We start from the raw sequence: 144,179 nt of genomic DNA on the forward strand, positions 1-144,179 counted from the left end.
AGCTCCCACATACTGTTCATGTTGTTTCAGAGTGTGCAATTGATTCACTGCTTTGATGTTATAATTTACTATCACTGAGTTTTACTGTGTCCCTCCACAATTGTAGCTTTAGAATATTGTTTCTGGCTATGATGCTACATAACATAAGACATAACAAATCACTGTCATTCAATGCATTATATAACATTTTTGTATATGTCTGTTATGTTGAAAAGCTTACGTCAGTAGACACTTCCTGTCTATAAATCACAACCCCGTTGCCACATTCTTTCCACACATTGTGCCAACTATTTGTTAGAAATCTCAATGTCCACATTCTAAATAAAAAGGTCCATTGTCAGCGAGCTCCCATCGCTGTCTTGTTACTTGCTTTGATCATTAGGGACTGCAGAGTGATCTTTTCCCACAAAATGGTTTCTGAACATTTTTCATCATTGAGTAAACTCTCATTCTGGCCAACAGTTTCAAATAAAAACAATAAAAATCATTGTTTCACAACAGCATGATTAAATTTGACCATAGGATTGTCTTTTAATATGTACAGTGACCTTTTTAGTTGGAGGACTAAATCCCTGCCAAGAGACTCCTGGTGTCCTCGGACTGTTTGACAAGGGGGACTTCCGGTGGTTGGAATTGATGTGACACAGTTGGTTAAGGGGAGAAGACGGCGGACATCTTGGGGAGGGCCTGAGGATGAGCGAGGTGTGGACCTGGGAGAGCTGGTTAAAGGGGGGCTATGGCTGATCGGTGAGAGGAGGGGGGAATGTGGGAGAGCACCCAACTCAGTTGGTTATGTGGAAGGTTTGCGGTTTGAATGGCCCAGTTAAAAGGTCTCGCATTTTAGCACACTTGAAATTGAACTCAGATGTGGTGTTTCTTCAGGAGACACACCTGAAGATGAGGCTGAGGGAGGGTTGGGTGGGGCAGGTATTCCATTCGTGGTTGGAGATGAAGACCAGGGGGAGGTGGCGGTGCTGATCAATGAGGTGGAAAGTATAGTAAATGGCCCTGGGGGTAGGTTTATGATGGTGAGTAGGATGCTGAAGGGGACACTGATGGCGCTAATGAATGTATATGCCCCAAATTGGGATAATGTGGATTTTCTGAGGCAGATTTTGGCACCTGGACACGCACCTGCTGATTATATGGGGGGGATTTTAATATGGTACTGGATCCTGAGTTGGACCGGTCATGCCCTAGGTCACTGAAGGTTTCGACCATGGAAAAGAAATGCTGTGATTTATGGAATGTATGGGGGGAGGATGGTCCTGTGGTGGTTTGCAATGCCAAGGGTAAAGGCGTTTAATATTTCTCGCACTTGCACTGAATGTACTCCTGGATTGATTTCTTTGTCTTACATATAGATGACATAGAACAGTATAGCACAGAACAGGCCCTTCGGCCCTCGATGTTGTGCCGAGCAATGATCACCCTACTCAAGCCAACGTCTTGGATCAGACGCTCTTGGCAGGGGTGGTTGGATCGGAGTATTTGGCGATTGTGGTCTCTGACCACATGTCGCATTGGTTGGACTTGCAGGTGGCAATAGGTGAGGCTCAGCGCCCGCAGTGGAGGTTGGAGGTGGGATTGTTGGCGGATAAGGGGGTTTGCAAAAGGGTGAAGGTGGCCATCCGGAATTGTGTGGAGCAGGATAAGACGGGAGAGGTTTCCACCTCCTCGTTGTGGGAGGTGCTGAAGGCAGTAGTCAGGGGGGATTTTAATCAACGCGGACGCACGGGGAGAGGGTAGAGCGGACTAAAAGGGTGAAGTTGATGGGAGGACATTCTGAGGGTGGATCAGTGCTATTCGGTGGCGCCAGACAAGTTGCAGTCTCCAAGGGTTCAGGGGGAGAAGGCGCAGGGACTGGGGGCCCTAATTGGGCTGAGGGAGGTAATGGATTGCGTGGGATTGATCCAGGAGGGGAAGGGCCGGGCCCAGATGGGTTCCTAGTGGAGTTCTGTTAGAAGTTTGGGTTGGAACTGGGCCTCTGCTAGTGGAGATGTGTAATGAATCGATTGCGGGCGGGCGGGGGAGAGAGGGAGAGAGAGAGAGAGAGAGAGCGAGAGCGATTCTACAGAAGAACAAGGATCCGGAGCAGTGTGGATCATGCCGCACAATCTCGCTGTTGAATGTAGATGCAAAGCTGTTGCCGAAGGTGCTGGCGACGCGGATAGAGGATTGTGTGCCAGGTTGATAGGTTAGGACCAGGTGGGGTTTGTGAAGGGGCAGTAGTTGCCAGTGAACATACGGAGTGTTGTGATGTGCATCACTGTAAATACACAAGGGGTTAATGTAAATACATGTAGACTAGCTAGACACTAGAGGGAGCACCAGAGACATGACACACAGACACTCATCCAATAGAACAGTTAGATAGGACACGACCAATGGGCATTCACGATGCACACAGATGTGACACTACCACAGGGGGGCATTACACCAACCCATATATAAAGGACACCACACATATGATCTGCATCTTTCCAGTGGAGACAGTCAGTGAGTACAGACACAGGGTTGATTCAATATCACTCCCACCACGTGGATTGTAGCAGACTGGTTAGTCAGTCTGGGTAGCTATAGTAGGATTAGCAGGAGTGTCGAACCCGAGTAATAGTGTAAATAGTTTAATCAACATGTTGAAGTTATCTCCACGTCTGAACCTTCCTTTGTCAAGTGCACCACAAGGAAGCCGCTTATGCCACACTTGGAGCATAACAAGGCTCGGAGGTTGCTTAATGTTACAATGTTTCTCTCAGAGAGATGAGAAGTGGAACTGATTGTGGAAATAGACCTGTAAGTGACAGGTGCTGTACCCGACTGACAGTATGAAATGATTCATGAACATGCAAGAGGTCATGATTTTTTTGTATTTTTTTTCATGATGTTTAGGAGAACTCCGTCTTTCAGACTTAAACAAAGCAGCTCATCGAATCTGTCTGCACAGAGAGGAGAGGGCCAACTGGAAAACTGCAGAAACAATAACACCATTAACAAGGCGAGAGGTACCTCAGCACTTAGAATAGCACGTATCATTGAGCTCACTCACTTATGGTCAGGAACAATCATTTGGTGATGTGGCATGAGCCATACTGGCGATTGGAGAGCAGGTTTGTTGTGGTGAGTTTGGGGAGAGCTGGGTCACTTGCCGTGGCAAGTGCAGAGACACCCAGTTTGTGAATTGAGGTGAGAGTGTAGGGAACTGGGACATGTGTTGCGGTGAGCACAGGGAGACGAGTTAGTGTATTGCGGGGTGAGCCAGGTGACATAATGCGGAACCTGCAGAGAGAACCAGATCACTTACCATGGGGAGTGCAGGGAGAGCCAATTTGCATATCATGTGGAGTGTGGTGAGAGGCAGTTCGTCTATCATAGGGAATGTTAGTTTGTGTATCGTGGGACATGCAGTGAGAGCTGGTTCACCTATCATGAACCAGGTGATAGGTGAACCAGCTCAGTAAGAGCCGGTGTGCATATCATGGTGAATGCAGGCAGAGCTAGTTTGGGTATCACAGGCGGGGCGGGGGCAGCTGATTTGCGTATTGTGGGGATTGCAGGGAGAGTCGGTTCATGTACCATGGGGAGTGTAAGGAGAACCAGTGTGCATATTGAGGGGTGGGTTGGACACAGCTAGAAACAGTGTAAAACAAATCAGTCTGACCGAGGGCTGGGGGCTGGCTCCACTGAAAATGAAAACTTCAAATGCAATCATGCGTAGCTGGGTCGAAGCTGCCCACACCCGGTAAAGCTTCAGTTTGATAAATGATACTGTTCACAGCATGTCTTGATCCTCCTCTGTCACGTCCCAAACACCATTAACCCATCAGACCCAGCTGTTGGTTATGCCACATTTTCTGCTCCAGCATTCACTGATATTATGTTGTGTTATATATTTGCTAGATCCCAATGCAGCTAGTAATTCAACAGAAGACGAGCAGTCCATGTCAGCCCCTCCAGTAAAACCTCGTCGCACCTACTACAACATCCACCCGTATCCAGAAGGTGGGGAACAGAAGGATCTGGGCCTGAGCACAGGTTAGTGTTATGACCTTTTTATGAAGCTCCGGAATGGATATGCCCCAGACTGCAGCCCTGTCAGCAGTGAGACTCATAGCCCAACCCACCCCTGGTCACAGGCTGCCCTGTTCAACCAGCTGATAACCTTACCATCCATTATCTGTGCAAGGGATTTTTCCCCCAGGAAACATGTTGGAAAACAGCAATTGCCATATCATTTTGAAATTTGTGTATGAGGTTGTGATTAAGATCAGAGTTCATGGATGCAGGAGAGGGAGCTAAGACCCACTAGCGTGCAAAAAGATGGTCCTTTAACCATTCCAGTATAATCTCCCACAGTAACATGCCCATGGCTATTGCAGGAATTGTGACTGGACTATGTACTGTGGGGGCCCAGCACAGCTTCCCACTGCTCCCCGTCACCAGCACGCACTGCGTTCAAAGTGCCAAAAAGAAATATACATCAAATTTCAAGGCGTCCACAATGCACGCTGTCCTAAGAGTCACCATTACCTGACCTTGTGTCCCAAGAGAATGACCATCCCCAATGTTCCCTCTTAGCTGAGCATTCTGTGGCCTCATGGATTCAGAAATGTGCACAACCAACATTCCCTTTCCGGTAGAGAAGTGTGTTGCTGTGCAGCAATTTTGAATGTACAGTGCAGTGCAATAGGCCACAAACAACAATGAAAAATTAGGAGGAACACTGAATGTCTGACTCCATATCCTGAGAGTCATGTAACCTGACCCTGTGGCTAGGTACAGCTGTAAGTGAATCGAGACTGTTCTTTCTAAAAATGTCCAACCTCTTGTGCCTGCCAGGTGCCAAACAGACATTGGGGAGTACCCCCAATCTGTATGTGGAGCGAAGGCACCCGGACCTCTCCATCAACCGAGAGGTGTGTGAAAGTCGGCGAAAGACCTGGGAGCCAGCGAGCACAGAGACACCCAACACTTTTGTGATGCCAATGTGGCACCACACACAGGACGCAGACATGGAAAGCAGGAAGAAAAAGGATAAAAATGTTTTCAAGAAACTTTTTACAAAGAAGTAACTTAGAGCTGCCTCAACCTGGCCCTCTGACTGCAATATGTAATCAAGAACTGCACAATGCCGAGCTTCACTATTGTGTCTTATCTGCAGCAACTCAGTGTGTGTGGGGGGGGGGGGGGGGGGGGGGGGGGAGATAATCTGGTACAGGTGTTTTATGTGGAAATGTGTCCTTCTAGCACATAAATAGAAACCGGAGTAGACAATTTGGTCTTTCACCCTACTCCACCATCCAATAAAAACATAGCTGATCTTCTACCTCAATTCCATATCTCTCAATTTCCTGGGGATCTAATATACTCAACAAATCCGGGAAGCTATGTATCTCCTTCCTGGCAAAGTCCCGAACCTGCATATATCTAAACACTTATTGCTCCAGCCCATACTTGCTTTCTTTACTTTTACTTCATCTGCCACTCCAAAACCTGTCCTTTGTTCCTGCTCATTAACTAATCCGCAATTCATGCTAATACATCCCCCCCCTCCACCAATCCCATGAGTCTTAATGTTGAGTTATAAACACTTATCTGACATATTGCCAAATGCTTTTTGAAAATCCAAATGTGCTACATCCACTGGCTGTACCGTAACCATCCTGTTAGATACAACCTCAAAAAACTCAACATATGTCAACAATTTCTCAGAAGTCAATATTAACACTGCTTCAACCTATCAGGTTGTGTGTCACATGTCCAGAAAGATCGAAACAGGTGCACATATGTGTGGGGGATCATGTGTCGCACTGGAATGCTTGCGAGAAGAAGTGTGTGACTCTTAAATTGTTGTGGGAAAAAGTGTGTCATTGGATAGGGTATGTGAAGAGGTGTGTCACTCTGGAATGGGTGTGGAAAAGTGTCATTCTAGGATGAATGTGAAACGGTTGTCACTGGAATAGGTGTGTGTGAAGTGTGTCATTCTGTAATGGATGTGTGAAAATGTGTGTCACTCTGGAATGAGCGTGTTAAAGTGTTTCACTGGAATGGGTGTGTGATGTAGCATATCACTTTGGAGTGGGTGTGAGAAAAAGTGTGTCATTGGAATGGGTGCAAGAAGAAGTGTCACTAATTGGTGTGTAAAAGTGTCATTCTGAAATGGGTGTGAGAAAGTGTAATTCGAATGGTGTCACAGGATTGGCAGCTAAACATTCCAGGATTTGGATGTTTCAGACGGGATAGAGGGGGATGTAAAAGGGGTGGCGGAGTTGCGCTGCTGGTTAGGGAGAATATCTCAGCTGAGGGAGGACACCTCAGAGGGCAACGAGGCTATATGGGTAGAGATCAGGAATAAGATGCAGTCATAATGTTGGGGGTTTACTACAGGCCTCCCAACAGCCAGCGGGAGGTAGAGGAGCAGATAGGTAGACAGATTTTGGAAAGGAGTAAAAGCAACAAGGTTGTTGTGATGGGAGACTTCAACTTCCCCAATATTGACTGGGACTCACTTTGTGCTGGGGGCTTGGCCGGGTCAGAGTTTGTAAGGAGCATCCAGGAGGGCTTTTTAAAATAATATGTAGATAGTCCAACTAGGGAAGAGGCTATACCTGGTATTGGGGAATGAGCCCGGCCAGGTGGTAGAAGTTTCAGTAGGGGAGCATTTCGGGAAGTGACCACAATTCAGTAAGTTTTAAAGTGCTGGTGGACAAGGATAAGTGTGATCCTAGGGTGAATGTGCTAAATTGGGGGAGGCTAATTATAACAATATTAGGTGGGAATTGAAGAATCTAGATTGGGGGTGGATGTTTGAGGGTAAATCAACATCTGACATGTGGGAGGCTTTCAAATGTCAGTTGAAAGAAATTCAGGACCGGCATGTTCCTGTGAGGAAAAAGGATAAATATGGCAAATTTCGGGAACCTTGGATAACGAGAGATATTGTAGGCCTCGTCAAAAAGCAAAAGGAGGCATTTCTCAGGCATAGAAGGCTGGGAACAGACGAAGCCTGTGTGGAATATAAGGAAAGTAGGAAGGAACTTAAGCAAGGAGTCAGGAGGGCTAAAAGGGGTCATGAAAAGTCATTGGCAAATAGGGTTGAGGAAAATCCCAAGGCTTTTTACACATACGTAAAAAGCAAGAGGGTAGCCAGGGAAAGGGTTGGTCCACTGAAGGGCAGGCAAGGGAATCTATGTGTGGAGCCAGAGGAAATGGGCAAGGTACTAAATGAATACTTTGCATCAGTATTCACCAAAGAGAAGGAATTGATGCATATTGAGTCTGGAGAAGGGTGTGTAGATAGCCTGGGTCACATTGAGATCCAAAAAGATGAGGTATTGGGCGTCTTGAAAAATATTACGGTAGATAAGTCCCCAGGGCCTGATGGGAGGCTAGAGAGGAAATTGCTGAGGCCTTGACAGAAATCTTTGGATCCTCACTGTCTTCAGGTGATGTCCTGGAGAATAGACAATGTTGTTCCTTTGTTTAAGAAGGGTAGCAAGGATAATCCAGGGAACTACAGGCTGGTGAGCCTTACGTCAGTGGTAGGAAAATTACTGAAGAGAATTCTTCGAGACAGGATCTACTCCCATTTGGAAGCAAATGGATGTATTAGTGAGAGGCAGCACGGTTTTGTGAAGGGGAGGTCGTGTCTCACTAACTTGATAGAGTTTTTAGAAGAGGTCACAAAGATGATTGATACAGGTAGGGTAGTGGATGTTGTCCATATGGACTTAAGTAAGGCCTTTGACAAGGTCCCTCATGGCAGACTGGTACAAAAGGTGAAGTCACAAGTGGTCAGGGGTGGCAAGATAGAAGGCAGAGAGTAGCAATGGAAGGGTGCTATTCTGATTGGAGGGCTGTGACTAGTGGTGTTCCGCAGGGATCAGTGCTGGGACCTTTGCTGTTCGTAGTACATATAAATGTTTTGGAGGCAAATGTAACAGGTCTGATTAGTAAGTTTGCAGACGACACAAAGGTTGGTGGAATTGTGGATACCGATGAGGACTGTCAGAGGATACAGCAGGATTTAGATCGTTTGGAGACTTGGGCGGAGAGATGGCAGATGGAGTTTAATCTGGACAAATGAGAGGTAATGCATTTTGGAAGGTCTAATGGAGGTAGGGAATATACAGTGAATGGTAGAACCCTCAAGAGTATTGACAGTCAGAGAGATCTAGGTGTACAGGTCCATAGGTCACTGAAACGGACAACACAGGTGGAGAAGGAAGTCAAGAAGGCATACGGCATGCTTGCCTTCATTGTCCAGGGTATAACATTGACCAGAGTATAAAAATTGGCAAGTCATGTTGCAGCTGTATAGAACCTTAGTTAGGCCACACTTGGAGTGGTGTTCAATTCTGGTCGCCACACTACCAGAAGGATGTGGAGGCTTTAGAGAGGGTGCAGAAGAGATTTACCAGGATGTTGTCTGGTATGGAGGGCATTAGCTATGAGGAGAGGTTGAATAAACGCGGTTTGTTCTCACTGGAGCGACGGAGTTGAGGGGCGACCTGATAGAGGTCTGCAAAATTTATGAGGGGCATAGACAGAGTGGATATTCAGAGGCTTTTCCCCAAGGTAGAGGGGTCAATTACTAAGGGGCATAGGTTTAAGGTGCGAGGGGCAAGGGTTAGAGATGTACAAGGCAAGTTTATTTACACAGATGGTAGTGGGTGCCTGGAACTCGCTGCTGGAGGAGGTGGTGGAAGCAGGGACGATAGTGACATTTAAGGGGCATCTTGAAAAATACATGAATAGGATGGGAATAGAGGAATATGGACCCCGGAAGTGTAGAAGAATTTAGTTTAGACGGGCAGCATGGTCGGCACAGGCTTGGAGGGCCGAAGGGCCTGGTCCTGTGCTGTACTTTTCTTTGTTCTTTGGGTGTCTTAAAGTGCGTCACGCTGGAATTGGTGTGTGAAATAGCGTGTCAATTTGGAGTGGGTGTGAGAAAAGGTGTGTCACTGGAATGGGTGTGTGAAAAAGCGTGTCACTCAAATGGGTATGTAAAAAAAAAATGCGGCACTGTAATAGATGTGTGAAATAGCGTGTCACTTTGGAGTAGGTATCAGAAAAAGTGTCATTGGAATGGGTGTATGAAAAAGCGTGTCACTTTGGAATGGGTGTGAGAAAAGTATTGCTTGAATGAGCATGAGAAAGTGTTACTGGAATGGGTGTGTGAAATAGCGTGTCAATTTTGATTGGGTGTGAGAAAGTGTCACTGGAATGGGTGTATTAAAATGTATGTCACTTGAATGGATGTGTGTGGAAGTGTGTAACAGGTTGGTCAGCCAGTATTTGAGCTGAGTTTTGAACAGTCATTATTCTCCCAAAACACTTGATTCCTGCATTTAATTTGAGACTAAAGCAAAAATCTGAACAGAAACTCTATTTCCATCCGATACTGATCTAGAAGTTACTTTGGGCAATCATTATGCTGCTCTTCCAAAACTATTAGTTAATTTTGCTGCTTAGTAATATTGCATTATTAATGTACTGTGACTGGAGCCTGTTCTGTGTGGGCAGTTTCAGACTGGGTCAGTTCGCTTTACCACAGCTAATCTCCTGCAAACTTGCTGAAACGTGAGGAGTGTGATTTAATAAACTCAGCCCTGGCCAGGAAGATGGTAGCTTCATTCCCCACTCAAAGCTGAAATAATGACCCACAGGCCTGGGAACCGGAATTCAAGCTGAGGCTTCTGCTCTTCATCCAGTGCTTCCTGCTGGGAAGTGCGGGCAGGATTACAGCCTCATGCTTGAGCATCTAACCCTCAGAAACTAGCACCTGTGAGTTGTACAAGAGGCCAACTGATGAAATGAAATGAAAATCGCTTATTGTCCAAGTGAAAAGTCCCTAGTCGTCACGTTCCGGCACCTGTTCGGGGAGGCTGGTATGGGAATTGAACCGTGCTGCTGGCCTGCCTTAGTCTGCTTTCAAAGCCAGCGATTTAGCCCTGAGCTAAACCAGTCCCTATTATGTGTCTCTTAATTTGAGGGTTGGGAAGAGGAGACAACAGGCAGTAGTAACTGTGACAATTTCATGCTTTCAGTTGAGGCTGCATTTAAAAACAATGAAGCTGGCCCATCGTAATCTGAAAAAGCACAGTGGATGGTCAAAGTTATTCTCTTGTTATCATTCTACTCTTAAAACTTAAAAAGCAAAATAAAATTGAGATTTGCATGAATGTCTCGTCATATTCTACCCTTCACCCTGCAGGTGTAGGAACATGAGCTCCTGTACTTGCTATAGGGTGTATTCAACAGTGGCAGCAGTTTGTACCAAATACAGGATGCACTGTGGAAACAGGGGCACCATCGACAGCATCTTCCAAAACCCATGACCTCACCTGAGGAAGAAGCTGCGCTCCAAAAGCTAGTGATTCGAATCAAACCTGTTGGACTTGAGAACCTGGTGTTGTTAGACTTCTTATTGAAAACTAAAGGTAGCAGACACATGGGAACACCAGACCTGCAAGTTCCCCTCCAACACTCACACCACCCTGACTTGGAAATATATTGCCATTCCATTCCTGATATTGGGTCAAAAACCTGGAGCCCCCTCCCTAACAACATTCAGAGACCTGTACCAAACTGAGGGACAAACAGAGCAAATACCTCAGAGACCGTAGCGGTTCAAGAAGGCGGCTCACCACCATCTTCTCAAGGGCATTTAAGAATAGGCAATAAATTCTCGCTTAGCCACCGACACTCACATCCCATGAACAAATAAGAATAAATCATGCCTGCCACATGTGGGGAGAACTTCAGTTTCAGCTCCCTGTACCTGGAAAGCTATAACTTTCTCACACTTGTGAAGCTCAACAATTTGAAGACGGGTCTCGGTTCCCATGGTCGATACAATCTCCACCTGGTATTGGCAGGTTACTGCTGTGATGACTCCAATAGTTGACTGTCCTGCCTGTTCTTGGATAGAAATGAGAGGCTGATTAAACCTTCCAGAATGGGAGGCAATTGGGGAGAGGGTGCAAAGGAGGAAATGTTCCCAAACAGCTATTATAACTGAAATAAGAATGCCTCGAAGTGTGCAAGTTGAGTAAATGTTTTATTGCAGATTCCACGATCACAGCACGGAGCTGCTGCTATGTTCTACATTCACATCAACAGATACTGACAGACACCATTAAAACTGGCTCACTGACATCCAGCAGAAAATCCCCCTCTGCCCAGTCCACAGTCCAAGCCTAAGGCCAAGCTTTGATGTTATAGAGAATGTGAGCGGTGCTGATGTTTAAACACAATGTGGGTCCACTGTACAAGGTCAGCTCTCTTCAGGTCGGTGTCGGTGAGAATCTACTTCAGCTTCTTCACAGGTCACTCCTGTAATATGACAGAAACAGTGCGATTGGAGGGCGCTCCCTCCACAAAACTGCCCAACCCAACCCATTCCCCCCCCCCCCCTCCCACACACACACACACACACTGCCTCACTGGCTTACCCCACCCACCCAAACAACCCCCCCCACCCCTCACTGACATGCGCTCCACCCACCCCCCCCCGGACCCTACCGTTACTGAAGACACCCCCCCCCCCAGCTCACCGACCCACCCAACTGACCCCCCCCCCCCCCAAACACCCCTCACCCCCGGCTCACTGACCCTCCCAATGGGAGGAATGGTCACCCAATCCCCAAGCACTCCACATAAACTAACACACTATACAAACATACCCTCTTAACTGCCTGTCCCGGTCGGTTAAAGGGACATATATCACTCCCATCAGTGTTGTGCGAGTAATGGTTCCGTCCGCCAGCTTGTCAAACTGCTGCAATGACTGGCTTCCTCCGCCCGGACCAACTGGCACAACCATACGACCACCAGGCTTCAGCTGATGCAACAGCTAAGGGGCACACAGAACAAGTAAGAGAGTCAGTATCCGTACCATATTAAGGGACAAGCATAATGAGTAGAGATAAAGTGCCTGTACCAGACTGAGGGACAAACCGAGAAAGTACAGACACACAGGGCCTGTACCAAACTGAGGGACAAATAGAGCAAATACAGACACAATGGCTGTACCAGACTGGGGAGAAACAGAGCAAGGACAGAGTCACAGTGCCTGTACTAGACTGAGGGACAAACCGAACAAGTGGAGAGTCACAGTGCCTATACCAGACTGAGGGACAAACACAGCAAATACAGAGACACAGTGCCTGTACCAGACTGAGGGACAAACACAGCAAATACAGAGACACAGTGCCTATACCAGACTGGGGAGAAACAGCAAATCCAGAGACACAGTGCCTGTACCTGACTGGGGGACAAACAGCAAATACAGAGACACAGAGCCTGTACCCGACTGGGGAGAAACAGCAAATCCAGAGACACAGTGCCTGTACCAGACTGGGGAGAAACAGCAAATCCAGAGACAGAGTGCCTGTACCAGACTGGAGAGAAGCAGAACAAGTAGAGAGTCACAGTGCCTATACCAGACTGATCAAATACAGAGACACAGAGCCTGTACCTGACTGGGGGACAAACAGCAAATACAGAGACACAGATCCTGTACCTGACTGGGGAGAAACAGCAAATACAGAGACACAGAGCCTGTACCTGACTGGGGGACAAACAGCAAATACAGAGACACAGAGCCTGTACCAGACTGGGGGACAAACAGCAAATGCAGAGACACAGAGCCTGTACCTGACTGGGGGACAAACAGCAAATACAGAGACACAGAGCCTGTACCTGACTGGGGGACAAACAGCAAATACAGAGACACAGATCCTGTACCAGACTGGGGGACAAACAGCAAATGCAGAGACACAGAGCCTGTACCAGACTGGGGGACAAACAGCAAATGCAGAGACACAGAGCCTGTACCTGACTGGGGGACAAACAGCAAATACAGAGACACAGAGCCTGTACCTGACTGGGGAGAAACAGCAAATACAGAGACACAGAGCCTGTACCTGACTGGGGAGAAACAGCAAATACAGAGACACAGAGCCTGTACCTGACTGGGGGACAAACAGCAAATACAGAGACACAGAGCCTGTACCTGACTGGGGAGAAACAGCAAATACAGAGACACAGAGCCTGTACCTGACTGGGGAGAAACAGCAAATACAGAGACACAGAGCCTGTACCTGACTGGGGAGAAACAGCAAATGCAGAGACACAGAGCCTGTACCTGACTGGGGAGAAACAGCAAATACAGAGACACAGAGCCTGTACCTGACTGGGGGACAAACAGCAAATACAGAGACACAGAGCCTGTACCTGACTGGGGCGAAACAGCAAATACAGAGACACAGAGCCTGTACCTGACTGGGGGACAAACAGCAAATACAGAGACACAGATCCTGTACCAGACTGGGGGACAAACAGCAAATGCAGAGACACAGAGCCTGTACCAGACTGGGGAGAAACAGCAAATGCAGAGACACAGTGCTTGTACCAGACTGGGGAGAAACAGAGCAAGGACCGAGCCGCAGGATCATAGATTCCAGCCCACACTGCCTGCACCAAACTGAGGGACAAACAGAACAAGTAATAACAATAATCTTTATCAGCGCCAAAAGTAGGTTTACATTAACACTGCACAGTACTACTGTTTGAGTACACAGAGAAAATTCAGAATGTCCAATTCACCGAACAAGGCACGTCTTTCGAGACTTGAGGGAGGCAATTGTGGGGAAAATCCGTCCGCCCGCCCCCGTCCTCCGAGACACATCCCCCTGACCCCGCCCTCCGAGACACATCTCCCTGACCCCGCCCTCCGAGACACATCCCCCCGATCCCTCCCTCCGAGACACATCCCCCTGATCCCCGCCCTCCGAGACACATCCCCCTGACCCCCGCCCGCCGAGACACATCCCCCCGACCCCGCCCTCCGAGACACATTCCCCCGACCCCGCCCTCCGAGACACATCACCGACCCCGCCCTCCGAGACACATCCCCGACCCCGCCCTCCGAGACACATCCACCCGACCCCGCCCTCCGAGACACATCCCCCCCCGACCCCGCCCTCCGAGACACATTCCCCCGACCCTGACCTCCGAGACACATTCCCCCGACCCCGCCCTCTGAGACACATCCCCGACCCCGCCCTCCGAGACACATCCCCGACCCCGCCCTCCGAGACACATCACCGACCCCGCCCTCCGAGACACATCCCCCCGATCCCTCCCTCCGAGACACATTCCCCCGATCCCTCCCTCCGAGACACATCTCCCTGACCCCTCCCTCCGAGACACATCCCCCTGATCCCCGTCCTCCGAGACACATCCCCCCGATCCCTCCCTCCGAGATACATCCCCCCGACCCCGCCCTCCGAGACACATCCCCCCGACCCCCGCACTCTGAGCCACGACCCTGCCTTCGAGATACATTTCTCGACTACGCCCCCCGATCCCTCCCTCCGAGACACATACCCCCCGACGCCGCCCTCCGAGACACATGACCCCGCCCTCCGAGACACATCCCCCTGACCCCGCCCTCCGAGACACATTCCCCCGACCCCGCCCTCCGAGACACATCCCCCGACCCCGCCCTCCGAGACACATTCCCCCGACCCCGCACTCTGAGACACATTCCCCCGACCCCGCCCTCCGAGACACATTCCCCCGACCCCGCCCTCCGAGACACATCGCCCTGACCCCGCCCTCCGAGACACATCCCCCTGACCCCCGCCCTCCGAGACACATCCCCCCGACCCCGCCCTCCGAGACACATTCCCCCGACCCCGCCCTCCGAGACACATCCCCCTGACCCCGCCCTCCGAGACACATCCCCCGACCCCGCCCTCCGAGACACATCCCCCGACCCCGCCCTCCGAGACACATTCCCCCGACCCCGCCCTCCGGGGCACATCCCCTGACCCCGCCCTCCGAGACACATCCCCCCGACCCCGCCCTCCGAGACACATCCCCGACCCCGCCTTCCGAGACACATCCCCCCGACCCCGCCCTCCGAGACACATCCCCCCGACCCCGCCCTCTGAGACACATTCCCCCCGACCCCGCCCTCTGAAACACATTCCCCCGACCCGCCCTCCGAGACACATCCCCCGACCCCGCCCTCCGAGGCACATCCACCGACCCCGCCCTCCGAGGCACATCCCCCGACCCCGCCCTCCGAGACACATCTCCGACCCCGCCCTCCGAGACACATCCCCCCGACCCCGCCCTCCGAGACACATACCCCGACCCCGCCCTCCGAGACACATCCCTGACCCCGCCTTCCGAGACACATTCCCCCCGACCCCGCCCTCCGAGACACATCCCCCTGACCCCGCCCTCCGAGACACATCCCCCGACCCCGCCCTCCGAGACACATCCCCCGACCCCGCCCTCCGAGACACATTCCCCCGACCCCGCCCTCCGGGGCACATCCCCTGACCCCGCCCTCCGAGACACATCCCCCCGACCCCGCCCTCTGAGACACATTCCCCCGACCCCGCCCTCCGAGACACATCCCCCTGACCCCGCCCTCCGAGACACATCCCCCGACCCCGCCCTCCGAGACACATCCCCCGACCCCGCCCTCCGAGACACATTCCCCCGACCCCGCCCTCCGGGGCACATCCCCTGACCCCGCCCTCCGAGACACATCCCCCCGACCCCGCCCTCCGAGACACATTCCCCCGACCCTGACCTCCGAGACACATTCCCCCGACCCCGCCCTCTGAGACACATCCCCCGACCCCGCCCTCCGAGACACATCCCTGACCCCGCCCTCCGAGACACATCACCGACCCCGCCCTCCGAGACACATCCCCGACCCCGCCCTCCGAGACACATCACCGACCCCGCCCTCCGAGACACAATCCCTCGACCCCGCCCTCCGAGACACATCCCCCCGACCCCGCCCCTCGAGACACATCCCTGGCCCCCCCCTCCGAGACACATCCCCAACCCCGCCCTCCGAGACACATCACCGACCCCGCCCTCCGAGACACATCCCCCGACCCCGCCCTCCGAGGCACATCCCCTGACCCCGCCCTCCGAGACACATCCCCCCGATCCCTCCCTCCGAGACACATCCCCCCGATCACTCCCTCCGAGACACATTCCCCCGATCCCTCCCTCCGAGACACATCTCCCTGACCCCTCCCTCCGAGACACATCCCCCTGATCCCCGTCCTCCGAGACACATTCCCCCGACCCCGCCCTCCGGGGCACATCCCCTGACCCCGCCCTCCGAGACACATCCCCCCGACCCCGCCCTCCGAGACACATCCCCGACCCCGCCTTCCGAGACACACCCCCCCGACCGCGCCCTCCGAGACACATCCTCGACCCCGCCCTCCGAGGCACATCCCCCGACCCCGCCCTCCGAGACACATCTCCGACCCCGCCCTCCGAGACACATCCCCCCGACCCCGCCCTCCGAGACACATCTCCGATCCCGTCCTCCGAGACACATCTCCGATCCCGTCCTCCGAGACACATCCCCGACCCCGCCCTCCGAGACACATCCCCGATCCCGTCCTCCGAGACACATCCCCCCGACCCCGCCCTCCGAGACACATCCCCGACCCCGCCCTCCGAGACACATCTCCGACCCCGCCCTCCGGGACACATCCCATGACCCCGCCCTGCGAGACACATCCCCCGACCCCTCCCTCCGAGACACATTCCCCCGACCCCGCCCTCCGAGACACATCCCCCGACCCCGCCCTCCGAGACACATTCCCCCGACCCCGCCCTCCAAGACACATCCCCCCGACCCCGCCCTCCGAGACACATCCCCGACCCCGCCCTCCGAGACACATCCACCGACCCCGCCCTCCGAGACACATTCCCCCGACCCCGCCCTCCGATACACATTCCCCCGACCCCGCCCTCCGATACACATTCCCCCGACCCCGCCCTCCGAGACACATTCCCCCGACCCCGCCCTCCGAGACACATTCCCCCGACCCCGCCCTCCGAGACACATTCCCCGACCCCGCCCTCCGAGACACATTCCCCCGACCCCGCCCTCCGAGACACATTCCCCCGACCCCGCCCTCCGAGACACATTCCCCCGACCCCGCCCTCCGAGACACATCCCCCAACCCCGCCCTCCGAGACATCCACCCTCTGAGACACATCCCCAACCCCGCCCTCCAAGACACATCCCCCCAACCCCGCCCTCCAAGACACATCCCCCTGACCCCGCCCTGAGACACATCCCCCCGACCTCTGAGACACATCCCCCGACCCCGCCCTCCGAGACACATCCACCGACCCCGCCCTCCGAGACACATCCACCGACCCCGCCCTCCGAGACACATCCACCGACCCCGCCCTCCGAGACACATCCCCGACACCGCCCTCCGAGACACATCCACCCGACCCCGCCCTCCGAGACACATCCCCTCTGACCCCGAGACACATCCCCCCGCCCTCCGAGACACATCCCCTCTGACCCCGTGACACAGCCCTACCTCCCGTCCCCACCCTCTGAACCACATCCCCCAAGACGTCACAGATACGTTCCCCCCCCGCGCGACCCTGTCCTCCGAGACACATCCTTCCCCACCACACCCTCCGAGACACATTTCCCCCCCGACCTTGGCCTGCGAGACACATCCCCCAAGCCTGCTCTCCAAGACACCCCTCAACCCTATTTTCTGAGATATCCTCCTTCCCATTCCCCCCTATCCAAGACACTCCCCCAAGCCTGTTTTCTGAGAGGCACATGCCCACCCTCCCCACCAACCCACTCATGTGATATCTCTAAATCTACTCTCGTTGTCAGGATCTTGTTCTCAAAATACGCTATAAACTGAAGCTGCTCTTTTATATATTTCACATCAAAATGTCCACAGAACTACTCATCACAGCTAATGAAGCACCATGAAGTATAATCAATGTGGCAGTGCGGCAACGAATTTCTGCACAGCAAGATCCCACAAACAGCACTGAAATAAATTGCCAATCATGAGCACTGGTTTGTCCTGGATGCTGCTGAGCTTCTTCAACATTGTTGGGAGCTGCAGTCAGCCAGGCAAATGGAGAGTATTCCATCACACTATTAACTCTTGTTGGCAATGGTCATTGCGTGGCACTAGTGTGGTGTCAATGTTACTTGTCAGCCCATGCTCGAATGTTATCCAGATCTTGCTGAATGTGGGAACTGATTGCTTCAGTATCTGAGGAGTTGTAAATGGTACTGAACGCCGTGCAATCATAGTGAACATCCCCACTTCTTGTGTTTAGAATTTACAGTTACCAATTATTGTTCTCAATTAAGGGGCAATATAGTGTGGCCAGTCCACCTAACCTGCACGTCTTCGGGTTGTGGAGTGAAACCCACGAGGATACAGGGAGAACGTGTAAACTCCACACAGAGTGACCCGGGACTGGGATAGAACCTGGGACCTCGGCGCCGTAGGCAGCAGTGCTAACCACTGCACCACCGCGCTGCTCAAAACATCCCCACTTCTGACATGATGGAGGGACGGTCATTAATAAAGTAGGTGAAGATGGTTGGGTCGGCGATTCCTTGGGGCTGAAATGATTGCCCTTGAACATTTAAAACCATCAGGTTTTGTGCTCCCAAGTGGAGCACAACTCCAACCAATGGAGATGCACATCGACTCCAATTTTGCGAGGGTTCCTTGATGCCATACCCCGTCAAATGTTGACTTAATGTCAAGGACCAAGGCTGTAATGAGGTCAGAAGCTAAGTGGCCCTGGCAGAACTCAAAACAGAGTTTCAGTGAGCATCTTACTGCTGGGTAAACACGTCGCGATACCTTCTATCATACTGATGATTGAGAGAAGACTGATGTGGCAGTAATTGGCCGGGTTGGACTTGTCCTTCTTATTGTGTACAGGACATTCCAGGACTTTGTTGCATAGATATCAATATAGTACCTGTACTGGAACAGCTTGGTTCTATCTATTACTTGCTGCTTCTGCTGTTTAGCATGCATGTAGTCCTTTGTTGTAACTTCACCAGGTTGGCACCTCAGTTTTAGGTACACCTGGATGCTGTTCCCGATGTGCTCTCCTGCACTCATTGATGGCCTGGCTTCATGGTAATGGTAGAGTGAGGGAAATGCCAGGCCATGAGATTACAGATTGTGGTTGAATAAAATTATCTTGCTGATGATGGCCCAGAGCAAGTTTTAAGCAACCATATCTGTTCTGGTAGTGCCACACAACACAATGGAAGGTGTTGTCAGGATGAAGACTTGGTCTACAAATTGTGCAGTTGTCACTCCAACTGATACTGCCATGAGCAGATGAATATATGCAGCTATGACAGGTAGATTGGTGAGGATGAAGCTAAGTAGGTTTTTCTCTCCTTCAGTATTGGTGCAACCGAGCCACTCATGGAAATGGACATTCGTGTCTCCCAACCAGAGTACACTCTGCGCCATTTCTCTCCTCAGTGCTTCCCCATTACCCTTCCTCCAATAGAGGCATGGAATCATTTTTATCATTCATTTCCAGGATGTGGGTGTCATGGCTAGGCCAACATTTATTGCCCATCCCTATTTGCCCGTGAGACGGTGATGGTGATCTGCGTCCTTGAAACGTCAGTCCCGGAGATGTAGGTTCACCCACAGTGCTGTTAGGGAGGGAGTTGTAGGATTTTGACCCAATGACAGTGAAGGAACAGATCAAGTGACTTAGAGGGGAACCTCCGGAATTCAGCTCCTTTCTCCATGTTTGATTCAAAACAGTAATGAGTTTAGGAGCTGAGTGACCCTGGCAGAACACAAACTAAGCATCAGTGAGCAGGTTATTGCTGAGCAAGTGCTGCTTGATGCTGTGTTGATGGCTCCTTACATCAACGACAGGACGCCTGATGAAGAGGAAAGATTGGGCCTGGGTTTAATCTCCCATCACAGTGCTGGATTGCCTCAGTGTCAACCTAGGTTTTGTGCTCAAGTCTCCGGAGTGAGACTTGAGCCCGCAATCTTTTGGCTTGGTAGCAATCGTGCTGACCACTGAGCCATGGATGACATCTCCGAAAATTGAATGGTACTTTTAATGCTCAAATTACTTCAAACACAGAACAAAATTTAATATAAGTTCTAACTTCCTCAGTTGACCTTCTCAGTATGTTTGTGCCTTCACTAAATTCTCCACTTGAGTCAAAACATATTGTGTTAACAAGGGTTGTAAGGCTAATGCAGTTAAATTCTCCTTGCTTCCTCTGGACAATCGAGGAGCCCCTCTAACACAAGGTTTAGAAGATTCCAGAAACAGAGACTTGCTTACATCCTGAGGAACGACAGCCGCAGCCGCACCCACGTGAATGGCATCATAAGGCGCTCCATTTGGGTAGCCACGCCGGCCATCTCCCACTGAAAGGAAAGGTTTGTGACGAGTTAGTATTGCAACTTTCTCCATGTTTCATCCCTCTCCTGCTTCAGCCCCACTGGCCTTGTCCAGCTGGATCTAGTCAGTGACCCACTGCCCTTCACCTCCCTGCGATCTCTCTCTGCACTAAACCTTCTCCCCTTCTTCTCCTCCTCACGATTGCGTTTCCACGGCCCTGTGTATGCACATACCTCTCCCTGCATTCTCCCCCACCCCTCCCAAACATAGAACCTCCCTCCCCAACAACCCCCCCCCCCGCCCTGCACGTACCAATCAAAGAGAGCCGGCCCGAGCTCAGCAGTGTAGAATTGTCCGACTCTACGTTGTGAATAGATCGTTCCACCAATTCCGGGATATGATCGATCCCGACCACTATCCCTGTGGGACTCACCTGTGAACAGAGAGCAGGAAGGATGTCCAGTGGTAAACATAACCCTCCCCAACCTCTACAATCCGTTTGGACAGCACCATAAGTCATTAGCTCGCCCCCCGCACGCTTATAGCTGGCCAGTTAAAGATTCGGGCAGTTGTTGGATCGACGCTGCCCCCACCCTCCCCCACATTCCTTCCCGGGGTCAGATGCAAAGGAACAGTGGACACACGTACTCAGCTGTTCCTTCCTCAGGTCAGAATCTAGTCTCCACATGTGGTGAGGCTGTTTGGCAATGAATACTGAATGAGGTGCAAGTGTTCCTCCCTCGACCTGGGGTACTGAAGCCAACTGCAGCTCTCTTCAAAGCACTCAGCCCAGACCAGATACAGAACCTGCCTGGTAGCAAGGGCCACAATTTCAGAGTTCCACAGAAGGAAGGCCAAGCTACACTGCTGTTTCCACTGCCCAATGGTGCCCAACACCATCACTCACCATTCTGGCCATGCAGGCAGTCAGGAAGCCACTTCCTGATCCCACATCCAGAGCTCGAGCTCCATCGTGCAGATGATTATTCAGGCATTCCAGTGCGTGTGCGTGCTGGAAACAGAGAGAAACACAGCAAATTCAGCAGCAAACCCTTTACAAAGAAGCAGAGCTGGGCTACACCGGGAAAGGCACAATGCCACAATTCTAGATTGAGTGACTGGAGGGGGGACTGGGTGTTGGTGTGGAGAGGCAGCTGCAGCTGCACACAGGGAGCCAGCACAGGCCATTCTCACTGACTCTGACTCACTGTCTGGGTATTCAACACTATCCTGTCACTGCGGGGAACCTGGCTGCAAGACTGTTAATCAACATTATCCTGATGTCTCACCAGAGAGGCCACAGGTCCGGCACACAAAGTATCAGTGAAAAATCGTCAAGCTGGAACAGCGTAAAGGAGCTTTCTTCACTATCTAACCCATCCTGTACCTACCTTGGGAGTGTTTAATGGCCCCACGAGTTTTATTCTGTAACTAACCCACCCTGCACCTGGCCTGCTAGAGACGACATAGAGGAAATTTTATTCAGTATCTAACTCGTGCTGTACCTGAACTGTAAAATATAATTGGTCACAGAGTAATAGGCTATTGAAGCTAAACAGGAAAATAACGGATGTTTGTGTATGGAAGTGAGCACCGACCCACTTCCCCCCTATCCCCATAACCCAATAACGCCTCCTAACTTTTTTTGTCACTATGGGCAATTTACCATGGCCAATCCACCTAAACTGCACGTCTTTGGACTGTGGGAGTAAGCTGTAACACCCAGAGAAAACACACACAGACACGGGGAGTAGATGCAAACTCCACAGTCACCCAAGGCCAGAGCCGAACTCGGTCCCTGGCACTGTGAGGCAGCAGTGCTAACCGCTGTACCACCAAAGCTTGGCTACAGCACCAAAAGATGGTGCAGCGCTGGGGGCAACAGTCTAGCAGCCACAGATCAGTGACCCACAAGAGATGACTGGTGGAGTAAGAAAGTTGACTTCACAGCAATGAAGATCAACTCAAAAAGTACCGCAGTGAGGGTTCAGTGAAGGGCATAAAATGTCACAGCCACTAAGCAGTTACACCCCCTTACAAAACCTTTCTAACACATCAAAGATCCACAATGGGGACTATGATGGCACGTGAAGAGATAGTTTGAAAGGTATGTCATAATATGCACCCATGCACATCATGAGGTAAAAGCAGGCAGTGAGACACCCAGGTGAGCCAATCAACATACAGGACAGAAAACAACCAATCACCAGACAGAACCCTAGAGGGGTGCTTCCTACTATAAAACACACGAGGCATCATCACTCTGCCTCTTTCCACTGGTGACAACTGTAGTGACAGTCAGGGTGTACACATCAGTCAGCACCTTCTACATGTGGATCAGAGCTAGCCTGGTCTAGATAGTTAGAATTAGTTTACTTAGAGTAGTAGAGAGTCAACCCACAGGCAGCTGTGTGCATTGTTATAGAAGTTCAATAAATCGTATTGAACCAAAGCCTACGTTTGGTGTTTGCTTTATATCCGAATTGTGTTGCAGTCCGTGTTATCCCAGGGTGAATAACACAACAAGGTACTGGACAACTTTGGGATGCAGGGGAAACCTCCAAAACACTTGTACACTTTTAAAAGCTGTAGGAGCCATAGCTGAATATGTTCTTGTGCAACAAGACACTGAGGAAAACTCAATATCATATGAAGAGGGTGATAGAGCCCTTTCAGAAATACTTCAGCCCCAAAAAGAATTTTGGAATAGAAACAGCAAAATGCAATCTGAGAACCCAACAGCCAGGGAAGCCTACTAATTCCTTCATTCGTGATCGATATCAGTTAGCAGGTACTTGCGGTTACAGAGCTTTACAACGCAACTTGATAAGATTGTAGTTGGCGGCGTCAACGCTGCATTGTCTGATTTGCGGCAATCAAAAAAGGATCTGACCCTAGAGAAGGCCAAGCAGATCGCCAGGCAGGCCAAGTTGAGTCATAAAATCAGGGTTAATTTGAACTGATGTCGAGGCTCGGCGAGGGGGGGGGGGGGTCAGTCCAGTTTGTAAGTCCAAGAGCCACCCACCGCAAAGCCCGCCAAAACCAGCGAGGGGGCAGGGAGTTCGGTTCCATCAACAGTCAAGTGCTCAAGACATGGTGCAAACAGCCCAGCAGGGGGAGCTGAATCCTCTCTCTGTGGCAGGACTGATCATTTAAACAATTTTGTAAGTTAAGAACAACTTTCAAGGGATGAAAATTAGAACATGTTCCCTACCAGCTTTATATCCAAGAAATAGTAGATATACTTTTCCAACCAGATGCTTTCCAAGGAAAGGTCAAATAGTTCTAGTCTGGGAAACTGGAAGATCAAGGCTACAGAATGGAATTTAAACTCAAAACCGGTGCAGGAGTCTCTGTCCTATAAGACAGGCTGGTCTAGCTTCCAAACTGGCTTAAAGAAGTCCAAATTTAACCATCTGATTTGAAGCCTGGAGGCACAAAATTCCAAATGTAGGGTCAGTTCAACAGCACACAGTCATGAAGAGAAAATAAATTAATGAAATGCTCTATATTTATAGAACCAATTGCTCTGCTCAGCAGGCCAGCGTATTTAAAGACTTGGGTCTTATACAGAAGCGTGATGGGGTATCAGTAGAAGACAGCAAGGTGCCATTCAAGAAAGATGTTCCAATGTTGTTCGAAACGGCAAGAAACTTTGATTCAGCAGCAACTTGTGAAGTTCATTGAATACGCAGTGAGTCGCTCTTCATTATAGAAGCACCATCCACGATTCCAGGAGGACACTGCAGGTCTCTCAATTATTCTGTTACACAGGCTAGAAAACATGGGGAAAAAAATCATTGAAGACAACAGTGACCATCCACCAGATGAATTTTTAGACCTCTGTTGGTTCTATCCTGACATAAGTTATGAGAAGGTGGCTGTTGCAGAAACAGGTGATCCATTGGAAGACGAAGTCCAAGAGATCGTTACACTCTTTTAGGTCTACTGCATATGAAGTCTCTGATGTATTTTTGAAGAGACAGTTGTGTTTGCTGAAGAGCTGAATTTGTATACTTGTTCCACTGAACCCACCAACAAAATGCATTGGATATTGCTGGCTAGCCACAGTGAGCTGTGCATAGAGAAAGAAATGCTTGATACCAAGATGGATCAAACTATTAGAGAAAATTCAGAGCCTACTAGTGTGTGTGGAAGTAAGTTGACATCCACACTTCAATCTCATCAGCAAGTCAGTATTACACTTAAATCTCCTTCAATGCAGAAGCAGAAGCCAAAACTACAAAGTTTTGTGATGAAAGATGTATATTTGTATGACTATGTTTATGATTATGCTGTGTGTGTGAAAAGGTTACTAGAGGACTTCCGGTTGCAGCTATGCGGAGCTAAGCCGCACGTTCGGCAGCTCCCGCTACTTAAGGACTTTTGGGCCGATTTGAGGACCCCAAACGGCGCTGTCTCGACGAATCCCGGTGGGGGAAGGTGTCTAGAGGAGCATTCCCCATAATTTATGGTGCTCACCCAGAGTGGAGCAAAGGAAAAAGCTGCAGCAGCTCCCCAAGAAAAGCGGGGGAAGAAGGACAAAATGGCGGCCGGCGGAACACCCGAGGACTGGTGGAAGTGGGCGCAGGAGCAGCAAGCTTCTCTTCTGCGCTGTTTTGCGGAGCTGAAGGCTGAGTTGCTGGACTCCCTGAATGCGACTACCAACAGGCTGCTTGAGACCCAGGCGGCCCAGGAGCTGTCCATTCGGGAGTTGCAGCAGCAGGTCGCTGAGCGGGAGGAGGAGGCCGTGGTCCTCGTGGGGAAAGTGGAGTTGCACGAGGCACTTCACAAAAAGTGGCAAGACCGCTTGGAGGAGCTGGACGTTCGCACGAGGCGAAGGAATTTGAGGATCCTGGGCCTGGCGGAGGGGCTGCAGGGGTCGGATCTCCCGTCGTATGTGACCACGATGTTGAGCTCGTTGATGGGAGCGGGGTCCTTCCATTTGCCCCTGGAGCTTGAGGGAGCTCACAGAGTGCTGGCCAGGAGGCCCAAGGCAAATGAACCCCCGCGGGCGGTGCTGGTGCGGTTCCATCGATTCAGCTACCGGAAGTGTGTGCTGCGCTGGGCCAAGAAAGAGAGGAGCAGCAAGTGGGAGAATTCGGTAGTGCGAATCTACCAGGACTGGGGTGCGGAGGTGGCTAAGCGGCGGGCCGGGTTCAACCGGACGAAGGCGGTGCTGCATGCCAAGCAGGTCAGATTTGGAATGCTGCAGCCTGCGTGGCTGTGGGTGACATATAAGGACCGGCACCATTACTTCGAGTCCCCGGAGGAGGTGTGGGCCTTTGTACAGGCGGAGAAGCTGGACTCGAACTAGGGTCTGGGGACACACTATGGCCGTTGCTGTTTTCGCTGTTGCTGTTCTGCAATTTTTTTATAAATTTAGATTTGCCAATTATTTTTTCCAATTAAGGGGCAATTTAGCGTGGCCAATCCACCTACTCTGCACATTTTTGGGTTGTGGGGGCGAAACCCACGCAGACACGGGGAGAACGTGCAAACTCCACACGGACAGTGACCCAGAGCCGGGATCAAACCTGGGACCTCAGCGCCGTGAGGCGGTTGTGCTAACCACTAGGCCACCGTGCTGCCCTTCTGTTCTGCAATTTTGACACGTGTTTTTTATGCTGGTTTTCTTTTTGCTCTGTTTCCGGGTGGGTCTGTCTGTTGGGTATGGGTGTGGGATATGTGGGGAATGTTGGGGGTTTGTGTTTTATATGTTCTCTTCTGTACGGGGCTGGGGGTTGGGGTGAAACTGGATTTTGGGGAGCTGCGTCAGAAGGGTGGGGTGTGGCAGTATGAAAGCGCGGGCTTCCCTCTGGTTTCCCGCGCTGCGGGGCGGAGCTGGCGGTGGGGGCGTGGCCTCTACAGGTTTTCTTTCCCGCGCTGAAACAGTGCCAAGGAGGTGTGGCAAGAGGGGGATGACCCCATGCCAGGAGGAGATGGGTTTTGGCAGGAGCTGCCGGGTCAGCAGAAGTCAGCTGACTCACGGACGTACCATGGAGGGTGCGTCGTGGCTAGGAGGGGCCCTAGCCGGGGGGGGGGGGGGGTGGGGGGGTGATACCAGGTTGCTGCTGGAATGGCCAGGAAGGAGCTGGTGGGCCGGGGGGTAGAGGAGAGGCGTTATCGCCATGGGGAACGGGTCGGGCGGGGCGAGCTGGCCTGGGGCGAGCAGTCGTTAAGCTATGGCTAGTCGGCGGGGGAGGGGGTCGGGTTGCCCTCTGATCCGGCTGATTACCTGGAACGTGAGGGGGCTGAATGGGCCGGTTAAGAGAACTAGGGTAATTTCTCATCTGAAGGGGCTGAAGGCGGACGTGGCTATGCTCCAGGAGACCCACTTGAAGGTGGCGGACCAGGTTCGTCTGAGGTAGGGGTGGGTGGGGCAGGTTTTTCACTCAGGATTAGACGCAAAGAACCGGGGAGTGGCGATTCTGGTGGGGAAGAAGGTGGCGTTCGAGGCGGCTGAGGTGGTGTCGGACAAGGAGGGCAGATATATTATGTGAAGGGTAGGCTGCAGGGAGAGAAGGTGGTGCTGGTTAATGTATGTGCCCCGAATTGGGGTGATGCTGGCTTCATGAGGCGCTTGTTGTTCCGGACCTGGAGGCAGGGGGCCTGATCATGGGGGGAGACTTTAACACAGTGCTGGATCCCCCACTGGACCGGTCCAGTTCAAGGACGGGTAGGAGACCGGCGGCGGCCAAAGTGCTGAGGGGGTTTATGGACCAGATGGGAGGGGTGGATCCCTGGAGGTTTGGGAGGCCGAGAGTGCGGGAGTATTCCTTTTTCTCTCATGTCCATGGTTTATTCGGTTTATTCCAGAAATAGATTTTTTCGTCCTGAGCAGGGGATTGATCCCGAAGGTGCAGGATGCCGAGTATTCGGCCATAGCGATTTCAGACCATGCTCCGCACTGGGTTGATCTGGAGATGGGGGAGGCGCGGGACCAGCGCCCGCTCTGGCGCCTGGATGTGGGGCTGCTGGCTGATGAGGAGGTGTGTAGGAGGGTTCGGGGAAGTATTGAGGGGTATCTTGATACCAACGACACGGGGGAGGTCCAGGTGGGGATGGTGTGGGAGGCTCTGAAAGCAGTGATCCGAGGGGAGCTGATCTCCATCCGGGCCCATAGGGAAAGGAGGGAGAGGAAGGAGAGGGAGAGACTGGTGGGGGAGCTCCTGGATGTGGACAGGAGAGATGCGGAGGCACCGGAGGAGGGGTTGCTGGGGGAACGGCGTAGTTTGCAGGCCAAATTTGACTTGTTGACCACCAGAAAGGCGGAGATACAGTGGAGGAGGGCGCAGGGCGCGGTATACGAGTATGGGGAGAAGGCGAGCAGGATGTTGGCGCATCAGCTCCGTAGGCGGGATGCGGCTAGGGAAATTGGTGGAGTGACGGATAAGGGTGGGAATGTAGTGCAGAAGGGGACAGAAGTAAATGGGGTCTTTAGGGACTTCTACGAGGAACTGTACCGGTCGGAACCTCCGATGGGGAGAGGGGGGATGGAGAGCTTCATGAACAGGCTATGTTTTCCAAAGGTTCAAGAGGAACTGGTAGAGGGGCTGGGGGCACCGATAGAGTTGGAGGAGCTAGTCAGGGGGATTGGACAAATGCAGTCAGGTAAGGCGCCGGGGCCGGATGGGTTCCCGGTGGAATTTTATAAAAAGTATGCGGATCTGGTGGGCCCCCTGTTGGTGCGAGCCTTCAATGAGGCATGGGAGGGGGGGGGCTTTGCCCCCGACGATGTCGCGGGCACTGATCTCTCTGATCCTGAAGCGGGATAAAGACCCCTTGCAGTGTGGATCATACAGGCCTATCTCGCTCCTCAATGTTGACACCAAGTTGCTGGCGAAGATCCTGGCCACCAGGATAGAGGATTGTGTGCCGGGGTGATACACGAAGATCAGACAGGATTTGTCAAGGGACGGCAGCTCAACACGAATGTGCGGAGACTGCTCAATGTTATCATGATGCCGGCAGTGGAGGGGGAGGCGGAGATAGTGGTGGCGCTGGATGCAGAGAAAGCGTTTGATAGAGTTGAGTGGGGGTACCTGTGGGAGGTGCTGGAGTGGTTCGGATTCAGGGAGGGATTCATCAAATGGGTGAGGCTGCTCTACGCGGCTCCGATGGCAAGTGTAGTTACAAATGGAAGGAGATCAGAGTACTTTATGCTCTACCGTGGGACCAGGCAGGGGTGCCCCCTGTCCCCCTTGCTCTTTGCACTGGCGATTCAACCTCTGGCTATGGCGTTGAGGGAGTCAGGGAGATAGAGGGGTCTGGTGCTGGGTGGGGAGGAACATCGGGTATCGCTCTATGCGGACGACCTGCTGTTGTATGTGGCGGACCCAGAAAGGGGAATGCCAGGGTTGATGGAGCTGTTAGCGGAATTTGGGGGCTTCTCGGGCTATAAGTTAAATTTAGGCAAGAGCGAGGTATTTGTAGTACACCCGGGTGACCAGGAGGAGGGAATTGGGAGGCTCCCGTTTAAGAGGGCAGTGAAGAGTTTCAGATATCTGGGGGTGCAGGTGGCCAGGAGTTGGGGGACTTTCCATAAGCTTAATTTTACCAGGCTTGTGGAGCAGATGGAGGAGGAATTTAAAAGGTGGGACATGGTGCCGCTATCGTTGGCGGGTAGAGTGCAGTCCGTCAAAATGACGGTTCTCCCGAGGTTCTTGTTCCTCTTCCAGTGTTTGCCCATCTTTATCCTTAGGGCCTTTTTTAGAAGGGTGACTAGCAGTATCATGAGTTTTGGTTTGTTTGAGTTTTGTTTGGGTGCATGGGACCCCGAGGGTGAAGTGAAGAGGGTTCTTCTTGGAGCGGGGTAGAGATGGGGGGGGGGGGGCTGGCGTTACCCAATCTCGCGGGGTATTATTGGGCGGCCAATGTGTTGATGGTGCGCAAGTGGGTGATGGAGGGGGAGGGGGCAGCATGGAAACGGATGGAGAGGGCGTCCTGTGGAGATACAAGCCTGGGGGCCCTGGTAACGGCGCCGTGGCCGCTCCCTCCCACGAGGTATACCACGAGTCCGGTGGTGACGGCTACCCTCAAGATTTGGGGGCAGTGGAGGCGACATAGGGGAGAAGTGATAGCTCGATGGAGGCTCCGTTAAGGGGGAACCATCGGTTTCAGGGTTGGCACAGAGCGGGCATCAGACAGCTGAGACACCTGTTTATTGATGGGAGGTTTGTGAGTCTGGGGAGTTGGAGGAGAAATTTGGGCTCCCCCCCGGGGAACATGTTCAGGTATCTGCAGGTAAAGGAGTTTGCTAGACGGCAGGTGGAGGGATTCCCTTCGCTTCCCACGAGGGGGGTGAGTGACAGGGTGCTTTCGGGGGTCTGGGTCGGAGAGGGGAAGATATCTGATATCTACAAGGTTATGCAGGAGGTGGAGGTGGCGTCAGTAGAGGAGCTGAAAGCTAAGTGGGAGGGGGAACTGGGGGAACAGATCGAAGACGGGACATGGGCTGATGCCCTGGAGAGGGTTTAATTCTTCCTCCTCATGTGCGCGGCTTAGCGTCATCCAATTCAAGGTGCTGCACCAGGCCCACATGACTGGGACGAGGATGAGTAGGTTCTTTGGGGGTAAAGACAGGTGTGTCAGGTGTTCGGGGAGTCCAGCGAACCATGCCCATATGTTCTGGGCTAGCCCGGCACTGGAGGTGTTCTCGAAGGGGGTGGCGAGGACGGTGTCGAGGGTGGTGGGATCCAGGGTCAAGCCAGGATGGGGACTCGCGATTTTTGGGGTTGGGGTGGAGCCGGGAGTGCAGGTGGCGAAAGAGGCCGGTGTGCTGGCCTTTGCGTCCCTAGTAGCCTGGCGAAGGATCTTGCTACAATGGAAGGATGCGAGGCCCCCAAGCATGGAGACCTGGATCAACGACATGGCGGGTTTTATCAAGCTAGAGAGGGTCAAATTCGCCCTGAGAGGATCGGTACAAGGGTTCTTTAGGCGGTGGCAACCTTTCCTCGACTTTCTGGCTCAACGATAGGGTACTGGGACAGCAGCAGCAGCAACCCGGGGGGGGGGGGGGGGGGGGGGGGGGGGAGGGAAAGGAGGGGGGGGGGAGACGTGGGCTATGTTTGTTTATTTAATTTAAATTTATTTTTAAGTTCTCTTGTTGTTCATTGGGGTTGGGGGGGGGGGGGGGGGATGTGATACATGCGTTGATACGGTCTGGGGGGTGTTACAGTTATTATGGGGTTATTTTATTGCATTTCATTGTTGTTATATTTTCTGTTAAAATTCCAATAAAAATTATTTTTTAAAAAAGAAAAGGTTACTAGACAGGTTGTCTGTGAGGTTTAAGATAAGAATGGTTCAAGGTGTTTGGTTTGTGCATTTGTAATGAGAGGTCATAGTGGGTTTGAGTTACAAGTGAATAAGTTGGATCTAAAATTTGTATTGTTGATAGGTGAGAAACTTGTTTTTCAGCTGTTTAATTTCAAAAGTGAATTCAGAGGCGATAAGGAACTTTTACATCTTACAACGGTTTCATGGAGAAACAGGAGAAGTTATATTGAATTTTATTGACCTGAAAGTAGAGGCAAAATAGAAAAAAATTAAAGATTTTTATATTTGGAGAAGTTGAGTTCAAAGAGGTGGTTATGGACAATAGAACCCAAGATGAAAGTGGAAAAAGGTATTTAAGGAAGGATGTTTGACTGAGTTGAGTTGTTGTGGGGGAAAAGCCCTGACGGCCAGCTGCTTTGAGCTGGGAAGCTGTGAAAGTTTTGAATTGGGGACAGCCACCCAGTGTTAGGCAGAAGTCATAGTTTGCAGAAAAAATTGCTTCGGACCCTCCTTTTTGGACTTCCACATCAGAGTGGACGTGTCTGAGAAGTTGTGAGGTATGCCCCTATTAATGCGATGGTAATTCCTTAACTTGGATAATTTTACTGGATTTTTGTGGTTAAGAATCAATATGAATTGTTGCCAAAAAGGTAGTTTAATTGTCTCCTTTTGACTAAGCATGTTTCTTGGAGGATTGTTCCATTAGACTGTTTTAGTGGTGAAACTTTCAGCTTATGTGCTTCAACTTTTTTCTTTAAAACTGTTTTTAAAATTTTCAACAATCAAAAGGAGTTACTGGAGTTCTATGCTTTTGGGGTCAGTAGCTCTTCCTCCTTGTTTTCACAATTTAAAAATAGGCTATGATCGGCAAGAGAGACTTTACTCGGGGTTGGGGTCAAGCTCAGCAAGAACACCAGCTATGGTCGTAAAGGTTTCTACTGCTGAAGAGTCCGATACAGGAATTTCATTTAGGTTCAGTTCTGGAGATTCATTCCCTATTGTTGAAGATGGTGTAGTCTTACCTCCTTATGTTGACACCGTCATCCCATTGCCTACAGCAGAACAGCCTCGTGCTGAAGCCAGCATGGTAATGTTTTACAAAAAGTGCATATGGTACCCTATTGCAGGAGGGAAGCCAGAGTTTCTTCATGTCCTGCAATGTCCACAGGAATTTTAGCATTCTTCTTCATGTTCCAGGTTTATTCAGATCTCAGAGACTGAATTCTTTTTGTCGACCATGTAGCTACGAAATTCTTTGTCAAAAGTTAAAAATGCTTCATCTTCTCGGGCCCTTCTCCAGCATGTAAAGAGGGAGCAGAAGGTTCCAGAGAAAATGCTAGTCTTGCTATTCAAGAGGGTGCGATTGTCCATGTCCTGAAGTCTTTTCTTGAAAAGGTTCCACAACCGTCTGAGTTGAGTCGCCATGGTAGTCACAGCCCAGCTACCAGATGTCATGGAAAGCTGCTATTCCACTCCACCAAGGAAAAGATGTGTGACCAAAGTGTCTACAATGTCCTCCAAAAGAGCCAAGAAACTGTTGGAGATTAAAGTCCTTTGTGGCAGTGACCTGGAGGTGGGAAGGGTAGAAGTTGGATAGAATCTGTAACAGTACAGGAGGTTTACAGAAGTTGGAAAATGTAATGTAAACAAAAGAATGTAACAGTTTGAGATTATACTTGGGCAGGGGGGTAAATGAATAGGTTGATGATATTAATTATGTAAATGTGACATCAGATGAAGCGGCTGCAAGAGAGCTAGGAGCAGGATTATCTGTCTCCTGATTACCATGTCTCGCTCTGAGGTCTTTATAAATAGTTCTTAGTAACAGGTTTGAAGTTAAACCAGACTGACTAGCTCAAGTCTGTAAAAGGGAAGCACACCTCATCAAGGTTAGGTAAGCCAAGGAAGCATGGTATTAGTGAAAGCTCACTAAAGCTCAGCTACAGCGACATAGATAAGCTGCAGAGCTGGGCTGACAGGTGGCAAATGGAGTTTAATGCAGAAAAGTGAGGTGATTCATTTTGGAAGGAATAACAGAAAAACAGAAAGGCAGAGTACTGGGCTAATGGTAAGATTCTTGGTAGTGTGGACGAGCAGAGAGATCTCGGTGTCCATGTCCATAGATCCCTGAAAGTTGCCACCCAGGTTGAAAGGGTTGTTAAGAAGGCGTACGGTGTGTTAGCTTTTATTGGTAGAGGAATTGAGTTTCGGAGCCATGAGGTCATGTTGCAGTTGTACAAAACTCTGGTGCGGCCGCATTTGGAGTATTGTGTGCAGTTCTGGTCGCCACATTATAGGAAGGATGTGGAAGCATTGGAAAGGGTACAGGGGAGATTTACAAGAATGTTGCCTGGTATGGAGGGAAGATCATATGAGGAAAGGCTGAAGGACTTGAGGCTGTTTTCGTTAGAGAGAAGAAGGTTAAGAGGTGACTTAATTGAGGCATACAAGATGATCAGAGGATTAGATAGGGTGGACAGTGAGAGCCTTTTTCCTCGGATGGTGATGTCCAGCACGAGGGGACATAGCTTTAAATTGAGGGGAGATAGATATAGGACAGATGTCAGAGGTAAGTTCTTTACTCAGAGAGTAGTAAGGGCGTGGAATGCCCTGCCTGCAACAGTAGTCGACTCGCCAACACTAAACGCATTCAAATGGTCATTGGATAGGCATTAGGACGATAAGGGAATAGTGTAGATGGGCTTTAGAGGGGTTTCACAGGACGGCGCAACATCGAGGGCCGAAGGGCCTGTACTGCGTTTTAATGTTCTATAAAGACACCAGAACATGAATGACTGAAATATAACTTTGTTGACTAGTGGTCTAAACAGAGGCAGCAGTTTCAATTAAACATGGTGTCGATTGGATGCGGAGGTAAATAAACAAGTCAGTAAACCATTGTGAAAAGAATCTAGGAACAGATAGATCAGGTTGCCTTGTCTGTGAAAACTACCTTTGAAATAGACAAACTAAGGTGTACAAGGGTGGGTTTTTCCAATATGTTTCAGAACTGGGGAAAGAGACTCAATGTGATTTTATTTTACTGTACAGATTGATCACCTATGTTGCATATCAATAAATTTTCATATTAAGGGCAGCATGTGGCACAGTGGTTAGCACTGGGACTGCGACGCTGAGGACCCGAGTTCAAATCCTGGCCCTGGGTCACTGTCCGTGAGGAGTTTGCACATTCTCCCCATGTCTGCGTGGGTTTCACCCCCACAACCCAAAGATGTGCAGGGTAGGATTGGCCACAATAAATTGCCCCTATTTTTGTTTAAAAAAAATATTTTTTATTCTCCTTTTTCACATTTTCTCCCAAATTTGCACCCACTAACAATAAACAATAATCAGTGACAAATATGTCAATCCCCATATCAATAACAACGATCCCATCCTCCCACCAAACCCCAAACATTACCCCGCTTGTTTACATAAACAAATGACAAAAGCGAATCAGAAATCACCCACAATACACTCCGCCCCCCCCTCCCTCCCAACCCTCCCACCCGTCCCCCCCAACTAATGTTCGATGTTATCCAGTTCTTGAAAGTGCATAATGAATAATGCCCATGAATTGTAGAACCCCTCCATCCTTCCCCTCTGTTCAAACTTAACCTTCTCAAGAGTCAAGAATTCCAACAGGTCCCCCCCGCCACGCCAGGACACAGGGTGGAGAGGTTGCTCTCCATCCCAACAGGATCCACCTTTGGGTGATCAACGAGGCGAAGGCTATAATATCTGCCTCCATACCCGTTTCCAACCCTGGCAGGTCCGACACCCGAAAATGGCCTCCCGGGGACCGGGTCCAGTTTCACATTCACCACCTTGGAAATTACCCTAAAAAGCTCCTTCCAGTAATCCTCCAGCTTTGGGCAGGACCAAAACATATGAACGTGATTAGCGGGGCCCCCCCCGCAACGTTCACACACATCTTCTACTCCTTCAAAGAATCGGCTCATCCTCGCTCTCGTGAGGTGTGCTCTGTACACCACCTTCAGCTGTATCAGCCCCAACCTCGCACACGAGGTGGAGGCATTACTCTCCGGACCACCTCACACCATAACCTCTCCCAACTCTTCCTCCCACTTTGCTTTGATCCCTTCCAGTGGTGCCTTCTCCTCTTCCAAAATAGTTCCGTACACCGCTGACACTACCCCCTTCTCCAGTCCCCCTGTCATCAGCACCTCCTCCAGCAATGTGGAGGCCGGTTCCTCCGGGAGGCTCTGTATCTCTTTTCTGGCAAAATCTTGAACCTGCATGTATCTAAATATTTCCCCCTGCTCCAGCCTATACTTCGCTTCCAGCTCCTTCAGTCCTGCAAACCGACCCCAAAGAATCAGATCTTTTAGCATCTTAATCCCATTTCCCACAATCTCCATCCCACCTCCCTGGCTCAAATCTGTGGTTCCCCAAATCGGCATTTCCCTTGACCCTGCCCCGAAGTGTTGGCGGAACTGCCTCCAAATTCTCAATGAAGCTATTATTACCGAACTCCCTGAGTATTTCCCCGGAGCTATCGGGAGCGGCGCTGTTGCTAGTGCTTTCAATCCCGACCCACTGCACAAACTCTCCTCCATTCTGACCCACTGGAAATCAACCCCTCTGACCCAGCTTCGCACCTTCTCCCCATTCACCGCCCAGTAGTAGTATATCAGGTTCGGAAGACCCAAATCCCCTTCCTGCCTTCCCCTCTGTAGCAGCACCTTTCTCACTCTGGCCAACTCCCCCCCCCCCCCCCCCCCATATGAACGAGGTAATCCTTCCCTCAATCTCCCTGAAAAAAGCCTTTGGCAGGAAAATCGGTAGGCATTGAAAAATAAACAGAAATCGCAGCAACTCGTTCATTTTAACCGCCTGTACCCGACCCACCAGTGACAGAAGGAGACCATCCCACCTTGCCAGATCAGCTTTCACTCTCCCCACCAAACTAGTGGTGTTGTACCTGCGAAGCCCCCACCCCCTCCCCCCGGCAACCTGCACCCCCAGATACCTAAAGTGAGTCCCTGCCCTATGGAATGGCAGCCCCCCCACCCCTGCCCCCACCCGAGACACCACAAAATATTCACTCGTCTCGACTCAGCTTGTACCCGAGAAAGACCCAATACCTGCAGCGGCTCCAATATTCCCCCTATCGACACACACGCTTCCGACACATATAACAGCAAGTCGTCGGCAAATAAGGACACCCTATGCTCTATCTCCCACCCCACTGCACCCCCCCCCCCCCCGTACTATTCCTTTCCATGCTTCCGAACCACGCGATGGCCAACGGCTCAATCGTAAGTGCAAACAGCAGGGGGGACATAGGACATCCCTGCCTTGTCCCACGGTGAAGAGAGAAGTATCTCAAGCTGATGTTGTTTGTGCATACACTCGCCCTCGGCTCCTTATATCCAGTTCACAAATCTTGGTCAAATCCCAAACCGCTCCAGAACTGCCATCAAGTAACCCCATTCTACCCGGTCAAACACCTTCTCAGCGTCCAATGCCACAACCACCTCTGTTTCCTTCCCCTCCGTCGGTGCCATAACCACGTTCAATACCCTCCTAATGTTCGAAAAGAGCTGCTTCCCTCTCACGAACCCCGTCTGATCTTCACCTATCACCTTCGGGAGGCACTCCTCCAGCCTACCCGCCAGTACCTTCGCCAATACTCTTGCGTCCACATTCAGAAGTGACATGGGCCTATATGACCCACACTCCGTCGGATCCTTATTTTTTTTAGCAACAGTGAAATCGAACTCTTCAAACATCCCCAGGATTAGCCAAAAATGGTGACCTTGCCAGCGACCTCCACATCCCCATAAAATAATTTTTTAACAATAAGACTAGGGCTGAAGTGATGTTCACAGTCATCCTCAGAGCCTCCATATCTATGCTGCAGTGTGGGCCACAGGTATCTTTGTGGTAGGTGGGCAAGTTCTGCAAGAGGTCTTGAGACAATGTCATTCAATTCCTGCATATAGAGTTCGGGCGATGTGGCTGAGGTGTCAGCTGATCTACCTGGTGCACCTTCCTTCGTCCAGCAAAACCAACCTTGGAATGTTCTGGAGATATCCAGACCAAGCACACTTTCACTGCCTGCCTGTCAGAGCAGTCCATCAGGAAATTGTATCAGGTATTCCGTTCATTATTGTTATGTACCATGGAGCATTGTTCAGACAATTGGAAGACAGGAATTGCCAGATGAAGAAAAACCATCCCTTTAGTTTATGATAGTCAAAACATATTCAAACTATTCAAGTCATCTGTTCCTCCCAAACATTTTCTACTTGCCACTGGCCAGGTCTCCAATTACTGATGTCCAGCAGCCCTAGGTGGCATGAGGTGGAGCAGCACTGAACAAAAGGCAGGCAGTCAAATAGAACTTAGTGGGCTACAAGGATCAACTACGTCTGCTTGCTGTTCAAAGGGGCCCAATCATTAGGATTACGCACACACAGATAATACAGAGGGTTTGCTCATTACTTACCATGTGGGGTGCACTAATGGTCGCCTGGAAACCTACAGAAAAAGGAAGGGAGACAAAGTTGTAAGATATAAACAAGCAATAACAAATCCTTGTAGATGCAGTAACATTTAACCTGTGGTATAGGTCTTGCAAAGTGACTGCATTTACACAGATACCCAAGGAAAAGGAGCTACAGTCTGAGGGAGAGGAATCACAGCATGACTGTAAATACATACAAGACACTGAGGAAAAAAGCTGAAATTTTACTGTGTTTTACACTATTATATATCTGGAGTCTGACTGTAAATATCAATTCTATTACAGCACTGGAACATAGGGACATTGCACTGGTCAGAGTAGTAGCTGAATAGGATAGGTTCAAGTGAACGAAACAGGAAATATTACTTCATTGGGAATGTATGGCTAAAGGGGCTTATTCCTGCTGGGGCTACCCTTCAATGCATGGTAACTGCCCCTGAAATCTCACCCAAGGCAGTGAATGTCAGCCCTGGGGAAGGAATCCTATCTACTCAAACCTGTTCCCCCAAACACACACAGCCAAGGCCCATTGACCGAGTGGCTCTAACCTCCCAGCAGTTTCACAGACATTATGGATGGGATTTCCTGGCCCCAGCAGTGGCACGCATCATTGCGGGAGGACAGGAAAACTGGCTTTTGGCCGCTCTCCAAATTCTCCCGTCTTGCCTGCGGCGAAGACAGCCACTGGCGGGGCCGAAAATCTCCGTCTATGTTTGAGGTCAGTCCCTCTGCTCAAATCCTGCCTCGGCACATGTCAGACCACCACCTCCACCCCTCAACGATCCCTGGATCGCCAGACCCCTCAACCTCAGTTACACTGGAGAACTAATTCTGTTCATGAAGCAGGTCCCCTGGTTGGGGAAAGAACAGTGGGACAATAAGCTGCAATGAGGAAATAAGTACCGTACAAATGAATATAGATAGGTTAGGAGAGTGGGCCAAAATGTGGCAGATGGAGTCTAACGGGAATCAGCGTGAGGTCATGTATTTTGGTCAGGAAAATGGGAAGGCAACTTATTATCTAAATGGGGAGCGACTTCGGAGTGCTCCATTGCAGAGGGATCTGGGGGTCCTTGTGCATGAGTCACAGAAAAAAGCCATGCATGTGCAGCAGGTAATAGAGAAAGCAACTGGAATGTTGACATTTATAGCTAAGGGAATACAGTATAAAGGTAAGGAAGTGTAGTTGTAACTATACACGGCATTGGTCAGACCGCACCTGGAGTATTGGGCAAGTTTTGGTCCCCTTATTTGAGGGAAGATGTTGTAGCATTGGAGGCAGTTCAGAGGAGGTTCACTCGGTTGATTCCAGAAATGAGGGGTTTGTCATATGAAGGGAGATTGAACAGTTTAGGCCGATACTCTCTAGAGTTTAGAAGAATGAGGGGAGATCAAATTGAGGTATACAAGATGATAAAAGGTATGGGTCCAGTCGACATGGAGCGGATGCTTCCTCTTGTGGGGCAGTTTAGAATGAGAGGTCATAATCTCAGGATAACAGGTGATAAATAAAACAGCGTTTGAGGAGAAACTGCTTCTCCCAAAGGGTTGTGAATCTGTGGAATTCACTATCCCAGACTGCGGTGGATGCAGGGACAGTGAGTAAATTTAAGAAGAGTTAGACAGATTTTTAATTGGTAATGAATTGAAGGGTTTTGGACAGCGGACACGATGATAGAGTTAAGGCCAGGATGAGATCAGCCATGATCGAATGGCGGAGCAGGCTCAATGCGCCAAATCGCCTGATTCTGCTCCTAAATCTTATGAACTTATGAACTCACCTATAGACTGTGGGGAATCCATGTAGGCATTTTGGCTGCAGTATAGTGCCCGGTCTGTGGCCACCATGGCCTCAAACACTCGCGGAGTTCGAATCACACCATTTTCTATAGAGGTTTAAAAAAAAACAGAGTTACTAAAGATAACACACAGGGGGAGTGGGGGACGATAAGGGTAAGGTGGGGTGGACCCAAAGGGGTAAATGGCATGTTTGAGGCGTTTTATAGAAGGTTTTTGGATGGGCTGCAGTTTCCCACAGTAGAGGAGGAACCGGTTCAGGGACTGGGGCCCCAATTAGGCTGAGGGAGGTGATAGACAGTATGGGGGCGATGCAGGCAGTGAAGGCCCCAGAGCTGAACGGGTTTCCTGTGGAGTTTTACAAAAAGTTAGGGCGAACCAGGGGCCACTGCTGGTGAGGGTGATAAATGAAGCAAGGAGAGGGGGGAAACACACCCTACATTATCGCAGGCTTCCATCTCCCTGTTATTAAGGAGGGATAAGGATCCTGGGAAGTGTGGGTCGTACCGCTCGATATCATTGCTGAATGTAGTCACCAAGATGCTGGCAAAGGCGCTGGCTTCCCGAATCGAGGACTGTATCCTGGGGGTGAAAGGCGAAGATCAAACGGGTTTTGTGACGAAGAGGCAGTTGACGGCGAACATGAGGGGCTGGTTAATATAATCATGATGCCTTCTGAGGGGCTGGTTAATATAATCATGATGCCTTCGGAGGGGCTGGATGTGGAGGTAGTGGTGGCAATGGACGCGGAGAAGGAGATTGATCTGGTGGAGCGGGAGCACCTGCTGGAAGTGTTGGGGCGGTTCGGGCAGGGGTTTGTAGATTGGGTCCAGTTGCTGTTTAAGGCGCCGGTCAAGAGTGTACGGAAGAAGCGAGTGAGTTTGAGATACTTTGGGCTGCATTGGGAGATGAGGCAGGATTGCCCGCTCTCCCCGTTGCTCTTTGCCTTGGCGATTGAGCCGCTGGCAATGGCGCTTAGGGGGTCGAAGTACTGGAGGGGGATTGAGTGGGAGGGTGTCGAGCACAGGATCTCATTGCATGCGGACGACCTGTTGCTGTATATTTCAGACTTGTTGGGCAGTATCGGAGGCATCATGGGGAATTTAGAGGAATTTGACCGGTTTCCGGGGTGCAAGTTGAATATGGGAAGGAGCGAGGTGTTCCCGATTGAGACCAGAGGCTAAGGAGAGGATGTTAGGCGAATTGCTGTTTAGGGTGTGGGGCGAGCTTTAGTGGTATCCACGTGATGGGGTGGATGGGGCTGCATGGGGCTGGGTGCAGCTGCACAAGTTGAACCTGGCTCAGCTGCTGGTGCAGATGAAAGTGGATTTTAGGCGGTGTGTTGTGCTGTCACTGTCACTGGCAGGTCGTGGGCAGACAGTAAAATGACAGTGCTGCCAATGTTTCTGTTTGTGTTCCAGAACCTCCCAATCTTTGTCCCAAGTCATTTTGTCAAGGAGGTCAATGCACTGATCTCTGGGTTTATGTGGGCAGGGATGACCCCGCGGGGTCAGGAGGGCTTTCCTCGAGTGGGGGCGTGGGAGGGGGCTGGCACTGCCAAACATGATGAATTACTACTGAGCGGCAACTACCACTAAGGTTAGGAAATGGGTCATGGGGAGGGGTCAGCTTGGGGTCGGATGTAGACGGCATCGTGTCAGGGAACATGTTTGAGGGCTTTGTTGTCGGCGCCTCTGCCGTTCTCGCTGGCCAGGTACTCCATGAGCCCAATGTGGTGTCGGCCCCTAGGGTGTGGGGGCAGTGGAGGCAGCATTTGGGGCTGGAGGGAGCCTTGGTGTGGGCACCGATCTGCGATAACCATAGGTTTGCGCCGGTGTGGCTGGATGCGAGGTTTCAGGGGTGGCGGCAAGCAGGAAATGAGCGATTTGGCGATCTGTTCATGGAGGGCAAATGTGCAAAGTTAGAGGACCTGGCGGAAGAGTACGAGTTGCCCAGGGAACATTTTAGGAACCTGCTGGTCCAGGACTTTGTAAGAGGAGAGATGCCATCCTTTCCTGGGCTACTGCCCCTGGGGCTGCAAGACAAAGTGCTGTCGAGGGACAAAATAGGGGAGGGGAAGGTGTCCGATGTCTTTACGGAGTTGATGGATTGGGAGAGGACCTGGCAGGAGTTCTGGCAGGGGTTCTCAGACATGATGTCCGAGGTTCTGGGGGTGGATGTGGTCCCAAGTCAAACGGTGGCGATATTTGGGGTGTTGGAAGATCCGGGAGTCCAGGGGGTGAAAGAGGACGATGTCCTGGCCTTTGCCTCCCTGATGGACGTGAGATGGAGCTTGCTTGGGTGGAGGGGCTCTGAGCTGCCAAAAGCGGGTGTGTGGGTGAGTGACCTGCCAGAGTTCCTGAGGCTGGAGAAGGTCAAGTTTGTCTTGAGGGGGCCCCGGGTGTGGCAAGTCTGCTGGTTACCAAACCCGGCAGAAGGTGAAAGACCTGGCCAAGGAGTTGGAAGAAACCTTTGGAAAGATGGTGGAGGGGGAAGGTGCAGTTTGGAAAACCCCAGATGGAACAGTTGATGGCTTTCATCGTGTGAGAGTTCTGTCAACAAAGGAAAGAGATGCAGGAGGATCGCTCGAAGGCCTTCAAAGGGGATCTGGCACCCCTGAAGGGCTCGTTGGAAAGGGTTGAAAAGGGTCTGGAGTCACAGGGGTCGCAGATCCGTGAGATGGAGAGGGTGATATCGGACCCCAACGATCAGGTGGTGGCATTAGAGGCGGCGGTGGGGCTCTTGGGAGACCTTTGCAAGATTTGAGAGCAACGGTAGAAGATCAAGAGAACAGGTTGAGACGGCAGAACCTGCAAATTGTCGGTCTGCTTGAAGGAGTGGAAGGCACGAGTGCAACAAGATATATCTCAAGGGTGTTGGCAGGGCTGGCGGCAGAGGGGGTGCTGGACAAAGCCCCTGAGGTGGATAGAGTGCACAGGTCGCTGAGGCAGAGGCCGAGAGCGGGGGAGCCGCCACAGGCAGCGATTGTAAGATTCCACATGTTTGTGGAAAAAGGGAAGATCCTGCAGTGGGCCAGGGAGAAACAGAACTGTGAATGGGAGAGGAACAAGGTCCGAATATACCAGGACATTGAAGGTGAATTGGCAAAACGGCGTGCCGGGTTTAACAGGGCCAAGGCGGTGCTGTATCGACGGCAGATCAGGTTCGGGGTGTTCTACCCGGCAAAACTGTGCGTGACGTATGATGGCCGGGAATATTATTTTGAGACCCAGAAGGGGCCAATGACTATATTATTGGGGGAGAACTAAACTTTATTGGGAGATGGAGGAGCTGGCACTTTGGAGCACAGAAGAAACGGGTAGAGTAGGGGTTGGAGGGTGGGGGTTCTTTTTCTCCCAGGTGGAGGGTGTTTTGTAGAGGGCAGCAGTTTCCAACCCTTCCCACTGCCTGTGGCAGTGTTTCTATTTCCGAAGAGACAACCTGTGGCTTGGGATATGTCTTTGTTTGGGAGAGGGGGAGGTCCGCGGGGAGCCTTCTGCACAGAACAAAGGGGAGAGGGTGGGAGCATTAGTCGGAGGAGCCGCCACACTGCCAGGTAATGCTGATGAACGGAAGTAATGTGGAGGAGGTGGCCACTGGAGATGGTCACATCTTGCTGAGCAAGAAAACGGGGGGGGGGGGGGGGGGGGGGGGAGGGTGCGATATGTGATAGTGAGCGGGTATTGGAGGCGGCGCTGATGGTGAATACATATGCACCAAATTGGGACGATGTACGGTTTATGATGGGGTTGCTGGTAGCGATCCCAGATTTGGCCATGCATATGATCATGGGAGGAGACTTTAATTGTGTACTAGAGCCAAGGGTGGACAGGCCGAGCCCCAGGTCAATGGGAAGGCTATGGATCGCAAAGGAGCTGGGAGGGTTCATAGAAAGGATGGCGACCGTGGAGTGAGTGGTCGCACATTTGGTGGCTCCTGCTCGGGTGGACTTTTTGGACATTTTCCCCGGCTATCGGCAGAATTGAGTGATTGTATAAGGTGCAGGAGAGGTGGAAGAAGAGAGTATCCCACCAGTTTATGAATTCATGGACCAGAGGTGGTCGCAAAATGAGGGAACAACTGGTGAAAGCTGGTGTGGAGCCTGCGACACAGGGGAAGATTGCAGAGGGTCAGGGTCCAAGTCTGCTGGCCCAGTGGTCAACGGAGCAGTTAGTGACCTTTCTCCATGAGAAAACTGCCCAGCAGAGTAAGAACTTGGTGGACTTGGCCAAGTTGGTGGATCCTATAAAGGTGGGGATTGAATGCATGGAAATGAGGTTGGAAGGTTTGGAAGGTGGAGGAGAGCACAAGGAGCAGCTTGCCCCAATGGCTGCGGAGATGGGGTTGATGAAAGAGTAACAAAAGAGGCTGCAGGATAAAGAGAAGGACCTGGAGAATAGGTCGCGCAGGCAGAATTTGAGAAACGTGGGCCTGCCGGAGGGCAGCGAGGGAGCCTGTGCATATGTGGCACGAATGTTCAAGAAACTGCTGGGGGAAAAGAGCGTTTGCTCGGCCCTTGGAGGTGGACCGAGCACAAGGACGCTTATGAGGAAGCCACAGAGAAACGAGTCGCCAAGGTCGATGGCGGTGCGATTGCAACGGTTCCTGGATAAGGAACAGATTCTGAGGTGGGCCAGTCAGACGAAGCACTGTCTTGGAAAGTCAATGAGCTGTGAGTCTACAATGACCTGGGTGCGGAGCTGGCCAAAAAGGAGAATGAGCAAGGTTAAGTCGGCCCTCTTTAAGGGGGTGAAGTTCGGCATTGTTGTACCCAGTGCGTCTGTGGGTAACGTGCGAAGGCCAGGAACTCTACTTCAGATCGTCAGAGGAGGCGATGGAATTTATTAGATACAATGGACTGGTCGGAGAATGAGGTCATTGAACTCTGGAGGGAGTGTTTATGTTTTGATTTTCCTCTGGTTTGTGTGGATCACTTTTGCACGAGGTTTGGGGCCGTTGCTCTGTTTTGTTTTGTTTTTGTTTCGTTCTTGATGGGGGACGGTGACGGGGGGACGGTGACGGGGGGGGACGGTGACGGGGGGGGGTCGGTGACGGGGGGGGACGTGACGGGGGGGACGGTGACGGGGGGGGACGGTGATGGGGGGGACGGTGACGGGGGGGCACGGTGATGGGGGGGGACGGTGACGGGGGGGGGGAAGTTTGCTCTGTTTTGTTTTGTTTTTGTTCGTTCTGATGGGGACGGTGACCGGGGGGGGACGGTGACGGGGGGGGTGGGGATGGTGACGGGGGGGGGACGGTGAGGGGGGGGACGGTGACGGGGGGACGGTGACGGGGGGGGGCGGGGACGGGGGGCGGGGTGACGGGGGGGGGGGGCGGTGGGACGGGGGGGCGGTGACGGGGGGGGGGCGGTGACGGGGGGGCCGTGACGGGGGGGTCCGGTGACGGGGGGGGGGGGGTGGGGGTGGGCGGTGACGGGGGGGGCGGTGACGGGGGGGGGACGGTGACGGGGGGGGCCGGTGACGGGGGGGGGACGGGACCAGGGGGGGGACGGTGACGTGGGGGGGGACGGGTGACCGGGGGGGACGGGTGACGGGGGGGACGGTGACGGGGGGGGAACGGTGAGGGGGGGGGGGACGGTGAGGGGGGGGGACGGTGAGGGGGGGGGACGGTGAGGGGGGGGGACGGTGAGGGGGGGGACGGTGAGGGGGGGGATGGTGACGGGGGAGGGACGGTGAGGGGGGCACGGTGACGGCGGGACGGTGACGGGGGGGGTCGGTGACGGGGGGGACGGTGCCAGGGGGGGACGGTGGGGGGGGGGCGGGTGAGGGGGGACGGTGACGGGGGGACGGTGAAGGGGGGGACGGGTGACGGGGGGGTCGGTGACGGGGGGGGTGACGGGGGGACGGGGACGGGGGGGGGGACGGTGACGGGGGGGGGGTGACGGGGGGGGACGGTGACGGGGGGGACGGTGACGGGGGGGACGGTGACGGGGGACGGTGACGGGGGGCACGGTGACGGGGGGCACGGTGAGGGGGGGGGACGGTGACGGGGGGGGGCGGGGTGACGGAGGGCACGGTGACGGGGGGCACTGGTGACGGGGGGGACGGGACGGGGGGGACGGTTGACGGGGGGGGACGGTGAGGGGGGACGGTGACGGGGGGGACGACGGTGACGGGGGGACGGTGACGGTGGGGACGGTGACGGGGGGGCACGGTGAGGGGGGGGACGGTGACGGGGGGGCACGGTGACGGGGGGGGCACGGTGAGGGGGGGGGACGGTGACGGGGGGGGACGGTGACGGGGGGGACGGTGGCGGGGGGGGACGGTGACGGGGGGGGACGGTGACGGGGGGGGGACGGTGACGGGGGGGGACGGTGACGGGGGGGGACGGTGACGGGGGGGGACGGTGACGGGGGGGGGACGGTGACGGGGGGGCACGGTGATGGGGGGGGACGGTGACGGGGGGGACGGTGAGGGGGGGCACGGTGATGGGGGGGCACGGTGACGGGGGGGGACGGTGACGGGGGGGGGACGGTGACGGGGGGCACGGTGACGGGGGGGACGGTGACGGGGGGGACGGTGATGGGGGGGGGACGGTGACGGGGGGCACGGTGACGGGGGGCACGGTGACGGGGGGCACGGTGACGGGGGCACGGTGACGGGGGGCACGGTGACGGGGGGCACGGTGACGGGGGGCACGGTGACGGGGGGCACGGGGACGGGGGGGACGGTGACGGGGGGGCACGGGACGGGGGGGCACGGTGACGGGGGGGGCACGGTGACGGGGGGGGCACGGTGACGGGGGGGGACGGTGAGGGGGGGACGGTGACGGGGGGGGGCGGTGACGGGGGGGCACGGTGACGGGGGGGGACGGTGACGGGGGGGGGACGGTGACGGGGGGGACGGTGACGGGGGGACGGTGAGGGGGGGGCGGTGACGGGGGGGCGGGGTGACGGGGGGGGCGGTGACGGGGGGGCGGTGACGGGGGGGGGGCGGTGACGGGGGGGCCGGTGACGGGGGGTCCGGTGACGGGGGGGGGGGGGGTGGCGGGGGGGGGGGGGGTGGGTGACGGGGGTGGGGGCGGTGACGGGGGGGACGGTGACGGGGGGGGACGGTGACGGGGGGGGACGGTGACGGGGGGGGGACGGTGACGGGGGGGGACGGTGACGGGGGGGGACGGTGACGGGGGGGGACGGTGACGGGGGGGGACGGTGACGGGGGGGGGGACGGTGACGGGGGGGACGGTGACGGGGGGGACGGTGACGGGGGGGGGACGGTGACGGGGGGGGACGGTGACGGGGGGGACGGTGACGGGGGGGGATGGTGACGGGGGGGGGACGGTGACGGGGGGCACGGTGACGGCGGGGACGGTGACGGGGGGGGTCGGTGACGGGGGTCGGTGCCGGGGGGGACGGTGACGGGGGGGGGGGACGGTGACGGGGGGACGGTGACGGGGGGACGGTGAAGGGGGGGACGGTGACGGGGGGGTCGGTGACGGGGGGACGGTGACGGGGGGGGGGCCGGTGACGGGGGGGGGGTGACGGGGGGGGACGGTGACGGGGGGGACGGTGACGGGGGGGACGGTGACGGGGGACGGGGACGGTGACGGGGGACGGTGACGGGGGGCACGGAGACGGGGGGGGACGGTGACAGGGGGGCCGGTGACGGGGGGGGGGGACGGTGACGGGGGTGGGACGGTGACGGGGGGGGGGACGGTGACGGGGGGGGGGACGGTGACGGGGGGGGGGACGGTGACGGGGGGGGGGACGGTGACGGGGGGGGGACGGGGACGGGGGGGGGGGACGGTGACGGGGGGGGGACGGTGACGGGGGGGGGGACGGTGACGGGGGGGGGAGACGGTGACGGGGGGGGGGGACGGTGACGGGGGGACGGTGACGGGGGGGGGGACGGTGATGGGGGGGACGGTGACGGGGGGGGGGGACGGTGACGGGGGGGGACGGTGACGGGGGGCATGGTGATGGGGGGGGGGGACGGTGACGGGGGGACGGTGACGGGGGGGGGGACGGTGATGGGGGGACGGTGACGGGGGGGGGGGCGGTGACGGGGGGGGACGGTGACGGGGGGCATGGTGATGGGGGGGGGGGGACGGTGACGGAGGGGGACGGTGACGGGGGGGGGGGACGGTGGGGGGGGGACGGGACGGGGGGGACGGTGACGGTGGGGGACGGTGACGGGGGGGGACAGTGACGGGGGGGACGGGGACGGTGACGGGGGGCACGGTGATGGGGGGGACGGTGACGGGGGGCACGGTGATGGGGGGGGACGGTGACGGGGGGCACGGTGATGGGGGGGACGGTGACGGAGGGGGACGGTGACGGGGGGGGACGGTGACGGGGGGCAGACGGTGACGGGGGGCACAGTGATGGGGGGGGACGGTGACGGGGGGGGACGGTGACGGGGGGGACGGTGACGGGGGGGGACGGTGACGGGGGGGACGGTGACGGGGGGGACGGTGACGGGGGGGACGGTGACGGGGGGGACAGTGATGGGGGGGGGACGGTGACGGGGGCGGTCACGGGGGGGGACGGTGACGGGGGGCACGGTGACGGGGGGGACGGTGACGGGGGGGGACGGTGACGGGGGGACGGTGGGGGGGACGGGGAAGGGGAGGACGGTGACGGGGGGGACGGTGAAGGGGGGCACGGTGACGGGGGGCACGGTGACGGGGGGCACGGTGACGGGGGGGACGGTGACGGGGGGGACGGTGACGGGGGGACGGTGACGGGGGGACGGTGACGGGGGGGACGGTGACGGGGGGGACGGTGACGGGGGGCACGGTGGGTTGCTTTTTCTTTGTGTTTGTTTGGGATTGTAAAGTTCGCACTGGGAGGATGGTCGAGCCGGGTGGAGGAGAATCATTGGGGGATAGGATGCTTGGCGCCATGGGATGGGGCTACCAGGCTCTAGCTGGGCAGGCTAACTTACGGAAGCGCACTGGGGGGTGAGCAGGTGATGAGTCTGTTGATGGGGAGTTGGGGCTGTTATTTTGTTATGGGGAGGCGTGTGGGGGGGGGAAGGACAGAAGTCTGCTGACAGGATAGGGACTGACGAAAGGTCACAAGGAGGGGGTCGATAATGGTGGGCGACCGAGGGCGAGCCTGAAGAGATGGGGGACGCAGGCTGGAGGCTGGTCTGGGAAGGGTTGATCGGCGGGGGCAGGGAGGTGCCCCCCTGACCAGGCTAATCTCATGGAATGTGAGAGGGTTGAATGGGCCAGTCAAGAGGGCCTGTGTGTTCGCGCATCTGAAAAGCTTAAAGGTGGACGTGGCAATGATACAGAAGACACATCTGAGGGTGGTGGATCAGACCAGGCTGAGGAAGGGGTAGGTAGGGCAGGTATTCATTTCGGGGCTAGATTCTAAAACAAGGGAGTGGCGATTCTGATTAATTTGGGGTGGCATTTAGTGGCGGACTTGAGGGCAGATACATCATGATGAGCGGGAAGTTGGAGGTGATGCTGGTGAACATTTATGCACCGAACTGGGACGATGTGGAGTTCATGAGGCGGGTATTGGGGAAGATCCCTGATCTGGACTCGCATCGGCTGATTATGGGCGGAGCTTCAACACGGTCATTGATCCAAGGCTGGATCGGTCAAGTTCGAGAACAGGGCGATTGTCAGCGGCTGTGAAGGAACTAAAGGGGTTTATGGAACAGATGGGAGGGGTGGATCCATGGTGGTTTGGGCGGCCGAGAATGAAGGAGTTTTCTTTTTTTTTTCCCCCATGTACACAATGTGTACTCCCGGATTGACTTTTTCGTCATGGATAGGACTTTGCTGGCGGTGGTGGCTGATGTTGAGTACTTGCTGGCGGTGGTGGCTGATGTTGAGTACTTGCTGGCAGGGGGTGGTTGATGTTGAGTACTTGCTGGCGGGGGGTGGCTGATGTTGAGTACTTGCTGGCGGGGGTGGTTGATGTTGAGTACTTGCTGGCGGGGGGTGGTTGATGTTGAGTACTTGCTGGCAGGGGGTGGTTGATGTTGAGTACTTGCTGGCGGGGGTGGTTGATGTTGAGTACTTGCTGGCAGGGGGTGGCTGATGTTGAGTACTTGCTGGCAGGGGGTGGCTGATGTTGAGTACTTGCTGGCAGGGGGTGGTTGATGTTCAGTACTTGCTGGCGGGGGTGGCTGATGTTGAGTACTTGCTGGCGGGGGTGGCTGATGTTGAGTACTTGCTGGCGGTGGTGGCTGATGTTGAGTACTTGCTGGCGGGGCTGGTTGATGTTGAGTACTTGCTGGCGGGGCTGGTTGATGTTGAGTACTTGCTGGGGGGGGTGGCTGATGTTGAGTACTTGCTGGCGGGGGTGGCTGATGTTGAGTACTTGCCGATAGTACACTGGCTGGATTTACAGGTGAGCAAGGAGGGGATCGGCACCCACACTGGAGAGTAGGTGCAGGACTATTAGCAGAGGAGGAGGTGTGTGTGCGGGTGAGGGAGGCCATTCATGGCCGTACCAGCCTCCCCGGACAGGCGCCGGAATGTGGCGACTAGGGGCTTTTCACAGTAACTTCATTGAAGCCTACTCGTGACAATAAGCGATTTTCATTTCATTTCATTTCATTTCAGAGATATGTGGAGATAAACAATCCGGGGAGGTTTCGGCAGCCACGGTATGGGAGGTGTTGAAGGCGGTGGTGAGAGGGGAGTTTATCTTGATAGGGGCACACAGGGAGAAGGTGGAGTGGGTGGCGATGGATAGACTAGTGAAGGAGATTCTCCAAGTAGACAGAAGGTACTGAGAGACCCCGGAGGTAGGGCTGTTGAAGGAGCGGCAGAAGCTGCAGATGGAGTTTGGGTTGCTATCTACAGGGAAGGAGGTGGGGCAGTGAGAAAGGTGAGAGGGACGGTGTATGAATATAGGGAGAAGGTCAGTAAGATGTTAGCAGCTAAGGAAACAGGAGGAGGCTAGGGAGATAGGAAGAGTGAAGGATAGAGGCGAAAACACGGCCTTATACACAGCGGGAGCGAACGGGGTGTTGAGGGAATTTTATAGTAGGCTGTACGAGTCAGAACCCTCAGCCTGGGTGGAGGGAATGAGGCGGTTTTTGGAGGGACTAGTGTCCTAGGGTGGAAGATGAGGTGGTGGAGGACAGAGGGGCCCTGATTGTGCTGTTCAAAGGTGGAGCGGCTGGAGGCGATGCAGTTAGGCAAGACCCCGGGGCCGGACGGGTACCCAGTGAAGTTTTATAAAAGGTTTTCAGGAGTGCCGGGCCCTTGCTGGTAAGGGCATTTAATGAGGCTAAGGAGCGTGGGGTGCTCCCCCCGACCATGTCACGGGCCTCGATTTTTCTCATCCTGAAGCGGAAAAAGGACCCAGAACAATGCAGGCCGTACAGGCCAATCTCCCTTCTAAATGTAGACGCCAAACTGCTGGCCAAGATCTTGGCCTCGAGAATAGAGGATTGTGTGCCAGGAGTGATGGGGGAGGACCAGTCGGGGTTTGTGAAAGAGGGACAGCTAACGGCCAACATCAGAAGGCTGCTAAACGTGATTATGATGCCCTCCGAGGGAAGGGAGGTGGAGGTGGTGGTTGCCATGGATGCAGAGAAGGCCTTTGATCGGGTAAAGTGGGAGTACCTGTGGGAGGTCCTGGGACGGTTTGGGTTTGGGCAGGGTTTTGTGGACTGGGTCAGGCTGCTGTACCAGGCACCGATGACCGAGTGTGTGGACGAACTGAGTGAGCTCGGATTATTTTGGGCTGCACCAGGGGGCGAGGTAGGGATGTCCACTCTCCCCACTGTTGTTTGCCTTGGCTACAGAGCCACTGGTGATGGCGCTGAGAGCGTCAAAGGACCAGGAGGGGATAGTGCGGCGGGGGGTGGAGCACAAGGTCTCGTTATATGTGGACTGCCTACTTGTGTATATTTCTGAGCCGCTGGGGGGATTGGAGGGATTATGGGGATCCTCGGGGAATTCGGCCAGTTTTCTGGGGTAGAAATTAAATATATGGGCAAAAGCAAGGTCTTTGCGATTGAGGCGAGGGGGCAGGAGAGGTGATTGGGGGGGGGGGGATGCCGTTCAAGGTGGTGGGAGAGTTTTCGGTATTTGGTAATCCAGGTGGTACCGGAATGGGAGCAGCTACACAAGTTGAATTTGGCACAGTTAGTGGAGCAGATGAAGGAGGACTTTCGAAGGTGGGATATGCTCCCGTTGTCACTGGCGGGAAGGGTGTAGACGGTAAAGATGGCGGTCCTCCCGAGGTTTTTGTCTGTATTTCAGTGCCTGTCTATTTTTATCCCGAAGGCGAGAGGGCGAACACTGTGATCTCTGGATTTGTATGGGCGGGTAAAACACTGCGGGTAAAGGAGGTGCTGCTGGAGCAGGGCCGGTGGGGGGGGGGGGGGGGGGGGGCCTACCGAATTTCAGGAACTACTATTGTGTGGCGAACATAGCAATGATCAGGAGGTGGTAGTGGGGGAGGGGTCGGTATGGGAGTGGGTGGAAGCGGGATCATGTAGGGGCACAGGTTTATGGCCGCTGTTAACGGCACCTCTGCCGTTCTCGCCGGCTCGGTACTCCACAAGCCTGGTGGTAGTGGCGGCTTTGAGGGTGTGGGGACAGTAGTGGAAGCACAAGGGAGTGGAGGGAGCATTGGTATGGGTTCCAATTTGTGGCAATCACCGGTTTATGCCTGGGGGGTTAGATGGGGGGTTTCGGAGGTGGCAGTGAGCTGGGATTTAGCGTTTAGGGGACCTGTTTATTGATGGCAGCTTTCTGTGCTTGGAGTACATGGAGGAGGAGTTTGAGCTGCCAGGTGGGAATGCATTCCGCTGTCTGCAGGTGAGGGACTTTGCACAGAGGCAGGTTTCGATCTTTCCGCTTCTAAAGCCTGAGTGGATACAGGATAAGGTAGTGTTGAAAATTTGAGTGGTGGGGCGGGGGTGGAAGGTCTCGGAAATTTATAAAGAGCTCATGGAATTGGAGGGAACCCCGATAGGAGAGGTAAAGCGAAAATGGGAGGAAGAGTTGGGCAAGGAACTAGAGGCGGGATTGTGGGAGATGCCTCGAGTCGGATTAAAGCGACCCCATCATGTGCCAGGCTCAGCCTGATACAATTCAAGGTGATCCAAAGGGTGCATGTGACTGTGGCCCGAATGAGCAGGTTCATTGAAAGGGTGGAGGATAGGTGAGGGCAGTGTGGGGGAGGGCCCGCGAATCATGTCCATATGTTTTGGACATGTCCGAAGCTTAGGGAATTCTGGCAAGGGATTGCCGATATCATGTCCACGGTATTGAAGGTAGGGGTAGTTCTGTCCAGAGGTGGCGATTTTTGGGTATGTCGGAAGACCCGGGAGTCCAGGGGGTGGAAGAGGCTGATGTTTTGGCCTTTGCCTCCTTGGTAGCCTGGAGACAGATCTTATTAGCGTGGAGGGACCAGGAGCCCCTGAAATCGGGCATATGTGTTAGTGACATGGCCGGATTTCTCAAGCTTGAGGAAATTAAGTTCGCCCCGAGAGGATCGGTGTTAGGGTTCGTCCGGAGGTAGCAGTCGTTTATCGACTTCTTCAGAGAAAACTAAACTGTTAACAGATACGATAGGTGGGATGGTTAGGGAGGGAGGTAGGGGGGATTGGTTGAGGTGGGATTAGTTAGTGGGGGAGGGGGACTGGGGAACTGTGTGTGTAAGCCATGGACGTGGTTGTTGGTTGGGTGGGTGTTGCTTACTTTGTTGTTTTTCCTCTTGAAATTGTTGTTATAAATTTATAAATGTCTTATTAAAACGTTTTTTTTTTAAAAAAGGATGGGCATGAACGACACGTGGCATTTTAAGAACCCAGGTGGGAGGGAGTACTCCTTTTTCTCACATGTGCACAGGGTATTACTCCAGAATGACTTTTTAGTGGTGAGCTGTGAGGTGCTGGTGGGGGTGGAGGGGTCAGAGTACGCAGGGATACTAATTTTGGACTACGCACCCCATTGTCTGGAGGTTCGGCTGAGATCGGGGCGGAAGCAGAGACCGGGGTGGAGATTTGGGGTTGCTAGCAGACAGAGGGTTTTGTGATGAGGTACGGTCGGTGATTAAAGACTATGCGGGGTTGAACCAAAATGGAGAGGTGTTGGCGGCCACATTCTGGGAGGCACTGAAGGCAGTGGCTCGGGGGGAAGATTATCTTGTTTAAGGCACATGAGGATAGGAAAAGGAGGACGAGCGATTAATGTGCAAAATAGTTGAGGTGGACAGGGAGTATTCAAGGGTACCCACCACGGATGGATTGGCGAGAGGGAAAAAGCTACAGGGGAAATTCGATAGATTGACGACAGGGAGGGTGGTGGGGCAGCTGTGCAGGGCAAGGGGGCTGCAATACGAGTACGGGGAGAAGGCAAGTCGAATGCTGGCACACCAGTTATGGAGGCAGGCCGCGACCAGGGAAATTTTGAGAGTACGGACAGAGACAGGGGAGGTGGTGTCAGAGCTGGGACGATAAAGGAGGCATTTAGGGAATACTATAAGGACCTGTACAGGGCAGACGGAGGCCTGAAGAGGGGGACATGGGGCAGTTTTTGGATGGGCTGCAGTTCCTGCAGCTGGAGGAAGAGAAGCAGAAGGCGCTAGAGGAGCCTTTGGGGCTGAGGGAGTATAAATCAGGAAAGGTCCCAGGGCCTTATAAGGAGTTTGCAATGGAACTAGCACTGCATCTTCTTTTTTTTATATAAATTTAGATTACCCAATTATTTTTTCTATTAAGGGGCAATTTAGCGTGGCCAATCCACCTACTCTGCACATTTTTTTTTGGGTTGTGGGGGCGAAACCCACGCAGACACGGGGAGAATGTGCAAACTCCACACGGACAGTGACCCAGAGCCGGGATCGAACCTGGGACCTCAGCGCTGTGAGGCGGTTGTGCTAACCACTAGGCCACCGTGCTGCCCTTGCACTGCATCTTCTGGGGGCGTTTAGTGAGGCGCTGGAGAAGGGGGGGCTTCCGGAGACGATGACACAGGCGATGATTACATTAATATCAAAGAAGGGGAAGGACCCATTAGGATGTGGGTCGTATAGGCCTATATAACTGTTAAATACAGGTGTAAAGTGCTGGCCAAGCTGGTGGCGGGAGGATGGAAGGCTGTGTCCCAGGGGTGGTTGCGGAGGTCCACACATGTTTCGTAAAACGCAAGTAATACAAGGCGACTGTTAAATGTCATTATGACTTCGTCGAGAGGACGGGTAACGAAGGTGGTGTCCATGGACGTGGAGAAGGCATTTGAACGGATGGAGTGGCGACACCTGTTCGAGGTGCTGGGAAGGTTTGGGTTTAGGCCAAAGTTTGTGGCATGGGTTCGCCTGTTATATGTGGCACCAGTGGGGAGCGTACGGACCAACGATATGAGCTGACAAAGTTTTTGGTTACACAGGTAAATGAAGCAGGGGTGTCCGCTGTCACCGCTGCTGTTCCTGATAGCAATAGAGCTCCTGGCAATGGCCCTTAGGGGGTTTGCAGAGTGGCAAGGGATAACAAGGGGAAGTAAGGAGTATCGGGTGTCGCTATAGCTCGACAGGCTACTTGTCAGCTGGCGTGCACACAATGGAATAGCTACCTTCCATGCTGTAAACTACTGTGATTCTACGATACTGCGATTCTTACCTTTGACAAGGTGCCTCATAGGAGATTGTTAAAGAGAAGTTAAGAGCCCATGGTATTAAAGGCAAGATCCTGGCATGGATAGAGGATTGGCTGACTGGCAGAAGGACAGAGTGGGGATAAAGGGGTCTTTTTCAGGATGGCAGCCGGAGACTAGTGGTGTGCCTCAGGGGTCTGTGCTGGGACCACAACTTTTTACAATATACATTCATGATCTGGAAGAAGGAACTGAAGGCACTGTTGCTAGGTTTGCAGATTATATAAACATCTCTAGAGAGACAGGAAGTATTGAGGAAGCAAGGGGGCTGCAGTAGGATTTGGACAGGCTAGAAGAGTGGGCAATGAAGTGACACATGAAATACAATGTGAAAAAGTGTGAGGTTATGCACTTTGGAAGGAGTAATTTAGACTATTTTCTAAATGGGAAGATGAGTGTCCTTGTTCACGATTCTCTTAAGGTTAATGTGCAGGTTCAGTCGGCAATTAAGAAGGCAAATGCAATGTTAGCATTCATGTCAAGGGAGCTAGAATACAAGACCAGGGATGGACTTCTGAGGTTGTAAATGGCTCTGGTCAGACCCTATTTGGAGTATTGTGAGCAGTTTTGGGTCCCGTATCTAAGGAAGGATGTCTGGCCTTGGAGAGGGTCCAGAGGAGGTTCATACGAATGATCCCTGGAATGAACAGCTTGTCGTATGAGGAACAGTTGAGGACTCTGGGTCTGTATTCATTGGAGTTCAGAAGGATGAAGGGTGATCTCATTGAAACTTACAGGATACTGCGAGATCTGGATAGAGTGGTTGTGGAGAGGACACCGTCTCAGACTAAAGGGACGATCCTTTAAAACAGAGATGAGGAGGAATTTCTTCAGCCAGAGGGTGGTGAATCTGTGGAACATTTTGCCGCAGAAGGCTGTGGAGGCCAAATCAGAGTGTCTTTACGACAGAAATAGATGGGGGAAGAAAAACAAAATGGCGGCCGCGCTCCCGCTATTTAGGGACTTTTGGGCCGTTTTGAGGGCCCCAAATGGCACTGTTTCTACGCATGCCGGTGGGGGAAGGTGCCTGGAAGAACTTGCCCCACACTATATGGTGAAAAAGGTTGCAGTAACTCCCCAAAAAAAACGGGGGAAGAAAAACAAAATGGCGGCCAGCGCAACACCCGAGGACTGGTGGAAGTGGGCGCAGGAGCAGCAGGCCTCGCTCCTACGTTGTTTTGCTGAGCTGAAGGCTGAGCTGCTGGACTCCATGAATGCAACTACGACCAAGCTGCTTGGGACCCAGGCGGCCCAGGAGGAGTCTATTCGGGAGTTGCAGCGGCAGGCCGTTGAAAGAGAGGAGGCGGCCGTGGTCCTCGTGGGGAAAGTGGAGTTGCACGAGGCACTTCATAAAAAGTGGCAGGACCGCTTGGAGGAGCTGGACGCTCGCACGAGGCAAAAGAATCTGAGGATCCTGGGCCTGGCGGAGGGGCTGGAGGGGTCGGATCTCCCGGCGTATGTGACCACGATGTTGAGCTCGTTGATGGGAGCAGGGTCCTTCCATTTGCCCCTTGAGCTCGAGGGAGCGCACAGAGTGATGGCCAGGAAGCCCAAGGCAGGTGAGCCCCCGAGGGCGGTGCTGGTGCGGTTCCACCGATTCAGCGACCGGGAGTGTGTGCTGCGCTGGGCCAAGAAAGAGAGGAGCAGTAAATGGGAGAATTCGGTAGTGAGGATCTACCAGGACTGGAGTGTGGAGGTGGCTAAGCGGCGGGCCGGGTTCAACCGGACGAAGGCGGTGCTGCATGCCAAGCAGGTCAGGTTTGGAATGCTGCAGCCTGCGCGCCTGTGGGTGACATACAAGGACCGGCACCATTACTTCGAGTCCCCGGAGGAGGCGTGGGCCTTTGTACAGGCGGAGAAGCTGGACTCGAACTAGGGCCTGGGGACATACTTTGGCCGGCGTTGTTTCCGCTGTGGCTGTTTTGTTCCAACTGTTTCAACTTTTTTAACTTCGACATGTGTGTTATGTGTGCTGGTTTTCTGTTTGCTCTGTTTACGGGTGGGTTTGTTTGTTGGGCATGGTTGTGGGTTAGGTGGGGAGTGTTGGGGGTTTGTGTTCTATATGTTCTCTTCTGTACGGGGCTGGGGATTGAGGGGAAACTGGATTTTGGGGAACTGCGTCAGAAGGGTGGGGTGTGGCAGTGTGAAAGCGCGGGCTTTCCTCTGGTTTCCCGCGCTGCGGGGCAGGGGGGGTGGAGCTTGTGGTGGGGGCGGGGCCTCTACGGGTCTTCTTTCACGCGCTGCAGCAATGCCAAGGAGGTGTGGCAAGAGGGGGATGACTCCATGCCGGGAGGGGATAGGTTTTGGCGGGAGCTGCCGGGGTCAGCAGAAGTCACGGAAGTACCATGGAGGGTGCGTCGCGGCTAGGAGGGGTCCTAGCCCGGGGGGGGATACCGGGTTGCTGCTGGAACGACTAGGAAGGAGCCGATGGGGGCCGGGGCGGGGGGGGGGGGGGAGAAAGAGGAGAGGCACTATTGCCATGGGGAACGGGTCGAGCGGGGTGTGCTGGCCTGGGGCGAACATCTGCAAAGCTATGGCTAGTCGGCGGGGGAGGGGGGCGGGTTGCCCTCTGATCCGGCTGATTACCTGGAACGTGAGGGGGCTGAACGGGCCGGTTAAGAGAACCAGGGTGTTCTCCCATCTAAGGGGGTTGAAGGCGGACATGGCTATGCTCCAGGAGACCCACCTGAAGGTGGCGGACCAGGTCCGTCTGAGGAAGGGGTGGGTGGGGCAGGTTTATCATTCAGGATTGGACGCGAAGAACCGGGGGGTGGCGATTCTAGTGGAGAAGAGGGTGGCGTTTGAGGCGGCTGAGGTGGTGTCGGACAAGGAGGGCAGATATATTATGGTGAGGGGTAGGCTGCAGGGAGAGAAGGTGGTGCTGGTGAACGTATATGCCCCGAATTGGGATGATGCTGGCTTCATGAGGCGATTGTTGGGCCGCATCCCGGACCTGGAGGCAGGGGGCCTGATCATGGGGGGGAGATTTTAACACAGTACTGGATCCCACACTGGACCGGTCCAGTTCAAGGACGGGTAGGAGACCGGCGGCGGCCAAAGTGCTGAGGGGATACATGGACCAGATGGGAGGGGTGGATCCCTGGAGGTTTGGGAGACCGAGAGCGCGGGAGTATTCCTTTTTCTCTCGCGTCCATAGGGTTTACTCCCGGATAGACTTTTTCATCCTGAGCAGGGGATTGATCCCGAAGGAGCAGGATGCAGAGTATTCGGCCATAGCGATTTCAGACCATGCTCCGCACTGGGTTGATCTGGAGATGGGGGAGGCGCGGGACCAGCGCCTGCTCTGGCGCCTGGATGTGGGGATGCTGGCTGATGAGGAGGTGTGTAAGAGGGTTCGGAGAAGCAGTGAGGGGTATCTGGATACCAATGATACGGGGGAGGTCCAGGTGGGGATGGTCTGGGAGGCTCTGAAAGCAGTGATCCGGGGGGAGCTGATCTCCATCCGGGCCCACAGGGAAAGGAGGGAGAGGAAGGAGAGGGAGAGACTGGTGGGAGAGCTTCTGGAGGTGGACAGGAGATATGCGGAGGCACCGGAGGACGGGTTGCTGGGAGAACGGCGCAGGTTGCAGGCCAATTTTGACTTGTTGACCACCAGAAAGACGGAGACACAGTGGAGGAGGGCGCAGGGCGCGGTATATGAGTATGGAGAGAAGGCGAGCAGGATGTTGGCGCATCAGCTCCGTAGGCGAGATGCGGCTAGGGAAATTGGGGGAGTGAAGGATGGGGGTGGAAATGTATTGCAGAAGGGGACAGAAGTAAACGGGGTCTTTAGGGACTTTTACGAGGGATTGTACCGGTCGGAAAATCCGATGGGGAGAGAGGGGATGGAGAGCTTCATGAACAGGCTATGTTTCCCAAGGGTTCAAGAGAGGCTGGTAGAGGGGCTGGGGGCGCCGATAGAGTTGGAGGAGCTAGTCAGGGGAATCGGGCAAATGCAGTCAGGTAAGGCCACGGGGCCGGACGGGTTCCCGGCAGAATTTTACAAAAAATATGCGGACCTGGTGGGTCCCCTGCTGGTGCGAACTTTCAATGAGGCGTGGGGGGGGGGGAGCTTTGCCCCCGACGATGTCGCGGTCACTGATCTCTTTGATCCTAAAACGGGATAAGGACTCTTTGCAGTGCGGATCATATAGGCCTATCTCGCTCCTTAACGTAGACGCCAAGTTGCTGGCGAAGATCCTAGCCACCAGGATAGAGGACTGTGTGCCAGAGGTAATTCATGAAGATCAGACAGGATTTGTCAAGGGGCGGCAGCTCAACACGAATGTGCGGAGACTGCTCAATGTTATCATGATGCCGGCAGGCGGAGATAGTGGTGGCGCTGGACGCAGAGAAAGTGTTTGATAGAGTTGAGTGGGGGTACCTGTGGGAGGTGCTGGAGAGGTTTGGATTTGGGGAGGGATTCATCAAATGGGTGAGGCTGCTTTACGCGGCGCCGATGGCGAGTGTAGTCACAAATGGAAGGAGATCGGAGTATTTTAGGCTCTATCGTGGGACCAGGCAGGGGTGCCCCCTGTCCCCCCTGCTCTTTGCACTGGCGATTGAACTGCTGGCCATGGTGTTGAGGGAGTCAGGGAAATGGAGGGGTCTGGTGCAGGGTGGGGAGGAGCACCGGGTATCGCTGTATGCGGCCGACCTGCTGTTATATGTGGCGGACCCAGGGGGGAATGCCGGGGGTGATGGAGCTGTTAGCGGAATTTGGGGGCTTCTCTGGCAATAAGCTAAACTTAGGAAAGAGCGAGGTATTTGTAGTGCACCCGGGAGATCAGGAGGAGGGAATTGGGAGGCTCCCCTTCAGGTGGGCAGTGAAGAGTTTCAAGTACCTGGGGGTGCAGGTGGCCAGGAGTTGGGGGGCTCTTCATAAGCTTAACTTCACCAGACTAGTGGAACAGATGGAGGAGGAATTTAAAAGGTGGGACATGGTGCCGCTATCGCTGGCGGGCAGAGTGCAATCCGTCAAAATGACGGTTCCCCCGAGGTTCTTGTTCCTCTTCCAGTGCTTGCCCATCTTTATCCCTAGGGCCTTTTTCAAAAGGGTGACCAGCAGCATCATGGGATTTGTTTGGACGCATGGCACCCCGAGGGTGAAGAGGGTCTTCTTAGAGCGGAGTAGAGATGGGGGGGGCTGGCATTGCCCAACCTCTCGGGGTACTACTGGGCGGCCAACGTGTCGATGGTGCGTAAGTGGGTGATGGAGGGGGAGGGGGCAGCATGGAAACGGATGGAGAGCGTCCTGTGGGGATACAAGCCTGGGGGCCCTAGTAACGGCGCCGTGGCCGCTCCCTCCCACGAGGTATACCACGAGTCCGGTGGTGGCGGCTACCCTCAAGATTTGGGGGCAGTGGAGGCGACATAGGGGAGAAGTGGGGGGCTCGATGGAGGCTCCGTTAAGGGGGAACTATAGGTTCGTCCCAGGGAACATGGATGGGGGATTTCAGGGATGGTATAGAGCGGGGATTAGACAGCTGAGGGACCTGTTTATCGACGGAAGGTTTGCGAGCCTGGGGGAGTTGGAGGAGAAATTTGGGCTCCCGCCGGGAAACATGTTTAGATATCTGCAGATAAAGGCATTTGCTAGACGGCAGGTGGAGGGATTCCCTGCGCTCCCCGCGAGGGGGGTGAGTGACAGGGTGCTCTCGGAGGTCTGGGTCGGGGAGGGGAAGATATCCGATATCTACAAGCTTATGCAGGAGGTGGAAGAGGCGTCAGTAGAGGAGCTGAAAACAAAGTGGGAGGGGGAACTGGGGGAACAGATCGAAGACGGGACATGGGCTGATGCCCTGGAGAGGGTAAATTCTTCCTCCTCGTGTGCACGGCTTAGCCTCATTCAATTCAAGGTGCTGCATAGGGCCCACATGACTGGGACGAGGATGAGTAGGTTCTTTGGGGGTGAAGATAGGTGTGTCAGGTGCTCGGGGAGTCCAGCGAACCATGCCCATATGTTCTGGGCATGCCCGGCATTGGAGGAGTTCTGGAAGGGGGTGGCGAGGACGGTGTCAAATGTGGTGGGATCCAGGGTCAAGCCAGGATGGGGACTCGCGATCTTTGGGGTTGGGGTAGAGGCGGGAGTGCAGGAGGCGAAAGAGGCCGGTGTGCTGGCCTTTGCGTCCCTAGTAGCCCGGCGAAGGATTTTGCTACAATGGAAGGAAGCGAGGCCCCCAAGTGTGGAGACCTGGATCAATGACATGGCGGGCTTCATTAAGCTTGAGAAGGTCAAATTCGCCCTGAGGATCGGTGCAAGGGTTCTTTAAACGGTGGCAACCTTTCCTCGACTTTCTGGCTCAACGATAGGGTACTGGGACAGTAGCAGCAGCAACCGGTGGGTTGATTATGTTTGCTTATTTTATTTAAATTTGATTTATTTAATTTAATTTTATGGTTAAGTTCTCTTGTTTGGGGGGGGAAAAGAGTGTGATACATGTGATGTTACGGTTTGGGGGGAATTGTGGGTGGTATGGGGCTGTTAGTTGCATATTACTGCTTGTTGCTATACTTGTTATATTTTTATATTTTCTGTCAAAAATTCCAATAAAAATTATTTTTTTAAAAAAGACAGAAATAGATAGGTTCTTGATTAATAAGAGGGTCAGGGGTTATGGAGAGAAGGCAGGAGAATGGGGATGAGAAAAATATCAACCATGATTGAATGGCGGAGCAGATCCGATGGGCTGAATGGCCTAACTCTACCCCTATGTCTTATGGTCTTATGATACTCACTTCTAAGGTTCTGGACTAGCTGTGAGTGCGAGTTTCCAGAGGAAGTCCACGCCATAGTCCTCACAAGCAACACTCCTACTGGAAAAATAACCGAGAGCCTCAGCATGGTCAGCATATCCCTTAAACTGAACCAAAGCACAGTGATTAGCTCCAACATTAACTATCATTCAAACTAGAGATACACACATGCCCAGAGTTACACTCTCTCTCTACCTTTCTCTAGCCCCAAAGGGTTGTCAATGATCCATCGTTGAGTAAATTTAAGGCTGAGATTGACAGCTTTCTTAGTCTGTCAGGGGATCAAGAAACATGGGGAGTGGGTGGGAAAGTGTAGGGATCATGCTGATTGGCTGCAGGGGCTGAATGGTTAATTCCTGCTATTTCTTATCTGTCAGTCCCAATCTCCCTCTTTCAGTGTCTCAGTCTCCTTTTCTTTCTCCATCACCCTTCCTTTCCCTGTTTCTCTCTCTTTCCCTGCTTCTCTCTCACTCACACTCTCTTTCCCTGCTTCTCTCACTCACACACTCTCTCTTTCCCTATTTCTCTCACACTCACTCTCTTTCCCTATTTCTCTCACACACTCACTCTCTATCCCTATTTCTCTTACACACTCACTCTCTCTTTCCCTATTTCTCTCACACACACTCTCTTTCCCTATTTCTCTCACACACACTCTCTTTCCCTATTTCTCTCACACACTCACTCTTTCCCTATTTCTCTCACACACACTCACTCTTTCCCTATTTCTCTCACACACACTCACTCTTTCCCTATTTCTCTCACACACACTCACTCTTTCCCTATTTCTCTCACACACTCACTCTTTCCCTATTTCTCTCACACACACTCTTTCCCTATTTCTCTCACACACTCACTCTTTCCCTATTTCTCTCACACACTCACTCTTTCCCTATTTCTCTCACACTCACTCACTCTTTCCCTATTTATCTCACACACTCACTCTTTCCCTATTTCTCTCTCTCACTCACTCTTTCCCTATTTCTCTCTCTCACTCACTCTTTCCCTATTTCTCTCTCACACTCACTCTTTCCCTATTTCTCTCTCACACTCACTCTTTCCCTATTTCTCTCTCACTCACTCTCTTTCCCTATTTCTCTCTCACACTCACTCTCTTTCCCTATTTCTCTCTCACACTCACTCTCTTTCCCTATTTCTCTCTCACACTCACTCTCTTTCCCTATTTCTCTCTCACACTCACTCTCTTTCCCTATTTCTCTCTCACACTCACTCTCTTTCCCTATTTCTCTCTCACACTCACTCTCTTTCCCTATTTCTCTCTCACACTCACTCTTTCCCTATTTCTCTCACACGCTCACTCTCTTTCCCTATTTCTCACACACACTCACTCTCTCGTTCCCTATTTCTCTCTCACTCTTTCCCTATTTCTCTCACACACACTTTCCCTATTTCTCTCACACACACTTTCCCTATTTCTCTCACACACACTTTCCCTATTTCTCTCACACACACTTTCCCTATTTCTCTCACACTCACTCTCTCGTTCCCTATTTCTCTCACACACACTTTCCCTATTTCTCTCACACACTCACTCTCTCGTTCCCTATTTCTCTCACACACTTTCCCGATTTCTCTCACACACTTTCCCTATTTCTCTCACACATTTACTCTCTCTTTTCCTATTTCTCACACACTCACTCTCTTTTCCTGTTTCACTCACACTCACTCTTTTCCTGTTTCACTCACACTCTCTCTTTTCCTGTTTCACTCACACTCTCTCTTTTCCTGTTTCACTCACACTCACTTTTCCTGTTTCACTCACACTCACTTTTCCTGTTTCACTCACACTCACTTTTCCTGTTTCACTCACACACTCACTCTCTCTTTCCCTGTTTCACTCACACTCACTCCCTTTCCGTTTTTCTCTCACACTCACTCTTACCCTGTTTTTCTCTCACACTCACTCTTTCCCTTTTTTTCTCTCACACTTTCCCTGTTTTTCTCTCACACTCACTCTCTTTCCCCGTTTCTTTAACACTCACTCTCTTTCCCTGTTTCTTTCATGCACTCACTCTCTTTCCTTGTCTTTCTCACACTCACTCTCTACCTTCCCCTGTTTTTAATCTCACACACTCTCTACTTTCCTGTGTTTCTCTTACACTCACTCTCTCTTCCCGTTTTTCTCACACTCACTCTACCTTCCCCGTGTTTCTCTCACATTCCCTCTCTACCTTCCTGTTTCTCTCACACACTCCCGCTCTACCTTCCCGTTTCTCTCACACATTCCCTCTCTACTATCCCCTTTTTCTCTCACACACTCCCTCTCTCCCTTCCCCTGTTTCTCTCACACACACCCTCTCTACCTTCCCCTTTTTCTCTCACACTCCCTCCTTACCTTCCCGTTTCTCTCTCACTCCCTCTCTACCTTCCCGTTTCTCTCACACACTCGCTCGCTCTCTCTTCCCCTGTGTTTCTCTCACACTCACTCTCTCTTCCCCTGTGTTTCTCTCTCTCTCTCTCTCTCTCTTCCCCTGTGTTTCTCTCACACTCACTCTTCCCCTGTGTTTTTCTCTCTCTCTCTCTCTCTCTCTTCCCCTATGTTTCTCTCACACTCACTTCCTCTTGCCGTCGCGTTGTTATGACAGCCTCGGGGTGCGCGGGCTGAGTCCCGGATGGAGGGGGCGGGGCCTGGCCTGGCCGGGTCGCCCAGGGAGACGGGAGCCGGGCCTGAGGCGGCGACGGGGCCTGGGCAGCGCGGAGTGAGGGGGATGGATCTAGACGACATGGTGTCCGGCCAGGAGCTATGGGAGCGGATTTGCTCCGGGCTGGCGGCTCAGCCCAGGGACGGGAATGAAGCCCAGTCGCCGCCTGGAAGCTGCCGTCCGGAATCTTTCTGGGAGACGTTCAGCCCGGTCCCCGGGGAGGAGCCGGACATGGACTCGGGCAGCAGCAACGGGGATCCAGCCAGGGGCACTGCTTGGAGTCCCATGCCCGATTCGCAGCAATATTTAGCAGCATTGGGTAAGTGTGCGATTTAAAACTTTCTATTCCAGCCCGATGGGGGTAATTCAGAACACAGCCAGCAGCGCGGGTTCAATTCCCGTACCAGCCTCCCCGAACAGGCGCCGGAATGTGACGACTAGGGGCTTTTAGTAACTTAATTGAAGCCTACTCGTGACAATAAGAGATTATTATTATTATAACAGTCCGCTGACCAGGGGTCACTTGGGGACAGAGCGCAGTGAGTGGTCAGTCTAGCTGTCCAGCCAGTGATTAGCAACACAGTCAGCTGGCCATGTGCTCCCTGCTGTCTTCCCAGCAGGCAGACCCCCAAAACACAACACACTCACCGACAGACCCAATACTGGTCACACAGTCCCACATACTTCCGTGTACCTCCTGCACTGTGTGTGTTCCTCTGGTGCAGTCTGTGTACTGTTCTGCACTGTGTGTGTTTATCTGGTGCAGTCTATGTACTGTCCTGCACTGTGTACCGCCCTGCACTGTGTGTGTTTATCTGGTGCAGTCTGTGTACTGTCCTGCATTGTGTGTATTGTCCTGGCCCCTGTGTGTTTATCTGGTGCAGATTGTATACTATGAGACATAGGAGCAGAATTAGGCCACTCGGCCCATCGAGTCTGCTCCGTCATTCAATCATGGCTGATATTTTTCTCATTCCCATTCTCCTGCCTTCTCCCCATAACCCCTGATCCCCTTATTGATCAAAAACCTTTCTATCTGTGTCTTAAGACACTCAGTGATTTGGCCTCCACAGCCTTCTGTGGAGTTCCACGGATTCACCACCCTCTGGTTGAAGAAATTCCTCCTCATCTCTGTTTTAAAGGATCGTCCCTTTAGTCTGAGATTGTGTCCCCTGCTTCTAGTTTTTCCTACAAGTGGAAACATCTTCTCCACGTCCACTCTATCCAGGCCACGCAGTATCCTATAAATTTCAACAACATCCCCCCTCATCCTTCTGAACTCCGAGTACAGACCCAGAGTCCTCAACCGTTCCTCATACGACAAGCTCTTCATGTATTGCCCTGCACTGTGTTTGTTTATCTGGTGCAGACTGTGTACTGCCCTGCACTGTGTGTACTGTCCTGCACTGTGTGTGTTTATCTGGTGCAGTCTGTATTGTCCTGCACTGTAAGTGTTAATCTGGTGCACTGTGTGTACTGTCCGGCACTGTGCGTACTGTCCGGCACTGTGCGTACTGTCCGGCACTGTGCGTACTGTCCGGCACTGTGCGTACTGTCCGGCACTGTGCGTACTGTCCGGCACTGTGCGTACTGTCCTGGACTCGTGTGTTTATCTGGTGTCATCTATATTGTCCTGCACTGTATGTGTTAATCTGGTGCACTGCGTGTGCTGTCCTGCACTGTGTGTGTTTATCTGGTGCACACTGTGTACTGCCCTGCACTATATGTGTTTATCTGGTGCAGTATGTGTACTGTTTTGGACTGTGCGTTTTGGTAGTGCTGTATGTGTACTGTCCTAGACCATGGGCAGCACGGTAGCATAGTGGTTAGCACAAATGCTTCACAGCTCCAGGGTCCCAGGTTTGAATCCCGGCTTGGGTCACTGTCTGTGTGGAGTCTGCGCGTTCTCCCCGTGTGTGCGTGGGTTTCCTCCGGGTGCTCCGGTTTCCTCCCACAGTCCAAAGATGTGCAGGTTAGGTGGATTGGCCATGATAAATTGCCCTGAGTGTCCAAATTGCCCTTAGTGTTAGGTGGGGTTACTGGGTTATGGGGATAGGGTGGAGGTATGGGCTTGGGTAGGGTGCTCTTTCCAAGAGCCGGTGCAGACTCGATGGGCTGAATGACCTCCTGCACTGTAAATTCTATGTAATCTATGTAATATGTTTATCTGGTTCAGTATGTGTACTGTCCTGGACTGTGTTTTAGTGGTGCAGTCTGCATACTGTCCTAGACTGAGTCTGTATTTTCCTATAGAAAATCGCCTGCGAAAATTGAAGGGTCTGAATGAAGAACCAAGTTCAAAAGAAATGCTACTCAGCCTATCACAGACAAAGAAGGAATGTTGGGATCGGTTCCTGCATGAACAGTATGGATCTGATGTGTACAGCAATGGATACGAAATGGACCAAAGGTAATGTGTGGTCTGTAGTATGCTTGGGTTTACACCAGGTCTCAAAAAGCAGACAGTCTAATAACAATAGCCTGCACAAACATTGCTGCGAGCGTATTCTCCTGCTGGAGCCAATTGTATATTTTAGGGCAGCACGGTGGCACAGTGGCTAGCACTGTGACTTTATAGCGCCAGGGTCCCAGGTTCGATGCTGAAGAAGTTCATCCTAAACTCAGTCCTAAATCTACTTCCCCTTATTTTGAGGCTATGCCTCCTAGTTCTGCTTTCACCCGACAGTGGAAACAACCTGCCTGCATCTATTCTATCTATTCCCTTCATAATTTTATATGTTTCTATAAGATCCCTCCGCATCCTTCTAAATTCCAACGAGTACAGTCACAGTCTACTCAACCTCTCCTCGTAATCCAACCCCTTCAGATCTGGGATTAACCTAGTGAATCTCCTCTGCACACGCTCCAGCGCCAGTACGTCCTTTCTCAGGTAAGGAGACCAAAACAGAACACAATACTCCAGATGTGGCCTCACTAACACCTTATACAATTGCAGCATAACCTCCCTAGTCTTAAACTCCATCCCTCTAGCAATGAAGGACAAAATTCCATTTGCCGCCTTGATCACCTGTAAACCAAATTTTTGCGACTCATGCACTAGCACACCCAGGTCTCTCTGCACAGCAGCATGTTTTAATATTTTATTATTTAAATAATAATCCCTTTTGCTGTTATTTCCACCAAAATGGATAACCTCACATTTGTCAACATTGTATTCCATCTGCCAAACCCTAGCCCATTCACTTAACCTATCCAAATCCCTCTGCAGACTTCCAGTATCCTCTGCACTTTTTGCTTTACCACTTATCTTAGTGTCGTCTGCAAACTTGGACACATTGCCCTTTGTCCCCCCAACTCCAAATCATCTTTGTAAATTGTGAACAATTGTGGGCCCAACACTGATCCCTGAGGGACACCACTAGCCACTGATTGTCAACCAGAGAAACACTCATTAATCCCCACACTTTGCTTTCTATTAATTAACCAATCCTCTATCCATGCTACTACGTTACCCTTAATGCCATGCATCTTTATCTTATGCAGCAATTATACGGAGAGTGGAGAATCTGCACCATTGGCGCGGTAGGGGGCGGCTCTACGGGGCACACCCGGCGATTCTCTACCCAGGATGGGCCGAGGGGCCATATAAAAATACCCGAATCCCACCGGCGCCGTTCTAACCTGGTCTTACCCGGCGGGACCTCGACATGGAAGTATCCGGGGACGGCCTGTGGGGGAGGGGGTCTGACCCCGGGGGGGTGCCTCCGCTGTGGCCTGGCCCGCGATCGGGGCCCACCGATCGGCGGGCCGGCCTCTCGGGCTGGGGGCCTCCTTTGTTCCGCGCCAGCCCATGTACCCCTACGCCATGTTGCGTCGGGCCGGCGCTAAGAAGGGAGACACCGCGCATGCGCGGAAATCGTGCTGGTCCCACTGCGCATGCACAGACCTGCGGCGCTCATCTGACGTCAGTATCGGCACCTGGAGCGGCGTGGGTCGCTCCAGGGCCGTGCTGACCCCCTGTAGGGGTCAGAATTGCTGCTCCTGAGGCCATGTTGACGCCGTCGAGAAATGCAACGGCGTTTACAACGGCGGCAATACTTGGCCTCACGATCAGAAAATCCCGCCCAATGTTCCTGATGGTGGGGAAAGTCCAGAACTAGGGGTCATAGTTTGAAATTTCTTCACCCAAAGAATGGTGAATCTATGGAATTTGCTACCACAGAAAGTAGTTGAGGCCAAAACATTGTGTAATTTGAAGAAAGAATTAGATATAGCTCTTGGGGCTAAAGGGATCAAGGGATATGGGGGGAAGGCAGGATCAGAGTATTGAATATGATGATTAGCCATGATCGTAATGAATGGCTGAGTAGCCTCAAAGGGTGGAATGGCCTCCTCCTACTTCTCCTTTCTATGTTTCTATATGTAAACACATACTCGGGTATAACACACACGCAGATATGTATGCACACATGCAGGTATATATGCACACACTCGGGTATATATGGAATGGCACTCAGGTATACATGGAATCGCACTCGGATACACATGGAATCACACTCGGGTACACATGGAATCGCACTCGGGTACACATGGAATCGCACTCGGGTACACATGGAATCGCACTCGGGTACACATGGAATCGCACTCGGGTACACATGGAATCGCACTCGGGTACACATGGAATCGCACTCGGGTACACATGGAATCGCACTCGGGTACACTGGAATCGCACTCGGGTACACATGGAATCGCACTCGGGTACACATGGAATCGCACTCGGGTACACATGGAATCGCACTCGGGTACACATGGAATCGCACTCGGGTACACATGGAATCACACTCGGGTACACATGGAATCGCACTCGGGTACACATGGAATCGCACTTGGGTATATATGCACACACTGAGGTATCTATGTAATCTGACACATATATATGCACACAGGCCTGTATGCAGACACTTGGGTATATATGTAATCACACACTCGGATATAGATCATAGATCATTGAATTCACAGTGCAGAAGGAGGCCATTCAGCCCATCAAGTCTGCACAAGCCCTTGGCAAGAGCACCCCACTCAATCCCCACGCCTCCACCCCATCCCCTTTATCCCCGTAACCCACCTAACCTTTTTTTTATTATAAATTTAGAGTACCCAATTCATTTTCTCTAATTAAGGGGCAATTTTGCGAGTTCAATCCACCTACTTCACACATCTTTGGGTTGCGGGAGCGAAACCCGCGCAAACATGGGAAGAATGTGCAAACTCCACACAGACCGTGACCCAGAGCCGGGATCGAACCTGGGACCTCGGCGCCGTGCCAAACATTCTTTTGGACACTAAGAGTAATTTATCATGGCCAATCAACCTAACCTGCACATCTTTGGACTGACTGTGGGAGAAACCGAAGCACCCGGAGGAAACCCACGCAGACACGGGGAGAACGTGCAGACTCCGCACAGACAGTGACCCAGCAGGGAATTGAATCTGGGACCCTGGCGCTGTAAAGCCACAGTGCTACCCACTTGTGCTACTGTGCTGCCACCAAGTAGGGTGCTCTTGAGGTGTAGGTACACCCATGCAGACATGGGGAGAAAGTGTAAACTCCACACAGACAGTTACCCAAGGCTGGAATCGAACCCAGGTTCCTGGAGCTGTGAGGGAGCAGCACTAACCACTATGCCACCCAACATCTTGTAAATGGTACACATGACTGCCACTGTTTGTCGGTCATGGAGGGTTTGAATGTTTGTGGAAGGGGAAGCAATCAAGTGGGCTGCTTTGTCCTGGATGGTGTCGAGCTTTTTGAGTGTTGTTGGAGCTGCACTCATCCAGGCAAGTAGGGAGTATTGCATTACACTCCTGACTTGTGCCTTGTAGATGTTGATCAGGCTTTGGGGGGGGTCAGGTGATGAATTACTCATTTGTCCTGTCTTCACATTGAGGATACACAACATTGTGTTGTGTGGCACTAGCATCATGCTGAATGGGATAGATTCCAAACAGATCTATCAACTCAAGACTGGGCATCCATGAGATGATGTGGGCCCATCAGCAGCAGCAGAATTGTATTCAGCCACTATCTGTAACCTCATGGCCCGGCATATCCCCCACTCTACCATTACCACCAAGCCAGGGGATCAACCCTGGTTCAATGAAGATGGCAGGAGAGCATGCCAGGAGCAACATCAGGCATACTGAAAAATGAGGTATCAACCTGGTGAAGCTACAACACAGGATTACTTGCATGCCAAACAACATAAGCATAAACTCTGCAGTCCTGCCACATCCAACCATGAATGGTGGTGGACAATTAAACAACTCACTAGAGGAGGGGGCTCCACAAATATCCCCAACCTCAATGATGGAAGAGTCCAACAAATCAGTGGAAAAGGCAATCTGAAGCATTTGTAATGGTTTTCAACCAGACGTGCAGAATGGATGATCCATCTCAGTCTCCTCTGTAGGTCCTCAACATCACAGACGACAGTCTTCAGCCAATTAGATTCTCCCCACGACTGAAGGCATTGGATACTGCCAAGTCTATGGGTCCTGACAATATTCCAATAGTATTGAAGACTTGTGCTCCAGAACTTGCTGCACCCCTAAGACGAGCTGTTCCAGTATACCTACAACACTGGCATTCACCCAGCAATGTGGAAAATTACCCAGGCATGTCCTGTACGCAAAAAGCAGGACAAATCCAACCTGGTCAATTACTGCCCTGTCACAGTAAAGTGATGGATGGAGTCATTAACAGTGCTATTAAGCAGTACTTACTAAGCAATAACCTGCTTACTGACGCCCAGTTTGGATTCCTCCAGGGTCACTCAGCTCCTGACCTCATTACAGCCTTGATTCAAAGATGGACAAAAGAGCTGAACCTCAGAAGTGAAGTGACAGTGACAGTGTTTAATATAAAGGCAGCATTTTACTGAGTGTGGCATCAAGGAGTCCTAGCAAAACTGGAGTCAGTGGGAATCAGGGGGGAACCTCTCCACTGGTTGGAGTCATATCTAGCACAAAGGAAGATGTTTCTGGTTGTTCAAGGTCAATCATCTCAGTCCTGAGACATCACTGCAGGAGTTCCTCAGGGGAGTGTCCTAAGCTCAACCACCTTCAGCTGCTTCATCAATTACCTTCCTTCCAACATAAAGTTAGATGTTGGGATGGTCTCTGTGACTAAACAATGTTCAACACCATTTACGACTCCTGAGGTACTGAAGCAGTCGATGTTCAAATGCAGCAAACCTGAATAATATCCAGACTTGGGCTGACAAGTGACAAGTAACATTCACGCCACACAAGTGCCAGGTAATGACCATCTCTAATAAGAGAGAATCAAACCATCAACCGTTGACATTCAATGGCATTACCACCACTGAATCCCCGCCCCTATCAACATCCTGGTAGTACCATTGATCAGAAAATGAACTGTTCTAACCATATAAATACTGTGGCCACAAGAGTAGGTCAGAGATTAGTAATGCTATAGTGAGTAACTCCCTCCTGACTCCCCAAAGCCTGCCCACAATCTATGAGGCCAAGTCAGGAGTGCAATGGAATACTTGCAGCTCACTCAAGAAGCTCAACACCATCCAGGACAAAGCAGCCCGTTTGATTGCTTCCCCTTCCGCAGCACGGTAGCATGGTGGTTAGCATAAATGCTTCACAGCTCCAGGGTCCCAGGTTCAATTCCCGGCTGGGTCACTGTCTGTGCGGAGTCTGCACGTCCTCCCCGTGTGTGCGTGAGTTTCCTCCGGGTGCTCCGGTTTCCTCCCACAGTCCAAAGATGTGCGGGTTAGGTGGATTGGGGGGGGGGGGGGGGGGGGGTACTGGTATAGGGTGGATACGTTAGGCTTGAGTAGGGGGTGATCATTGCTCGGCACAACATCGAGGGCCGAAGGGCCTGTTCTGTGCTGTACTGTTCTATGTCTATGTTAAAAAATATTCATTCCCTCCATCACCAACGCACAGTAGCAGCAGTGTGTACCATCTACAAGATGCACTGTAGAAACTCACCAAAGTTCCTTAGGCTGCACTTTCCAAACCCCGACGACTACCATCTAGAAGGACAGGAGCAGCAGATACATAGGAACACCACCAACTGGAAGTTCTCCTCCAAGTCACTCACCATCCTGACTTGGAAATCGATCGCCATTCCTTCATAGTCGCTGGGTCAAAATCCTGGAACTCCCTCCCTAATAGCACAGTGGGTGTATCTACACCACATGGACTATAGCAGTTCAAGAAGGCTGCTCACCACCACCTTCTCAGGGGCAATGAGGAATGGGCAACAAGTGTTGGTCTAGCCAGCGAAGCCCACATCCAATATAAAGACATTTTTAAAAACACACTCGAGCATACATGTAAACACACAAACATACTGATATACATGCACACACTGAGGTATATATGTCAACACACACGGATATTTTAGCGCACACGCAGGTATATATGTAAGCACACACATTCAGATATATATGTACGCACTGAGGTAAATATGTAAATACACGGATATGTACACACACTCAGCTATAGATATATGTATACAAACACATTGTAATGCACACACTCGGGTATATATGTAAACACACAGATATATACACATATGCACTCGGGTATAAATCTATACACACACTCCGCTACAGATGTAAACACAGGCAGATATATATGTACACAGGTATATATGTAAACCAAGATACAAATGATTATGCAGGCATTCAGGGCTACATGTAAATACATACAGATAAAGATGCACGCACTCCAGCATATAGATAAACATGCACATGGGTATATAGGGACAGATTCGGGTATATATGTAAACAAACACACACACACACTGATATATATGGACACACTCCGCTATATATGTAAACGCACACACAGGGATATATATGCACACACTCCAGTAACAAACACGCACACACCGAAAAGTAGGCATATACCCATGTATGTGCAAATGCACCATCTCAGGTATATATGTAAGCACACAAACACATACATATGCACACACTTGGATATACATGGGGCTCAGTTAGTTCATTTGGCTGTTTCGTGATGTGAAGCAATGGCAACAGCATGGGTTCAATTCCTGTACTGGCTGAGGTTATTCCCCACCATCTCAACCTTGCCTGAGATGTGGTGACCCTCAGGTTAAATCACCACCAGTCGGCTCTCAAAGGGGGAGCAGCCTATGGTCCTTTGGGACTATGGCAACTTTCATTTTCATATATGTAAACATGCACTCACAGATATATGGGCAAACACTCGGGTATATATGTAAACTTATGGATGCTCATGTCTATATGTTTTTTTTAATAATTTTTATTGGAATTTTTTACAGAAAATATAAAAATATAACAACAAGTATAGCAACAAGCAGTAATATGCAACTAACAGCCCCATAACACCCACAATTCCCCCCATACCGTAACATCACATGTATCACACCCCCCCCACCCCCCAACAAGAGAACTTAACCATAAACTAAAATTAAATAAATCAAATTTAAATAAAATAAGCAAACATATTCAACGCCCCCCCCCCCCCCCCCCCCCCCCCCCCCCCGGGTTGCTGCTGCTACTGTCCCAGTACCCTATCGTTGAGCCAGAAAGTCGAGGAAAGGTTGCCACCGTTTAAAGAACCCTTGCACCGATCCTCTCAGGGCGAATTTAACCTTCTCAAGCTTAATGAAGCCCGCCATGCATTGAGCCAGGTCTCCACGCTTGGGGGCCTCGCGTCCTTCCACTGTAGCAAAATCCTTCGCCGGGTTACTAGGGACGCAAAGGCCAGCACACCGGCCTCTTTCGCCTCCTGCACTCCCGGCTCTACCCCAACCCTAAAGATCGCGAGTCCCCATCCTGGCTTGACCCTGGATCCCACCACCCTTGACACCGTCCTCGCCACCCCCTTCCAGAACTCCTCCAATGCCGGGCATGCCCAGAACATATGGGCATGGTTCGCTGGACTCCCCGAGCACCTGACACACCTATCTTCACCCCCAAAGAACCTACTCATCCTCGTCCCAGTCATGTGGGCCCTATGCAGCACCTTGAATTGGATGAGGCTAAGCTGCGCACACGAGGAGGAAGAATTTACCCTCGCCAGGGCATCAGCCCATGTCCCGTCTTCGATCTGTTCGCCCAGTTCCCCCTCCCACTTCGTTTTCAGCTCCTCTACTGACGCCTCTTCCACCTCCTGCATAACCTTGTAGATATCAGATATCTTCCCCTCTCCGACCCAGACCCCCGAAAGCACCCTGTCACTCACCCCCCTCGCGGGAAGCGAAGGGAATCCCTCCACCTGCCGTCTAGCAAATGCCTTTACCTGCAGATATCTAAACATGTTTCCCGGCGGGAGCCCAAATTTCTCCTCCAACTCCCCCAGGCTCGCAAACCTTCCGTCGATAAACAGGTCCCTCAGCTGTCTAATGCCCGCTCTATACCATCCCCGAAATCCCCCATCCATGTTCCCCGGGAAGAACCTATGGTTCCCCCTTAACGGAGCCTCCATCGAGCCCCCCCGCTTCTCCCCTATGTCGTCTCCACTGCCCCCAAATCTTGAGGGTAGCCGCCACCACCGGACTCATGGTATACCTCGTGGGAGGGAGCGGCCACGGCGCCGTTACCAGGGCCCCCAGGCTTGTATCCCCACAGGACGCTCTCTCCATCCGTTTCCATGCTGCCCTCTCCCCCTCCATCACCCACTTACGCACCATCGACACGTTGGCCGCCCAATAGTACCCCGAGAGGTTGGGCAACGCCAGCCGCCCCCCCATCTCTACCCCGCTCCAAGAAGACCCTCTTCACCCTCGGGGTGCCATGCACCCAAACAAATCCCATGATGCTGCTGGTCACCCTTTTAAAAAAGGCCCTAGGGATAAAGATGGGCAAGCACTGGAAGAGGAACAAGAACCTCGGGAGAACCATCATTTTGACGGATTGCACTCTGCCCACCAGCGATAGCGGCACCATGTCCCACCTTTTAAATTCCTCCTCCATCTGTTCCACTAGTCTGGTGAAGTTAAGTTTATGAAGAGCCCCCCAACTCCTGGCCACCTGCACCCCCAGGTACCTGAAACTCTTCACTGCCCTCCTGAAGGGGAGCCTCCCAATTCCCTCCTCCTGATCTCCCGGGTGCACTACAAATACCTCGCTCTTTCCTAAGTTTAGCTTATAGCCAGAGAAGTCCCCAAATTCCGCTAACAGCTCCATCACCCCCGGCATTCCCCCCCTGGGTCCGCCACATATAACAGCAGGTCGGCCGCATACAGCGATACCCGGTGCTCCTCCCCACCCCGCACCAGACCCCTCCACTTCCCTGACTCCCTCAACGCCATGGCCAGCGGTTCAATCGCCAGTGCAAAGAGCAGGGGGGACAGGGGACACCCCTGCCTGGTCCCACGATAAAGCCTAAAATACTCCGATCTCCTTCCATTTGTGACTACACTCGCCATCGGCGCCGCGTAAAGCAGCCTCACCCATTTGATGAATCCCTCCCCAAATCCAAACCTCTCCAGCACCTCCCACAGGTACCCCCACTCAACTCTATCAAACGCTTTCTCTGCGTCCAGCGCCACCACTATCTCCGCCTCCCCCTCCACTGCCGGCATCATGATAACATTGAGCAGTCTCCGCACATTCGTGTTGAGCTGCCGCCCCTTGACAAATCCTGTCTGATCTTCATGAATTACCTCTGGCACACAATCCTCTATCCTGGTAGCCAGGATCTTCGCCAGCAACTTAGCGTCTACGTTAAGGAGCGAGATAGGCCTATATGATCCGCACAGCAAGGGGTCCTTATCCCGTTTTAGGATCAAAGAGATCAGTGCCCGCGACATCGTCGGGGGCAAAGCCCCCCCCCCCTCCCACGCCTCATTGAAAGTTCGCACCAGCAGGGGACCCACCAGGTCCGCATATTTTTTGTAAAATTCTGCCGGGAACCCGTCCGGCCCCAGGGCCTTACCTGACTGCATTTGCCCGATCCCCCTGACTAGCTCCTCCAACTCTATCGGCGCCCCCAGCCACTCTACCAGCCTCTCTTGAACCCTTGGGAAACATAGCCTGTTCATGAAGCTCTCCATCCCCTCTCTCCCCCTCGGAAGTTCCGACCGGTACAATCCCTCGTAAAAGTCCCTAAAGACCCCGTTTACTTCTGTCCCCTTCTGCACTACATTTCCACCCCCATCGTTCACTCCCCCAATTTCCTTCACTCCCCCAATTTTCATGTCTATATGTTAATATATGTAAATACATGTATATATGTAAACACGGATATATAGGCAAACACTCTGGTATATATGTAAACACACAATCAGGTATATATATTTAAACATAAACAAATACAAATATACCTGATGAGCAGTTTTAAAGCCCTGTGGGCACAGGACTGAAACACATCGCTGTGAGTACTGGATCTCCAGAATTAGCTCTGGTCTGTCCAGCCCCATTTAACTATCGCTTTGTTTGTGATTCCATTTGGTATGAAAAGGTTCTCGGTCTGTGGCACTCGCTGTACGTTTACAAAGTCCTGCCTGTATTCATTCCAATCTGTAACCATCTCCTTTGTTGATCCAGCGCCATTGACCATTTCAAGAGGTGGCTTCAGCCAGAGAGAGTTCCGCTCAGTTCCGAGGAAGTTCAATATCTGATCAACCTTGAAGGGCAATCTGCCAGCCAAGAAGAACTGGACAACGAGAGCTGCTCGGCCTGTGAGCAGTGACTACCTGTACCACCCTTGTGTCCTGCTAAAACTCCCAGTTGGGCAGGATCCGGCTGAGTGCCTCCCATCACCCAAACACTGAGTAGTCGAGCCGCTTAATGTGACATTTAGTGCCAGCTGGAAGGGTGAAATATGAACCTCGATGATCTCAACAGCTAAATCCAGTACTCTAATGTTGTCTTGTGTGTATTTTAAAATGGTGACACCCCAGGAATCTTCTCGGGTCTTCTTGTAGTCCACTGTAACCAACAGCAATCATCTTGACCTGTGAAAACCAGCAATCCAGCGGAGCTGGAGAGATCTGGAGCACATTCCTGACAAGGAAGAGCGGCTCAGTGTTCCCTAAGCAGATGATCTGTGTTCCCTTCAGCACGTTAATGGACCTGTACTATCGAGAATTACAGGCTGCTCTTTGTCAAGAGGTTTGCACTCAAAAACAAGCCATCATGTGTTTCACCAATCGCAATACTTATTCAACAGCACATTTTCTCTCTGCTCCTCAGCGACAGTGTCTAAATTGTGGCAGGTTCGAACTAGAAGCTGACAGTCTCCCATCAGCCGATCACAGCTCTCATGTGCTTGCACGTCTCTGTTTCAGAATACAGAACAAATTAAAACTCTGCAGAGGTTTCCTTTGTTTCCTTTGTTAGTGATCACAGCGGCCCCATGACACTCTGGCCATGAGGGTGACCCTTCACACTGGATCAGGCTGCACTTTTCCTGCAGTGTGAGCAGAGCTGTCCACTCCGTCCCTCATTGTCGGGAACTTGGGCAAGCCACGGGGAAGTGGGAGCGGGAACCCCTATTCCCAATCTTTTTATCCTTCATTGTGTAAATATGGCTCTATAATCATTTCACAGCCCAGCAAAACCCAGCCATTCTTCCTTGCTCACCTATCACACACTTGCCATTTTTATTAGTCAAGAAAGCAAACCCTCCCCAGGCCGAGGCAGAAGACGTTTTGTCATGCTCCAATCTCAGTCCTGGCGGCTGCCAGCTAATTCAGCACAGACTGCACATTAAACCCAGCTCTTCAGGGTGTGTGTGTTACACAGGCCATTGAATCGTCCTGACAGCCACAACATCTTGCAGCACAGGAGGAGGCTAATCGGCCCATCCGGTCTGTGCTGAAATTAATCCCAGCATCCTGTTCTCCCCATAGTGGAACCATAGATTAACATTTTATTATTTGACCTTGTCTCACGCTATCCTGTTAGAATTTTTCAACATTTTTGGCAATTCTGACCTGTTGAATTGCCCTACAAAATGTATCGAGCACTGACTGTAGGTAAATGCGTCTCCATGTAGATTTGTGCCTTGATTTGAGGGACCCTGCAGTCGCATCACTCCACGTGTAGCTGTGCTGCCCCGCCTGTGACATAATATAGGCTTCGCCGAATACAAAATAAAATCAATACAAAATGCTATTTTGGCAGCATCTGTGGAAAGAGAAACAGAGTTGACGAGAGGGAATTGACAGTAGGGTGGGAAAAGGACAGAGAATTTATTCTCCTTTTCGTTAACTCTTTGCTTGGAGTTTATATGAATAATTATTTGGTCCTGCAATATCGGATTGAAAGCCTGAATTACGTCTCCTAAATGACAGATGGGAACTGAACTGTAGCCCTAAGTGTGAGCCTTCAGGACAGAAGAAGTTGAATTGAAAGAGTAGTGAGTTCCGAGGGGTGGAGTGAATAGGAACGTGCTGCATGCCTCGGTTGAGGTGTTCTGAAATCACTGCCTGAAAGGGTGGTAGGGTCAGAAACCCTCACAGCATTGAAAAAGGACTTGTAAAGGGCAGCACGGTAGCACAAGTGGCTAGCTCTGTGGCTTCACAACATCAGGGTCCCAGGTTCGATTCCCCGCTGGGTCACTGTCTGTGCGGAGTCTGCACGTTCTCCCCGTGTCTGCGTGGATTTCCTCCAGGTGCTCCGGTTTCCTCCCACAGTCCAAAGATGTGCAGGTTAGGTGGTTTGGCCATGCTAAATTGCCCTTAGTGACCAAAAACGTTCAGGAGGGGTTATTGGGTTATGGGGATAGGGTGGAAGTGAGGGCTTAAATGGGTCAGTGCAGAGTTGATGGGCCGAATGACCCCCTTCTGTATGTTCTATAAATTAGGGCAGTTCAAGTCCAAGGCTTTGAACCAAGAATCAGAATGTGGGATGGATGGCTTCTGGTTGGCCGGCGCAGAGACGTTGGGCTGTAATGATTCTATGATTCCATGAAGATGAGAAATAGGAGGGGGGGGAAGGATAGAACCTTGGGGAAATCTAAGTCAATGATGGCAATTCTCTGGTTACGATTAGATAGACGAGAAAGAAATCAGCTGGATAACGATTGGAGGAATTTGGTGTGTTGAACTATGTCAGAGGCTGTAGATCGGCTGATATAGATGAAGAAGGAAAATATATGGTTGTCACAAATGGGATGTTATTTGTGACATTGTTTAAGAGACATTGTGGCAGGCCAGAAACCTGATTGGGGGAATTCTAACGTGGCATTCTGGGAACGTGGGCATGAGTTTCAGAGGTGGCAGCACGTTCAATGATATTGGAAAGAAAAGAGAAGTTGGGGATGGGTTGAGAGTTTACAAGGAGGGGAGTAATGGGCTGTTTCTTTTTAGGAAAGGGATGATGACGGAAGATTTGAAGGAGAGAGAGAGACAGTTCATGTTCAAATGCAGCAAGAACTAACTGGACAATATCCAGGTTTGGGCTGACAAGTGACAATTAACATTTGCATCACACAAGTGCCAAGCAATGACCATCTGCAACAACAGTGAATCAAACCATCGCCCCTTGACACTCAATGGCATTACCATTCCTGAATAATCCACTATTAACAGCCCGGAGTTTACCGTTAACCAGAAACTGAACTGGTCGAGTCATATCAATACCAGAGCAGGTCATAGGTGCGGAATCCTGCAGTGAGTAACTCACCTTCTGACTTCCCAAAGACTGTCTACCATCTGCAAGGCATAAGTCAGGAGTCTGATGGAATTCTCTCCAATTACCTGGATTAGCTCCAACAACACTCGAGAAGTTTGACACCATCCAGGACAAAGCAGCCCACTTGATTGCTCCCTCTTCCACAAACATTCAATCCCTCCACCACCGATGCTCAGTGGCAGCTGTGTGCACCATCTACAAGATGCACTGCAGGAACTCACCAAGGCTCCTTGGACAGCACCTTCCAAACCCATGACCACTACCATCTAGGAGGACAAGGGCAACAGATACATGGGAACCCCACCACCTGGAGGTTCCCCTCCAAGTCACTCACCATCCTTCGCTGTTGTTGGGTCAAAATCCTGGAACTTCTTCCTGAACAGCACTGTGGGTGTACCTACACCACATGGGCTGCAATGGTTCAAGAAGGCAGCTCATCACCACCTTCTTAAGGGCAATTAGGGGTGAGCAATAAATGCTGGCTTAATCAACGATGCCCACATCCCATGAATGATTTTGAAGAAAACATGAGAGAGAAAGATTGATAAAATAGGAGGTGAATCTCTTGATGAGTTTGTAGATTGCATAAGGAGAGATATTACTGCAGCCTTGTAAATGAGGGTTGCAAACAATTAAAGGGGACATTAATTCCCCTTTAATTCTGAGACAATACCTGTTGAAATGTCCTCCAAAATGTAGAGCATTTCCATCTGCATTGAGAATTGGGAGTCGAGGGATATGATGGGCTGGCAGGAAAATGGGAGTGATGGCCATAATCAGATTAGCCATGATCCTATCGAATGGCCCACTCTAACTCATTTCTTAAGATCTTATGAATGAGAATGAAATGGGCGGCACAGTGGTTAGCACTGCTGCCTCATCTCCAGGGGCCTGGGTTCAATTCTGGCCTTGGGTGACTGTGAGGAGTTTACACTTCCTCCCCAATTCTGCGTGGGTTTCCTCCGGGTGCTCTGGTTTCCTCCCACAGTCCAAAAATGTGCAGGTTAGTTAGATTGGCCATGCTAAATTGCCCCTTAGTGTCCAAAAGGTTCGAAGGGGTTACTGGGTCACGGGGATTGGGTGGAAGTGTGGGGTTAAGTAGGGTGCTCTTTCCAAAGGCCGGTGCAGACTCAATGGGCCGAATGGCCTCCTTCTGCACTGTAAATTCTATGATTCTATGAAACGGGACAGTGTGAAGCTGCAATAACTCACTCCGCCTGCTGGTGTCCTCATAATCCACAGAACTGAGGGGGCAGACCCTGAAAGAGTCCTCGCTTTCATACTGGTGGCGGTCTGAAATAATTCACTCAGTGACTCCCAAGTTGCTGTAGCAACATATATCTTTACATGCATATTGTAGTCTGAAGCTGTGGATAGTGATGATAGCGGTTCCAACATTCTTTCCACCACATGGCTACAGGAATCTCTCCACGTTCTCCCACCTGCCGTTGGCATGTGTTAGAAGGATTTGCAGGTTGATACTCAATCTGTTTGGCTGTGACTTGAATACACCTTCCTTGACCATCAAATCCTGACGTGGCCTCGAGCCTGACGCTTCTTTTTTTTTAGAAAATATTTTATTGAAGCATTTGTAATTTTCACAGTTTAACACATTAACATTTCTTAAACAACCGCGCGGGCCGACACACGCAAAACACCTAAAAGAACAAAACACAGAAAACAACGCCCCCTACTACCCCCGCCCTATTCCTTAATTACCCGTATACTAAGTTCCCTGACTTTATCTAACATTGCTATGCCTCCTGTTTTCCTTCCCCCCCCCCCCTACAGCTGACGTTCAATTTTCCTTGAAGAAATCGATGAACGGTTGCCAACTCTGGGCGAACCCCTGAGTTGATCCTCTCAAGGCGAACTTGATTTTTTTTCCAGACTGAGAAACCCTGCCATATCGTTGACCCATGCTCCTGACTTCAAGGTATCCGAGACCTTCCATCCCAGCAAAATCTGTCTCCGGGCCACCAGGAAGGAGAAGGCTAGGAAAACCCCTGGCCCCCGGATCTTCCGATGCCCCAAATATTGCCAATTCTGGACTCTGAGCTACCCTCCCTTCCAGGACGTCTGACATAACGTCCGCAAATCCCTGCCAGAATCCCTTTATTTTCGGACACGCCTAAAACATATGTAGATGGTTCGCCGGGCTGCGCCCACATCTGTCCTCCACCTCCTCAAAGAACCTGCTCATCCGGGCTGCCGTAATATGGGCTCTGTGGACCACCTTAAACTGGATCAAGCTAAGTTTGGCGCATGACAAGAATGAATTAACTCTCTTCAAGGTTTTTTCCCACATCAATTTCCAGCTCTCCTCCCAACTCCTCCTCCCCCTTCCTCTTCACCTCTCTCATAGGGGCCCCTTCCCCTCCATCAACTCCTTGTATATCTCTGAAACCCTCCCCTCTCCAACCCCTGTTTTTGATATCACCTTATCCTGTAGTTCCCTCAGGGGGAGGCGAGGAAAGCTTGGAACCTGCCTCCGTACAAAGTCCCGCGTACCGAAACCCGTTCCTACCCGGCAACTCAAACTCCTCTTCTAGTGCCCCCAAGGAGTAGGTCCCCAAATCTCACAATCCCTGCCCACTGCCATCTCTCATAGCCCCCATCCAGCTCCCTGGGGCAAACCAGTGGTTGTCAAATCGGTGACCACTCTGACGCCTCCTCCAATCTCATGTGCTGCCTCCATTGCCCCCACACTCTTAGGGCTGCCACCACCACAGGGCTTGTAGAGTACCGAGGTAACGCGAACGGCAGAGACGCCGTTGGTAAAGCCTCCAAACTCGTACCCTTGCAGGATGCCGCTTCCACTCGCTCCCAAACGGACCCCTCCCCCACTACCCACTTCTTGACCATCGATATGTTGGGGGTCCAGCAATAGTTAATAAAGCTCGAAAGGCCCCGATCCAGGACTGCCTTCTTTACTCTCTGGGTTTTATCAGCCCCCACAAAATCCTGAAAAAGCCGTTGGGACAAAAACCAAACGACATTGAAAAAAGAAGAGCAGTATCGGAAGGACCGTCATCGTCACCGTCTGGATCCCCGCCCCTCCACTGGGTCTGTGACATAGAGCAGCAAATCGTCCACATAGAGAGAGACCCTGTGCTCCACCCCCAACCCCCTCCTCAATGATCTAAAGGCCATTACTAAGGACTCTATGGCCAGGGCAAACAGTAATGGAGAAAGCGGGCATCCCTGCCTTGTCCCCCTACAGAGACTAAAGTATTCTGACCGGGATCGGTTGGTTCTCACATTTGCCACCGGAGCCTGATATAACAACCAGACCCAATCCACAAATCTCTGCCCGAACCCAAACCTGCCTAAAATATCCCATAAGTACTTCCACTCCAGCTAGTCGAAAGCCTTCTCCGAGTCCATGGCTACTACCACGTCAACATCGCGCTCCTCCGCTGGTAACATTATAACATTAAGAAGCCGTCTAATATTGGACATCAGGCGCCTGCCCTTCACAAATCCCGTCTGATCCTCCCTGATTACCTCCGGGACTCGATCCTCTGTTCGGATGGCCAAGATCTTTGCCAGCAATTTAGCATCTACATTCAAAAGGGAAATTGGCCTGTACGATCGACAGCTCTCCAGATCCTTGTCTCGCTTCAGGATGAGAGAGATTGATGCCTGTGATAGCGTTAGGGGAAGCCCTCCCAGCTCCTTGGACTCGTTAAAAGCCTTGACCAGAAGCGGCCCCAGTAACCCAGAAAACCTTTTATAAAATTCCACTGGGAATCCATCAGGTCCCGGGACCTTACCCGATTGCATCGCCCCCAATCCATCTATCACCTCCCAAAATCCAATTGCGGCCCCCAGGACTTCCACCAGCTCCTCATCTACCTTCGTGAACTCTAGCCTCTCCAGGAATTGATTCATACCCTCCTCTCCGACCGGGGGTTCCGACTCTTTTGGTCAACTATAGAATTCACGGAACACGTCGTTAACCGCCCCCGGGTCCATCACTGTCTTCCCCCTCATATCCTTTATTTTCCCTATTTCTCTCGCCACCTCCTGCTTCCTCCAGCATCCTGCTAGCTTTCTCCCCATATTCATATATTGCCCCTTTTACCATCCTCAGCTGTCCCTCCGCCTTACCTGTGCAAAGGAGCCCAAATTCCATTTGGAGCCTCCGATGCTCCTTCAGGAGCTCCTCATTCGGAGACTCCGCATATCTCCTGTCCACCTGTAAGATTTCTCCGACCAACCTGTTCAGCTCCGCCCGTTCAGTCTTCTCCCTATGAGCCCGAATCGAAATACATTCCTCTCTAATAACCGCCTTCAATGCCTCCCACACCACCCCAGCCGCGGTCTCTCCTGTGTCGTTCTTTATATACCCTTGAATGACCTCCTTCACTCGCTCACAGATCTCGTCATCCGCTGACAGCCCTGCATCTAATCTCCACTGTGGGCACTGGGACTTTCCTGTGCTTACCCGCAGGCCTATCCAATGTGGCGCATGGTCTGACACCACAATTGCTGAGCACTCAGTGTCCTCCACTCCCACCAACAGTGTTTTATCCAGAACAAAGAAATCTATCCTGGAGTATGCCTTGTGCACATGGGAGTAGAATGAATATTCCTTGCTCCGTGGCCCCTCAAATCTCCACGGATCAACCCCTCCCATGCGCTCCATATTCCCCCGCAGTTCTTTCACCATTACTGATATCGTCCCTGGCCTAGAACTCGACCGGTCCATTCTCGGATCCAGGACAGTGTTGAAGTTACCCCCCCATAATCAACCGGTGTGAGTCAAGGTCCGGGAATTTTCCCAACATCTTCCTGACAAACGCGACATCATCCCAGTTTGGGGCATGTATATTTACCAGCACCACTGCCATTCCCTCCAGTTTCCCGCTAACCATAATACATCTGCCTCCCGGGTCTGTCTCTATCTTCCCTACCTCAAATGCCACCCCCCTGGTTAATCAGGATAGCCACCCCCCTGGTTAATCAGGATAGCCACCCCCCTGGTTAATCAGGATAGCCACCCCCCTGGTTAATCAGGATAGCCACCCCCCTGGTTAATCAGGATAGCCACCCCCCTGGTTAATCAGGATAGCCACCCCCCTGGTTAATCAGGATAGCCACCCCCCTGGTTAATCAGGATAGCCACCCCCCTGGTTAATCAGGATAGCCACCCCCCTTGTTTTAAAGTCCAGTCCCGAATGGAATACCTGTCCGACCCATCCTTTCTTCAGTCTAACTTCAAGTGTGTCTCCTGTAGCATGGCCACGTCCGCTTTTAGCTGTCTCAAGTGTGCGAACACACAGGCCCTTTTGACCAGCCCATTCAGTCCATGAACATTCCATGTAACCTGTCTGGTCAGGGGGGCTCTTGCCCCCCCCCCCCCCCCCCCTCCCCTGTCGATCAGCCATGACCATTCCTAGGCCAGCCCTTAGCCCATGTCCCGCACCTCCCCTGGCCCGCCCCGCGGCAGCCGCCACCATCCGGTCTCCATCTCCAACCTCCTCAAAGTCCCCTTGTCATCAGCAGACCCCTCCCACCCCCACTCCATTTGTTTTCAGCTCTCCCCCCACTTTGCTCCTGTGAACCAGCACTCCCAGCTAGCCTTGCAGCTCTCGCCCCTGGCGCCTAGCATCCTACCACCTGCTGGATCCTCACGCCCCCCCCCCCCCCCCCCCCCCCCCCCCCACTCTTAACGTAAGTTCTCAAAACAATAGCAACAAACACAGAAAGCAAACAAACAATCACCCAAGGTGCGGGCACAGAGGCCCACCCCTCCTCCCTTTACAATATCTTCTCAGTCCCATCACCTTCAAACAGAGCCGAAAACAATAGAAGAAAAATCAAACGGGATAAGAAAAAAGTTATGCATGCAAAAATGCAAACATCTTTTCTTTTTTCTTTCCCCCCCTAGAACATCGCAACTTTAAAAACTTTTTTTTTTAACCGTACCTCGGTACATACAGCAACGGATCAAAATCAAACCAATCCAAGAGATCCTTCTTTTCCCGATCACCACAACTTAAGTTACAGTGAAAGGCTGAGATTTTTTAAATATAAAGCAACACAAAACCTTTAACTCGGACCACTACCATCTAGATTTTAAAGTCATTATGCCTCTGCCAGATTATTGTCTTTCATAAAGACCGCTACTTCTTCCAGCGAGCCAAAATATAATTCCTGGTTCTTGTAGGTCACCCAAAGACGGGCCGGGTAGAGCAGTCCAAATTTTATTCCCTTTGCTTACAGGGCCGCCTTAACCTTATTAAAACTCACCCTCCTTTTTGCGAGTTCTGCTCCCAAGTCTTGATACACCCAGATCTCAGAATCTTCCCACCTGATCCGTTTTGTCTGCCTGGCCCACCTCATAATGCGTTCCTTGCCCAGGAACCGATGCAGCCTCACCACCATTGTCCTTGGAGGGGCTCACGACCCTGAGGCTTACGCATGAGTGCCCTGTGAGCCCGGTCCACCTCTAACGGCCTGCCGAACGCATCTTCCCCGAGCATGTTCTCCAGCATATTCCCCACATACGCACCGGCATCCGATCCCTCCTTTCCATCTGACAGACCGACGATCGGATGGATATTCTACCTGCGAGAACAATTCACCAGATCCTCCACCTTCTCCAACAGCCGTTTCTGCCGATCCTGTAGGCTATCAATTTCCATTGCCATTGCAATGGACTGCTCCTCTTGTTCCTCCGCCAGCTCCTGCAACTTTTAGATCGCCCGTCCCTGGGTCGTCACTGTCTCCTCCACCCGGTCGACTACCTCCTTAATCGAGGCCACCACCCGGGTCAGGTCCTCCGCACACTCCTTACGATGCCAGGCAAACTTCTCATCCAAGTCTTTAACCCACTGATCCATCGTCCATTGAGCTGGCGCGGTCGATCTTTGCTTCTCTGCCATTGCATCCGCCCAACTCTGCACTTCACTTCCAACTAACTTTTGATTTCTTCTTTTACGATTGTTTCTTGGGCGCAGCTCCATAAACTAGGGGTTGTCTTCTTCTCCTCTCGTTTTATCCACTTATGTTGAAACATTCCCTTGGAAATCCAGTTTTAAAGCCGTTAAAAGACCACTAAGAGCGGGAGCTGCTAAATGTGCGACTGTTCACTCCACGGTCGCCACCGGAAGTCGAACCTGGCACTTCTGGCTCAGAGGTACTGTATACACCACAAGATTTCCACTGTGTTCATATTGCACATTCACAAATCATTAAAAGTAGCTACTAAACTTAATTAAAAAATGCAAACAAAGCACTAGGATTTGTTTCTAGAGGAATAGAATTCAAAAGCTGAAATATTATCTTAAACCTTTATAGGATCTTTGTTCAGCCACGTTTGCATACTGCACACACTTCATTGCTCCAGACTGTTAAAGAACATCGAGGCATTGAAGAAGGTGCAAAATATATTTGCAAGGATGGTTCCAGAACTGACAGGATACACCATCAGCAAAAATCGAACAAGGTGGGACTCTTCTCTCTAGAACAGAGAAGGCTGACCTGATTGAGGCCCTCGGGATAACAAAAGGGCTTGATATGGCAGATGTAAACAAAATCTTTCCATTTTTGATAATAGTCCAAAACTAGGATATCATAAATATAAGATAGAACCATAGTATCCCTACAGTGCTACAGAAGCTATTCGGCCCATCGAATCTGCACCAACCCTCTGAAAGAGCACCCTACCCAGGTCCACTGTCCCGCCCTGTCCTCGTAATCCCACCTAACCAGCACATCTTTGGACACTGAGAGGCAATTTAGCATGGCCAATCCACCTAACCTGCATGTCTTCAGGTTGTGGGAGGAAACCGGACCACCCAGAGGAAACCCACACAGACACGGGGAGAAAGTGCAAACTCCACACAGTCACCCAAGGCCAAAATCGAACCGGGGTCCCTGGCGTTGTGAGGCAGCTCTGCTAACTACCGTGCTGCCCATAAATAATAAACAATATTGTAATAAATATAATGAATGCAGCATCACCGCATTTAAGAAGCTACACAAGGGAGAACAGAATAGAGGCTATGCTGATCGTGTGTGATGTAGCACAAAGGGAAGAGCTTATGTGAGGAATAAAAACACCAGTATAGACCGCTTGGACTGAATGGCCTGTCTCTGTGCTCTTGACTTGATGTAACATTACATCCTATTACTCAAGGTGAGCATTACTCTCAACCCCCATGTGTAACCTGTATGAGTCTCAGTGCCCAGATACCTCAGTAGACTCTCATCCCAGGTTCTCCAATAGACTGCCATCCCCCAGATACTGTATATCGTGTCTATAGACTCGCAGTATTTAAATTAGCCATCCCCCATTGATTTGTCAGCCTCTCTATAGACAGTCAGCCGCCAGTTACCCCCCCCCCCCCAAATAGATGGCCAGCCTCTAGATATCTTGTATACAATCAACCTGCTCTGATGATCTAATTGTGTTATCTCGCTCTCTCTGTCTCACACACTTGCTCTGTTTTGATTCTCTACCATTGATGTTGTATAATAATAAAAAGCTACTTGTTAGGTTTAAATTTATTCCTGTTTTGAATGCCCGTATATAAATCATGAATAGAGCCTTTCTCTGCCACGGATATTCTACATGTCTCCAGTGTTGAGGCTGAATGATAAACACTTTACCAATTCATCCGCGTTCAGCAGGATAAAAATCTGAGTTAGTATTGAGGAACCTTCAGACTTCTGCTCCCTGTGTCAGTAAACACGCTTTTGGTGGTTTTGCTGTTCTTGGAGATTCACAGACAATGAGATGTGGGTTATCCCTTTATTCTGCGTGCAATCTTTTGTCCCCTATTAATCCCCTAATGCTGCAGGTTTAATAGAGAATATGCAATCTTTATGAGCCAGTTCTGCGCACTGAGGTGATCACACTGGTCTGACTTGTCAAATGATTGATTACAAACTGCTGGCAGGCTGGTGCCCCTGACCCTACCTTTGTAAGTTTAGCCTGTGATTTAAAGGTACTTATTGCTACTGGTGTTTCTGGCAAATCAATTTCGCATCAGGACACTAAACGGAAGAGCTGCGCCAACTGAGTCCTCAACAACACCAGGCAGCTGTGCAAGCTCTCGCCTTATCCAGGCCTGACTAATGTAGATTGAGCACAGTGCCACATTCTGTTCTGCCAAGGCAGGCGATCTGGGCAGCAGCCAACAACGAGGAAAAAAAACATCTGCAGTCTTTGCTGCACAGAGTGATCCCACAGATTTACTGAGGCCAATACAGGATCAGAGCTGTGAATTCTAGGATCTCTCACAAAGTAAACAGCTCCAATGGTGGCACAGTGGTTAGCACTGCTGCCTCACAGCTCCAGGGACCCGGGTTCAATTCCGGCCTCAGGTGACTGCGTGGAGTTTGCACTTTCTCCCCGTGTCTCCATGGGTTTCCTTCGGTTGCTCCGGTTTTCTCCCACAGTCCAAAGATGTGCAGGTTAGCTGGATTGGCCATGCTAAATTGCTCCTTGGGGTCCAAAAGGTTAGGTGGGGTTACGGGGATAGGGTGGAGGCATGGGATTAAGTAGGATGCTCTTTCCATGGGCCAGTGCAGACTCAATGGGCCGAATTCTCCCTTAACCTTCTTAGTGTCCCTTGACACCTACTTTACATTGTCCCATCATATATTTTCAAGGTAGGTAAAGCATTGATTATTTATAGAATAAAGCTCCCTCTCCACTCTCTCATCAAGTATGAAGAGGGCAGGTACTTTACAATTGGATACAGGGTAAAGCTCCCTCCTCACTGTCCTAAATGCTTCAGGGCAGGTATAGCATGGAGTTGATACAAATACATTGGGTAATGGATAGTGAGGGACATTGGCAAAGAATAATGCACAAGTGCTATTCCCCCATCTGAAAGGCTTTCAGCAAATGGATTGTCTTAAATTTTAAAATTACCTGCATATTGATGTTAAATCACCCCATGATGCGCGTGCTTTTAAGCCAAATATGTAGTTTAAAAGTATAATTACTGTTACAATGTATGGAAATGCAGAAGCCAGTGAGATCCCATGATCAGAGACAATCACTTCTATCTTTACTTTATAAATGAAGTAATGACCAGACCATCCATATTCAAGAAGTTATTGAGCAATAAATATTGTCCAGGACATTAGAGAGAATTCCTGTTTGTCAAAATAGTGCTCTGGTATCTTTTACATCCACTTGAGTTGGCCTCATCTGAAAGACCTCTGACAGTGCAGCACTCCTTCAGTACTGCACTGGAGTGTCAGTCTGGATGATGTATTCAGGGCTCTGGAGTGGGAAACCAAGAAAAAGTCATGGAGTCAGTATAACAGAGAAGGAGGCCATTTGGTCCAGTGGGTCTATGCCAGATCTCTGTGGAACAATCCACCAATCCCATTCCCCACGCCAGCCCTGTAGTCCTGTAAGTTTGCTTCTTTCAAGTACCCATCCAATTTCCTTTTGAAATAATTTCTATCACCCTCCTAGGCAGCGAGTTTCAGACCATCATCAGTCTGCAAAAATGTCCATCCTCAATCACCCCATATCTCTTGTCCAACATTTAAAATCTGTGTCCATTAGTTCTTGTACCACCTGCTCATGGGAATAGACTTTCTTGCTGTATCTTATTTAAACCTGTAATAATCATCTATATATCCATCATATTTCCCCTCCTTTGCCCTAAGGAGAACAACCCAAGTTTCTCCAACTTAACCTTGTAGCCAAAGTTTGTCATCCCTGCAACCATTGTGGTAAATCTCCTTTATACACTATCAAGGACAGCTGAACTCAACAGGTGAGATGAGAGTGACTGCCCTTGATGTTAAGGCAGCATTTGATCAAGAATGGCATCAAGGGGCCCAGGCAAAATTGAAGTCAATGGGAATCGTAAAACTCCACTGGTTGGAGTCACATCCAGCACAAAGTAGTAGTCATTGGAGGTCAATCATCTCCACTTTGGGGCATTGCTGCAGGAGTTCTGCAGGATAGTGTCCTAGGCCCAACCACATTCAGCTCTTCATCAATGACCTTCACTCCTTCATAAGATCAGAAGTGGAGATATTTGCTGATGTTTGCACCATGGTCAGTACTATTCACAACTCCTCAAATACTGAAGCTGACCATGCGCAAATGCAGCAAGACATTCAGACTTGAGCTGATACATGGTAAGTAAAATTTGTGTCACACAAGTGCTAGGCAATGACCATCTCCAACAAGAGTGAATCTAACCATCTCCCGTTGACATTCAACGGCATTACCATCATTGAATCCCACTAATAACATTTTTGGGGTTACCATTGACCAGAAACTGAACTGGACTAGCCATATAAACACTGTAAAAGAGTAGAGCAAAGGCAGCAAATTCTGCAGTAATTTACTCATCTCTTGATTCTATACAGCCTGTTCATCACCTATAAGGCACAGTCAGGAAATTAATGGAACGCTCCCCACTTGTCTGGATGAGTGCGGCTCCAACAGTACTCACGCAGTTCAACACCATCTAGGACGAAAAGTCCCGCAAAATCGGTGGCAGGTGAACTGGGCCCTCGGGAGCGGAGCGATCCGGCGGCAGCAGCAGCGGCAACAACAACCCCCCCCACGGTACCAGAGTGCAGGGCAGGATCGGAGCAGCGGCCCAGACCGAAGCGGGGCCGAACCTGCAGAGAGGAAGGAACGGAGGAGCGACCAACGACCCCCCCCCCCCCCCCCCCCCCCCCCCCCTCCAGCAGGAGAGCGCAGGGTGGGACGAGCAGCGGCCCGGATCAAGCAGTGAGGACAGAAGCGAGGACCGACCAACCAACCCCCCCCCCCCAAACCGGCAGTGACCACCACGAGGCAAGAACAAAGAGGCTTCTCTCTCTCTCTCGACCCTGGGTGAGTGAGGGAAAAGGAAGGAAAAAAGAACTTTTGCAAAAACAAAACTCTGAAAAGAAAACTTTTAAAGAGAGGAGGGGGAAAAAAAAAATTGTTTTCTTTTTGAACTTTTTTCTTTCTCACCCAAAACAAGCTCACCTGAGAAGAGTTTTATAAAAGAGGAAAAATAAAGTGGTAAAGGAGAGAAGAAAAAGGGAAGAAACAAAAAAAAAATAGGGGGCGGAAAAGGGGGGGAAAAGAAAAACAAGGGGAAAAGAAAAGAAGAAAGGGAAGGGGGAGAAAAAATGCCAGAAGGGAGCCAAAGCAGAGGGAGATGGGGCAACAAAGGCAGACGGGACAATGGGCGAGCCAGTTCAGACGAGCTAATCAGCAAAACAAAGCGGCAGAACAGAAGTATCGCCGCATCAGAAAGAGCTGGACAGACAGGTGCACTCTCCCCCGGGGCCAGGGGGGAACTGGAACTGGAAGGCAGCCTTTGCCGAGGCACTGAGGGAGCATCAGCAGGTAAACAAGGCAGAGGCTAGGGCAGACATAAAGGCCGCAGTGCAGGCAGCAATGGCCAAGGCTCTGACAGAGGTGCAGCAGGCCCTGGCCGGAGCAGAGGAAAATTGGATGCCCAAGGGGAGAAACTGGAAGCCCATGAGGTGACCATTAAGGAGCTGGAGAAAGCAGCAACTGACATGAGCGACCGGATCACGGCCCTGGAGAGGAAGATGACGAGACTGGGCACAACACAGGGGAGCCTGAAGGGCAGAGTGGACGACCAGGAAAACCACTCGAGAAGGCAAAATGTCAGGATAGTGGGCCTGCCAGAGGGGATCGAGGATAGAAACCCCACAGCATACGTGGCCGAGATGCTGGGCAACTTAGTGGGGAGGAAAACCTTTCCCAACCCACCAAGAATGGACAGAGCACACCGGTCGCTGTGCCCGAAGCCCAAGGCAGGAGACCACCCGAGAGCATTTATAGCTAAACTGCACCGGTACCAAGATAGGGAAACAATCCTGCGCTGGGCCAGGAAAAATAGAGCCTGCAAATGGGAAGGACACGCCATTAGAATTTACGAGGACATTGGGGCAGATTTAGCCAGGAGACGGGCAGAGTTCAATGGAGCGAAAGCAGCTCTTCACAAGAGCAACGAGCGTTTTGGTATGCTCTACCCAGCAAAACTCTGGGTCACATACCAAGAAAGAGAATACTTCTTTACAGCCCCCGCCGAAGCAAACAAGTTTGTCGAGGAACACGGGCTGGAAAACCACCAGCGAAGGTAGAGATGAGGGGCCCCAAGCAAGGGGCAACAACACGCCGATGGGGGGGGGGGGGGGGGGGGTGGGGAGGGGTGAGGCAATGCCAGGCCCCCCACCCCCGCCATGTCCAGCTCTTTCTGATGCAGCAATACTTCCATTCTGTCGCTTCATGCGCTGATTAGCTCGTCTGAACTGGCTCGCCCATTGTCCCGTCTGCCTTTGGTGTCCCTTCTCCCTCTGCTTTGGCTCCCTTCTGGCATTTTTTTCTCCCCCTTCCCTTTCTTCTTTTCTTTTCCCCTTGTTTTTCTTTTTCCCCACTTTTCCGACCCCTGTTTTTTTTTTGTTTCTTCCCTTTTTCTTCTCTCCTCCCTTCTCTCCTTTACCACTTTACTTTTCCTCTTTTATAAAACTCTTCTCAGGTGAGCTTGTTTTGGGTGAGCAAACCACTGCCCGAGGAACCGCTCCAGGTGGGAGGCCAGGCCCCAGCACGAGGGAACGAGAGTAGCGGAGAAGGGAGAGCAAGCAAGAGGAGTGCTGGGTAGGATAGGGGAAGAGCAGGCAGAAAACCGCAGAGGCCAGGAAAGGGAGACGCGAGACAGTAACTCCCGAGAGGGGGGCCACCGTACTAGCAGGAAAGCTAGCGCCGGGGGCATGCAACAAAGCAGGGCCGCAGCGCGCCCCCAACAGGGGGGAAGGCGCCAGGCAGGGGGTGGGGGGGGACCACCCAACAGAGTCGGGAGAGCAAACGGGGACAGGAACAGGGGAAAGAGGGACAAAGGAGGGGTATACGGGAGAGGGGGGAAAGGGAGAGACCGGGGGCGGGGGGTACACAGCGAGGGAGAGACCGGGGAGGGGGGATGCAGGGAAGGAGGGACAAACAAGGCTAGAAAAGGAATAGGGCTACAAAGTGCCACACCAAGGGCTCGAAACAAGGAACCGCTGCAAGCACCCACCCAGTACGGTCTGTGGGCGAAGGGGGCCCCCAGAGTGCAGGGGACTACCACTCTGCACAGTGGGAGAGCAGTGACAGTGGCCATCCTGGACGGCCCCCTAACAAAGGGAAACCCCGAGGGCAGGGGTGCGTCCACCAGGTAAGTATGGCTTATCCCACAGGAGCGAGGGGGCAGAAGCCCCCCCACCAGGATAGTCACCTGGAACGTAAGAGGACTCAACGGCCCAGTGAAGAGATCCAGAGTCCTCACCCACCTAAGAAATATGAGGGCCGATATACCATTCCTGCTATGGGACAAGGGCCGGGGGGGGGGGGGGGGGGGGGGGGGGGGGGGGGGGGGGGGGGGGGGTGGCGGCGATATTGATCGGCAAGAGGACGATGTTTAAGGCGACAATGACGGTTACGGACCCGGGGGGACGGTACGTCATGGTCAGCGGGGCCCTGGATGGGGCACCGGTAGTACTAGTTAACCTGGACACACCCAACTGGGATGACACGAGCTTCATCAAGAAAATCCCAGACATCGCGACGCATCGACTAATCATGGTGGGGGGGGACTTCAACTGTGTACAGGATCCAAAGACAGACAGATCAAACCCCAAAACGGGGAAAACCTCAAGCATGGCAAGGGAACTCGGTCACTTTATGGAGCAGTGGACCCCTGGAGGTTCGCCCACCCGGGGGAGAAGGAATTCTCCTTCTCCCCAGTATACAACGTGTTCACCAGAATTGACTTCTTTGTGGTGGGGAAAATGGTGCTTCCAGGGATAGACAAAGTGGAATACTCCGCAATTGTGATATCAGACCACGCTCCACATTACATGGACGTGCGGCTAGAGACGGGCAGGGCCCAACGCCCCACATGGAGGTTGGGCGGTGCCTTACTAGCTGACAAGGCCTTCAACGAAAAGATAGCGCAGGCCATAGCAGAGTACACAGAGAACAACCAGAACGGGGAGGTCTCACACTCCACATTCTGGGAAGTGCTAAAGGACGTACTATGAGGGGAAATCATTGCTTTCAAAGCGCGAAGAGATAGGGGGGAAAGGGTGGCTAGGCAGCAGCTGGTCGACTCCATACTGGAGGTAGACCGTAAATACTCCGAGGCCCCGACCGTAGAGCTCCTGGCGGAGAGGAAAGAGCTACAAAGGAACTTTGACCTGCTCTCCACCAGGAAAGCAGTGCACCAACTCTGCCAGGTACGTAGGACCCTGTTCGAACACGGTGACACAGCCAGCTGCCTGTTGGCACACCAGCTGAGAAAGCAGGCAGCCACCAGAGAAATTGCACAAATCAGGGGTACCAGAGGCACGTTAGAAACAGAACCAGAAAAGATTAACAAAACCTTCAAGGCCTTCTACCAAGGGCTGTACACCTCAAAGCCCCCAAGGGGGGAGTCTGGGATGAAACGGTTCCTTGATGGACTGGACATTCCAGTCGTGGGGGAGGGCAGAAAACGGGGCTTGGAAGCACCACTAGCACTGGGAGAGATCATGGACAGCATTAGCTCCATGCAGGCGGGGAAGACGCCGGGACCAGACGGATTCCCGGCAGACTTCTACAAAAGATTCGCGACTGCACTGGCCCCGCACCTGCGGGAGATGTTCACAGACTCGCTAGCTAGGGGCACACTGCCACCCACGCTAGCACAGGCCTCAATCTCACTGATACCTAAGAAAGACAAAGACCCAACGGAATGTGGGTCATACAGACCCATATCTCTGCTGAACGCAGATGCCAAAATACTGGCCAAAATCCTAGCCAAAAGGCTAGAAGACTGTTTACCTGAGGTGGTCACAGAAGACCAGACGGGCTTTGTCAAAGATAGACTAGCTTACCTCGAACATCAGGCACCTGCTGAACGTGATAATGACCCCCTCCGGGGAGAGAACACAAAAGGTGATCGTCTCCCTAGATGCAGAATAGGCCTTCGACAGAGTCGAATGGAAATACCTCATAGAGGTACTGGAGCGGTTCGGGCTTGGAACAGGGTTCACCTCCTGGGTAAGGCTCCTATACAACGCTCCCATGGCGCGTGTACGGACCAACAATACCAACTCCCGATACTTGCAACTGCATTGGGGCACCAGAAAAGGATGCCCACTGTCCCCGCTGCTGTTCGCTCTAGCGATCGAAACACTAGCAATCGCGCTCAGAGCAGCAAAAAGCTGGAGGGGGATCCGAAGGGGAGGCAGGGAGCACAGAGTCTCACTCTATGCAGATGACCTGCTCCTCTACATTTCGGACCCACAGAGCAGCATGGACGGAATCATCGCGCTCCTGAAAGAGTTTGGAGCCTTCTCGGGCTACAAACTCAACATGAGCAAAACAAGATTGTCCCAGTACACCCGCAAGGGGGGGGGGGGGGGGGGGGCAGCACTAAAGGGGCTGCCGTTCAAACAAGCCCAACACAAATTCCGCTATCTGGGGATCCAAATAGCCCATGACTGGAAAGGGATCCACAAATGGAACCTCACCAGTCTGACGGAGGAAGTAAAAAAGGACCTGCAAGGATGGAACACACTCCCACTCTCCCTCGCGGGGAGAGTCCAGATGATCAAAATGAACGTACTGCCCAGGTACCTCTTCCTGTTTAGATCAATTCCGATCTTCATCCCCAAGGCCTTTTTCAAAGTGCTGGACAAACTAATCATGGCGTTATTATGGGGAGGGGGTGAAATGCTAGGATCCCAAAGAAGGTCCTACAAAAAACAAAATCCAGGGATGGGCTAGCCCTCCCGAACCTACAATTCTACCACTGGGCGGCGACGGCCGAGCGAATAAGGGGATGGATCAAGGAGCCAGAAGCCGAGTGGGTGCGCGCGGAGGAGGCCTCCTGCATAGGGACCTCCCTCCGGGCCCTCGCCACGGCAGCACTCCCACACCCAAAAAACACTCCAGCAGCCCGGTGATGATAGCCACCCTCCAATCCTGGAACCAACTTCGGCAGCAATTTGGCCTGACCAAAATGTCGGATAAAGCTCCCATCTGCAACAACCATAGGTTCACACCAGCACTGACTGACGCCACCTTCAAAAGGTGGGGACAGGACGGAGGGACACTGACAGTCAGGGACCTATACACAGATGGCAGGATCACAACAGTGGACGAACTGACAGAGAAATTCCAGCTAGCCAGGGGGAACGAGCTAAGGTATCTGCAGCTTAAAAACTTCCTACGAAAGGAGACAAGGACGTACCCACAACCGCCACGACAGACATTACTGGAAGAACTACTGGACGCAAGTATCCTAGATAAAGGGAACTGTCGCGACATGTATGACCGACTGGTAGAAGGGCCGACACCGTACTGGACGCATCAAGAAAGAAATGGGAGGACGACCTGGGGATTGAGATAGGGTGGGGACTCTGGAGCGAAGCACTGCATAGGGTCAACTCCACCGCCACGTGCGCAAGGCTCAGCCTGACGCAGCTAAAAGTGGTACATAGAGCCCACTTAACAAGAACCCATATGAGTAGGTTCTTCCCGGAGGTGGAGGATAGATGTGAACGGTGCCAAATAGGCCCGGCCATCCACGCCCACATGTTCTGGTCTTGCCCCAAACTTGTGGAGTACTGGACAGCCTTCTTCAAGGCAATGTCCAAAGTGGTGGGGATGAGGGTGGAGCCATGCCCGATAGTGGCGGTCTTCGGGGTTTCAGACCAGCCAGATCTATTCCTGGGGAGGAGGGCGGACGCCCTTGCCTTTGCCTCCCTGATCGCCCGCCGTAGAATCCTGTTTGGCTGGCGGTCAGCAGCACCGCCCAGAGCTGCAGACTGGCTGTCCGACCTCTCAGAATCTCTCCAAATGGAGAAAATCAAATTCGCCATCCGAGGGTCAGACGACGGCTTCCACAGAACGTGGGAGCCATTCACGTGACTGTTCTGGGAACTGTTTGTGGCCGACGAACAAGAGGAAGAATAGCCAGGTAGCCAAGAATAAGGGGAAAGTAGCCAAGAATCAGGGGAAAGTAGCCAAAGCATGAAAGGGAGAGATAGGGGGGGGGGGGGGGGGGGGGGAGAGAGACAGCTAACCTGAGGAAAGAGAGGTGAACCACCGGGGGGGGGGGGGGGGGGGGGGGGGCGTTGGGGAGGGAATAGATAGGGAACAAGAGAGGAGAACCAGGGAGGTGGGGGGAGGCAGGGAAATGGGAGCCAGAAGGAAGGCACGGGATACAAAAACGAGCATCTCCAGGAGCAGGGAACAAGGAGAATAAAGACGGGAGGAACGGCAGAAGCGGAGGCGAGCGCGAGACGGCAGCGAGATCCGTCCGGGAGAAGCAAGCGACAACAACACGAAACACAGCCGAGTATCGCCCACTGTAAATATCTCTCCAGCACCCTAATGTATATTTGCCCCCCCCCCCCAATCCCCACCCCCTTTTCTCTCCCCCCCTTCTCTCCTCCCCCCCCCCCCCCCCACCATCATCACCCCCCCCCCCCCAAAACCGCTATTTGGAAGGGCAAGGACAGCAGACACATGGGAGCACCATCACCTAGAAGTTCCCCTCCAAACCACACCCCACCCTGACCCTTCACTATCACTGGGTCAAAATCATGGAACCCCTCACAGCACTGGGGGTGTACCTACCACATGGACTCCAGCAGTTCAAAAAGGTGCCTCACCGCCACCTTCTCAATGGCAATTAGGGATGGGCACTAAATGCTGGCTGAGCCAACGAAACCCTGTGAAAGAATTTTTTAAAAACTTTCCTGAAGTGTGATGAGCAGCACTGGTTGTGGCATATTTGTGGCATAACCAGAGCTTCATACAGATTCAGCATAGCGTCCCTCCTTTTGTACACGATACCTCTGTGTGTGAGGCCCAGGATCCTATTTGCTTTCTTAGTACGATGTTCGGCCACCATCAAACATCTATGTTCATGAAAAAGAGGAAAATGCAGGAGGGGGCTGGGGATTTCAGCATGTGAATTGCCCTTCAAAGAGCCAGCACGAACACAATGGTCCAAGTGGCCTTCTGTGTTGTAATGATTTTATGAACACTGAGATCCCTCTGTTCCTGCACACGGTAGAACGGTGCCATTAAGTATATATTTCAGGGCAGCACGGTGGCACAGTGGGTTAATCCTGCTGCCTCATGGCGCTGAGGTCCCAGGTTCGATCCCGGCTCTGGGTCACTGTCCGTGTGAAGTTTACACATTCTCCCCGTGTTTGTGTGGGTTTCGCCCCCCCAACCCAAAGATGGGCAGAGTAGGTGGATTAGCCATGCTAAATTGCCCTTTAATTGGAAAAAATGAATTGGGTACTCTAAATTTATTTTTTTTAAGTATATATTGTTTCTCCTAATTCCTTCCGCCAAGAGCATCACCTCACACTTCTCAGTATTAAATTCTATCGACCGATTGTCTGGCAGATTTGCTAACCTATGCATGTTGCTGTTGGTTGGTATCCTCACTGTTTGCTACACCTCCAAGCTTGGTATCATCCGTGGCAATATTTTGAAATTTTACTCAGTAATTTTACTCCAGTTATCAAATCATTTGTGTATATCAAAAAAAAGCAGTAGTCCTGGTCCTAACCCTTGAGAAAAATCACCATAGCAACCTTCAGACTGAAAGACAACCATTTACCATGAGTTGCTGGTTTCTGATCTTAAACCCATTTTTTACTCAAGCTGACACTGGCCCACCTATTCCATCAGCCTCAATTTTGTTAATTTTGTGGTTCTTTATTAAACATTTTCTGAAAATCCCCCCCCCCCCCCCCCCCCCCGATTAGTGTTTCTAAAAGCTTACACACCATTGTTGTTAAACTGGCCGGCCTGTAGTTACTAGGAATGCCCTTACACCATTTCTGAAATAAAGGTGTCATATTTGTCTCCAATCCTCTGGCAACTTCCCTGTATCGTGGGAAGACTGGGAGATAATACATTCCATTTTACCCTGGCTACATCCCCTCTCATCCCATTGAAATTAGAGCCACATGATCCAGGACAGCCAGGGCTCGAACCAGCTGCCCCTCCGTCCTAATGTGAACTCCAGGGCCCTATGGGCACTGACCGGAAGGAGGGGGCACTGGGCGACTATCCGGATCCAGCCCATGGAGTGGGGATGGTTGCCATCAGCTCCTCCGAGTTCCACCCCTCTGATGAGGTTGTGTCTCACAGTCAGCACATGGGACAGGATGGCACGGCTGTGCATGAGCCACTGACAAGTGAGCCGGGGCCCCAGAGCTCCCAGAGGACACCCGCCAGGGGCATCGAAGGCCACGGGACGAGGTAAGCAGCTGGCTGCCTCCACCTCAGAAATGCATCCTGGGGAGATACCTAGATGTAGTGGTCGAGCTAGGAATGCAAAGCACATCGAGGATCACTGAGGGCACTGGGCGAAGGGGTGGGGTTAGGTAGGGGGTGGGGGAGACACAGCACCACCCCCCACTGCGCGAGTGCACCTCACGCAGGTGATGGGTGTGAGAGGGGTGGGGTGGAACACAGGGTCTCTCTCTATGCGGATGACCTGCTGCCCTGTGTGACAGACCCGGTTTTGGGGGGGGGGGGGGGGGGGGGGCGCGAAATCATGGAGATACAGGAGAATTTGGGCGATTTTCAGGCTAGAAGTTAAATATGGGAAAGAGCGAGATGTTCGTGATCCAGGCACGGGGGCTGGAAAGGAGACTGAAGGAGTTACCTTTCAAAGTGGCTGAGAAGAGTTTTAGATATCTGGGGATTCAAGTGGCTAAGGATTGGGGGCAGTTTCATAAGTTAAATCTGGGCAAAGCGGTTGATCAAATGAAAAGGGACTTCCACTGATGGGACATGCTCCCACTGACGCTGGCGGGGAGGAGGTCCAGACGGTGAAGATGACGGACGGTCCTACCGAGACTGCTCTTCTTTTTTCAATATCTTCCGATTTTTGTCTCAAATACTTTTTTTTAGAAAAATGAACGCGGCAAAAACGGGTTTTGTGGGGGCTCAAAGGGTACGAGCTTGGAGGCTTTATTGACGGCGCCCTTGCTGTTCTCGCCGGCTCGGTACTCTACAAGCCCTGTGGTGGTGGTAGCCCTCAGGGTGTGGGGGCAATGGAGGCAGCACATGAGATTGGTCAATGTGGTCACCGATTTGTGACAACCACTGGTTTGCCCCAGGGGGCTGGATGAGGGCTTTAAGAGATGGCAGCGGGCAGGGATTGAGAGATTTGGGGACTTATTCATCCAGGAGAGCTTTCCGACCTTGAAGGCATTAGAGGAGGAGTTTGAGCTGCTGGATGGGAACAGGTTTCGGTGCCTTCAGGTGGGGGACTGGAGGCAGGTTCCAAGCTTTCCTCAACTCCCCCTGAGGGGACTACAGGATAAGGTGATGTCCAGGGGTTGGAGAGGGGAGGGTTACGGAGATATACAAAGAGTTGATGGAGGGGAAGAGGAAGGGGGAGGAGGAGCTGAGAGGAGAGCTAGAAATTGATGTGGGAAAAAGCCTTGAAGATAGTCAATTCATCCTCGTCATGCTTGATTCAGTTCAAGGTGGACCACAGGGCCCACATGATGGTAGCCCAGATGAGCAGGTTCTTTGAGGCGTTGGAGGACAGATGTGGGCGCTGTGGGGGTAGCCCGGCGAACTATGTACATATGTTTTGGGCATGTCCGAAATTGATGGGATTCTGGCAGGGATTTGCGGACGTTATGTCAGAAGTCCTGGAAGGGAGGGTAACTCCGAGTCCAGAACTGGCAATATTTGGGGTATTGGAAGATCCGGAGGCCAAGGTGGGGAGGGAGGCCGATGTCCTGGCCTTCTCCTACCTGGTGGCCCGGAGATGGATTTTGCTGGGCTGGAGGGACTCTGATCCCCCGAAGTCAGGAGTGTGGGTCAGCGATATGGCAGGGTTTCTCAGCCTGGAGAAAATCAAGTTCGCTCTGAGAGGATCGACTCGCGGTTCGCCCGGAGATGGCAACCGTTCATCGACTTCTTCAAAGAAAATTGAACGTCAGCAGTAAAGGGGGGAGGGGAAAAGTGAGGGGGGAGGAAAACAGGGGGCATGACAATGTTAGATAAGGACAGGGAGCTCAGTATAGGACTAGGCCGGAGGTAATTTTCTGTTTTTTGTTCGTTTAGGTGTTTTGCGTGTCGGCCCCCTCGTTTGTTGAAGAAATGTTAATGTGTTAAACTGTGAAAATTACAAATGCTTCAATAAAATACTTCCTAAAAAAAAAGGTGATGGGTGTAAGCGAGCACTCAGCAGACAGGCAGGGGTCAGACTGTGGCATCGATTGAGGAGCACCGGCACTCAGCAGGTTATCATCCCCCCCCCACCCCCCGCAACAGCCTGACCCGGTCGATAAAGCCTCTACCGAACCCAAATCGTCCCAGCACCTCCCATAAATAGTACCACTCCACCTGGTCGAATGCCTTTTCCGCATCCATTGCCATAACTACCTCAGCCTCCCTACTCTCCGGGGCATCATAATCACATTGAGCAGCCTTCTTATATTGGCCACCAACTGCCTGCCCTTGACAAACCCGGTTTGATGCTCCATAATCACATCCGGCACACAATCTTCAATCCTGGAGGCCAAAATTTTGGCCAGCAACTTGGCGTCCACATTAAGCCGTGAGATCGGCCTAAATGACCCGCAGAGCTCCGGGTTCTTGTCCCGCTTCAATATCAACAAGATAATGGCCTGTGAGATCATCAGGGACAACACCTCTTGATCCCTTGCATCATTGAAAACTTTGACCAGCTTTAGCCCTAAAATCCCCAAGAACTTCTTATAGAATTCCACCGGATACCCGTCCGGCCCCGGAACTTTACCCGACTGCGTTGCCTTCAAGCCCTCAACTATTTCTTCGGCCCTAATCGGGGCCCCCAGCCCATCCACCAGTTCCCTGCCCACCCTTGGGAAGGTCAGTCCGTCCAAAAAGCGTCTCATCCCCTCGGGCCCCAAGGGGGGCTTCCAAACAATAGAGCCGACTGTAAAAGTCCCTGAACGCCCTGTTTAGCCCTGCCAAGTCCCCTACCAAATTCCCATCCCCATCAACAACCCTCTCTATTTCCCTGGCCGCCTCCCTCTTCCTAAGCTGCTGTGCCAGCATTCTGCTGGCCTTCTCCCCATGTTCGTAAAACGCACCCCTCACCTTCCTACGCTGCTCCACTGCCTTACCTGTGGACAGCACCCCGAACTCCGCCTGCAGCCTCCAACGTTCCCTTAAGAGCTCCACCCCCGGGGTCACCGCATACCCCCTGTCTATCTGTAAGATCTCCTTAACCAATCGGTCCGTTTCTGCCCTATCCGTCCTGTACCTATGAGATCGGATCAAAATCAGCTCCCCTCTCACCACTGCCTTCAGCGCCTCCTAGACAACCTTGCTGAGACTTCCCCCATGTCATTGACCTGCAGATAGTTCTGCATGCACTTCCTCAGCCTCTCGCACACCGCCTCGTCGCCAGCAAGCCCACGTCCAATCGCCATTGCGGGCGCTGGAAGCTCTCCTCACTAACCTGTAGTTCCACACAGTGTGGGGCATGATCCGAAATAGTGATGGCCAAGTACTCCGAGTCCACCCCCCCCCGTCAGTAAATCCCTGCTTAAAATGAAAAAGTCAATCTGGGGCAGCAGGGTAGCATGGTGGTTAGCATAAATGCTTCACAGCTCCAGGGTCCCAGGTTCGATTCCCGGCTGGGTCACTGTCTGTGTGGAGTCTGCACGTCCTCCCCCTGTGTGCGTGGGTTTCCTCCGGGTGCTCGGTTTCCTCCCACAGTCCAAAGATGTGCGGGTTAGGTGGATTGGCCATGCTAAATTGCCCGTAGTGTCCTAATAAAAGTAAGGTTAAGGGGGGGTTGTTGGGTTACGGGTATAGGGTGGATACGTGGGTTTGAGTAGGGTGATCATGGCTCGGCACAACATTGAGGGCCGAAGGGCCTGTTCTGTGCTGTACTGTTCTATCTATTCTATAACATGCGAATAAAAAGAAAACTCCTTCCCCGTCGGCTGCCTAAACCTCCATGGGCCAACTCCCCCCCCCCCCCCCACCCCATCAGTTCCTTTGCCATTGCTGGCACCCTCCCCGTTTTCGAACACAACCAGTCCAGGCCGGAGTTGATGATTGTATTAAAATCCCCACCCATAACCAACTTGTGCGAGTCCAGGTCAGGTATCTTCCCCAAACCCTCTTTATAAATTCCACATCGTCCCAGTTTGGCACGTACACGTTAACCAAGACTATCTTCCTCCCCTCCAGCTTGCTACTCACCATGACATAACGACCCCCCCCCGTCCAAGACTATACTGCTCACCTGAAATTACACCCGCTTGTTGATCAAAATCACCACCCATCTAGTCTTGGTGTCCAGCCCCGAATGAAAGACCTGACTGACCCAACTCTTCCTTAGCCTGACTTGATCCGCCACTTTCAGGTGTGTCTCCTGTAACATTACCACGTCCGCCTTCAGAGCCCTCAGATGCACGAACACACGTGCCCTCTTGACCGGCCCATTTGACCCTCTGACATTCCAGGTGATCAGCCTTATTGGGGGGCACCGTGCCCCCGCCCACCCCCATGCCGATCAGCCATCCTCTTTCCTGGGCCCGCCTCCAGCCCATGCGCCGTGCCTCCATCGGCCCGCTTCCTGGCGGAACCCACCGCCGACCTCCACTCTGTCCCGAAACCTAAGTCACTCCCTCGTCAGCAGAGTATCTCCCCCCCCCATCAACACCACTTTGTAACCTAACCCCTGCCATATATTAATCATATGCACACCCCCCACTGTGCTTCCGTAGACTAGCTCACTCAGCTAGTCTCCTACCTATTGTTCCCCCACTCCCCTTCCCCCCGCCCATCGAAACCACTTCCCTCATCAAACCAACCCCAAACAATCGCCCAATTACCATAAGAGACAACCCAAAACAAAAAACCCACAAAGAACCCCCCCCAATAGTGCAAATCAAAGTAATAAAAAGTAAAAAGCCCCCCCAGCCACCCCCACCAAATCACCGAAAACCCATAGAAACCGAATAACTTTTACTTCCCCCATCTTCAACCAAACTCAAATGCAAAAGGGAAACGACAATCAAAACATATAAACATCACTCAAAAAAAGTTACAACTTAAAACAAAAACAAGTTCTCAGTTCAGCACCAGCCCTTCTTGTCAAAGTCCATCGCATCTTCGGGCAACACAAAATAATGGTGCTGGTCCTTATGCGTAACCCAAAGACGCGGTGGGTATAGCAGCCCAAATTTCACCTTAAATCGCCTTAACTTGCATGAAGCCTGCCCTCCTTCTGTCCAAACACAGGTCCTGATAGACCCGCAATATGCTATTGTCCCACTTGCAGCTCCTAGTGCGTTTGGCCCACTGGAGAACACACTCCTTATCCAAAAATCTGTGGAACCGGACCACCATCGCCCTTGGGGGGTCCCTCGGCCGCGGCTTCCTCGCCATCGCCCTGTCCACCTCCAATGGTCGGGGAAAGGCCCCCTCCCGCAGAAACTTCTGAAACATACTCGCCACAATCACGCCAGCATCCGCCCCCTCAGCCCCTTCAGGGAGACCGACAATTTTTAACTTCTGCCGGCGAGCTCTATTCTCCAGATCTTTCACCTTCTCCTGCAGCCTCTTTTGCTGATCCTTCAGCATCCCCACCTGTAGTTCAACTACCGTTTGGTGCTCCTCCTGGTCCGCCAGCACTTTCTCCAGCTCCTGAATCCTCCGATCCTGGACATCCAGCCTGCGCTCCAGCCGATCGATCGATTCCTTTATCGGGTCAAGACAGTCTCGTTTCTGCCTAGCGAAGCCCTCTTGGATCACCTGCATCAGCTCCTCCGTTGATGGTTGGGCCGTCGCAGCAGGGGTCCGAACATCAGCCATATTGTCTTCAGCCGCAACCTCCACCCAGCCCTTGCTTATCTTCTTACTTCTTCCTTTTCGATCCCTTGGGGTTCTTCGTTCCATACACCACTGTGTGGAACCAGTGCCAAATTGTCTGCACCTTCAAAGCCAGTGCTCAAAATCACAAAAAAGTCGGGGGAAAAGGTCCAAAGATCCAGCCAGAGCGGGAGCCACCAAATGTGCGACTTACTCCCTCATAGCCGCCACCAGAAGTCCATCGGAACTGCATCTTAAGGAGTCCGATGCACCGCTCAATCATATCCCGGGTGGCCACATGGGCCTCATTGTACCGGGTCTCTGCTTCGGTCTCCGTACTGCCATCATTAGTCAGGCCCCCAGTGGATACCCCTTAACCCCCAAGAGACAGCCGCCCATACTGGGGTGGTCCTCGAAGAGCCCATGGATGACTGACTGCCCCCGGATGTAGCTGTCATGGACACTCCCCGGGAAGCGTGCGCACACGTGCATTATCTTCAGCTGGTGGTCGGATATGAGTTGTATGTGCAGGGAGTGGAACCCCTTTTGGTTAACATAGGGATCCCCCAGATAGTCCAGTGAGTGCAGGCAGCATGTGTGGCATCTCTTACCCCCTGGACCCGGCGATGGTGAAGAAATCTGCAGCCCAGGCATCTTGCTGGGCTTGGTCCATGTCAAAGGTGATGTAGTTTTCCTCCCGGGCATACAGGGCATCCGTCACCTGTCGGATGCACCCGTGGGTTGTAGCACAGGCCCCTGCTCAAGTCCTGGAATGATCCTGAGGCGTAAAAGTTCAGGGCTGTGGTGACTTTAACGGCCACTGGGAGTAGGTATCCTCCTCCTCCTCCACTTGGTGCCAAGTCCACGAGGACATGGCACAGGTGCCGCACCATCTCCTTGTTGAGGCGGGACCTCCTGTGGCACGCACTGTCCATCATTGCTCGAACGACCAGTGACGCCTGTACACCGTGGACCGTCACGGGATGTCCTCCCTGTCCTGATGGCCGGCCAGGTCCTCAGGGTGTGGGGGGCGAGGTCCGGCACATGATCCGCCGCCTCGAGCATCTACTGACGCTGCTGCTGTCGCCGTCTCCAATGTCTGGCAACCCGGCCTAGCCACAGCACCACTAGGGCAAGTTCTGGTTCCAATATCCCTGCCATAACATTCAATAACTGTAAGGCATTGGGAAAGGATGTTAGACTGACAAACAGTGGTGGCTCCCATCCCGGGACCCTCCATTCCCCATTGATCCCCCACTCCCCACCCACCCGGAACACCCTGCCCACACACACCGGGCCACAGCAGGTCTCCCTCACCGAACCCCAGACCCTGTACCCCACACACTCACTCATAACGTTACCTGGATATGGCACTGGTTCTCTCCCCATGGCGTCACCCACCCTCCGGGTGTGGACATGTCCCCGGAGCTGTGTCCCATCCCCTGGGTGTTCGGATGTTGGCTGCTGCATATGCTTCCCATAGTGTTTAGGCACAGTGTCAAGGCACCGTGGTCTGATTGGGATGCTAGGCAATGACTCCCATATGCTACATGGCCCGCCCACACACGGAAATCCACTTGGATTGTGTGAAGCGTTCACTTAACCATGATTGTAAATTCCCTATTAGCAAAAGCCTTCAGCCAGAGGCCTTGGCAGTCGGTGGGGGTTATGGGTGGTCTGTGAGACAGAGGGGCAGGGACAAGGATTGCCCCCGGAACATGTAAACATGATCCAGAGGTTAGCATGGTGGTTTCGCAAGTGGTTGCCCCCCCCCGGTTGCCCCCCCCCCCCCCCCATGGCGACCCACCCCGGCAGGGACTGTTCCCACCCCCAGCTGAGGGTCCCCCAACCCCAGCCGAGCACTGGGGTTGCAAGCCTAGCGGTCCTGGGCTGTTTGCCTGTGAGTAAAGATGGCTGCTCACCTCCTCAGCTCCCCACGGAAGCCCTTCCACCAGGTTCACGTTTTCAAAGAGGAGTACTAATGGGCGCCAGCATGGCCACTTGCTGGGGAGGCCATGAAGGGAGGTTGTTGGATATGGGGTAGTTCTCATAAATTTTATGGAAATAGGGCTTCAGTGGTTTCTCGCCACACTACGGTGGGATCCCAATTTCACCTACGGGAGCGGGCCGGTTTCATTGCAAACTTTGCAGCCTGGCTTTTGGCTTCTCCAACTAGTTATCGGCCTCGCTTTGCTTGAGCGGGAGCGTAACGAGGCCAGAGAATCGCACCCTATGTCGTTTAGGGAAGGGAATCTGCCATCTTTACCTGGTCTGGCCTACATGTGACTCCAGACCCGCAGCAATGCGGCTGACTCCAAATTGCTCTCTGCAATGAACAAGCTACTTAGTTCAAGGACAATTACGGCTGGACAACAAATACTTGCCTTGCCAGCCACAATCACATCCTGTGAGAGAACTTTTAAAAAAGTCTGATCTGAGCCAGGCTAAAGCTCAGGAAAGTCCCAAAATGCTTACAGCCATTGAAGTACTTTTGAAATCTAATCACTGATGTAAGAAATGCTGGAAGCAAATTTAAGTAAGATCCCACAAAAAGATCACAATGTGCCAGGGGTAGCTTTCCTATCTCTGGGGCAGAAGCCCTGAGTTCAAGTCCCACTTCAGGCTTGATGGCCCACGGAAGTTGTGCTCATAACCTGAAGGAGGAGTAGGAAGATCCCACAAACAAGCAATGTGACAATGGCCGGATCCTATTTTGTTTTCAGTCCTGTTGGTTGAGGGATAAATACTGGTTAGCACATCAATGAAAATTCCAATAATGCCGTGAAATATTTTGCATCCACCTTAAAGGGCAGATGGGGTTCAATTTAACATCTCATCTGAAGGACAGAAACTGCAACATTCCCTCTAGATGTGGCTGGCAAATGACAATTTGATTTGGGCTCGACTGTGCTGCCCTCTTGTGGTGGAAGAGCTGACTACTGTTTAAGATGATGTTCTAATTCTGCCATGTCTTAAAGGAGGGCTTGTGACGCAGTGGTAGTGCCCCTACCACTGAACCAGAAGCTCTGGGTTCAAGTTCAACGGCAGGACATGATGGCCATGGAAGGAGCATTCAAAGAGCTGATAATCACTTTCAAAATCCTTTCCCCTGCTATTCCCCAAAAAGGGTTTTTAAAAAAGCAGTATATGGATGTGAAGATATGCTAACAACAACAACCTTGTCTTAATTTGCAAGTCCTGTTCCCCGACACCTCTGTGCTCATTAACATACCTTTGCACCCAGAAAAGCAATGTGTTGGTTTTAAAATCCTTATTTTGAAGTCCCTCCATGACCTCACCCCTGTAATCACCTCCAAACCCACAACTCTTTGAGATATCTGCACTTAATTGTAATAGCTCTGCTATTTGGGGTTGTGGTTTCAGTTGCCTAGGCCCAAGGCACTGGCAAACCCTCACTACAGCTCCCCACCTCCCTACCTCACTTTCCTCATTTAAGATACTCATTAAAACCTACCTCTTTGACCAGTTTCTGGTCAATTGACCTGATACCTCCTTATGTGGCCCAGTGTCATACTTTGATTTATAATTCTGTGAAGCGCCTTGAGATGTTTAATTACGTTAAAGGCCCTACATAAATGCAGGTCACTGTCATCGTGTCGGAAGGGAAACAAATGATTCCTCCTCATCCTGCTTCTCCCAAATGCATTTTCCAGTAGAGATTGCTGTTAGGATTCTCCCAAACCCCCACCTGCCTCCTTCTATCCCCACAGCCGGGGAGGGTGACTGAGCCTGGCTGTTGTATACAGCAGTCAGCAGAGAGTGGGGTTGGAACCTGGCAGCTCAGCAGCTGCTACATGTACTCAGTGGGGCACCGGGCAAGAGATAACCCTGGATAAGCAACGATGGCTGGATAGGGGACCCAGGGGACCGATAAATCACCTGGCACCGACAGGGTGGAAATCAGAGTGCGGCTGGATTGTCCAGTGATGGGGGAGGGGATTAATGGGGGTGGGGGGGGGGGGGGGTGTGAGAATCGAAAGGAGGGGGGGGGGTAGTGGGCGGGAGGAGGTCACACTGGGGGCCTCAGTAAGAAAAACAGAGAAGCCACCTGATGTTCTGTGAGTCAGCTTCCAGGACAGATAAGAGGGAACCGCTGTGAGGGCAGGTGTTTCCTGAGCTACGCACTTACTCACACGTTAACATGAAAGGAAGCAGGCCAAGTGCAGAGGAGAATGAGCTGACCTTCCAGCAAGCAATAGGGGGACAGGCTGGGAGCAGACTGAGAGAACAGAGCTCTCTCTCTCTCTCTCCTGCCCAAAGTACTTTGTTTGTCATTCAAAGCTCTGAGGAAGGAACTCTTTGTGGGAAAGTGCTTGTTTTTTTGGGAGCTAACAGGAACTGGCAAAGATCCAAGCAGTTCCTTGCTTGAACAATGTAAATGGGACACACCCAACTCTGGATACTGAAATTTCACATGGAAAACCTTCCCAGTATTTCACTCCCAGGCCTGGTGGAGCTGGGAGAGGGGGGGGGGGGGAGACACAAGTGGAGGAGGGGAGGACCCACAGCCTAGAATTGCTGACAGGGAACCTGTTGCTAATGGGGGCTGTTTCTATAGCAACTAGCGGTGCTCCAAAGCAATAAGGATACAGACATTATTGAAGGAAAAAGAGCCATTAACACTGGGTTGCCTTTTCAGACTCATTGTATCACCATTCTGCAAGAACCAACATCCTCCATTCCCAGGGGAGAAGCTCTCAAGCGATCATATCTCTCGGCTGAAGCACGTTTTGTGTTGTTGTTGATCATTTTTGCTATTTCCAGTTGCTGCTCTCCCCCACTCTCCTCCCACCACCCCCCCAGCTTAGAATTCTCCGGTGACCAATTGCAGTTTGTCCACCAGGAGGCACCATTGGCTGAGGTCCCTGAGCTTAAAGCCTGAAGATAGAGTTTCAATCTGATGAAGCAGGCTGGTAAGGTTTGAATGTGACCTAGACCCCCTTGGATGAAATTTTATCTCCCTCTCTCTGTGCCAACTATGGGGGTCAACGATCAAGCAGGCTTAGGCTATATATTTTCCCAGCCATCATTTGGTGCAGTTCTGGCCCATCGATTGAGAAAGTTATGGTTAAAGAACCAATGAGATCAGCTGCCACAGCATTGGTAGATGCCAGCTGGTAGGGGAGATGAAAACTGTGCAGTATGACCGGCAGCGTGTGCACACATCCTGTGCATGAATTGCGTTGAGAGCCATATTGGTAAAGACAGACAAAGAAACAGCCAGAGACCTTGCTAGAAACATGCCTGAAGTCTTTATTTGCATGTAACATGCATTTGTGTCACCCTTTCCAAAGTGGATGCAGCCAATATTAGGCTTGCTACTTCCATGAAAACGTGCTCGACACGCACAGCCTACCATAAGACATAGGAGCAGAATTAGGCCACTCGGCCCATCGAGTCTGCTTTGCCATTCAATCATGGCTGATATTTCTCATCCCCATTCTCCTGTCTTCTCCCCATAATTCCTGATCTCCTTATTAATCAAGAACCTATCTGTCTCTGTCTTAAAGGCACTCAGTGATTTGGCCTCCACAGCCTTCTGTAGCAAAGAGTTCCACAGATTCACCACCCTCTGGTTGAAGAAATTCCTCCTCATCTCTGCTTTAATGGATCGTCCCTTTAGTCTGAAATGGTGTCCTCTGGTTCTAGTTTTTCCTGCAAGTGGAAACATCTTCTCCACGTCCACTCTATCCAGACCTTACAGTAGCCTGTAAGTTTCAATAAGATCCCCCTTCATCCTTCTAAACTCCGAGTACAGACCCAGAGTCCCCAACCGTTCCGACAAGCTCTTCATTCCAAGGATCATTCTTGTGAACCTCCTCTGGACCCTTTCCAAGGCCAGCACATCCTTCCTTCGATACAGGACCCAAAACTGCTCACAATACTCCAAATGAGATCTGACCAAAGCCTTATATATCCTCAGAAGGACATCCCTGGTCTTGTATTCTAGCCCTCTCGACATGAATGCTAACATTGCATTTGCCTTCCTAACTGCCGACTGAACCTGTACGTTAACCTTAAGAGAATCGTGAACAAGGACTCCCAAGTCCCTTTGTGCTTCTGACTTCCGACGCACTTCCCCATTTAGAAAATAGTCTATACCTCCATTTCTCCTTCCAAAGTGCATAACCTCATACTTTTCCACATTGTATTCCATCTGCCACTTCTTTGCCCACTCTCCTAGCCTGTCCAAGTCCTTCTGAAGCCTGCCTGCTTTCCCAATACCTGTCCCTCTACAGATCTTTGTATCATCGGACCGTAGCAACAGTGCCTTCAGTTCCTTCTTCCAGATCACTAATGTATATTGTGAAAAGTTGTGGTTTCAGCACCGCCCCTGAGGCACACCACTAGTCACCGGCTGCTGTTCTGAAAAATACCCCTTTATCCCCATTCTCTACCTTCTGCCAGTCAGCCTATCCTCTATCCATGCCTGGATCTTGCCTTTAACACCATGGGCTCTTAATTTATTTAACAGGTTGCTATGTGGCACCTTGTCAAAGGCCTTCTGTAAATCTAAATAAATCACGTCCACTGGTTCTCCTTTGTCTAACTTCCTTGTTACTTCTTCAAAGGAGTCTAACAGATTTTTCAGACATGACCTCCCCGATATAGCGATCCTATATCGCTCCTTGCTAGATTTAACTTGATTCCTTACTAACAATGCGACCCCGCCCCCTTTGCCCATCTGCCTGTCCTTTCGGTAGGACTCATATCCTTGGATATTTAGATCCCAGCCCTGATCCCCTTGCTGCCACATCTCTGTGATGCCCACAACATCGTACCGGCCAATTTCAATGTGCGCAACTGGGCTAAATCGCTGGCTTTGAAAGCAGACCAAGCAGGCCAGCAGCACGGTTCGATTCCCGTAACAGGCGCCGGAATGTGGCGACTAGGGGCTTTTCACAGTAACTTCATTTGAAGCCTACTCGTGACAATAAGCGATTTTCATTTTTTTTTTCATTTACCTTGTTCCGTATACTGCGCGCATTTTGGTACAACACCCTCAGTCCTGCATTGACCACCTCCCTTCTCACACTTGTCACCTTTTTTGCTCTGCCTGAGGGTGATGTTGTTCTCTTATTTTGGTTCTCTATTTCCCCTTCAGTTATTAGCCTTGTAAGCTAACATTCTGGTGCCCAATCCCCTGCCATACTAGTTGAAATCCTCCCGAGTGCCTCTACCAAACCTCCCAGCCAGGATATTGGTTCCCCTCCAGTTTAGATGTAACCAGTCCTTCTTGTACAGGTCCCACCTGCCCTGGAAGAGATCCCAATGGTCGTGAAATCTGAAACCCTCCCTCCTATACCACCAGTTTAGCCACGTATTTAGCTGCACTATCCTCCTATTTCTAGCCTCGCTGGCAACGGACCCATAAATAGTCCACAGCAGCCAGGCCAACAGCAAGATGTTTTCTGTTTGCAAAATATACTGAAGCTGAACGTGAAACTACTGTGCTGATTTGCCGGACAACTTTCCAACCTGAGGCCTCAAGTGTACATCTGGCCGGGCTCAACCACTTTCTGGTGTATGAGTGTGAGCTTAAATGATGAGCGTGTAAATGTGCATGTGAATATGCATTATTTTATTCACTTGTGGGATTTGAACATTGCCCATCCCTTGGTTGTCCTTGAGAGGGTGGATGTGAGCTACCTTCCTGAGCTGCTGCACCTCGTGTATTACAGGCGTACCCACAGTGCTGTGAGGGAGGGAGTCCCAGGTGATAAAGTCAGGATGGTGTGTGGCTTGGAGGGAACTTGCAGATAGAAAATCTCCCCTAGAACTGGTCACAATGTCCCAGGAATATGAAGCCCCCTCTCCTGCAGCATCTCTCCAGCCATGCATTCATTTGTTCTGCTCTATCCACCTATTTCGATACTCAGTCACGCATGCACCAGGTGTAATGCAGAGATGAGCTCCTGCTTGCAAGTTTCATTCCTAGCTCCCTAGAATCTGCCTGTTGAACCACATCCCTCTTTCTATCTGTGTCATTGGTACTAATCCTGACCGCCATCACTGACTGTTCACTCACCCCTCAAAATGTCCTGCTCAGTGACACCCTTGACCCTTGCACCAGTGAGACAACGTACACACCCTGGATTACCGTGCCTGGCCACAGAAACACCTGCCTGTTCTCCGAACTATCAAATCTCTATCACTGTTGCTTTTCCAATCTTTGCCCTAACTTCCCCCATGCACAGCTGAGCCAACCGTGGTGCTGTGGACTTGACTCTCACTGCACTCCCCAGATGAATCATCACTCTCACCAATACTTAGAACCGAATATTAGTTGGAAAGTGAGTTGCATTGAGGGGACTCCTGCACCATTTTTCCTGGTCCACTTTGGCGGTCGCCCATTGTAATGTTCTTGTCGGATAGCCTGATTTATATTGCAAGCACACTTGTAGCTGAAGCTAAATGATTTATTAACATTAACTGTGGGTCAAATATATACAAAACAACCGATGAATAATAGTATGATCATGCACAAGCAACCTCTCTCCTAGCTCCCGAATCGGTCTGGGATCACCTAACTCTAACATTGACTTATATACTAATGAGACACCTAGTGGTCAGTTGGTGAATTAAAACACAACCATGATATCACTACATCCCTTTTCTTTGAAGGAATAAATTAATACATTATCATCAGTATGTTTACATGCGATATCATTGGCCTGTGAGTCTAACAGTATTAATGTTTTCCTTTCAAATTTTCAAAACTGATTTAACAAGTATATCATAGAATCACAGAATTTACAGTGCAGAAGGAGGCCATTCGGCCCATCGAGTCTTCACCAGCTCTTAGAAAGAGCACCCTACCCAAGCTCACACCTCCACCCTATCCCCATAACCCAGTAACCCCATCCAACACTAAGGGCCATTTTGGACACTAAGGGCAATTTAGCATGGCCAATCCACCAAACCTGCACATCTTTGGACTGTGGGAGGAAACCAGAGCACCCGGAAGAAACCCACGCACACATGGGGAGAACGTGCAGACTCCGCACAGACAGTGACCCAAGCTGGGAATCGAACCTGGGACCCTGGAGCTGTGAAACAATTGTGCTAACCACAATGCTACCGTGCTGCCCTCATGTGTATATATATATGTATATGTATATATATATAGATACAAGAACAGCAAGCACAGTATGTACAAATAGTCCAAATCTACAAGTTTGACCTTGCTGCTCAGAACATGTGGATTCAATGTCCTCCATAGCATTCTCATGCTCAGTAACTGCTGAACTATCTGACACTGTAACTGACATTGATTCTGATGTAGATTCGTCATCCATCACATTGTTATGAAAGTCTTCTCTAGTTTTCAAGAGCGTGCGACGATTTCTTCTTAAAACCAACCCATCCTCTGTCTGTATATTGTAGGAATGAGGTGTTACTTCTTCAAGTACAATGGCTTTTCTCGATTAATTGCCAATGTCATCACTACTCAGAGGTGGTAAAGTTCTAGACACTCATATCACATAACTGCTTTTGTTTTGCTTTAATGTTTTGCATTTCCTGCAATACCACTGCATTCTCCTCTTTCTTTTCCAAGTATGGAAGTGTGGTACGCAACCTTCTATTTATGAATAACTCTGCTGGCGATCTACCATTTGATGATGGTAACACTTTGTAACATGTCTTTGTGAGACATGTATCAGATTGTATGTCCATTGTGTTCTGTAATGATTGATTTACAACATGTACACATTTTCCTAATCATTATTTCCTAATAATGAATACAAGCCCTCGGATACAATACAGAATGGGATGGAATAAACGGTGTTCTTCACCACCACACTCCGGTCACAAGCATCATAACATTTAATGCTTGAACCATTATAATCTCTTAGAGATATTTTGTGATTTCTTCTAATCGACTGAATTTTTAGATTTTTTAAATCAGTCATGCTGATTAAATTGGCTTTTGCACCAGTGTCTAACTTCAATTGGACTACTGTATCATTTACTTCAAGTGGTACCATTCATTTGTCCTCATCAACTGCATTTATTTTAAATGGAGCATCAGTTTGCATTTTTTGAAGTACTGGAGAATTTTTTGATGTCTCCAAAAAATTATTCTTCTCTGTTACTACTCCAACAAACAATGATGTTTCATCACTGGAGATGTCTTCCACTGTGCTGACTGATCTGGGTTCAGCTTAGAGTAACAACTCTGAGCAAAGTGATTTTTTTCCTTTGCATCTGGAGCAAAACTTGCCAAATGCTAGGTGGACACTGCCTTAATTTGTGCCTTTGACCACATCCTTTACACAGAAATACTTCATCCTGATCTTTAACCTGTTTGTTGGTGTACGAGGAGCTGCAGGAACATTCTCGCTTTTTTTTTTGAAGTTTCCCGCCTTTTTGGAAAAAGGGCGGCAACCGGAGTGCTTTCCTCCAAGAAGAAGCCACCATTGCTGAGAAACATTTTAGAATGCTATGCTGCTAGCTCGTGAGTCTGACAAATCTCAACTGTTTGTTCCAAAGACAGCTCCGTTCCCTCAGCTTATTTTCATTCACACCAAACACAATTTGGTCCCGAATCATGGAAGATTCCACCGCTGAAAAATTACAGGTTTTAGCTTTTAGCTTTAAATCAATGATGAAATGATGTATGGACTCTTCCGTAAACGTGATCTAAACGCATAACGTTCATAAATTTCATTCTTTCTATGGGTGCAATGCTTATCAAATCTTTGAAATATTTTGCTAAAATTTTTAATATCTTCATCGTTTGCAAATTTAAACATATTAAACACAGCAATTGCTTTGGGCCTTGCTGTTTTTTAAAAAAATATTTTTATTCTCCTTTTTCACATTTTCTCCCAAATTTACACCCACCAACAATAAACAATAAGCAGTAATGAATATAATGTCAATCCCCATATCAACAACAACAATCCCATCCTCACACCAACCCCCGAACAACTGTCTGCATGTTAACATGAACAAATAACAAAAAGGAATCAGGAATCACCCATAGTCACCATTAACACATACAGTCAGTCCCCCTCCTCCCAAACCCCCTCACTAATGTTCAATGTTATCCAATTCTTGAAAGTGCATAATGAATAACGCCCATGGGCAGCACGGTGGCACAGTGGTTAGCATTGCTGCCTATGGCGCTGAGGACCCGGGTTCGTATCCCGGCTCTGGGTCACTGTCGTGAGGAGTTTGCACATTCTCCCCGTGTCTGCGTGGGTTTCACCCCCACAGCCCAAAAGATGTGCAGGATAGGTGGATTGGCCACGCTAAAATTGCCCCTTAATTGGAAAAAATAATTGGGTACTCTAAATTTTTTTTAAAATGAATAACGCCCATGAATTGTAGAACCCCTCCATCCTTTCCCTCAGTTCAAACGTAAACTTATCAGGAATCAAGAATTCCAACATGTCCCCCCCCCCCCCCCCCCCCCCCCCCCCCCCCCCCCCCCCCGCCACACCAGGGCACAGGGTGGAGAGGTTGCTCTCCATCCCAACAGGATCCACCTTCCGGCGATCAACGAGGTGAGGGCTATAACATCTACCTCCGCACCCGTTTCCAACCCTGGCTGGTCCAACACCCCGAATATGGCCTCCCGAGGGCCAGGGTCCAGTTTCATGCACCACTTTAAAGATTACCCTAAAAATCTCCTTCCAGTAATCCTCCAGCTTCGGACAGGGCCAAAACATATGAACGTGATTTGCGGAGGCCCCCCACCCCCCGTAACATTCACACACATCTTCTACCCCCTCAAAGAGCCGGCTCATCCTCACTCTTGTGAGGTGTGCTCTATACACCACCTTCAGCTGTATCAGCCCCAACCTCGCTCAAGAGGTGGAGGCGTTCACTCTCCGGAACACCTCACACAGAACTCCTCCTTCATACCATCTCCCAACTCTTCCTCCCACTTTGCTTTGATCCCTCCCAGCGGTGCCTTCTCCTCTTCCAAAATAGCCCCGTAAACCGCTGACATGCTGACCCCCTTCTCCTGTCGTCAGCACCTCTTCCAGCAATGTGGAGGCCGGCTCCACCGGGAAGCTCTGTATCTCCTTCCTGGCAAAATCTCAAACCTGCATGTATTTCAACAATTCCCCCTGCTCCAGCCCATACTTCGCTTCCAACTCCTTCAATCCTGCAAACCGACCCCCAAGAAACAAATCTTTTAGTGTCTTAATCCCCTTCTCCTCCCATTTCCGAAAATTTTCGTCCCACTTCCCTGGCTCAAATCTGTGGTTCCCCCGAATCGGCATTTCCCTTGACCCTGCCCCTAACCTGAAGTGTTTGCGAAACTGCCTCCAAATTCTCAATGAGGGCCCTGCTGCTGTTAGGAGCATCACTACCGTACTCAAATCTAATTGATCTCCTAAATGTACTGCAGTAAAAAGCAGATTAGATTGTTGTTTAAACACACGGCAGTTGCTCTCCACATCACCATGAAATCTGAGACTCCTTGGTGGCTTCAACAACTCCATGTAGTTCATTCGTGAATTCTGCAAAATCTTCACTCAATGATGCAATAGTGTTTTCTCAGTGTTAATACCATCCAGCTGGTACCATGTAATGTTCTTCTTGGATGGCCTGATTTATATTACAAGAACACTTGTAGCTAAAGCTACAAACAATTTATTAACATTAACTGTGGGTCAACTATATACAAAACAACAGATGAATAATAGTATGATCATGCACAAGCAACCTCTCTCCCAGCTCCCTAGTCGGTCGGAGGTCACCTGACTCTAACATTCATTTAAATACTAATGAGACCATTAGTGGTCAGTACAACACAACCATGATATCACTGCACCCATTACCTATCTGCATAAACTTAAGCTGCAGAGTTGCTACATCAAGCACATAGAACAGTACGGCACAGAACAGACCCTTCGGCCCTCGATGTTGTGCCAAGCATTTTCCAAAACCAAGATCAAGCTATCCCACTCCCTGTCATTCTGGTGTGCTCCATGTGACAAATCAGGAGACGGACAGATCAGGAGACGGACAGTTCGGCAGACGGACAGTTCGGCATAGAACAGTACAGCACAGAACAGGCCCTTCAGCCCTCGATGTTGTGCCGAGCATTGTCCAAAACCAAGATCAAGCTATCCCACTCCCTGTCATTCTGGTGTGCTCAATGTGCCTATCCAATAAACGCTTGAAAGTTCCTAAAGTGTCCGACTCCACTATCACAGCAGGCAGTCCATTCCACACCCTAACCACTCTCTGAGTGAAGAACCTACCTCAGACAACCCTCCTATATCTCCCACCCTGAATCTTACAGTTATGCCCCCTTGTAACAGCTACATCCACCCGAGGAAATAGTCTCTGAACATCCACTCTATCTATCCCCCTCATCATCTTATCAACCTCTATTAAGTCGCCACTCATCCTCCTCCGCTCCAAAGAGAAATGCCCTAGCTCCCTCAACCTTTCCTCATAGGACCTATCCTGCAAACCAGGCAGCATCCTGGTAAATCTCCTTTTCACCCTTTCCAATGCTTCCACATCCTTCCTATAATGAGATGACCAGAACTGCACACAATACTCCAAATGTGGTCTCACCAGGGTCATGTATAGTTGCAGCATAACCCCACGGCTCTTAAACTCGGGTTAGGTACGTTTTGGCGCCAACCGTTTTGGCGCCGGACGTTTTGGCGTCAACATGAGGGAGGTGTGTTCATCAAATTTAGTAGTCGCACAAACTTTGTTACATTTTGTTTAAAAACCAGTGTTCTTACTCATACATGATACAGTAGTCCCCCTTTATAACGCGGGTGTTGGGGTCCAAGACAGCCACCCGCGTTGTATCCGAGCCGCGGATATCCATGATGGGTGTTTTAAATTTATTTAAAAATCTATGCTAGCGCTTCCCATTGTGAGTCTACGGGGGGCGGGGGGAGAGGTCAGACCCCCGTAGACTCACAATGGGAAGCGCTAGCATAGATTTTTAAATAAATTTAAAACCCCCATCTGGATCCAATTAAAATTTCAGCGGCCGGCTCACTTTGATCCGGAGAGGGAAGCTGCTCTCAGTGAAATAATCAGCGGGCCGCTGAAATTGACACTGCCCGCTGCTCTCTCCCTCCAATCCAACTTTAAGTTTTAATGTTTCTGATTGGAGGGAGAGAGCAGCCGGCAGTGTCAATTTCTTTTTTTTTCCTCCGGCTTGCCCCCTCTCCCCCCACATCCTCCAACTAGACCCCTCTCCCCCCACACCCTCCGACTCGCCCCCTCTCTCCCCCAACACCCGCAGGGCCCTCCTCTCTCCCCCAACACCCGCAGGTCCACCCTCTCTCCCCCACACCCACAGGGGGGTCTCCCCCACACCCACAGGGGGGTCTCCCCCACACCCGCTCCCCCCCAACACCCGCCCCCCCACCTCTCCCCCCCAACACCCGCAGGGCCCCCCTCTCTCCCGCAACACCCGCAGGGCCCCCCTCTCTCCCCCACACCCCCAGGGGGTCTCCCCCACACCCACAGGGGGGTCAATTTCAGTGTCAATTTCAGCGGCCGGCTCACTTTGATCCGGAGAGGGAAGCTGCTCTCTCACTGAAGCAATCAGCCGGCCGCTGAAATTGACACTGCCCGCTGCTCTCTCCCTCCAATCAGAAACATTAAAACTTAAAAGTTGGATTGGAGGGAGAGAGCAGTGGGCAGTGTCAATTTCAGCGGCCGGCTGATTGCTTCAGTGAGAGCAGCTTCCCTCTCCGGATCAAAGTGAGCCGGCCGCTGAAATTGACACAACTGACAGTTCAAAATAGTAAATTGAATGTTTCAACAACAAATACAATAGTTTTCTGAATACAAGAATTTCTGTCGTCTGCGCCCAAACGGCCGCGCCAAATTGGCTGCGCCCAATTGTCCCATGGCGCCAAAACGGCTGCGTCCAAACGGCCGCGCCAAAACGGCCGCGCCCAATGGTCCCATCCCCCTTAAACTCAAGCCCCCATTAATAAACGCGAACACAATATAGGCCTTCTTCACGGCCCTATCCACTTGAGTGGCAACCTTCAGAGATCTGTGGACATGAACCCCAAGATCTCTCTGTTCCTCCACATTCCTCAGAACCCTGCCGTTGACCCTGTAATCCGCATTCAAATTTTTTCTAACAAAATGAATCACCTCGCACTTATCAGGGTTAAACTCCATCTGCCATTTTTCGGCCCAGCTCTGCATCCTATCAATGTCTCTTTGCAGCCTACAACAGCCCTCCACCTCATCCACTACTCCACCAATCTTGGTGTCATCAGCAAATTTACTGACCCACCCTTCAGCCCCCTCCTCCAAGTCATTGATAAAAATCACAAAAAGCAGAGGACCCAGCACTGATCCCTGTGGTACACCGCTGGTAACTAGTCTCCAGTCTGAAAATGTTCCATCCACCACCACCCTCTGACTTCTATGTGATAGCCAGTTACTTATCCAATTGGCCAAATTTCCCTCTACCCCACACCTCCTTACTTTCTTCATAAGCCGACCATGGGGAACCTTATCAAACGCCTTACTAAAATCCATGTATACGACATCAACTGCTCTACCTTAATCTACACATTTAGTTACCTCCTAAAAGAATTCAGTGAAATTTGTGAGCCAAGACTTACCCTTCACAAATCCGTGTTGACTATCCCGGTTTAAGTTGCATCTTTCCAAATGGTCATAAATCCTATCCTTCATGACCTTTTCCATTAACTTTTCCATTAACACCGAAGTAAGACTAATCGGCCTATAATTACCAGGGCCATTCCTACACATGCTATCCACAAAACGCTGAACCTCGGGGATGTGCCACTGTGACGCCAACTGCTGCTGAAGCGCCAGTTGACAACATTTCCTGCATTCCTGGAGAAGCATCCTGGAATTCCCAACTGGAAAAATTGAAAATAGGAGCAGGAAGGCCATTCAGCCCTTAGAGCCTGCTTTGCCATTTAATATGATCATGGCCGATCCTCTTACTCAAGGCTACACTCTCCCCATACTCCGTGATGCACTTAGAAACTAGAAATCTATTTTGTTCTTAAATATAGAACCAGAGAGTCATAGAGCTTTACAGCACAGAAAGAGGCCTTTCAGCCCATTGTATCTGTGCTGGCCATCACGCACCTATCCATTCTAATCTAATTTCCAGCACATTGTCTGTAGCCTTGTATGCTATAGTATGTCAAGTGCTCATCTAAATGTTTCTTAAATGCTGTGAGGGTTCGTATTCAGTGATTCGGCCTACACAGCCTTTAGTGGTAGAGAATTCCACAGGTTCACCACCCTCTGCTTGAAGACAGTTCTCCTAATCTCAGCCCTAAATGACCTATCCCATATCCTGAGACTGTGACCCCTTGTTCTAGATTCCCCCCCCTCAGCCAAAGGAACCCGCATCCCTGCATCCAGTCTGCCCAGACCTGTCAGAATTGTATGTGTTTCAATGAGATCCCTTCTCATTGTTCTAAATTCCACTGAATACAAGACAAGTCGTCCTAATCTCTCTTCACATGCCAATCCTGCCATCCCAGGAATCAGCCTGGTGCACTTTGCTGCATTCCCTCTATGGCAGGTATATCTGTTCTTAGGTAAGGCGATCAAAGATGCACACAATGCTCTAGGGATGGTCTCACAATGATGCTGTACAGATGTAGTAAGACGTCCTTATTCCTGTACTCAAATCCTCTTGTAATGAAGGACCGTTTGCCTTCCTAACTACTTGTTGCACCCGCATGCTTTCTTTCAGTGACTGGTGTACAAGGACACAGAGGCCCCTTTGTACGTCAACATTTTCCAAACTACCACCATTTAAATATTACTCTGCAATTCTGTTTCTTCATCCGAGGTCGATAACATCACATTTATCCACATTACACTGCATCTGCCATGTGTTTGCCCACTCACTCAATTTGTCTAAGTCACCTTGAAGCCTCATAACATCCTCCTCACCACTTTCATTCCCACCAAGTTTCCTGTCATCAGCAAACTTGGAAATATTACATTTGTGCACTCCACGGGGCAAGCCATGCAATTTTCCACATTGTTGGATAGGTACTGGTGTTGTAGCCTCACTGGAACAGCTTGGCTAGAGACATGGTTAGTTCATGAACACAGTTCTACTGCTGGGATGTTGTCAGGATTTCCTGTACCCAGTGCCATCAGCTGTTTTTTGACATCATATGGAGTGATGCCAGAACTTCAGGAGGAGGCTGAAATGATTCATCCGCTGAGCAAATCTGGTTGGAGATGTGTGCGAATGCTTCAGTCTCGTCATGCTGGGATCTGCTATCACTGAGAATGAGGAAGGTCGGGGTGCAACCTCCTCCAGTCAGTTGTTTAATTATCCGCCACCATTCACGACTGGATTTGGCATGTACAGCAGACTTTTGGTTGGTTATGGAGTCACCTCGCTCTGTCTCTTACATACTGCTTCCACTGTTTACCATGCGTGTCGTGTGGTGTTGTAGCTTCACCAGGTCGGCACCTCATTTTTAAGAATGCTTGGTGCTATTACTGGCATGCTCTCCTGCACTCCTCACTGAAATAGGGTTGATCCCCTGGCTTGAAGGTAATGGTGGAGTGGGGGATATCCTGGGTCATGAGGTTACAGATTATGGCTGAATATACTTCTGCAGCTACCGACGGCCCATGGCACCTCATGGCTGCCCGATTTTGAGCTGCTCAATCATTCTAAATGTATCTCATGCAGCAGAGTGGTAGTGCCACACAACATTATGGATGGCATCCTCAGTGTGATAATGGGTCTTCATCTCCATAAGGACTGTGTGGTGGTCACTCCCACCAATACTGTCATCGTCAGATGCATCTTTGGCAGGTAGATTGGTGAAGGCGAGGTCAAATAGGCTTTTCCCCCTTGTTGGTTCCCTCACCACCTGCTGTAGACCCTGCTGGCAGATATGTCTTTCTGTACTCAGCTAGTTGGGTCAGTAGTAGTGGTGCTATCAAGCTGCTCTTGGTGATGGACATTGAAGTCCTCACACTGGGTATAGTCTGTTCCCTTGCTACTCTCAGTACCTCTTTTAAATGGTGTTCAACATGGAGGAGGACTGTTGTGGGGCAGTATGTGGTAATCAGCAGGAGATTTCCTTTCCCATGTTTGTTCTGATGAAATGAGATTTCACGGGGTTCAGAGTCAGTGATGGGGACTCCCAGGGAAACTCTCTCCTGACTGTATACTATATACCATTGTGCCGACATCTCTGGTGGGTCTATCCAGCTGGGTGGGATAGGATGTGCTCAGGAATAGTGACGGTATGTTTAAGGTATGATTTGGAGATTCTGACTGAGTCGCTATTGCTTGACTAGCCTGTGGGACAGCTCTCCCAATTTTGGCACAAGCCCCCAGATTGAATAAGGAGGTCTTTGCATGGTCAACAGGGCTGGGTTTGCTGTTTGTCCTTTCCAGTGCCTCGGTTGATGCCAGGTGATCCATTCAATTTTATTCCTTTTTGAACTTGTTATAGTTGTTTGGTACAACTGAGTGGCTTTCAATAGGCCATTTCAGAGGAAAGTTTTGAGTCACTATCATTGTTGTTGATGATGTGACCATCAATTCACTCGAGACATGATAGGAAGTAAACTGTGGTTTTAATAGACTTACAACTGAGCCTGCCTGCGACCAGAAGAACTGAGGGCAGGCTCACAAGGCTGCAGCACTTTATACTTCCGGTAGTGGGAGAGGCCATGGGCGGAGCCGAGGGTAGAGCCCTGTACAAGCTCCTCATCTCCCCCTGTGGGCAGAGCCGCGCAACGGCTCACAGACAGAGCCCACAAGGACACAATGCTATACAGTGTGAATTACATGAAGTACATCCACCACAGTTGACACATGTGCTAGACTGGGTAAGGGAGGCAGAATTCCTTCCCGAAAGAACATTAGAATGTACCTGAGGGTAATATTATATAAGTGTCTGTGCGTAAAGCTGAGGTGTTTGTAAGTGGCTATGTTAGTAAATCTGAATGCAGCGTGTAAATGTGTGGGCTGGATTCTCCGCTCTCCGACGCCAAAATTGCGTTCGGCAACGGGGCGAGAATCCGTTTTGCCGCCAAAATTGGGAGCGGCATCAGTTTTTAAATTCTCCGCCCCCTGAAAATCGGCGTACTCATGGAGCCATAGCCTGAGGCCCTCCCCACGATGCTCCATCCCCGACTGGCCGAATTCCTGACGGCGTGGGTCTCACTTGGTCCCACCATCTGGCATACTCGCGTGGTGGCTGCAGACTCAGTCCAGGGCCGCCACAGTCGGGAGGGAGGGCCGATCAGCAGGCAGAGGGGGCTTCATTCAGGGCTGGGGGCTATGTGTACGGGCAGTCCGGGGTGCGCGAGGGCCGATGCAGGGCACTGTTCTGGCGTCCAGATCCACGGGCTGAGTCCGCCATGGCGCACAGCGCAGCCGCTCAGGCCGCCGCCGTGTGCATGCGCGGCCTCTGATCTGGAAGTTTTGGGGACCATATTGGCAGCTAAAAATGCAAGCTCTATGATGGCTGCCTGCTAGCATCCAGCAAAACGGTGAATCTGTGGCCTTTTGATGCCAGTTTTCCTGGCGTAAAAGAACACAGTTTCCACGACAGCGTGGGGACTTAGTCCCAAAAACGGAGAATCCAGTGTCTTTGGTTGAGGTGTATGTAAGTGTATATGAGTGTGTACCTGAGGGTAGGTGAGTAAATGTGAATATGGATATATATGAAGGCAGTGAGAGAAACAGTACCAGGTCTCTAAATTACCTGGCTGGCTCTCTGGGTAAGTTGCCCCCGGTAGACTTCTCTGCAGAATCGCCTCTTTGCAAAGAAGCAGCGTCTCTCTTCAAGGGTCCCCGCTTCCATGTGCTTACCCAATTATTACAGCTCAAACCCGTTTCCCCTTTAATATCTGCTGTCACGTCTCCCCACCCCAGCCCCTGCCTTCACGAGCCAGGGCGAGAAGGTTGTAAGGGAGCCCTGTTTAATGATGAACAGAGAATCTCATGGCATTGCCACTGGGCAGTCCACCCAAGCACTCGGAGACTGGACTGTCAGCTCGGCTAGTTACCCAAGGTTCGACCCTCTGCTGCTGCTGATTCACTGGCAGCCGTACAACAGCAGCCTCAGGCTCTAACAGAATAAAGTGGAACGAGTGTGTTATGTTTCCATTCCCCCTACCTGCGACATGGCAATTGGTATTTCCTGCTGGGACTCTCAAAGGTCACTAGCTCTGGCCTGGTTTGTTGTGCTTGGCTCTCTTTCCTCACATTTGTTCCCAACCTCTGTTGTTCAGAACGTCTGAGTCAAGAAGCATCCGGCCAGAATTCCTTAAATCTACACAACAATCTTCACATGGATGGGATCTTGGAGCAAAGGCACCGACTGAACAAGGCCCTCAGTCTCTGATGTTACACAACAGGCTGTGAGCTGCATACTTCAAATCAATTAGGTAACTTTTAACTTGGGCTGCGCAAACAGGTTGACTGATTTGGTCAGTTAGTGTATGTGGAGAGACAGACTGCACCTGCAGCCTACATTGTTATCAGGGTCTGTTTTACACATTTCCCCTTGCTGCTCTGTTCTCCATATGTTCAGTGAACTCTCAAGAGGACACAGCACTATAACACCCCTGTTTGTGAGCATTTTAAGTCAAAGTCTCCTTGTTTCACAACACTTTTCCATAACAAGACGGTCAGTGACGACAAAGACATTCGACCCATCTACAAATCTCTAGCAATCTGCTAGAGAAATGGACGCTACCTCAATAATTAGAGACATTAAGCAAATTCAAGTCCTGAATTTTTTAGTTTGAGTCATAGAATCTGTACAGTGCAGAAGGAGGCCATTCAGCCCATTGAGCCTGCACCAACCCTCTGAAAGAGCATCGTACCAAGGTCCACTCACCCACCATATCCCTGTAACGCCTCCTAACCTTTGGACACTAAGAGGCAATTTAAAATGGCCAATTCACCTTACACATCTTTGCACTGTGGGAGGAAACCGGATCACCCGGAGGAAACTCACGTAGACACTGGGTGAACATGCAAACTCCACGCAGACAGTCACCCAAGGTCAGAATCAAACCCAGGTCCTTGGCACTGTGAGGCAGCAGTGTTAACCATTGTGCCGCCCAAGTCACGGGGCATCGGGTGTGATCTTCTGGAGCAGGCCAATGAAGAAACCAATTCCGGGAGCGCCATCCGATTCGGGATGACAAGCTTCCTGAGGATGACAGAGAGTCAACCAGAGTGCCTGAAGTAGAGGGTGGCCTGTGAATGATGCTAAGGTGAATGGAGAAGACGAGGGAGTTACAAGATGTTCCTTCCTCCCAACTCCATCCATTGGATCGTTTGAAGGTGGCAAGGAAACAATTACCAATTTTGTAAAAGCCAAATATTGTGAATGCTGGAAATAAGAAAAAAAAACCAGAAAACCCTGGGAAAATTCAGGTGCAGCAAAATCTATGGAGAGAAACAGAGTTAATGTTTAGAGTCCGTATGACTTCTTCAGAACCAATTTTGCTCTTTAAAGTAGCCATTGCTTATGAATCTCATGGCACTCTCAACTCCCGCCTCTTGTGAGTGGACATGGTGGAGGCCCTGTGCACCGTCAGCAGAATTTGATAGCCTTCTAAAAATATCCATCAATTACCTTCACGCTTAACCTAATTGGCTTCTCTCTGCTGATGGGCGAGCTGCCATCTACGCATGCACCCTGCCCCGGGAAAAACATCCAGAAGCAAGGACATGTTAGCAAACCAGCCCAACACGTTTTATGCTTATTTTCCAACCCTCCTTTGATACCACTTCCAAAGGCCAAGGAAAATTCCACCCCCCACCCCAGTCCCAGCATTTTGTATCTGTCTTCACAATGGAAGACAATTGTGTCTTCCACTGTGAAGACAGATACGAAATGCTGGAAATAATGGGGGACCAAGGGTCTAGTGAGAATAGAGAACTTGAAGAAATCAGTATAAGTAAAGAAATAGCATTCACAAAATGAATGGGACTAAGTGACACTCCCTGGACCTGGACTTGTCAGCCTTCATTCTCGGGTTTTGAAAGAAGGAGATAGTTGATGCATTGGTTTTGATCGGCCACAATTCCTTAGATTCTAGATCAGTTCCCCCAGATTGGAAAGCAGCAAATGTAACCCTGCTGTTTAAGAAAGCAGGTAGAGAGAAAATAGGAAACCATGGATTAAGATCATTAGTAATCAAAATGCTAGAATTTGTTATAAGGGCATGGGCCATGGAGTTAGAACAAGAACATAGAACATACAGTGCAGAAGGAATCCATTCGGCCCATCGAGTCTGCACTGACCCACTTAAGCCCTCACTTCCACCTTTCCCCATCACCCAATAACTCCTCCTAATGTTTTTGGTCACTAAGGGCAATTTATCATGGCCAATACACCTGACCTGCATGTCTTTGGACTGTGGGAGGAAACCGGAGTACCACACAGACACGGGGAGAACGTGCAGACTCCGCACAGACAGTGACTCAGCGGGGGATGGAACCTGGGACCCTGGCGCTGTGAAGCCACAGTGCTAGCCGCTTGTGCTACCGTGCTGCCGATTTATGAAAGGAAAATAGTGTTTGACAAATCTGTTAGAGTTTTCTGAAGATGTAACTTGTAGGGTAGGTCAAGGAGAACCATTATATGTGTTAATTTGGATTTTCAACAAGCATTTGATAAGGTTCCACACAAGAAATTGTTAAATAAATTAGAATGCGTGACAATATATGAGCATATATTGAAGACTGGTTAATCAACTGAAAACAGAGAGTAGGGATAAACAGGACACTTTTAGGTTGGGAGACTGTGTGGAGTGCCGCTAAGATCCTTACTTGGGCCTCTGCTATTTACAATCTATGATTAAGGTGAGTGAACCAGGTGTACTGTACTGAAGTTTGATGATAATACTATGTTAAGTGGGAAAGAAAACAATATAGAGGATGCAAAGAGGTAATGAAGGGATATAGATATTTTGAGAAAGTGGGTTTAGTCCACTATTGGCCTGTATGTCAGTAATGGCCCCTACCCAATGAATGGATCCTATCCCAGACTGGTAATCCCAAACTAATCCCACTGCTCCACTCATTCACCATGCCCCTGCATTAATTCCAAACTCATCCTCAAATACTCCTGAGGACAGAGTGTTCCCTGTTCCAACAACCTAACTCTCCTTACTCTTGGTCATAGAGCCGTAGGGTCATAGGGCACATTTCAGCAACCGCGTTGCACCTGGTGTGGATCCGGGCGAGCCAGGTGAATAGTGGGAGAGGAAAATATAAAGATTCGCACTGAGTGCAAACTATTTTGCGATTCGCCCGGGGCTCGCCCCTGGGCTGGGAGGGGGGGGTGCGGTACAGGGGTGAGGGACTTTTCTTCTGTGAGGCCTTTAAGACATCCTTAAATATGGGCAGCACGGTAGCACAGCGGTTAGCACAGTTGCTTCACATCTCCTGGGTCCCAGGTTCGATTCCTGGCTTGGGTCACTGTCTGTGCAGAATCTGCACGTTCCTCCCCCTGACTGCATAGATTTCCTCCGGGTGCTCCAGTTTCCTCCCACAGTCCAAAGATGTGCAAGCAGGTGGATTGGCCGTGCTAATTTGCCCTTAGTGTCCAAATGGTTTGGTGGAGTTACTGGGTTATGGGGATAGGTTGGAAATGTGGGCTTAAATGGGGTGCTCTTTCCAAGGGTCGGTGCAGACTCGATGGGCCGAATGGCCTCCTTCTGCACTGTAAATTCTATGATTCTGTATCGTGGAGACCCATAACAGGGGGAACCACAGCTGTAGCCTGTCTGCCCTACAAAACTTATCCAGCACAGAGCCCGGCTGCAGCTTCTCTCCTGAAAGTTAATCTCACCCCCTTTGACTGTGAACAGCCACTAGCTTCACAGCTGAAGGCTTTTTCAACTTAGGAATTAGCCCTGTTAGTTGTGAGAGTACTTCATACTCCTGACCTCTCAAGTGACTCCTCGTGCCATGTCTCTGAGGTTGATTACAGCACTGTATCCAGCAACCTTTGATGCCTGAACACTGTGCTTGAACTCTAGGAGCGTCAGCACCATAGAGGCAGCTGCCAATAATCAAACACCAAAAGCAGGGCTTCACACTGAGGATCCACTCATGGTCAAAAGGCAATTGTGTGGAAAAGCAGAGGGAAGTTGAACACGGCCTCCCTAATGTTCCCGACAGAACTCTATGGTCTAGGGTGAGTTTGCAAGGCAAGGTTTTCTAGCACAACTGGCTCGCTAGATGGCACTCTGAGAGAAGGCAGGACAGTCATGGTAAGGGTGGGGGAGGCTTTAGGATTTGAGGGTCCCGGGATGGAAGCTCTCACTGATTGTCAATCTCTTTCTTCCAACTCCTTTCAGATACAGAAATATTTGCTGGTGTGGATCCCATGGAGGCTGCCCTCACTGTGCCTGTAGCAGCCGATGCGGGCAGACGCTGTTGAAGACAGCAACACCAACGCAGGCTGGAGGTGGCATTACATGTGTAAGGGGCCGCCACACACACTGAAAACCCGGCTGTCCATCAGGCTGAGGAGGGACCCAGAAGGGGAGGCCGGCGATGGCCCAAGGTGTACAAGTGTCGTTGGTCCTTCCATGAGCTGATGGTCAGCATAATGCCGGAGAAGACACCGTCTCAACAGGGAGACAGCGCAAGATCTCCCTGTCTCTAAATAGGGGCCTCACGGTAGCATGGTGGTTAGCATCAATGCTTCACAGCTCCAGGGTCCCAGGTTCGATTCCCGGCTGGGTCACTGTCTGTGTGGAGTCTGCACGTCCTCCCTGTGTGTGCGTGGGTTTCCTCCGGGTGCTCCGGTTTCCTCCCACAGTCCAAAGATGTGCGGGTTAGGTGGATTGGCCATTCTAAATTGCCCGTAGTGTAAGGTTAATGGGGGTATTGTTGGGATACGGGTTACGTGGGTTTAAGTAGGGTGATCATTGCTCGGCACAACATCGAGGGCCGAAGGGCCTGTTCTGTGCTGTACTGTTCTATCTATGTCTATCTCTGCCACATCCTCGCAGACATGGCACCCTGTAGAGGAGGAGGACACCCGCTCCTGGTGACCGTGAGGGTCACCGCAGCCCTAAACGTCTATGCCACCGCCTCATTACAAGGCTCGAGCGAGGCCCTGTGTGGCATATCGCAGTCATCCGCCCATAGGTGCATCTGGGAGGTGACGGATGTGCGGTATGCCTGGGATCAGACTATATCACCTTCGATCTGGACCGGGCCCACCAAGGTGCCTGAGCTGCAGGATTTGCCGCCATTGTTGTGATGCCCCAGTTCTAGGCGACGATCGATGGCACGCATGTCACCCTGTGAGCACCAAGGCATCAGGGAGTGCCCGATGTTAACAGGAAGGGATTCCACTCCCTGAATGTTCAGATCGTGTGCGGCCACCACCTCAGAATCATGCATGTGTGTGCCCGCTACCCTGGGAGCATGCATGACATCTACATCCTGGGGCACTCTGAGGACCACCTCAGGATGACGGGTTGGTGTGTGGGGGACAAGGGATACCCGCTAAGGTTGTGCCCGGCCCATCGTGAAGTTCAACGTGACAGAGGTGTGACATGTATAAGCTGTGACTATTTTTTTAATAACCCCGAAGGGGCAAATTTTATCAAGGCCAATTCACCCAACCTGCACATCTGTGAACCCCGGGAGGAAACCGGAGCTCCCGAAACCCACGCAGGCACAGTGAGAAAGTATGAACTCCACACAGTGGACACCCAAGGCCAGAATCGAACCCGGGTCTCTGGCGTTGTGAAGCTGCAGTGCCAACCATGTGCCACCCCTGTGACACGTTTTAATAGTGAACATTTTTCCTTCACAGATTTCCATTCCATTTAGCTACAGATTTTGACCTCATCAGGGCCCACTCAGAGCTCTTCAGTCTCTTCATCCTAGTGCTACCGCTAGGTGTATCCCAAGGATGCACATCAGGGGTGCAATTCTCCGGAAGGATTTCTAAGTGTGGTAGTGAGTGGGAACTGCCACGAGCCTCCCGGCGCTCGGCCCAGCTATTCAACGTTAACTGGTCCACTTAACGAGGCCCCACAGGCTTCTCAACGCAAATTAAGGCTCGCCAGCTGATTCGCCAGCCCCCTGCTATCAAGGTCCAGCAGCACTTCAGCAGCACTTGTTCAGCCAACCCCAGCCAGCCCGCAACAATGGCGCCCAGGCGACCGGGCCACAAGTTTTGGGGATGAAGATCTGGCAAGGCTCCTAGATGCCGTGGAATCCAGGAGGGATGCCCTGTTCCCCCAAGGGTGCCGGAGGGTCAGTCAAAGGTAGCCAGTGCTGCCTGGGATGTGGTGGCAGCGACTGTGAGCGCTGGGAGTGTGACCAGGAGGACCGGCCTCCAGTGCCGGGAAAACGTCAATGACCTACACCGGGCAGCGCGAGTGAGCCGACACCAATGCCCCCCTATCCCCGAGACCTTTCTGCCCCCACGCGAGCATCCATCCCCCCACCTCTCCAAATGACCCCCCAGCCCTTCCTCCATCCCGCTCTCCCTTCAAACCACAAACGGTCAGGTGGTCAATGAAAGGGAAGGATTATTTTGTCTGACATGAATAACTCACTTGAGACAGGTCACCTGGGTAAAGGGGCCAGTGAAGCCTCACCTCTGTGGTTCAGGCCAACCTCGGTGCCAGTCACTGCTCTCTCCTTGGGCAACCTGTGATTTCCAGATTCCGTTCCTCATGGAGGGTGAGGACTTCAATCTCTGGGACTCGTCCCCCCGTCTTCACCATTTCCTTCTTATTATGGGCTATCTTCTTCTGCAGAGACAAAGAGAGCCACAAGCTTTATTGGGTCAAGGGAGTCTATAGCAGATGGCATATGTGGGAACCACACCGGGACATGAAGGGGTTGTGCTGGTGGGTGCCAGGGGGATCTGGGAACAAGCTTGAAGATCGGATGTGGGAAGGGTCCAAGGTGTCAGAGAGTGGATTGGGAGGCAGGGAGTTTGGAATTTGAGGGTGACCGGCAGAACTGATGCCAGGAGAGAGGTGGTAACATTTTTGAAAATAAATTTAGAGTACCCAATTAAATTTTTCTAATGAAGGGGCAATTTAGCATGGCCAATCCACCTAGCCTGCACATCTTTGGGTTGTGGGGGCGAAATCCACGCAAACACGGGGAGAATGTGCAAACTCTACACGGACAGTGACCCAGAGCCGGGATCGAACCTGGGACGTCGGCGCCGTGAGGCAGTAGTGCTAACCCACTGCACCACCGTGCTGCCTGAGAGAGAGGTTGTAACTTACCCTTGCAGCTCGTTGGAGGTCATTTGTCTTCTTCCTAAATTGTGCACTGGTCCTTCTTGTCATGCTGCCCGCACTGACTGCTGCTGCCACTCCCTCCCAGGCAGCATTGCTGACCCTGCTGCTGGCTCTCCAACCCCCTTGGGGTAACAGGGTGCCCGCCTCTCATCCACAGCGTGGAGAAGCCTTGCCAGGTCGGCGTCATCAAAGCGAGGAGCAGGTCTGCGTGCTCCGCAAATGCGGAGAGTCGTAAAGGCTGCCATGAAACTGGCCGTGTGTCACGGCAGCCTCCGCGCCCCCTCCCGGGACCCGATTCTCCCCCCCCCCGGTCGGGGCTAGCAGCGCGGCCCCGCGAAGCACGGCATCGCAGGCTTAGGGTCACGGCGGCTGACGCGCACGATGACATCAGCCGCGCATGCGCGGATTGGACGGCTCCAACCCGCGCATGCGCAGATGACATCATCACGCATATGCGTCAAACCCGCGCATGCGCGGGCCGTCATGCCCCTCAGCCGCCCCTGATCCTGCAGGGCGGCGGAGTAACAAAGAGTGCGCGGATTTCGGACCCGCTGCCCGTGGTGCGGCCGTGCCAATCGGTGCCATGGTTGTCGGGAACGGCACTTTGCGGCCGTTTTCACAAACGGTGAGAGCAGGTGTGTTTGCGTTTGTGAAAACGGCCGTAAAGGCCTGGGAACTCGGCCCATCGGCCTGGGGAGAATCGCTGTTTGCCGTAAAAAAACGGCGAGCAGCGATTCGTGTCGGGGGGTGGGCGTGGGGGGGGGGAGAATAGCGGGAGGTCGGGAAAAATGTCGGGAAGGCTCTCCCGCTATTCTCCGACCCGTCGTGGGCAGCAGAGAATCGCACCCCAGGTGGGAGCTCATTTTTAGCACTAAGTGCAGGTGAATACAGGCTGTGATCTCGCCAATGCGACTTTTGAGAAACACCTCGCAAATCATGCCCAAAAATGGACTTTAACTTTTATCTGCTGAATCGCGGCCATCTATTCCCATTTTCCAGCACTTGGCCTTATATCCCATGGCGTTTCAAATGCTAATCTAAGAAAACTTTAAGATGATGACTTCTTGAAATTGACTCCCGTACAGGAGAAAACAGTTCTTCCCTACTGTTAAACCTTCTCATGTTTTGATAAACATAGAACAGTACAGCACAGAACAGGCCCTTCGGCCCTCGATGTTGTGCCGAGCATTGTCCGAAACCAAAATCAAGCTATCCCACTCCCTGTCATCCTGGTGTGCTCCATGTGCCTATCCAATAACCGCTTGAAAGTTCCTAAAGTGTCCGACTCCACTATCACAGCAGGCAGTCCATTCCACACCCTAAACACTCTCTGAGTAAAGAACCTACCTCGGACATCCCTCCTATATCTCCCACCCTGAACCTTATAGTTATGCCCCCTTGTAACAGCTACATCCACCCGAGGAAATAGTCTCTGAACGTCCACTCTATCTATCCCCCTCATCATCTTATAAACCTCTATTAAGTCGCCTCTCATCCTCCTCCGCTCCAAAGAGAAAAACCCTAGCTCCCTCAATCTTTCCTCATAAGACCTATCCTGCAAACCAGGCAGCATCCTGGTAAATCTCCTTTGCACCCTTTCCAATGCTTCCACATCCTTCCTATAATGAGATGACCAGAACTGCACACAATACTCCAAATGTGTTCTCACCAGGGTCATGTATAGTTGCAGCATAATCCTGCAGCTCTTAAACTCAAGCCCCCTGTTAATAAACGCTAACACAATATAAGCCTTTTCCACAGCTCCATCCACCTGAGTGGCAACCTTTAGAGATCTGTGGACATGAACCCCAAGAGCTCTCTGTTCCTCCACATTCCTCAGAACCCTGCCGTTGACCCTGTAATCCGCTTTCAAATTTTTTCTACCAAAATGAATCACCTCGCACCTATCAGGGTTAAACTCCATCTGCTATTTTTCAGCCCAGCTCTGCATCCCATCAACGTCTCTCTGCAGCCCACAACATCCCTCCACCTCATCCACCACTCCCGGCGTCATCAGCAAACCCACTGACCCACCCTTCAGCCCCCCCCCTCCAAGTAATTGACAAAAATCACAAACAGCAGAGGACCCAGCACCGATCCCCATGGCACACCGCTGGCAGCCCCTCAATTAAAATCTCTTAGTTTCTCCAGTGGAAACGTTATGGCCTGGATTCTCCATCGGCGGATCCTCCATTTCGCAGGCATTTCCCGATGACATAGGGGTTGCCACAGTGGGAAACCCCATTGGCTGGCTGCTGGGACAGAGAATCCCGCTCCCAGCCGGAGCACGCCGCCGGAAAATGGGTGCGGCGGGACAGAGAAGTTTCTCCAGTCTCTCCTCATAATTAAAGTCTCCCATCCCAAATATTTAGGAAATTGACAACACTTTGAGTTTCTTTGGCACATTTGTTCCAGTGTCGGGTGTAAAACTGGTTCCCCAAACAGAAGAGACTTGGTGTAGCGGGGATTTAAAACAGGCAGGGGACCAACCCAGCTCAGTTTGCGAGCTTTTTGAGCCTGAAGTAATATCAATTTGGACAATCTCGACAGATCTCAGCACAAGCCATTGGACTGTGGTGTGCAGGAAATGGGACCGACATTGAGGTATTGACCACGGGGTGAACTCTGACAGCCAGCCAGACTGAGGTAGATGGTCAGAATAACAAGGAGCTTTTATCTGCATCAAACCTGTGCTGCACCTGGCTGAGGGCAGTCGAGGCTGAATCTGGAGCTGCGAGTGTTCCAATACCAGTGCCATCAGGTTCCCACCTGGACCAAAATATACAAACACACACATATCAGTGCCTCAACTTAGTCAACACCAAGATCTAATCAGGGTGTTGAAGTGACATTCGCGCCTGTCAGAATGTGGAGGCTGGATTCCCATTTGTTCCCATTTGAAGAAGGCCGTGTGCAAGGAGTTCTCTGATTAATACCCAAACTGAGATGGGAGACTCAGGAAAGTGCTGATAGCAACAGTACTATTCCCACGCCACCTCTCTACATGAAGGGCACTTCAGGCTAATCCCCGGCCATATTTTCTGAGATTTATAACACTCGATACATCTTTATCAAGCACGTTCGATTGTCAGGCATGACTTATAACATCAGGTTCATTTGTCATGATTGTGTCAGTGATGACAGGGAAATTCCTTCACTTGTTCCTGGAACTCCAGCTCAACCTCACTAACTAAACTCCCCGAGCTTCCTCTACCCCACCCACCTCCTCTCCACTTCCTTCAACACCATCGACCCACCGGTCGCCCACTCTGCTGACCCATTTGCTCCAAAGGCATGCTAAAAATGTTCACCTCTCAATCCCACATTTCTATCCCCCCCCCTCCCCCGTCCCTGCCAACCCCAGTGACCTGTCAAATCACACACTCACTCAGAGGAGGGAGCTCTGCATAGTGCAATTACATCGCTCACTGATAACAAAATGCTGAGCTCACAATTCAGATTGTGGGAAATGAACAGTTTATATGGCTGAATCAGTCACTGGTTCATTGTGATTAGAAATAACATACTCTTTCAATCTGTGTCCCTAGCCAGCAGTGATATATCAAGGTTAGCTCAAGATAGGTAGCTGACTGATATTATTATGTATGAATACATAATAATGTAAGCTATAATAATGAGCTACACGTGTCCATGAGGGATTCACCAGATTGTGATCCGAGCCTATCTTATAGATTTCATCGAATTTACAATGCAGAAGGAGGCCATTCGGCCCATCGAGTCTGCACCGGCTCTTGGAAAGAGCACCCTACCCAAGCCCACACCTCCACCCTATCCACATAACCCAGCAACCCCATCAAACACTAAGGGCAATTTTGGACACTAAGGGCAATTTAGCATGGCCAATCCACCTAACCTGCACATCTTTGGACTGTGGGAGGAATCCGGAGCACCCGGAGGAAACCCACACAGACACAGCGAGAACGTGCAGACTCCGCACAGTGACCCAAGCCGAGAATTGAACCTGGGATCTTGGAGCTGTGAAGTAATTGTACTAACCACTATGCTACCGCACTGCCCCACCCTTGTACAAGGTCCCACCCAACATTGACCAAGACACTGGAAACGACAACAGCAAACCTAGTCCTGTGAACCCTGCAACATCCTCTTTACTAACATCTAGGGCTTGTGCCAAAATTGGGAGAACCTGGAGCACTGGTTAGCACTGTTGCCTCACGGCGCAAGTCCCAGGTTCAATCCCGGCTATGGGTCACTGTCTGAGTGGAGTTTGCACATTCTCCCCGTGTTTGGGTGGGTTCGCCCCAGAACCCAAAGGTGTGCAGGGTAGGTGAATTGGCCACGCTAAAATTGCCCCTTAATTGGGGACATTTAATTGGGTACTTTAAATTTTTTTTAAATTGAGAGAACCTGATATAGTCATACTCACCGGCAGGACAGATCCAGCAGAGGTGGTGGCACAGTGTTATACAATACAGTCAGCAGGGAGTTTTCCTGGGAGTCCTAAAAATTGACTCTGGACCCCAGGACATCTCACGGCTTCAGGTCAAACAGGGACAAGGAAATTTCCTGTTGATTACCACGTGCCATCCACCGTTATCTGGCGAATCAGTGCTCCAACATGTTGAACAGAATGTACTCTGGGTGGGGGACTTCAATGTCCATCACCAAGAGTTGCCCATTAGCACCACTACTGACCGAGCTGGCCATGTCCTAGAGCAGGGGTGGGCAAACTTTTCCGTGCAAGGGCCACATTCAGAAATTCACAATTCACAAAGGGCCGCATAGTATATTAAGTAAAATAATTACTTCACCCGGTTATGATTCTGGGCGCCTCATATAGAACATAGAACAGTACAGCACAGAACAGGCCCTTCGGCCCTCGACGTTGTGCCGAGCAATGATCACCCTACTCAAGTCAACGTATCCACCCTATACCAGTAAGTAACCCAACAGCACCCCCCACCATTAACCTTAAAAAAAAAATTTTTTTTTTTTTTAAATTTTTTTGTTTTTTTTTAATGACTTGGTGGGCCGCAGAAATACCTTTGGCGGGCCGCATGCGGCCCGCGGGCCGTAGTTTGCCCACCCCTGTCCTAGAGGATATAACTGCTAAACTGGGTCTGCGGCAGGCGGTGAGGGAACAAACAAAAGAGAAAAGCACACTAGACCTCATCCTCACCAACCTGCCTCCCGCAGGTCCACCTATCCATGACAGTATCGGTATACGTGACCAATTTGATTTGATTTATTATTGTCACATGTATTATTATACAGTGAAAAGTATTGTTTCTTGCATGCTGTACAAACAATGCATACCGTACATAGGGAAGGAAGGAGAGACTGCAGAATATAATGTTACAGTTATAGCAAGGTGTAGAGAAAAGATCAACTTAATACGAGGTAGGTCCATTCAAAAGTCTGATGGCAGCAAGGAAGAAGCTGTTCTTGATTCGGTTGGTACATGACCTCAAACTTTGGTATCTTTTTCCTGACGGAAGAAGGTGGAAGAGAGTATTTCCAGAGTGCGTGGGGTCCTTAATTATGCTGGTTGCCTTTCTGAGGCAGCGGGAATTATAGACAGAGTAAATGGATGGGAGGCTGGTTTGCGTGATGGACTGGGCTACATTCATGACCTTTTGTAGTTTCCTGCAGTCTTGGGCAGAGCAGGCTCCATACCAAGCTGTGATACAACCAGAAAGAATGCTTTCTACGGTGCATCTGTAGAAGTTGGTGAGGATCATAGCTGGCATGCCAAATTTCCTCAGTCTTCTGAGAAAGTAGAGTCGTTGGTGGGCTTTCTTAACTATAGTGTCGGCATGGGGGGACCAGGACAGGCTGTTGGTGATCTGTACACCTAAAAACTTGAAGCTCTCTACCCTTTCTACTTAGTTCCCATTGATGTAGACAGGGGTGTGGTAGTGACCACTGTTGTATTGTGTATACTGCATCCGAGGGTATTACGGTAAGGCCCCTGTACTACAGGTACGGGGGTAGATCCCTGCCTGCTGGCTCCGCCCAGTAGGCAGAGTATAAATGAATGGGCTGTCCGAGCTGCAGCCATTTTGGCAGCAGCTGCGGGAGGCTCCACATCTCTGCTTAATAAAGCCTTGATTACTCTCTACTCTCGTCTCATCGTAATTGATAGTGCATCAAGGGGCATGTTCTCCACTAAGCTTCCTGAAGTCGATGATAATCTCCTTCGTTTTGTTGACATTAAGGGAGAGATTATTGTCGTTGCACCAGTTCACCAGATTCTCTATCTCATTCCTATACTCTGTCTCGTCATTGTTTGAAATCCGCCCCACTACAGTGGTGTCATCAACAAATTAGAAAATCGAGTTGATGGGGAATTTGGCCACACAGTCATAGGTGTATAAGGAGTATAATAGGGGGCAGGGGGCTGAGGACACAGCCTTGTGGGGCACCGGTGTTGAGGATGATCATGGAGGAGGTGTTGTTGCCTATCTTTACTGATTGTGGTCTGTGGGTTAGAAAGTTCAGGATCCAATCGCAGAAGGAGGAGCCAAGGCCAAGGAGTTTGGAGATGGGATTTGTAGGAATAATGGTGTCGAAGGCTGAGGTGTAGTCGATAAATAGGAGTCTGACATAGGTGTCTTTGTTATCTAGCTGTTCCAGGGTAGAGTGCAGGGCCATGGAGATGGTGTCTGCTGTGGACCTGTTGCAGCGGTAGGCGAACTGTAGTGGATCAAGGCAATCCGGGAGGCTGGAGTTGATTCGTGCCATGGCTAACCTTTTGTGATGATCGGAATACCCTGCCCCTTTAAGAGGCTTGTGATGATCGGAATACCTTGCCCCTTTAAGAGGCTTGGAACCCTGGGGGACTCCGCCTCTGGCTACGCCCCCTGGGAAACAGTATTTAAGATGAGACTCCATTTTGCGAGCACACTTCTCTTGGATGTTGCCATTGTTCACTGCTTATTAAAGCCTTTGATTACTGACCTAACTTTCGTGTTGTAATTGAGAGTGCCTCACCTTTCGAAACACTTCATGATGATGGATATCAGAGACGATAGTCATTAAGGCACTCGATAGTCATTAAGGCTGCTTGACTTTTTTTGGTACAGGGATGATGGTCTTCTTGAAGCAGATAGGGAACTCAGATTGTTGTAAAGAGAAGTTGAAGATGTCTGTGAATACCCATGCCAGCTGATCCGCGCAAGACCTGAGTGCTCGTCCGGGTACCCCATCCGGGCCAGTGGCTTTCCATGGGTTGACCTTCGAGAAGGCTGCCCTGACGTCTGCCGTGGTGATCTCAGATACAAGTTCATCCGCGGCTTCTGGGGTGGAGGGCTCATTCTCGCTGACCTCTTGCTCAAAGCGGGCATAGAATGCATTGAGCTAGTCAGGGAGGGGTGCGTTGGAGCCGGTGATTTTACATGCCTTCATCTTGTAGCCCGTTATGTCTTGCAGAACTTGCCATAGACGGCGGGGAGCCATGTGGCTTGCCTGGCACTCGAGCTTGGTCCGGTACTGTCTTTTGGCATCTTTGATGGATTTCTTTAGATCATATCTGGCTTTCTTGCAGAGGTCAGGGTCGCCTGACTTGAATGCCTCAGACCTAGACTTCAGCAAGCAGTGGATATCCCTGTTCATCCAGGGTTTCCGGTTGGGAAACACGCGGAATTGCTTCTTTGGCGCAGTCTTCTACACACTTACTCATGAAGTCAGTTACTGTAGTGGCGTACTCGTTCAGGCTGGTCGCAGAGTTTTTAAATACTGACCAGTCCACTGACTCTAAGCAGTCCTGTAGGAGATCATCCGATTCCTCAGACCAACAATGCACGACTTTCTTTGACGAATTCTCCAGCTTCAGTTTTTGCTTGTCAGCTGGGAGCAGGAGCACAGCCTTGTGGTCAGATTTGCCAAAGTGTGGGCGGGTGATAGAGCGGTAGGCATGTTTGATATTTGTGTAGCAGTGGTCCAGGATGTTTGGGCCTCTGGCGGAACAGGTGACATGTTGGTGGTAACTTGGTAGTATGCTCTTGAGCTTGGCCTGATTGAAGTTCCCAGCTTCAATGAACAAGGCCTCGGGATCTTTCGTTTCAAGGCTGTTTGAACTATGATGTTGTTGATGTTGTTGCCATTACAGAGACCTGGTTGAGGGAAGGACAGGATTGGCAGCTAAACGTTCCAGGATTTAGATGTTTCAGGCGGGATAGAGGGGGATGTAAAAGGGGTGGCGGGGTTGTGCTTCTGGTTAGGGAGAATATCACAGCTGTACTACGGGAGGACACCTCAGAGGGCAGTGAGGCTATATGGGTAGAGATCAGGACTAAGAAGGGTGCAGTCACAATGTTGGGAGTTTACTACAGGCCTCACAACAGCCAGCAGGAGATATAGGAGCAGATAGATAGACAGATTTTGGAAACGAGTAAAAACAACAGGGTTGTTGTGATGGGAGACATCAACTTCCCCAATATTGACTGGGACTCACTTAGTGCTAGGGGCTTAGACGGGGCAGAGTTTGTGAGGAGCATCCAGGAGGGCTTCTTAAAACAATATGTAGACAGTCCAACTAGGGAAGGGGCTGTACTGGACCTGGTATTGGGGAATGAATCCGGCCAATGGTAGAAGTTTCAGTAGGGGAGCATTTCGGGAACAGTGACCACAATTCAGTAAGTTTTAAAGTGCTGGTGGACAAGGATAAGAGTGGTCCTAGGGTGAATGTGCTAAATTGGGGGAAGGCTAATTATAACAATATTAGGCGGGAACTGAAGAACCTAGATTGGGGGCGGATGTTTGAGGGTAAATCAACATCTGACATGTGGGAGGCTTTCAAATGTCAGATGAAAGGAACTCAGGACTGGCATGTTCCTGTGAGGAAGAAGGATAAATACGGCAAATTTCGGGAACCTTGGATAATGAAAGATATTGTAGGCCTCATCAAAAAGAAAAAGGAGGCATTTGTCAGGGCTAGAAGGCTGGGAATAGACAAAGCCTGTGTGGAATATAAGGAAAGTCGGAAGGAACTTAAGCAAGGAGTCAGGAGGGCTAGAAGGGGTCACGAAAAGTCATTGGCAAATAGGGTTAAGGAAAATCCCAAGGCTTTTTACATGTACATAAAAAGCAAGAGGGTAGCCAGGGAAAGGGTTGGCCCACTGAAGGATAGGCGAGGGAATCTATGTGTGGAGCCAGAGGAAATGGGCGCAGTACTAAATTAATACATTGCATCAGTATTCACCAAAGAGAAGGAATTGGTGGATGTTGAGTCTGGAGAAGGGTGTGTAGATAGCTTGGGTCACATTGAGATACAAAAAGACGAGGTGTTGGGCGTCTTGAAAAATATTAAGGTAGACAAGTCCCCAATGCCTGGTGGGACCTACCTCAGAATACTGAAGGAGGCTAGAGAGGAAATTGCTGAGGCCTTGACAGAAATCTTTGGATCCTCAATGTCTTCAGGTGATGTCCCGGAGGACTGAAGAATAGCCAATATTGTTCCTTTGTTTAAGAAGGGTAGCAAGGATAATCCAGGGAACTACAGGCCGGTGAGCCTTACGTCAGTGGTAGGGAAATTACTGGAGAGAATTCTTCGAGACAGGATCTACTCCCATTTGGAAGCAAATGGACGTATTAGTGAGAGGCAGCATGGTTTTGTGAAGGGGAGGTCGTGTCTCACTAACTTGATAGAGTTTTTCGAAGAGGTCACAAAGATGATTGATGCAGGTAGGGCAGTGGATGTTGTCTATATGGACTTCAGTAAGGCCTTTGACAAGGTCCCTCATGGTAGACTGGTACAAAAGGTGAAGTCACACGGGATCAGGGGTGAGCTGGCAAGGTGGATACAGAACTGGCTAGGTCATAGAAGGCAGAGAGTAGCAATGGAAGGGTGCTTTTCTAATTGGAGGGCTGTGACTAGTGGTGTTCCGCAGGGATCAGTGGTGGGACCTTTGCTGTTCGTAGTATATATAAATTATTTGGAGGAAAATGTAACTGGTCTGATTAGTAAGTTTGCAGACGACACAAAGGTTGGTGGAATTGCAGATAGCGATGAGGACTGTCAGAGGATACAGCAGGATTTAGATTGTTTGGAAACTTGGGCGGAGAGATGGCAGATGGAGTTTAATCCAGACAAATGTGAGGTAATGCATTTTGGAAGATCTAATGCAGGTAGGGGATATACAGTGAATGGTAGAACCCTCAAGAGTATTGACAGTCACGGAGATCCAGGTGTACAGGTCCACAGGTCACTGAAACACAGGTGGAGAAAGTAGTCAAGAAGGCATATGGCATGCTTACCTTCATTGGCCGGGGCATTGAGTATAAGAATTGGCAAGTCATGTTGCAGCTGTATAGGACCTTAGTTCGGCCACACTTGGAGTATAGTGTTCAATTCTGGTCGCCACACTACCAGGAAGATGTGGAGGCTTTAGAGAGGGTGCAGAAGAGATTTACCAGGATGTTTCCTGGTATTGAGGGCATTAGCTATGAGGAGCGGTTGAATAAACTCAGTTTGTTCTCACTGGAGCAACGGAAGTTGAGGGGTGACCTGATAGAGGTCTACAAAATTATGAGGGGCATAGACAGAGTGGATAGTCAGAGGCTTTTCCCCAGGATAGAGGGGTCTATTACTAGGGGGCATAGGTTTAAGGTGCGAGGGGCAAGGTTTAGATGAGATGTACGAGGCAAGTTTTTTATACAGAGGGTAGTGGGTGCCTGGAACTCGCTGCTGGAGGAGTTGGTGGAAGCAGGGACGATATTTTTTTTAAATAATTTTTATTGAAAAATTTTGAATTTATACAACAACATCAAACCACACTAAAATACCAACAATAACAGTAATGACAACAATCATGAATCTTCGCCCCTCCTCAATGAACAACCCAACATATTAACAACAACTTAAGTTAACACAGTGTTAAGTTACATAACCGTAACGAAAAAATATATAGAACCCCCCCCCCCCCCCCCCCCCCCCGGGTTGCTGCTGCTATTGACCAAGATACCTATCTTTGAGCCAGGAAGCCCAGAAAAGGCTGCCATCGTTTATAGAACCCTTGTACTGATCCTCTCAGGGCAAATGTAACCCTTTCCAATTTTATAAATCCCGCCATGTCATTGATCCAGGTCTCCACACTTGGGGGCCTCGCATCCTTCCACTGCAGCAAGATCCTCCGCCGGGCTACTAGGGACGCAAAGGCCAGGACACCGGCCTCTTTCGCCTCCTGCACTCCCGGCTCTACTGCAACTCCACAAATCGCGAGTCCCCACCCTGGTTTGACCCTGGATCCAACCATCCTCGACACCGTCCCCACCACCCCATTCCAGAATTCTTCCAGTGCCGGGCATGCCCAGAACATATGGCCATGATTCGCTGGACTCCCCGAACACCTGGTGCACCTGTCCTCACCCCAAAAGAACCTACTCATCCTAGTCCCGGACATGTGGGCCCGGTGCAGCACCTTAAATTGGATGAGACTAAGTCTCGCACATGAGGAGGAAGAGTTAACTCTCTCCAAGGCATCCGCCCAAGTCCGTCCTCTATCTACTCCCCAAGTTCCCCCTCCCATTTAGCCTTCAGTTCCTCCACTGACGACTCCTCCACCTCCTGCATTACCTTATAGATGTAAGACACCTTCCCCTCTCCGACCCAC

At 51.3% G+C, this 144,179-nt stretch overlaps 3 protein-coding genes across 5 annotated transcripts in view; 2 read left to right on the top strand and 1 right to left on the bottom strand.

Annotated features, from left to right (window-relative positions):
• The window catches only part of sptbn5 (spectrin, beta, non-erythrocytic 5), a 332,093-nt gene extending 326,934 nt beyond the window's left edge, over positions 1-5,159 (top strand). The window contains exons 68-70 of the mRNA XM_038790252.1: positions 2,893-3,005; positions 3,901-4,035; positions 4,840-5,159. Coding sequence (XP_038646180.1) covers positions 2,893-3,005; positions 3,901-4,035; positions 4,840-5,072 — 481 coding nt within the window. The 3' untranslated portion in view covers positions 5,073-5,159. The remainder of the gene's footprint in view (positions 1-2,892; positions 3,006-3,900; positions 4,036-4,839) is intronic.
• A 5,884-nt stretch (positions 5,160-11,043) lies between these two features.
• Positions 11,044-64,569, bottom strand: LOC119956021 (protein-L-isoaspartate(D-aspartate) O-methyltransferase-like). 3 transcript variants are annotated; one of them, XM_038782764.1, is made up of 9 exons: positions 64,483-64,569; positions 61,154-61,278; positions 38,800-38,904; positions 37,001-37,032; positions 21,152-21,256; positions 20,557-20,677; positions 20,185-20,270; positions 11,688-11,857; positions 11,044-11,337 (listed from the first exon to the last, which is right to left on the bottom strand). In XM_038782764.1, exons 2-9 carry the CDS (start codon positions 61,266-61,268, stop codon positions 11,325-11,327), a joined length of 747 nt encoding a protein of 248 aa, XP_038638692.1. In that variant the 5' UTR covers positions 61,269-61,278; positions 64,483-64,569; the 3' UTR covers positions 11,044-11,324. The 3 variants fall into 3 exon arrangements, with proteins under 3 accessions (XP_038638692.1, XP_038638673.1, XP_038638684.1); XM_038782745.1 differs by lacking the exon at positions 64,483-64,569 and adding an exon at positions 63,749-63,803; XM_038782756.1 differs by lacking the exon at positions 64,483-64,569 and adding an exon at positions 61,367-61,646.
• On the top strand, positions 63,810-77,945 carry ccdc32 (coiled-coil domain containing 32). The gene is made up of 3 exons (XM_038782780.1): positions 63,810-64,153; positions 66,088-66,244; positions 76,377-77,945. The coding sequence occupies exons 1-3, from the start codon at positions 63,901-63,903 to the stop codon at positions 76,519-76,521; spliced, it is 555 nt and encodes a 184-aa protein (XP_038638708.1). The 5' UTR covers positions 63,810-63,900; the 3' UTR covers positions 76,522-77,945.
• The last annotated feature ends 66,234 nt before the right edge of the window (positions 77,946-144,179 follow it).

This window comes from Scyliorhinus canicula, chromosome 2 (assembly GCF_902713615.1).
Source record: "Scyliorhinus canicula chromosome 2, sScyCan1.1, whole genome shotgun sequence".
Taxonomy (NCBI): Eukaryota; Metazoa; Chordata; class Chondrichthyes; order Carcharhiniformes; family Scyliorhinidae; genus Scyliorhinus; species Scyliorhinus canicula.

Coding starts and splice junctions, on each gene's coding strand:
- LOC119956021 (XM_038782764.1), bottom strand. CDS start 61,268: ATGCTGACCATGCTGAGGCTCTCGGTTATTTTTCCAGTAGGAGTGTTG. Junction 20,678..21,151: donor CTGCCTGCATGGCCAGAATG/GTGAGTGATGGT, acceptor CTCTGTTCACAG/GTGAGTCCCACAGGGATAGT. Junction 11,858..20,184: donor CGGCTGTCGTTCCTCAGGAT/GTAAGCAAGTCT, acceptor TGTGCCCCTTAG/CTGTTGCATCAGCTGAAGCC.
- ccdc32 (XM_038782780.1), top strand. CDS start 63,901: ATGGATCTAGACGACATGGTGTCCGGCCAGGAGCTATGGGAGCGGATT. Junction 64,154..66,087: donor GCAATATTTAGCAGCATTGG/GTAAGTGTGCGA, acceptor ATTTTCCTATAG/AAAATCGCCTGCGAAAATTG. Junction 66,245..76,376: donor GGATACGAAATGGACCAAAG/GTAATGTGTGGT, acceptor TTGTTGATCCAG/CGCCATTGACCATTTCAAGA.